The sequence below is a fragment of the Neoarius graeffei genome, chromosome 12 (genome assembly GCF_027579695.1).
Source record: "Neoarius graeffei isolate fNeoGra1 chromosome 12, fNeoGra1.pri, whole genome shotgun sequence".
Taxonomy (NCBI): domain Eukaryota; kingdom Metazoa; phylum Chordata; class Actinopteri; order Siluriformes; family Ariidae; genus Neoarius; species Neoarius graeffei.
In genome coordinates this window covers 30,167,892-30,312,070 of record NC_083580.1, presented here as the reverse complement: position 1 = coordinate 30,312,070, position 144,179 = coordinate 30,167,892, and the positions used below count along the sequence as shown (strand labels likewise).

Below are 144,179 nucleotides of genomic sequence, written 5' to 3'. Positions count from 1 at the left end.
TCCTATGTTTGACAAACTCTTTGTTTTCATGGTCACATGAAAGAAATTGTCAGCAGTGTGGGAGTATAACACTGAGACATGCAGTGTGTAAGACAAGTTTCAGTCACTACTAGCAGCTATTTCAGTAAATAAAATCTCATAGCTGATGTGAAAAACAGATGCCAAATAGGACATGAAATAAATATAGAATAAGCTATCAAATATTTTAAACATCAGGCCTGATTTTTACAATTGTTGCATCTCTACTGAAAATGTGTAACTGTATCATGAGTTGTTGTTAAGGTTGTATGGTTTCTGTTTTATGTTTTTTGTACATGTTTAAAGTCAGAGCCATTCTATTTAATAAATTGTATTTTCAACAGATGCCTGATATGCAATTCTTAAATCAAGCAACTTGAGTTTGTTACTGAATCTTGAAACAAGTTTTATTTTGGTGAGACTTTGATGAGAGAACTAATTTAGCTTATTTTAAGTTATTCACTCAGTTTTAAGATTCCTGGACTAATAGAGAAAAAAAGTCATGTTCATGCTCAATTTAAGATTATACTGTAATGTCAATGATTAAAAATAAGTAAATAACTTTTAAAACAAGGTAAATTATCCTGTCTAAAAATGAGATTTTAAATCTTGACAAGTTCCAAATAATTTGTAGTGTAATAGATAAGCTACAGGGCAATAACCTGTATAATTAATTTTCCAGCATAAAATTAAATGTTACAGGAAAAAAAAGTTTGTATCTGAGCAGCATATTACATAAGAAACCACTTTTTAGATTAAAAAAGAAAACATAATGAAGGCTACTGGGCTTTGCTGCAAAATTAAGAAGCAAGTGTCAAGTATCCAGAAGAAATGTGGCTGGTTCTGCAAGATGCTCAGTAAAACCTACAGCTCATTTCCTTATAAAGCTGCACCAATTATACCTGAGACTACTGGGTTTTTTTTTTGTCTTGCTTTATGTTTTTAAAGCAAAAGGTTGTCCAACACCAAATATTGGCTTTATTTCATTCATTATGGCTTACTGCTGTTTATAGTATTTTTTTAATGTTGAAACATTTCATTATTTTAAGCCATTTTTGGTCTACAGCATTTCTTTACATGTGCTTAAGACTTTTGCACAGTACTGTAAATCTGAGTGTAGAAACGTTCCGGATGTGGGCGGAGCACAGAAGTACGGCAGGCTGTTATTTGCTTCCGAGTTATTTTTGCTTTTCAGCACAACTCTGTCCGTGGGGGATACACACAGACTACTATCGTGTTCTCTCCTGATCTCTCCTCCTCTCACTCCTTTTATAGGCCTCATGCAGTCACGTGACCGAATCCCAGCTGGAATGTAAGCAGCCACCATCTTGTCGGTCAACAACACAGCTGAATATTGTTGCACTCGTATACAAAATGGATCAATTTCAACCGACGGACTACACGGCTCATTTTTCTAATGAACAGATAACTAGATATATGTCTAAAATAAACGACCTACAGATTAGTGACCCTTATCAATTACCCCTACAGTTTTTAAATGAGAAGCCTTAAAGTAAGGAGAGGACAGGCGCGCTTTCCCATAGACTCCCATTATAAACGTGGCAGTGCTTGTACTGCAAAATCAGAAAAGTCACTCGTTTTTAACTCGCTCTAGCGTCCTCAGTTTTTTACACTACAGACAAAAAATTACATCAACGTGTTCAGGAGAGCCTTGTGGTACTCAATGTGAAAGAATTTTGTGAATATCTCCTTCCGATTTCGTGTAAATCCCCGTTGTTTGGAGGGTGCACTCTGAGCAAATACTGCCCTTTCTGTGTGCCTTTCTGTGTCTCTAAGCGCAGCGCGCGGGTGGGGGAGGAGCTGCTCACTCTCTCACACACACACACACACACACACAGGAGGGAGAGGCTGCTCGCTCTCAGACACAGGCTTGTAGCATCAGGGCAAGTCACACATTCACACAGTTTAGTGGAGCTCCTGCACTTGCGGCTGCTACACACACTGCATCACTCTCACAATTTCCCACAGGGGTAATTATATGCCATACAACTCTCCGGCATTGTGGCATGGTAATATTTGCAGATTTGGGCGAAAAACAACAAAAGTCAGTGTCGTTAAATTGCGATGGCGGAAATATGGCGTTTGACCGACAAGATGGCGTCTGTTTACAATCTGGATCAGCTGTGACATCACATGCAAGTGGACTATAAGGCGCCGTCACTGTAAGAGACACACAAACACATGTTAATTGACAACAGGCATAGCGATATGACCACTCACCTTCCCTGACTCCGCCCTCCATTCGCAGACTGACGCTTGGCCACGCCCCCGCTGCCACACTGAGAAAATGCAACATGGCAGTCTTATTCAAGGGAGAAGTCACCTCGTGTATCATCAAGAGTCAATCAGATGACAGACGCTCACCTTGAGAAATGTCAAAGCCTTGGTATCATACCAAGGGCTGACAGAACTGCAACTTGGACCATGAGGTTTTAAATCCATACTGAGCCAGGTGCACGAGAAGAGCCTTGTTCACACTTGTCTTCAGCTGAGAGTAGAATGTTGTCCACGTATTTGAGCAATGTGCAGCCATCAATGAGGGTCAGTGAGTTTCAAACAACAAAAGGCGAAAACTACAGGGGAGTCAATGAAGCCTTGGGATAGGTGGGTCCATGTATATTGTTGCCACTTAAAAGTAAAGGCAAATACAGTGGTGCTTGAAAGTTTGTGAACCCTTCAGAATTTTCTATATTTCTGCATAAATATGACTTAAAACATCATCAGATTTTCACACAAGTCCTAAAAGTAGATAAAGAGAACCCAGTTAAACAAATGAGACAAAAATATTATACTTGGTCATATATGTATGGAGGAAAATGATCCAATATTACATATCTGTGAATGGCAAAAGTATGTGAACCTCTAGGATTAGCAGTTAATTTGAAGGTGAAATTAGGGTGCCCACTCACACCTGCTTGTCATCCCATTGATTGAAAACACCTGACTCTAATTTCACCTTCAATTTTATTTAAAGAACAGGGATCTATCAAAGTCTGATCTTCACATGCTTGTGGAAGTGTATCATGGCATGAACAAAGGAGATTTCTGAGGACCTCAGAGAAAGCGTTGTTGATGCTCATCAGGCTGGAAAAGGTTACAAAACCATCTCTAAAGAGTTTGGACTCCACCAATCCACAGTCATACAGAATGTGTACAAATGAAGGAAATTCAAGACCATTGTTACCCTCCCCAAGAGTGGTCGACCAACAAAGATCACTCCAAGAGCAAGGCGTGTAATAGTCGGCGAGGTCACAAAGGACCCCAGGGTAACTTCTAAGCAACTGAAGGCCTCTCTCACATTGGCTAATGTTAATGTTCATGAATCCACCATCAGAAGAACACTGAACAACAATGGTGTGCATGGCAGGGTTGTAAGGAGAAAGCCACTGCTCTCCAAAAAGAACATTGCTGCTCATCTGCAGTTTGCTAAAGATCACGTTGACAAACCAGAAGGCTATTGGAAAAATGTTTTGTGGATGGATGAGACCAAAATAGAACTTTTTGGTTTAAGTGAGAAGCATTATGTTTGGAGAAAGGAAAACACTGCATTCCAGCACAAGAACCTTATCCCATCTGTGAAACATGTTGGTGGTAATATCATGGTTTGGGCCTGTTTTGCTGCATCTGGGCCAAGACGGCTTGCCATCATTGATGGAACAATGAATTCTGAATTATACCAGCGAATTCTAAAGGAAAATGTCAGGACATCTGTCCATGAACTGAATCTCAAGAAGGTGGGTCATGCAGCAAGACAATGACCCTAAGCACACAAACTGTTCTACCAAAGAATGGATAAAGAAGAATAAAGTTAATGTTCTGGAATGGCCAAGTCAAAGTCCTGACCTTAATCCAATGGAAATGTTGTGGAAGGACCTGAAGTGAACAGTTCATGTGAGGAAACCCACCAACATCCCAGAGTTGAAGCTATTCTGTATGGAGGAATGGGCTAAAATTCCTCCAAGCCGGTGTGCAGGACTGATCAACAGTTACCGGAAACATTTAGTTGCAGTTATTGCTGCACAAGGGGTCACACCAGATACTGAAAGTAAAGGTTCACATATTTTTGCCACTCACAGATATGTAATATTGCATATTCCCATTATGCCTTTGGGGTAAGTTATGATTTTGGGAAAATCTAGCACTCACATGGCTTTAAGGCCACTGACAGTAAACTTGTATCACATGCCTCTCTTACTGTGGCTCTTTTAGAAGCATGTTCCCTTACCAAAACAATTTTCCATCATCAAAACCAAAGGTCAGGACTTTAATGACTTGTCTCAGGTCTGTGGGAACCACTTAGCAGATCAAGTCGCTAAGTGGGCAGCCAAAGAGGGTAAACTTTGCATACAGTGCCTTGCAAAAGTATTCATACCCCTTGAACTTTTTCACATTTTTCCACCTTCCAACCACGGACTTAAAAGATTTTTATTGAGATTTTATGTCATAGACCAACACAGAGTAGCACATAATTGTGAAGTGAAATGAAAATGATAAATGATCTTCAAAATTTTAAACAAATAAAAATCTGAAAAATGTGATGTGCATTAGTATTCAGCCCCCCTGCGTCAATACTTTGTAAAGCCACCTTTTGCTGCAATTACAGTTGCAAGTCTTTTGTGGTATGTCTCTACCAGCTTTGCACATCTAGACACTGAAATGTTTGCCCATTCTTCTTTGCAAAATAGCTCAAGCTCAGCCAGATTGGATGGAGAGCGTCTGTGAACAGCAATTTTCAAGTCTTGCCACAAATGCTCAATGGGATTTAGGTCTGGACTTTGACTGGGCCATTCTAACACATGAATATTCTTTGATCTAAACCATTCCATTGTAGCTCTGGTTGTATGTTTAGGGTCATTGTCTTGCTGAAAGGTGAATCTCCTTCCCAGCCTCAAGTCTTTTGCAGCCTCCAACAGGTTTTCTTCCAGGATTGCCCTGTATTTAGCTCCATCCATCTTCCCATCAACTCTGACCAGCTTCCCTGTCCCTGCTGAAGAAAAGCATCCCCATAGCATGATGCTGCCACCACCATGTTTCACAGTGAGGATGGTGTGTGCAGGGTGATGAGCAGTGTTAGTTTTCCGCCACACATAGCGCTTTGCATTTAGGCCAAAAAGTTCAACTTTGGTCTCATCTGACCAAAGCACCTTCTTCCACATGTTTACTGTGTCCCCTACATGGCTTCTGGCAAACTGCAAACGGGACTTCAAATGCCTGTCTTTCAACAATTGCTTTCTTCTTGCCACTCTTCCAAAAAGGCCAGATTTGTGGAGTGTACGACTTATAGTTGTCCTGTGCACAGATTCTCCCACCTGAGCTGTGGATTTCTGCAGCTCCTCCAGAGTGATCATGGGCCTCTTGGCTGCTTCTCTGACCAGTGCTCTTCTTGCTCGCTCTGTCAGTTTAGGTGGATGGCCATGTCTTGGTAGGTTTGCAGTTGTGCCATACTTTTTCCATTTTTGAATGATGGATTGAACAGTGCTTCTTGAGATGTTCAGAGCTTGGGATATTTTTTTATAACCTAACCCTGCTTTAAACTTCTCCAGAACTTTATCCCTGACCTGTCTGGTGAGTTCTTTGGTCATCATGATGCTGTTTGTTCTTCAGTGTTCTCTAACAAACCACTGAGGCCTTCACAGAACAAGTGTATTTATGCTGAGAGTATTACACACAGTAGGACTCTATTAACTAATTAGATGACTTCTGAAGGCAATTGATTGCACTGGATTGTATTTAGAGGTATCAGAGTACAGGGGGCTGAATACTAATGCACACCACATTTTTTCAGATTTTTATTTGTTTAAAATTTTGAAGACCATTTATCATTTTCGTTGCAATTCACAATTATGTGCTACTCTGTGTTGGTCTATGACATAAAATCTCAATAAAAAACTTTTAAGTTCGTGGTTGTAAGGTGGAAAAATGTGAAAAAGTTCAAGGGGTATGAATACTTTTGCAAGGCACTGTACATGTTTCTGAATCACCTATTTATTTGATACAACCCCGATTCAAAAAAAGTTGGGACAAAGTACAAATTGTAAATAAAAACATAATGCAATGATATGGAAGTTTGAAAATTCCATATTTTATTCAGAATAGAACATAGATGACATATCAAATGTTTAAACTGAGAAAATGTATCATTTAAAGAGAAAAATTAGGTGATTTTAAATTTCATGACAACACATCTCAAAAAAGTTGGGACAAGGCCATGTTTACCACTGTGAGACATCCCCTTTTCTCTTTACAACAGTCTGTAAATGTCTGGGGACTGAGGAGACAAGTTGCTCAAGTTTAGGGATAGGAATGTTAACCCATTCTTGTCTAATGTAGGATTCTAGTTGCTCAACTGTCTTAGGTCTTTTTTGTCGTATCTTCCGTTTTATGATGCGCCAAATGGGTGAAAGATCTGGGCTGCAGGCTGGCCAGTTCAGTACTCGGACCCTTCTTCGTCGTGGCTCAGGTGGATAAGACGCCATACCATAAATCCGGGGACCCGGGTTCGATTCCGACCCGAGGTCATTTCCTGATCCCTCCCTGTCTCTCTCTCCTGCTCATTTCCTGTCTCTACACTGTCCTATCTAATAAAGGTGAAAAAAAGCCCCAAAAAAATCTTTAAAAAAAAAACCCAGCCATCCTCACTGACTCCCAACCACAGTGGCTACATACAAGTTATCAGAAAACATGTCCTCCATCATCCTTATTTCTTCTCATCTCACCCAAAAAGACAGTGGCAATACAACAATCAGGCCTGCAGACATGTTTATAAGGGACCTCTTCTCACATACACACTATAGTAATTTTTGCATTAGCTTTCTTAGAACAATCACTTCTGACCTATATACTGACATGAGTTGTGAATGCCATTTATATAGCTGTACCATTGCAAGACCTCAAACTTAAAAACAAGGAAAGTCCAGTGTGAGCATGCATGCATCAGATCCTTTCAGAATCTAAGACAGCATTGATAGAGATATGTGTCTGACATGCCTGAAACTGGTACAGGCTGGTCTGATTGTTAATTTTTTTGGCAAATTAAATCCTTGAGATTTATCTTCACTCGCACATTTACTCTGTTTCCATAAGGTTATTCTGACCAGTGATGTAATGCTTCTTTACCCATTGACGTTACCTTGTCATGCGCAGATAACTTCATCAATGACATACAGTGGTGCTTGAAAATATGTGAACCCTTTAGAATTTTCTATATTTCTGCATAAATATGACCTAAAACATCAGATTTTCACACAAGTCCTAAAAGTAGATAAAGAGAACCCAGTTAAACAAATGAGACAAAAATATTATACTTGGTCATTTATTTACTGAGGAAAATGATCCAATATTACATATCTGTGAGTGGCAAAAGTATGTGAACCTCTAGGATTAGCAGTTAATTTGAAGGTGAAATTAGAGTCAGGTGTTTTCAATCAATGGGATGACAATCAGGTGTGAGTGGGCACCCTGTTTTATTTAAAGAACAGGGATCTATCAAAGTCTGATCTTCGCAACACATGTTTGTGGGAGTATATCATGGCACGAACAAAGGAGATTTCTGAGGACCTCAGAAGAAGCATTGTTGATGCTCATTACGCTGGAAAAGGTTACAAAACCGTCTCTAAAGTGTTTGGACTCCACCAATCCACAGTCATACAGATTGTGTACAAATGGAGGAAATTCAAGACTGCTGTTACCCTCCTCAGGAGTGGTCGACCAACAAAGATCACTCCTAGAGCAAGGCATGTAATAGTCTGCGAGGGCACAAAAGACCCCGGGGTAACTTCTAAGCAACTGAAGGCCTTTCTCACATTGGCTAATGTTAATGTTCATGAGTCCACCATCAGGAGAACACTGAGCAACAATGGTGTGCATGGCAGGGTTGCAAGGAGAAAGCCACTGCTCTCCAAAAAGAACATTACTGCTCGTCTGCAGTTTGCTAAAGATCACATGGACAAGCCAGAAGGCTATTGGAAAAATGTTTTGTGGACAGATGAGACCAAAATAGAACATTTTGGTTTAAATGAGAAGCGTTATGTTTGGAGAAAGGAAAACACTGCATTCCAGCATAAGAACCTGATCCCATCTGTGAAACATGTTGGTGGTAGTATCATGGTTTGGGCCTGTTTTGCTGCATCTGGGCCAGGATGGCTTGCCATCATTGATGGAACAATGAATTCTGAATTATACCAGCAAATTCTAAAGGAAAATGTCAGGACATCTGTCCATGAACTGAATCTCAAGAGAAGGTGGGTTATGCAGCAAGACAACAACCCTAAGCACACAAGTCATTCTACCACAGAATGGTTAAAGAAGAATAAAGTTAATATTTTGGAATGGCCAAGTCAAAGTCCTGACCTTAATCCAATCGAAATGTCGTGGAAGGGCCTGAAGTTAGCAGTTCATGTGAGGAAACCCACCAACATCCCAGAGTTGAAGTTGTTCTGTATGGAGGAATGGGCTAAAATTCCTCCAAGCTGGTGTGCAGGACTGATAAATGGTTACCGGAAACATTAAATTGCAGTTATTGCTGCACAAAGGGGTCACACCAGATTCAGGATAAAGCGGTTAGAGATAATGAGATGAGATGAGGGTGCACCAGTCACTGGTGGCTAAACCAGCGGCGCCGCCCCCCCCCCGAGAGTGATCATTGCACGCTTTTTGGATTACAAAGTTGAGGAATATGTGATACGGCAAGCCTGGAAACAGAAGACAACATACGAGGGACAAACCATCTATTTTAATCAAGACTACACGACGGAGGTTCAAAAGAAGAGGAAACAGGTGAGGGATGTCATCAAAAAGTTGAAGGAGAAAAACATGAAGGCACAGTCCCCCTATCCAGCCCAGCTTAAAGTGTTTTTGGACTCAGGGACAAAGACATTTGCCACACTAACGGAAGCGGCACCTATGTTAAAAGACATGGGGATTATTGTGGATGAAGACAGGATGGAGAGGCTGCAGAGAGTGATGATGCAGAGCAGCTGGAACACGGCGACAGGACAGAGAGGGAGGCAGAGACAGCCCCACATCACAGAAGCAGATGGACAGGCCCTCATGGAGTAAACTCAACACTCAACACCTCTACTGATATAGTAAGGACAAAAAAAAAGTGAAGTGTAATAAGGAATAGTTAAGAATAGGAAATTATTTTTATATCTGCCTTCAATACAAGGACTGGTGAAAGACGAGAGAAGCTAGTTTAGGCACTACTTGTTAAACTGACAGAAATATTGGTTTTATTCAGAGTGAATTTAAAACTTTGAGTTCTTAACAACCTTAGAGAATAGGTTGTGGATGCACATAGTGCTTTTTCCTCAAAGAGAAAACGCCACGACTCTCTGATGATGGGATTTTTGGAAGACATACATTCATGTTCCTGTTATACATTGGTTCTGGTTCTGATGAAGATGTACATTTTTTGTTTTCTTAATTATGCAAGGTTTTATGCAATTTCTTACTTTTGTGTGAGGTGTAGAGCTTGTGGGTCACATTTGAAAATAATATGAATAAGCTTAATCTTGTGTCATACAATGTACATGGTCTAAATCATCCCATTAAGAGGAAGAAGATACTGAGCCATCTGAAAAAATTACAATGTTCAATAGCTTTACTACAAGAGACACATTTGACAGACACTGAACATAGAAAATTAAAAAGGGAATGGGTGAATCAGGTATTTTATGCCTCATGTGGCAAAAGGAGAGGGGTAGCTATTTTAATTGGTGAAGGTACACCAATTAAGGTTGAAAAGGAGATTAAGGATAACACTGGACGATATGTAATGATTGTGGGATCTATAGGAGACATGATTGTTTCAGTACTAAATGTATATGCCCCAAATGAGGAGAAAGAGACATTCTTTAAACATATCTGTGAAGATACTCAGTCATCCAGGTACATAGTAATCTGTGGTTGGTAGAAGAAAGCAACTGGACTTGCTTGAAAAGTCTTGAAGACATTTCGCTTCTCGTCCAAAAGGCATCCTCAGTTCTGTCTGTCTAATAGGGAATATCAAGTATTTATCCTCTCATGGTTCATCATAGAATCCGAATCAGAATGCTGATGGCATTGTAGGTGGCTGATAGATGTCATAGACACCCACCTCTGTTCAGTGATGGTCATTCCAAGTTGACAAAAATGAACGATCCTCTCTGGCTAAGATGTCTGCCAGTTTTCTGGAAGTCCTCTCATACTCCCGCACCAGTCGAAGGGAACTCATCCCAAAGTGCATAGAAACATATCTGTGAAGATACTCAGTCATCCAGGTACATAGTAATCTGTGGTTGGTAGAAGAAAGCAACTGGACTTGCTTGAAAAGTCTTGAAGACGTTTCGCCTCTCATCCGAAAGGCATCCTCAGTTCTGTCTGTCTAATCGGGAGTATCAAGTATTTATCCTCTCATGGATCATAGAATCCGAATCAGAATGCTGATGGCATTGTAGGTGGCTGATAGATGTCATAGACACCCACCTCTGTTCAGTGATGGTCGTTCCAAGTTGACAAAAATGAACGATCCTCTCTGGCTAAGATGTCTGCCAGTTTTCTGGAAGTCCTCTCATACTCCCCCACCAGTCGAAGGGAACTCATCCCAAAGTGCATAGAAACATATCTGTGAAGATACTCAGTCATCCAGGTACATAGTAATCTGTGGTTGGTAGAAGAAAGCAACTGGACTTGCTTGAAAAGTCTTGAAGACGTTTCGCCTCTCGTCCGAAAGGCATCCTCAGTTCAGTCTATATAATAGGAAGTATCAAGTATTTATCCTCTCATGGATCATCATAGAATCCGAATCAGAATGCTGATGGCATTGTAGGTGGCTGATAGATGTCATAGACACCCACCTCTGTTCAGTGATGGTCGTTCCAAGTTGACAAAAATGAATGATCCTCTCTGGCTAAGATGTCTGCCAGTTTTCTGGAAGTCCTCTCATACTCCCGCACCAGTCGAATTCGATTCTATGATGATCCATGAGAGGATAAATACTTGATACTCCCTATTAGACAGACAGAACTGAGGATGCCTTTCGGACGAGAGGCGAAACGTCTTCAAGACTTTTCAAGCAAGTCCAGTTGCTTTCTTCTACCAACCACACATTCTTTAAACAGATAGCTAAAGTAATATCCAGTGAAGCAAAGGGGATGGTACTGATGGGGGGAGATTTTAACGTAATACAAAATGGCAGATTAGACAGGTTTCCTCCAGACCAGGAACTAAGCACAAAAAAAATCTACAGTATTGAATAACATGACTAAAGAGCTCAGTCTTACTGATCCATGGAGGGATAACAATCCAAAGAGGAGAGATTATACATTTTGTTCAAACCTGCATGGTAACTATTCGAGAATAGATTTTTTTTCTATGTGTCACAACAACATATACACAAAGTATTGAACTGTGGAATAGAAAATATAACTATAAGTGACCATGCACCCATTACCTTAACCGTAGACCTTGGTAGTGAGCCCCTTTTCAGATATTGGAGGATGAATGTATCTATTCTGTCGAGTGAAAGTCTAGTAAAAGAAATAAAGCAGAATTTAAAGGAATACTTCCAAAAAAATGATAATGGTGAGGTAACACCATCAATATTATAGGAAGGAGGGAAAGCAGTGATACGAGGGAAAATAATAGAAATATAATTTCAACTGAAGAAAGCTCGACTAAAAAAACAAAGAATTGGAGAACAAAATTAAAGAATTAGAGATGGAACATAAAAGAACAGATAAATCCATTTTTGCATGATTTAAAAACAATCAGAGGCAAATTAGATGATCTCTTAACATTTAAAGCAGAAGGGTCCCTATGTTTTACAAGCCAGAGATACTACGAAATGGATAATAGAGCCAGTCGCTTATTAGCATTTCAACTTAGAAAGGCCCAAACAAATAGAATAATATCAAAAATAAATCACCCCACATCTAAACAAACTATATTAAAACCTAAAGAAATTGCAGAGGCTTTTGCGGAGTATTATAAAAGCTTATATGATGACTCTGAATCTGACCGCAATGATAGTGACATACAAGCCTTTAAAAAAAAAAAATTACCAACCCTGTCAAGGAAAGAAGCATCCGAATTGATTTGGCCAGTTTCTACACAGGAAATATTGGATACTATAAAAACTCTCAAAAATAATAAATCACCTGGGACTGATGGGTTTCCAGGAGAGTTTTACAAAAGTTTTAGAGAGGAGATAACACCTGTGCTATATAAAGTATTTAATTATGCTCTATCATCTGGGGACCCACCCAAGTCATGGTCAGAAGCAGGGGTTAAATTGGGCCGAGGCTGTCCGGGGCTGAGCCCCGGCACATAAGCTCGGAGCGGATGGCATATGATCACACACACATCAAAAGCAACAAACCCTTTTCACGATTTTCAGTTCTGAATAATTAAATATCGTTTTATTAATCAATAAACCCATGACTTTTATGAGATAGATCATAGTTTTCCTGATAACAAGACGACCTGTCAAAGCTATTTAGAACAGAACTTGCGATCAGAGATTCTGGTTTCTGGAACACTGCGTGGGTTGCCAATTCCGCTTTTTATAAGCGACTTTGGGGTTTCTTTTTTTGTGAGCTCGCTTTAAAAAAAAATCAGAAGTCGTGGTTTGCGGGTTTTTGGGCTTGTGTTTCAGCGTTGTGACTTGTTTATAATTTTCTCCGTACACCGTCTCCCCTTTTACCTGCATACGATCCTAATCCATCGGGATTTAATGAAGTAGCTAGCCTATCTTGTTTACTATGCATAAATTCTGCTTTCGTTGCTTATCAGAATTTTTTCTGGAAGTGATAGTGCGCTACAAAATAGTCACATACTTCTACTGCTGTTACAACTACTGCTAATAATATTAACAATACAGTGAACATAATCATTATCATATTTTTTATTATTAAAAACAAAATATCAAATAATACTGAAGGGGGAAAATACTGATCTAAATATGTTGTGTTTTTATTTTTAGACAGTATGTGTTTAGCAAAACACATACTGTCTAAAAATAAAAACACAACATATTTAGATCAGTATTTTTTCCCCTCTTCAGTATTTGATATTTTGTTTTTAATAATAAAAAATATGATAATGATTATGTTCACTGTATTGTTAATATTATTAGTGTTTTATTATTTATTGTTAATATTTAATTTAATGTTAATTTATTATTATTTATTGTTAATATTATTAGTGTATTATTAGTGTAATTATTATTGTTATTATTATGTATTCAATTATTTATTTGGCATGTGGTGCTTTTTGTATTGTCTAGAACATACATAAGATGAGCATATTATAGCAGCAAAATAGAAGCACAATCATTTGAATGCAGCAAAACTTTTGCTGCATTCAAATGATTGTGCTTCTATTTTGCTGCTATAATATGCTCATCTTATGTATGTTCTAGACAATACAAAAAGCACCACATGCCAAATAAATAATTGAATACATAATAATAACAATAATAATAAATGCTTCCAATGTTATAGTGTTGTTTGTATTTGGTTGCATTCACTGCATGAATATATTTGATTGACAATTTGACTGACAGTGTTTTGGCATATTTAACATTTATCCTCCAAAATAAATCAACTGTTTTGGTTTAAGATTGTGCAAGCCTTCAAATTTTCTCACTGAACATTTCTCCTTCACATTTTTCACCTGTAGGCATGTGACAAGATTTAACATGATATTGCTCAACCGACCTCTGTAAAGTCAGCTAACAACTTATTAAAATGCACCAGAATTCAGCAAATAACATGTATGATAATAAAAAACTTCTGGGGGAGGACCCCCAGACCCCCCACTAATCATTTCCTTCAAACCAATGTACAACAACCTGTACAATCTGTTACATTGGCCACCCAATCTACATTCAAACTGCCATAATGTGTAGGGGGGCACTACAAGACACACATAGGCCTACAACACACAGATAAGGTGTATATCTCTGTGCAATATGATATGGTTATCAAGTTAGAGGGTTATTTTCCAAAAAGTATATTGGGGCAGGGCGGCGGGGGCAGGGGCGGGTACGAGGCAGAGCCCCCCCACATAACCAATCCCAATTTAACCCCTGGTCAGAAGCCATATCAGTCCTACATAAAGAAGGAAAAGATCCAACTCTATGTGAAGGATACAGACCTGTGAGTTTACTCTGCAATGATTTAAAGATTCTTACAAGCATAATGGCAAAACGAATGCAAAAATATATAACTAAATTAATTAACATAGATCAAACTGGATTCATTCCTGGTAGGCAGGGAGCAAACAACATTAGGAGAATACTAAATATTATTTCAAGTTCAAAATACAAATCTCGGGCTTCAATGATGCTTAGTCTTGATGCCCAGAAGGCTTTCGATAGGGTGAAATGGAGCTTCTTGTACCAGACATTATCAGCTTTTGGATTCCCCCAGAATTATATAGAATGGGTAAAAATAATCTACAAAGACCCCAAATCACGGATCAGAACTAACGGATGTTGCTCAGATTTCTTCTGCCTCAAAAGAGGAGTCAGACAAGGTGATTGTTTGAGTCCACTGTTGTTCGCTATAAGTATTGAACCATTGGCCGAATCAATAAGACAAAACAATCAAATATTGGGAATAAGGGATGAAAGGGGGGTGGAACATAAAATATCACTGTTTGCAGATGATTTGCTAATACTTTTAAATGACCCATCCCTATCGATACCAGTCCTGTTGGAGAATCTTAGAGAATACGGGAAAATTTCAGGGTATCTGACCAATGAAAGCAAAATCAATTGCTATGATGATCTCAGGTAAATGTCCAGCAGAGTTAAAAGAAAAGGTTGGGTTTAAATGGACCGACAAAGGGTTTAGATATCTGGGTGTTATTATTACTCCTAATGTTTCACAGTTATATGATGCGAATTATGGAAAATTGATAAAGGAAATTAAAAAAGACTTGGATAGATGGGCGATTTTACCCCTGACTCTCATTGGGAGGGTAGAAACTATTAGAATGAATATCTTGCCAAGACTATTGTTCCTCTTTCAATCACTTCCAGTTATGGTTTCTGGTTCCACCATTAAAATGCTGGACAAAAGTATGTCAAGATTTTTATGGCAAAACAAAAAAGCAAGAATTAAATAAGGGAGGGCTAAATTTACCAAATCTAAGGAACTATTACTGGGCCGCTCAACTTAGAGCTCTTATATTATGGATAACAAAAGACAAAGATGCAATATGGGTGGAGATGGAGCAAAGGGCCTGCCCTACTGTGTCTTTGGAGTCACTCCCATTTGTAACCAGGCCGGTGCAAAGGAAGCTTAAAATTAAAAATGATCTGATTATAGAAACAATGAAAATATGGTTGACAACACAAAAGAAATTAAATATACCAAGCTCTGTAAGTAAAGCTACAAAAATAGCCAAAAACCCAGACTTTGTACCGTGTACTATGGATGCAGGATTTGAGAAATGGACTAATAGAGGGTTAATATATGTAGCACAGATTTTTACAGGGCAAATTTTGAAATCATTTGAACAAATCAAACAGGAATTTAATTTACCAAATAATGATTTTTATAAATATTTGCATTTGAGACACTACCTCCAGAAACACAATGAATGGGAAAGAATAAGCAAAGAACCAACCAAGGTCGAAGAGCTGCTCATGTCATTTACAGAAGAAGAGTCAAAAAAAGGGCTGATTTCAACAATGTATAAAGCACTACAATATGAATCCAATGATAATAATATGGATGTTAAAGAAAGATGGGAATTGGAAGCAAATGTAATAATAACAAATGATGATTGGGAAGAAACATTCAGATCTGGACATAAATTAACTAACAGTCCAACATGGAAGGAGTTTGAATGGAAAGTAAAGATGCATTACTTTAACACCCCATCTGTCACCGCAAAATATAGTAAAACATCAGATTTATGTTGGAGGAACTGTGGCATGTTGGGTGACTTCACTCATATATTTAGGGATTGTCCAAAGATCATAGATTTTTGGAAATGTGTGAAAACAAAAATATTGGTCAGGAATTTAAACATTTCTTAATAAATTTACAAGATAAACCACACATAATCTGCATAAAAGAAACATGGCTGAAACCAAAATGGGATTTTATTCTGCATGGATACACTGCTATTAGAAATGACAGGAAATATGGTAAAGGTGGAGGGGTAGTAACATTTGTGCAGAATGGGATGAGGTACAATGTAATCATTATTAAAGGGAAAGAAGATGAATTAATAACGGTTAAGATCTGGACAGGACAAGAGAAGATATCAATCATTTAATTATAACCCTTGTAAAAGGTTGACTAAAGACATGTTAAATGTTATTGGTGGACAGCTGCAGGGTAAAGTCAGACCCGCCAGGATTTCGCGATGTTGCGATTTGCAACTTCAACGCAAATTCAACCAATCCCCGCGAATTCAGGGCGGTGTTGCAATTATATCCAGTCACCGCAACTTTCCCGCAAATTTGACCAATCTTTGGCGTCGTCTTGAGGTGACGTCGACAAACTACCTTCTGCCTTACTTTCGTGTATACGTTCAAGAGAAGCAGCATGTATGTGAGTCAGTGTTTATGTAGGCTTAAATTCTGTTACTGAAAGTGTGTTATGTTTACAGTGAAGCACTGTGTGCACTTTACATTATTATTTTTTTTACTTAATACAAGAAATTAATGGATGCCAACGTTTTTGCCAAAATTGTATTTTATTTTCCATTGTTTAGGCAGCTTCAGCATCATACTGTGAGATTCTGTTCAAATTGTTTTTTTTTCTTCTGGGTCATTCCATGCCAAATCAACAAGAGGTTATGCTCGACCATCTCAGATTTCAATGAAATTTGGAGGGCTCAGAGATACTATTGAAAGAAGTTAATCCCCAAAACTTGAGCTTCCTATCACCAATAGTTTCAGAGATACAGGCATTTGAATTTGTCGATTTTTTTGTTTTTTGCTCAAAACATACATATTTCAAAGTGCAATATAATCTTTATTATGCAAGATAGAAACCTAAAATTTTGCATAGAGAGACTCAATGTCTTGTACTACAAGCTTCAACTTAGAATTTCAATGGTCATTGTATATTAGATGGTGATTTTAACAAGGAAATTAAAAAGACAAATTTGCATTTTTTGCATTTTTAACTCATTCTGGAAGCTTGCCTGTGGCAGTAATGCTTAAACTAAGAATGTTATTCAAATCTACACAGAAATATCTACCAATTTCAGTTTTACCAAGTCTCCACTATTCCTAGTTTGTCTGTAATAGGGTTTTGAAATTCGCCGATTTCTAAAACATGCCATTTTCAGTAGCAAGAAATCCAATGTGGGATAGCAGTTAGGAACTTGTAAATTTTTTTCAGTAATCCCCAAGACCCATATTTTATATTTCCAAATTTTTGTTCTGTGTCTCTCAAGTATTTTTAAACTACAGGGGTTTAAAAAATCCATTTTCACCAAATTCGAATTTTTGATATATTTTCATATAACTGATATTTGAGGGTTAATAAATGCTTCAATAAGGCTCAAGTAGGTTAGGAGACATGTTTCTTCCTCAATTTTAAATAAAATTTCAATTAATGCTCAGTATTAATTATTTGTAAATTGATTTTAATCTAAGACTGTGTAACATTAGCAATCAATGACCAGCTATTGTGTACCAGTCAACAGCCAGCCTTATCAATATCAACACAGCACAATAGGTGACCTTTGATACCAGAACAGGTGGCGCATATCTTATAGCTTTAGAGTCTGTAAACTGCATACTTGTTCAGATAATATTATATTGCTTGGATTATATTAAATACATTGTAATACAGAGCACTGAGAAAATTTACTAATGTTATTAACTGAATGTGTTTCTTTGCAATGATTGGATATTTTGAATAGTTGACTAGGGAATTTAATTGTAGTTGCTTTCAATTTGAAATCAGTATAAATGAGTTTGTTCTTAGACATCTAGAAATGGCTGAACTTCCTCCCTGTTCTATAGGAATTGGACTAAAGCAGGGCTTTTCAAAGTGTGGGGCGCGCCCCCCCTGGGGGGCACCAGAGTTCTTCAGGGGGGGGCGCAACGTGAGAGAGAAAATGGATCGGTTTTTAGCTGTCTATGGTTTTTAGTACCTAAAGCTACAGTGAGTGAGGAGACAAAGTCTGGGCCAAGCAAAAAAACAGAGCCTCCAGGATGTTGCGATTTGCAACTTCAGCGCAAATTCAACCAATCCCCGCGAAATCAGGGCGGTGTTGCAATTATATCCAATCATCGCAACTTTCCCGCAAATTTGACCAATCGTTGGCGTCGTCTTGAGGTGATGTCGACAAACTACCTTCCACCTTACGTCCGTGTGTTCAAGAGAAGCAGCATGCACGTCGTGTTGCCAGATTGGACGATTTCAAGTGCATTTTGGCGGGTTTTGAACATATTTTGGACTGGAAAACGTCAGCAGTATCTGGCAACACTGAAAGTGTGTTATGTTTACAGTGAAGGACTGTGTGCACTTTATTTTTTTTTTTACTTAATACAAGAAATTAATGGATGCCAACATTTTTGCCAAACTGGTATTTTATTTTCCATTGTTTAGGCAGCTTCAACATCATACTGTGAGATTCTGTTCAAATTGTTTTTTTCTTCTATGAAGCCTGAGCCATTTATTTTATTAGTTTATAATTATTGTTTAATTTAGTCTTCAGGAGAGACTGCCTGCACACAGTACTAGTATTAATAGTTTTTTTTCTTACATAAAAGCTGAGGCATTTATATTATATTTTAAGGTAACTTCATGTTGTGCTGTGAGGTTCTATGCACTTTAACTTTTGAACCAACAGGTGCATTTGGATAAGTAAAGCCTATTTTTCTGCATTTTTGTAGTCCTGGTAATCTTTTATATTGGTAAAGTTGTTTATAGGACCATTTCTCTTTGTTTTTTTAATCAATAGTTTTTCAGTAATCACTTAATATTTAACATATCACTCAATTTTAATCACAAAAAGAGAAAATCGCAACAATTTCTCGCAACTTTCACTTCCTCCCGCAATGTAATCGCAACAAAAACCTAAAAAACACCGCAACTTTCATCGCAATTTTTTGGAAAACCCCCGCAACATCAGACATTTTAGCCCGCAACAATCACAAAAAAGGCCCGCGGAATCCTGGGGGGACTGAAAAAACAAGGAAGTATGACCACGATTATTTAAAGTTTGGATTTTCATGGACTGGATCTGAAGATGCTCCACTGCCACAGTGTGTTGTCTGCCAAGAGGTGCTAGCTAACGATGCTATGAGATGTTTAAAATGTGTAAAACAAGATGTTTTAAAAAGCACAGATGTTTAAAATGTGAAAAAGAAAAAAATGTGTACAACAACCATTTTTTTAAAAATACGAATGGAACATTAAGTATAGCAACAACAAAAATTGTAAGGGGGGGCGCTGTTGTTTATTTGCTCTCCGAGGGGGGGCTGACTCTCCCACACTTTGAAAACCCCTGGACTAAAGAAAGATTCTGACTGCGATAAACTAACATACAACAGAAATTGTAAGTTAAATACACTCTCTCAGTATAGTTTGGAGCAAATTTCATTAATTAAACAGAGAACTGAACTTGAGAACATTTCAAGCACAGACACAGTATGTCTGCATCATGAGAAACTGTTTCTGATGAAATATGAAGAGCTACAGAAAAGTTGTTGTGATCCATATGAAAGGCACAAGAAAAAAGTTAAAACAGAATTACGTTCAATTCTTCCTGAAACAGCAGATTCATTTTCAAAACTGATAAATAAAAATATTAAACCTGGACAAAAATTGTGTTCTAAATGTTCACAGAGAGTGAAAGAACATTTAAGCCAAGCAGATTCAGCAGGTTCTACAGAATCAGAACAAGAGAGCATGTGTGTAGATGTGGATCCAACATACACTGGTGAGGTAGCTGAATCACTTGACAAAAGCCTTGTGTCAATTGGTTGCTCTCCACTGAAAATTGCCAAGTATAGCCACAAACAGAAAGCTGCATATTGCAAAGCAAAGCTGCAATGAGTAGAAGAAACTTTACGTTCTAAAATGAAATTTTATTAATTAATGAAATTTGCTCCAAACTATACTGAGAGAGTGTATTTAACTTACAATTTCTGTTGTATGTTAGTTTATGGCAGTCAGAATCTTTCTTTAGTCCAATTCCTATAGAACAGGGAGGAAGTTCAGCCATTTCTAGATGTCTAAGAACAAACTCATTTATACTGATCTCAAATTGAAAGCAACTACAATTAAATTCCCTAGTCAACTATTCAAAATATCCAATCATTGCAAAGAAACACATTCAGTTAATAACATTGGTAAATTTTCTCAGTGCTCTGTATTACAATGTATTTAATATAATCCAAGCAATATAATGTTATCTGAACAAGTATGCAGTTTACAGACTCTAAAACTATAAGATATGAGCCACCTGTTCTGGTATCAAAGGTCACCTATTGTGCTGTGTTAATATTGATAAGGCTGGCTGTTGACTGGTACACAATAGCTGGTTATTGATTGCTAATGTTACACAGTCTTAGATTAAAATCAATTTACAAATAATTAATACTGAGCATTAATTGAAATTTTATTTAAAATTGAGGAAGAAACATGTCTCCTAACCTACTTGAGCCTTATTGAAGCATTTATTAACCCTCAAATATCAGTGTGGCAGCGGGGGCGTGGTCAAGCGCCGGTCTGTGACAGGAGGGTGGAGCCGGGGAAGGTGAGTGGCAGAATCGCGACACCTGAGGATAATTAACCTGTGTTTGTGTGTGTGTTTTCCCAGTAACCGCTCCCTATTTAAGGAGGCAGAGAGAGAGGAGAGGAGCGCAACCCGGGACCAGACGAGTGTGTGTGTGTGAGAGAGAGAGAGTGAATAAACGTATAACTAAGATTTTGAGACTGAAAAGTTATAAGAATAAATCACCTCGTCTGCCTCCAAACGCTGTCCTGCCGTCCTCTGTGCTCCACCCACACTCAATACGCGCTACAGTGGTGCCGAAACCCGGGAAAAGGTGGAGCACCAACACAGCAGCCCCATGGAATCCTCCCCGTTCACGGACTTGGTCCACGCCCTCGCCACGGCTCAGCAGAGCCAGCACCAGGCACTTGTCACGCTCCGAAAGGAGCAGGAGCGCCGCTTCGAAGCCCTGGTGCTGGCCCAGCAGGAAGATCGAGAGGCGTTCCGGCGTCTCCTCGCGTCGGCGGGGTCCACCAGCGCCCCGGCCGCGGGCCCGTCTCCCCTCACCGTGACCAAGATGGGCCCGCAGGACGACCCCGAGGCTTTCATCACATTGTTCGAACAGGTCGCCGAAGCCTCGGGGTGGCCGATGGAGCAGCGCGCGGCGCGCCTCCTCCCCCTCCTGACGGGAGAGGCGCAGCTGGCCGCGCTACAGCTCCCCGCCGATCGCAGGCTGGCCTACGCCGACCTTCGCCGGGCTGTCCTCCAGCGCGTGGGGCGCACGCCGGAGCAGCAGCGCCAGCGCTTCCGCGCGCTGCGGATGGAGGAAGTCGGCAGCCCGTTCGCGTTCGGCCAGCAGCTCCGGGACGCCTGCTGGCGGTGGCTGAGGGCCGAAGATCGCGACGCCGAGGGAATCATCGACCAGGTGGCGCTGGAACAGTTCATCGCCCGCTTACCAGCTGGAACCGCGGAGTGGGTCCAGTGCCACCGCCCGGCGTCGCTGGATCAGGCCGTGGGACTGGCGGAGGATCATCTGGCGGCTGTTCCTGCAGCAGGACAGCGGACGACAGCATCTTCTTTCTCCTCTTCTCTCTCTCTTTCTCCCCCCCCTCCTCCCGTGTCCCGTCCTCGCCCCATTCCCCCACCGCGGAGGCGGGGGCCGGCTCCACCCCAGCCGGCCCGCCGCACCCGTGGTGCCCTCCCGTTTCTCCCTTCTGTGTCTGTCTCTCCCCCCCCTCAGGTGAGTGAGCCCCAGAACACAGCTGCAGAGGGAAGGCCCGGGCTGGTTTGCTGGCGCTGCGGGGATCCGGGCCACCTGCAGCAACAGTGTGCAGCGATGGAAGTGGGGGCGGTGGTGCGGATCCCCGACGCGCCAGAGGCTGCCCTCGATCGGGCCGGAGCGTATCGCATACCGGTAAGTGTACAAGGGGCTACATATCAGGCGTTGGTGGATTCAGGTTGCAATCAGACCTCAATCCGCCAAAGCCTGGTGCAAGGCGAGGCATTGGGGGGAGCACAAGGGGTGAAGGTGTTGTGTGTGCACGGGGATATTCACAGCTACCCGTTGGTGTCGGTCCACATACATTTCAGAGGGGAGAAATCGATAGTGAAGGCGGCGGTTAATCCTCGCCTTACCCACTCTTTGATCTTGGGGACTGATTGGCCAGGATTTCGGGGTTTAATGGCACGCCTAATAAAGAGTGGGTCCTGCCGGTTAACAGGGGAGGGTCCCGGTGTCGCTTTGGCTGGAGCTGCGGTCGCAGAGCCGTCTACGTCATCTCCGCGACAGAGTGAGGAGCCACCGGCCCCTCCTCTTTCTATTGGGGAATCCCTCGCGGATTTCCCACTGGAACAATCGCGAGACGAGACTCTGCGACACGCGTTTGACCAAGTGAGAGTAATCGATGGTCAGACGCTCCCGCCGGGCGCCACCCCGTCCTTCCCCTATTTTGCCATTTTGAAGGATAGGTTATACCGAGTGACGCAGGACACTCAGACGAAAGAGCGAGTCACCCAATTGCTAATTCCAAAGAGCCGCCGGGAATTGGTATTTCAGGCGGCTCACTTTAATCCCATGGCTGGACACCTCGGGCAAGATAAGACACTCGCCCGGATAATGGCCCGGTTCTATTGGCCGGGGATTCGCGGCGACGTCCGTAAGTGGTGTACGGCGTGCCGCGAATGCCAGTTAGTAAATCCAGCGGCCATTCCAAAAGCGCCCTTGCGCCCCCTACCATTAATCGAGACCCCGTTCGAAAGGATTGGGATGGATCTCGTCGGGCCATTAGATCGGTCAACACGAGGGTACCGCTTTATATTGGTTCTGGTGGACTATGCAACGCGATACCCGGAAGCGGTGCCTCTTCGCAATATCTCAGCACGTAGTATTGCGGAGGCCCTCTTCCACGTTATCTCCCGGGTTGGAATCCCGAAAGAGATTCTGACTGACCAGGGCACCTCGTTTATGTCACGAACACTGAGCGAACTGTATGGGCTACTGGGTATTAAGCCGATCCGCACCAGCGTTTATCACCCACAGACGGACGGTTTAGTTGAACGGTTCAACCGCACCCTCAAGAATATTATCAAAAAATTCGTAAGTGAGGACGCACGTAACTGGGATAAGTGGCTCGAACCCTTGTTGTTTGCAGTGCGAGAGGTCCCCCAAGCCTCCACGGGGTTCTCCCCGTTTGAATTATTATATGGGCGTAAGCCGCGCGGCATCTTAGATGTACTGCGGGAAAATTGGGAGGAGGGACCTTCACCGAGCAAAAACGAAATTCAGTACGTTATGGATCTGCGCGCAAAACTCCACACGCTCACCCACCTAACTCAGGAGAATTTGCGGCAGGCCCAGGAACGGCAAGCCCGCCTGTACAACAAGGGCACGCGCCTTAGAGAGTTCACTCCGGGAGATAAGGTACTCGTCCTGTTGCCCATGTCGAGCTCCAAATTAATCGCCAAGTGGCAAGGACCCTTTGAGGTCACACGGCGAGTCGGGGACGTCGACTATGAGGTTAGGCGAACGGACAGGGAGGGGGCGCTACAGATCTACCACCTCAATCTGCTGAAACTTTGGAACGAGGAGGTCCCCGTGGCGTTGGTGTCGGTAGTTCCGGAGAAGGCGGAGCTGGGGCCGGAGGTCCAAAAAGGGTCATTGGCATCGCGTACCTCTCCGGTCCCCTGTGGAGACCACCTCTCCCCGACCCAACTCACGGAGGTCGCCCAGTTGCAGGCCGAGTTTTCGGATGTGTTCTCGCCCCTGCCCGGTCGCACTAACCTCATAGAACACCACATAGAGACGCCCCCGGGGGTGGTAGTGCGGAGCCGTCCTTATAGATTACCCGAACACAAAAAAAAGGTGGTTCGGGAAGAACTTCAGGCCATGCTCGAAATGGGCATCGTCGAGGAGTCCCACAGTGACTGGAGCAGCCCGGTGGTCTTGGTTCCCAAGGCCGACGGCTCGGTCCGGTTCTGTGTGGACTATAGAAAAGTCAACGCGGTGTCTAAATTTGATGCGTACCCAATGCCTCGTATTGATGAGCTGCTCGATCGACTAGGCACGGCTCGCTTTTACTCGACACTGGATTTGACGAAGGGATATTGGCAGATCCCCTTGACTCCATTATCCCGGGAAAAAACGGCCTTTTCCACACCGTTCGGCTTACACCAGTTCGTCACACTTCCTTTTGGGCTGTTTGGGGCGCCCGCTACGTTTCAGCGGCTGATGGACAGGGTCCTCCGGCCCCACGCCACCTATGCCGCCGCTTACCTAGATGATATCATCATTTATAGTAATGATTGGCAGCGGCACCTACAACACCTAAGGGCCGTCCTTAGGTCGCTGAGGCGGGCGGGACTCACTGCCAACCCGAAGAAGTGTGCGATTGGGCGGGTGGAAGTATGGTATCTGGGCTTCCACTTGGGCAACGGGCAGGTGCGTCCCCAAATTAATAAGACGGCAGCGATTGCGGCCTGCCCGAGGCCCAAGACCAAAAAGGGGGTGAGGCAGTTCCTGGGGCTGGCTGGCTACTATCGTAGGTTTATACCTAATTATTCGGACGTCACCAGCCCGCTGACTGACCTCACTAAAAAGGGGGCGCCAGATCCGGTCCAGTGGACGGAGCAGTGCCAGCGGGCTTTCTCTGAGGTAAAGGCTGCACTGTGTGGGGGGCCACTTTTACACTCCCCTGACTTCTCTCTCCCTTTTGTGTTGCAGACCGATGCGTCGGACAGAGGGCTGGGGGCCGTTTTGTCCCAGCAGGTGGAGGGGGAGGACCGCCCGGTCCTGTATATCAGCCGGAAGCTGTCGGTGCGTGAGGGGCGCTACAGCACCATTGAAAAAGAGTGCCTGGCGATTAAGTGGGCGGTCCTCGCCCTCCGTTACTACCTGCTGGGGCGCTCTTTCACTCTCTGTTCGGACCACGCGCCCCTCCAGTGGCTCCACCGCATGAAGGATGCCAACGCGCGGATCACCCGTTGGTATCTGGCACTCCCACCCTTCAACTTCAAGGTGGTCCACAGGCCGGGGGCGCAGATGGTCGTGGCGGACTTCCTCTCCCGTCGAGGGGGGGGGGAGTCGGCTGCCGGCCGGACGAGCGCCCGGCCTGAGTCGGGCGGTGGGGGTATGTGGCAGCGGGGGCGTGGTCAAGCGCCGGTCTGTGACAGGAGGGTGGAGCCGGGGAAGGTGAGTGGCAGAATCGCGACACCTGAGGATAATTAACCTGTGTTTGTGTGTGTGTTTTCCCAGTAACCGCTCCCTATTTAAGGAGGCAGAGAGAGAGGAGAGGAGCGCAACCCGGGACCAGACGAGTGTGTGTGTGTGAGAGAGAGAGAGTGAATAAACGTATAACTAAGATTTTGAGACTGAAAAGTTATAAGAATAAATCACCTCGTCTGCCTCCAAACGCTGTCCTGCCGTCCTCTGTGCTCCACCCACACTCAATACGCGCTACAATCAGTTATATGAAAATATATATCAAAAATTCGAATTTGGTGAAAATTGATTTTTTAAACCCCTGTAGTTTAAAAATACTTGAGAGACACAGAACAAAAATTTGGAAATATAAAATATGGGTCTTGGGGATTATATATTTATATATATATATATATATATTTATTTATGGGCGGCACGGTGGTGTAGTGGTTAGCGCTGTCGCCTCACAGCAAGAAGGTCCTGGGTTCGAGCCCCGGGGCCGGCGAGGGCCTTTCTGTGCGGAGTTTGCATGTTCTCCCCGTGTCCGCGTGGGTTTCCTCCGGGTGCTCCGGTTTCCCCCACAGTCCAAAGACATGCAGGTTAGGTTAACTGGTGACTCTAAATTGACCGTAGGTGTGAGTGTGAATGGTTGTCTGTGTCTATGTTTCAGCCCTGTGATGACCTGGCGACTTGTCCAGGGTGTACCCCGCCTTTCGCCCATAGTCAGCTGGGATAGGCTCCAGCTTGCCTGCGACCCTGTCGAAGGATAAAGCGGCTAGAGATAATGAGATGAGATATTTATTTATATACACAGTATATTTATTTGAGGCTAGTGTGTGTTTGCAGTGCTAGACCTGTGCATGAGTATCAGTAGGCCAATATTTGTTTGTTTATTGTTATTGTATGTGTTGTGGCTACTGTATGTCAACAAATATCTGTTACAGTTTGCATCAGTTCCAATTGTTCCTTCATGTGAACAGCCTGCACTAAGGCAATTAGTAGGTGAAATTGTTTCATGCTTAGTAGCACCTCCTACTGGTTACATTAGGAAGTTAAGAGAGTTGGCTGGCTGGAAAAGTTTTCCTTCCACTGGGCCTCACACGTGTTTTAGATAGCAAAGCAGAGCCAGCTCCTTTGTTCTCCAAGGAGCAGATGTGGGCCCTGCCTCCACACCCTAAGTTTTGAACACGTGGTCCTGTATCTCAGTATTAGATAAACATCATAAGTCCTGAGTTTAATTCAACCTTGATAGTAATTCTCCTGTTTACATTTAAAGCCATATAAACTACAGATGACTGTTTGAATGTTTAATTTTTAATTAAAGCCTTCAGCTTTTACACACTAGGCCTGAAAGCACATGGCTAGTTAGAAATTCTTTTGTTCAGTTAGCTCACAAGCTAAAACTGCTTATACACACACGTGCTCACTAAACTTTGAGGATTCCCCTCCTCCAAGATTGCAGATAAGACACCCTGGCCCGTCCTGGTACGGACACATTCCAACTTCGAGAGAGAGCCAAGGTCTCGCTCTCTCTCTCTTTTCTCTCTCTCACACACACACACACACACACACACACACACACACACACACTCTGTTTACAGAAGATTTCAATTCCGCTGCTATTAGATTGTTCAAATTTTTCCTTTTCTTTTATTAGAATTTTTATTATCTTTTTAATAATAAACTCCATTATTATTGAAATTGTGTCATTGTCTGTTGTTCTAAATACTTGAAGTCGCCCACATCGTCAAAGAATTCCTAAGGTGTATGAATAATTAATTAGATGCAGTTTGGTAAGTGAAAAATTTGAATTATCAAATTTTAAACAATTCTTCAATTGATTCTTTAAATGATTCACTTGATTCACTAAATGATTCATTGAACGATTCACCAAATCATTCACTGATTCGATTCACGGACTCGATTCATTGAATGATTCATTTCAAACGATTCAAATGAGACTGATTCTATGGTATGATTCAATTCAAATGAGTCAAATTAAACGATTCAATAGGATTGATTCATTTTAACTATTAACCTTCAAATTTAATGAGACTGATTTCATGTAATTATTAAAGAGTGATCACTTATCCAATCTTGAATACACAAAATCATTAATTACACCTACATAAATGGTGCCCCGTGTGAGGCCAATTGGTTTGTCGACTTCTTAAGTATTGTGCAACAGATAACCTACCAGTTTGATTAACCCCAGGTGTGTTAAAACAGGAGTGTGATAACCATATCACAAATTCTCACAACCTATTGATAACTTAGGATAAGAGAACATCTCCAAACAAATAAATCGTTAATTAATTAATTACATAGTTAATATTAATTAATAATAATTGATTAATAATGAACTCATTGATTGATTAATTACCCAATACCTCATCTAGCTAAAATGGCATCCCCTCGTGCCTCAGAAACTGAAGACAACGGCCAAGACGTGTCTCTTTTTGAGGTCATCGCAGACCTCATTCATTGCTCTGACTCCGATAGGGCACTTATTAGGGGCTTGAGTAGGCAGGAGTGCCAAGCTAGCATAATCAACTCAATAACACAAATGAAAGACCCAAAGAGAACAACAATCAGTGTTCCAGATGCACTAGGTAGACTATTCCTTTTACAGTTTCAAGAAACTGATTGAGAGATCAGATCCATACGCCAGGATACTGATCGAGAGATCAGATCCCTTTGCAGAGAGGTTGACAGGCTGACCGCTTGTAACGCCAAGCTGGTAGTCGAGGTCAACGATTTACATAGGGAACGTAACCTCTTAAAGGACTCCCTTGATGAGTGCGCCGAGAAGCTAGAGAAGGCTGAGAAAGGTGCCGTAAGGGCTGCTGAAGAGCAGACCCCTGACGAAGGTCGTGGGGGGCGCGAGAAACCCCCACCCATGCGTCAAAGCTTAGAGCGGGAAGCAGCGTCCGAACCGGACACCGTGAATTACCTGGCTGAGAACCAGACATCCTGCCAAACTCCATCAACTCGCTACACGACTCCGTTGTCGTCTAGCCAGGATGGAGCTGTCCTGCACTCATCCCGAGCCCAGGCCTGTAGCACACCTAGGTCAGTGCGCTACAGTTTCCCTGATCCATCTTCAGATGAATCAGACCACGCATCTCGTGCGAAGCGGGAGCGATTCCAGAGTAGCTCAGACAGTGAGTACTCAGGAGAGCAAAAGAAGTCGCGTAAGGATGTGCACCAAGCCCTCTGCCTACGGCAAACTGACCTACTTGCCCAAGATATCGAGCGATTCGATCCCGATAATAAACGAACCAACGTAAATGATTATTTACGAGAAATTGACCGATGCCTATTGGACCTACCGAAAGCCACAACGCGAGAAAAACTCAAACTAATCTGGAAAACCTCCAGTAGTAGCGTCCGTGCCTTTTTAGAGACACTACCACCAAACGTTCGCGATAGTTATTCAAAACTTCACAATTACATGCGGGAAGAATATGCGCCGTACACAGATGAAACCTCTGCGACGTTGTGTGTAATACAAATTAGGCAGAAACAGTCTGAGGCACCTCATGAATATTATAGACGGCTACGTACTGCCTACTTCCAGGGTAGTAGCGCACCAGGCTTGGAAGAAGATAGAGGTTTCAAATCCCTCTTCTTATATAACCTCCACCCAAGCGTGCGGAATCATGTCACACTGACGTGTCAACAAGGTTTCTACTCGATGAAGGAAACTAGGCAGCTAGCCCAAATGACCTGGGAGACCATCGTCAAACCCGCAGACGGAAACGATGATGAACCCAGAGTCCTTAGCCTCCAAGGTGAGGACAAGCCCCCGTTAACCTTAGAAGGAGGTGAAGCACCGAAAGGGGGACCCACCTGGAAAAATCCCAGTCCAGCCCGATCCTTGCCGAGCCATCACCAAGGTGAGTGGGAGAATCGGCAAGGTAAGGCCAGGAGAGACCGATGGAAAGGCCACAGTGACCATGGCAACCGCTCATCAGATGAGAATGGTCATAAGGGACAAAACGGTAAACAGCAAAACCGTCATTCCCGCTCTGACCAGAGATGGCAGGAGCGTTCCGACCGTAGCTACCCACGTAGGGGTAGAGGTGACCGAGACAGTGACTCGGACCAACCTGATGAGTCCCACTCAGAACTGGACTCTTTGAACGCCTGCTTGGCTGAATTTAGGAAGCTGTTACAACAACAGTCAAATTCCTCAACCGATAAAACCAAAGAGCCCGAGAAAAATGACAAAAGCTATCCACTAGCATGACTAGGCCAGGAACCACGAGTAGATCTCGTGAAAGGGGGAGGAAATCCCTCTGAAACAGCAGGCGAGGGTCAGGATGTAGGGCCCCCCCTGGTGGCAAAGGCAAACACACAAAATGCACCTCTCACATGCGCTAAAGTCTCCACCACCATCTCTGACACACGGCTCTCACAAGGCGACCCAATCCCAACCAAGCCCTGCAATATAAACTTAGTCAGCTTTACACAAATCAAAATCCCACAGTCGTTGGATCCCACAAAACATGCACAAACTCGTTGCAATGAGATTAGTGTGAACACTAATCAACCAAGTGCCACACGAGATCAAATTTCTGATGAACTTCAGTTCATGTCTTTGCACACCGAGTCCGGTGTCGAAACATCCGACATCGCGACTCCCCCTAGTGGCCACAACTCTTTGAAAACCTCCCTCAAACCATCGACTCAGACACAGGCACCCATTTCACTGTTGGTGTAATGGCTGCGCTGTGGAACATATTAGGCGTCGAGGCGAAATCCCATATCGCGTACCAACCTCAATCCTCTGGTCAGGTTGAACAAACCATTCAAACCATTGTGAGCATGCTGCGAAAGTATATCACAAACCATGGTAAAGATTGGGATGTGAAACTTCCCTTGGTGCTAAGGGCCATTCGGTCCACCCCTCAGTGCACCACTGGAGTCACACCTTTTGGGATGATGACTGGGCGAGAGACGGTTCTTCCCCCGCATCTCCTATATGAACCAGAGGCCATGAGCATCGCAACTGCATACACCGCATATCAACATGTCGCCGACCTACAACGCCACCTACAGTCAACCTTTACAGGTGCCCAAAAGAATCTCGATTCGAGTGTAGGACACAAAGCCTACTACGCCCGAATCTCAGAGAAGTTCCTACCATCCTGGTTGAGACCTTTCGATCGTGGGAAAACCATTCCCCATCGTGTATCACATTAGGACACCCCGACCTAATCAAACGCTCTCATATCAATGGGTCCATAATAATCGAAGCAAACTTTTTGAACAGTCCTCACTCCAAAAGGGGGTGGACGATAGCTAGGCCCATCCTGTCTACTTAGCTTGTATGCATCACTTATCTTTAAGCGTATGCTAACACTCCTGATCATATTTATCAACCCAATAAAATAAAAGAAGATCCTTCTGTATGTTACAGAATGGACTCCCTCGGAATCCTGTGCATCCTCCTCACCCTACAACTGAGTCAGTCAAGTGAGGTGGTGGAGCCTGGCCCCCCAGCTGGCATCATCCTGCAAGAGGCTCCTGGGCTTCTTCTTACAAACTGTCTCATCCACACTCAATGGGTATACGCCCGACTAGACCCATGGGCCGTATACCGCAAACACTTCGGGTCAAGGTCACTGATACCTTCGAGCGACGATAACGGACCAAATGGCGAGATATCTAATGTAGTTGTACACGCTAAACGCACCACTACCCACATGCTAGAACAGTTACAGAAATTCATAGTCACCGAGGAAGAACTGAGTGGTAAAACACGTCAGAAAAGGTTCCTCGGGGGTTTAATTATCAGTGCCTCTGCCATTGGATCCTTGTTTTCTATTGGTCTCTCTGCAGCCAACACCGTCAGTTTGAATATGCTGAAAAAGGAAGTTAGCATTCTGCAAAAGGAAATGCCAGAGATCCGAGAGAAACTGCTTATCCAACAATTCGAGCTGCAGGGCTTAGGCAGATCCCTGCAGGGAACTATACTAACCGTTAACCTGCATACTGATCTAATCCATAACACTATGCAGACTGTAGACAAATTGGCTGGAAGAATCAAGAACGAGATCAAATACGTCAGAGTAGTAAGGGATTTAATGCAAGACCTGCTTAGAGAAGTAGGTGACTCAATCAGTTCCCTGAGTAGTGGCAAGGTCCCATCGTATCTCACACCCTTGACATGGTAGAGAATGTACTAAAATCCACTACTACTAGAGACGTGCATTCCTCGCAAATACACCTGGCATATAGTCTCGGTAGTGCTATTCCCATTTTTGTGAGTCCACAAGATTTTGAGATAGGTTTCATACTAAATCTACCCATCATTGAGAGAAACAACATATATAGACTCAAGTCTGTCCTCAACGTAGGTTTCTGAAAGGATAATGTCCATATATGCATACAAACACCACCCATGGTAGCATACCATGACGACAACCCCTCTGTCTATTTTATTCCCAACCTAGAGATGTGCACCTCCACTAAAGACGTCCACTGGGTATGCCCAAGCAACCCATTTATTAGAGACACTACGGATCGCCTGTGCGGTCTGAGGGCGAAAGCGCCTGAACAAAAGTGTGTAGGTCAAATGTCCGCAAAGGACGAGGATATGGAAACTAGAGTAGAAAGAGCTGGTAGTCGGTGGGTTGTTAACACTCCAAAAACTGAAATCTTGATGTCATACAACCAGCACCACACAGCCACAAGAATGAAAATCCCAAACCAAACGGTGTTCCTTAGTGTACCACAGGGAGCCACCATTCACATAGATGACATCACCCTACACCATCTTAGTACTGACAGGTACGATTCGGAAATCGAGATGATAGATGCATTCGAAGGTTATGATCTGGAGATCAGTAACACCCTCCAACAGCAACTGCTGGTTGAAGGGACCAAAACGGTGAAATTTAGTGGAGATCAGAATGGAATTTCGACCATAGTCTCCCAAAACCGGGTCAGAGGGTCACTTGACCTCGAATCTGCCCTAAGTCTGATTGTTTTGGGACTTCTTCTCTGTGGCTGGGTCTTTTCTGCTGGTATTGCATGCATGCTACACAAACGAATAGCGACGCTATACGCCAAACTGGATAAAGGAGTCTACGTTCCTGACAGCTTCGGCCATAGTAGCGCACGCTTTCTGGCCAGACCATCTGTTGCCGTTACCATGCCAGAAGATTCGGTTAACCCCTAACCACTAACACTTCTTTTCTCTACTCCACTTCCTCTCTTTTCTTGTTTTATTATTTTCTTTGAGTAGGAAAGGAAGTATATATATATGTAGTGTTCACTGAAATGAAGTATATATGTAGCCTGCACTGAAATGAAGTATATATGTAGTCTTCACTGGAAAAATATGTAATGTCACTGTTTGAACTTTGAGGTAACCCTAATCTAGTTAGATAGTGATTATATGCCCAAAGTGCCTATGGTGATTATATGCTCAAATGCCTCTCCCTCCAACTGTCTCACTGGAACTCACAAGTTTACACAGTCTTCACAGGACACCACGAACTGTGCAGAACGAGTCTACCTCAAGGACTATGGACACGGCGATGATACGGTACGGTGCTCTCAGTGCTACGACTCCGTCATACCCCTGAGACCAAAAGGGGGAATGTAGGTATCATGCCGCCATCTTGTGTCAGAACTACAACTCCCAGGCAACTTCCACGTTGACTACGTCACGCCTGGGCGGGATCACGTACACATTCCTCAGGTTTCAACAAAAGGACTTGGAACACAGCCATCTTGGCTCTTTCGCGTCGGACTCTAACCGAGACTGACCTAAAAAGAGAACTCACCATCAGATGTCTGAACCGCGCGTTTCCTCCTTTATCTAACTCTGATCAAGTTAGATTTCAGAAACACGCGATCATCAACTCAAGCGAGTTATTAACCAGTTTTTGCAAGTATTACTTGTCTTTTAACGCGTACGCGGCTGCGAGCAAAGGCAGTTTTCTAAAGAGCTCTTCTCTTTTCTTTCTTTTAAATCCGTGCATGGTGTTGAACAAAGACTTTTCATCTTATCAACTACGAAGATCACCAAAGAAAGCTTCAGAACTTCTCTCTCCCTCACCGAAGACTTCTGACCTCAGGAAGCACGCGCAACTTCCTCGAGCCTCCAACTTCAGACAGAAGACAAACTTCCTCTGCAGTAAGAAAGGCATTGGGCAAACAGAAGTTTAAGTCTTAAGAATTAGTTATTCTACAGTATGTGAAGTTGTATGAAGTTAAATGAACTGTATACACTGAATCTTGGTTCTCTATCATTTGTTTGTTGATTTAAAAATTGGTTAATCCATAAGTTGCATGCTCTCTCTCTCTCTCTCTCTCTCTCTCTCCTTTTAACATCCTAAATTCATTACTCACTCATATCCTGATCTCATTAAGATTTCAGTAACTCGGGTAATACTAGGAAGTTAAGAGAGTTGGCTGGCTGGAAAAGTTTTCCTTCCACTGGGCCTCACACGTGTTTTAGATAGCAAAGCAGAGCCAGCTCCTTTGTTCTCCAAGGAGCAGATGTGGGCCCTGCCTCCACACCCTAAGTTTTGAACACGTGGTCCTGTATCTCAGTATTAGATAAACATCATAAGTCCTGAGTTTAATTCAACCTTGATAGTAATTCTCCTGTTTACATTTAAAGCCATATAAACTACAGATGACTGTTTGAATGTTTAATTTTTAATTAAAGCCTTCAGCTTTTACACACTAGGCCTGAAAGCACATGGCTAGTTAGAAATTCTTTTGTTCAGTTAGCTCACAAGCTAAAACTGCTTATACACACACGTGCTCACTAAACTTTGAGGATTCCCCTCCTCCAAGATTGCAGATAAGACACCCTGGCCCGTCCTGGTACGGACACATTCCAACTTCGAGAGAGAGCCAAGGTTTCGCTCTCTCTCTCTTTTCACACACACACACACACACACACACACACACACACACACACACACACACACTCTGTTTACAGAAGATTTCAATTCCGCTGCTATTAGATTGTTCAAATTTTTCCTTTTCTTTTTATTAGAATTTTTATTATCTTTTTAATAATAAACTCCATTATTATTGAAATTGTGTCATTGTCTGTTGTTCTAAATACTTGAAGTCGCCCACATCGTCAAAGAATTCCTAAGGTGTATGAATAATTAATTAGATGCAGTTTGGTAAGTGAAAAATTTGAATTATCAAATTTTAAACGATTCTTCAATTGATTCTTTAAATGATTCACTTGATTCACTAAATGATTCATTGAACGATTAACCAATGATTCACTGATTCGATTCACTGACTCGATTCATTGAATGATTCACTTCAAACGATTCAAATGAGACTGATTCTATGGTATGATTCAATTCAAATGAGTCAAATTAAACGATTCAATAGGATTGATTCATTTTAACTATTAACCTTCAAATTTAATGAGACTGATTTCATGTAATTATTAAAGAGTGATCACTTATCCAATCTTGAATACACAAAATCATTAATTACACCTACATGGTTGTGTAGCCTATATGTCAGCAACAAAAAGCAACCTTAAAAAATTAGATGTAGAGCAAGCACAGGCCCTAAGAATATGCTGCGGAGCATTCAGAACCTCTCCAGTGGCTGCCATGCAGATTGAAATGGGAGAAATGCCATTACATATTGGGAGAGTTAAGCTTATGTTGGCATACTGGGTTAACTTACAGGTGCACAATGAATTGCACCCAACAAAAGCCATCCTGCAGGAGTGCTGGGAACACAACAAATCAAACTGTTATAATTCTGGATGGATTGGTAATGTCAAGGCAGGTGAAGCAGGTCTACACAGTCACTAGTACAGCAAAACCGTTCCAATTTCAGCTGTCCCTCCCTGGATGTTTGTGATGCCATCTGTTGATCTGAATTTACAAAAAGAAATGAAATGAAAGGAAAGTCCAAGCTAATGCCTGCTTGTCACATTTTCCAAAGCTACATACACTGAGTGCAGAATTATTAGGCAAGTGAGTATTTTGACCACAACATCCTTTTAATGCATGTTGTCCCACTCCAAGCTGTTTAGGCTTGAAAGCCTACTACCAATTAAGTATATCAGGTGCTGTGCATCTGTGTAATGAGAGGGGGTGTGGTCTAATGACATCAACACCCTATATCAGGTGTGCATAATTATTAGGCAACCTCTTTTCCTCTGGCAAAATGGGTCAGAAGAGAGATCTGACAGACTTTGAAAAGTATAAAATTGTGAGATGTCTTGCAGACGGATGCAGCACTCTTGAAATTGCGAAGATGTTGAAACGTGATCACCGAACAATCAAGCATTTCATTGCAAATAGTCAACAGGGTCGAAAGAAGCATGTGGGGAAAAAAAAGGCGCAAAATAACTGCACATGATCTGCGGAAAATCAAGCGTGAAGCTAACAAGCAGCCATTAGCATCCAGTTCTGCCATATTCCAGAGTTGCAACATTCCTGGAGTGTCAAAGAGTACAAGGTGTGCAATACTGAGGGACATGGCCAAGGTAAGGAAGGCTGAAAAACGACCACCACTGAGTAAGGCACACAAGATAAAACGTCAAGACTGGGCCAAGAAATATCTTAAGACTGATTTTTCTAAGGTGCTGTGGTCTGATGAGATGAGAGTGACTCTTGATGGGCCAGATGAATGGGCCTGTGGCTGGATCAGTAATGGGCACAGAGCTCCACTCCGACTCGGACACCAGCAAGGTGGAGGTGGAGTACTGCTATGGGCTGGTATCATCAAAGACGAGCTTGTTGGACCTTTTCGAGTTGAGGATGGACTCAAACTCAACTCCCAGACCTACTGCCAGTTCCTGGAAGAAACCTTCAAGCAGTGGTATAGGAAAAAGTCAGCATCTTTCAAGAAGAACATGATTTTCATGCAGGATAACGCTCCATCTCATGCGTCCAAATACTCCACTGCGTGGCTAGCCAGTAAAGGTCTGAAAGGTGAAAAAAATAATGACATGGCCCCCTTGTTCACCTGACCTAAACCCCATAGAGAACCTGTGGTCCATTATAAAACGTGAGGTCTACAAAGAGGGAAAACAGTACACCTCTCTGAACAGCGTCTGGGAGGCCGTGGTTGCTGCTGCACACAATGTTGGTCGTGAACAGATAAAGAAATTGACAGAATCTATGGATGGAAGGCTTTTGAGTGTCCTCATGAAGAAGGGTGGCTATATTGGTCACTGATTTGTTTTTGTTTTGTGTTTGAATGTCAGATATGTTTATTTGCAAATCTGGAGTTGTCATATCAGTGTACCTGGTGAAAATAAATAAGTGAAATGGCTACACATTTGGTTTTTATTAAGTTGCCTAATAATTCTGCACAGTGAAAGTTACCTGAACACATACATATTCTCCTAAAATGGCCAAAACTAAAAACACCCCACTCTAACTTCCATACATATTCAGCTTTGATATTTATGAGTCTTTTTGTTTGATTGAGAACATAGTTGTTGTTCAATAATAAAACTAATCCTCAAAAATACAACTTGCCTAATAATTCTGCACTCCGTGTACAACAACACTTTGCAGATAAGACGGTGTTATTTACAGATGGTTCAAAGAACCCTGAATCTGGATGCACTGGTGCTGCAGTATATATCCCACAAGGCCCTGACAGTTCCTCTCTGATTGGAGTTACATCACTTCCTCTGGCGGGAAATTTCAGAAAGGCAGTGAGGTGAGGAAAGGACTCTCCAAACATTTTACCGAATTAGATGGCTTTATTGGTGAATTATGCCACCAAAAAAGAACTTTACAGCCGAGGAAGGTGAGGACATTAAAAAGTCACTCGACTTTCTGGCAGAAGAAGTTTCTGTTATTAAACAACAACAGAAAACCATCATGGACTTAGTGACGGAAGTGAAGTCGCTCAGGCTGCAGAACGCTGAGAAGGACCGGCGTCTCGCCCACCTGGAAAGCAGAGTTGCTGAATTAGAACAGTACACCAGGATGAACGATGTCATCGTCACTGGGATTCAGATTAAACCCCGGTCATATGCAAAAGCAGTGACAAGGGAGGGAGAATCTGACGAACTGGGCAGCAACTCCGTGGAGCAACAAGTGTTGGCATTCCTGCACTCAAAGGGAATCAATATTGATTGCAACAACGTCGAGGCCTGCCACATTCTACCCAGGAGAGACCAGGAGAACACTGCCATCATCATGAGATTCATCAGCCAGAAACATAAAGCTGCATTGCTGAAACAAGGAAGGAAACTGAAAGGTACAAACATCTACATCAACGAGCACCTGACAAAACGCAATGCTGACATTGCCAGAAAAGCATGACATCTGAAGAAAGAAAATAAAATTCAATCTACATGGATCACCAACTGCAAAGTATGCTGAATGGTACACTGGAGGAGGCTAGAGTTCTGGTCATACGGAGCATCGAGGACTTGGACAAATACCAGTGATGGCTATCAGGACTGTATGGTAATCAATACCGATGTGACACTACACCAAACTCAACCATGACACACACCGAAATAACTCTTTCATCCATTACTCACAACATTACTTGGCTAACGCAAATGCTTGTTGATTATGAAAATCTGGAACTGAAACCACATGAATTCACTGACCATAAACTATTGGATACAGAAAATGACAGACCCAGACAATAACTTTTTCTCGACCATTAATGACAATTGCCACTATTACACAGAGGAACAGTACAGTCCACTAAGGCTGTGGGAAAATTATCAATCATACACTTCAACAGCAGAAGCATGTACGCTAACTTCAAACACATCAAGAAATACTTAAGTCAGTTTACTCATCCATTCAACATAATTGCCATATCGGAGACCTGGATTGACCTGGAGAAAGGAGTAGATTTCGAACTGGCTGGATATGAATTTAATTATATAAACAGGAAAAATAAAGGTGGAGGAGGAGTGGCGGTGTATGTGGACTGTAATTTGAATTATAAGTTAATAGATGGCATGACAACGGTGATTGACAACTTATTAGAATGTTTAACAATTGAAATTAATATTGAAAAAAGTAGAAATGTATTAATTAGCTGTATATATAGAGCGCCAGAAACTAGTATAGAGGCGTTTAAGGACTGGGTAGAAAAGACATTTACAGTAGATAATAAAAAAGTTATCTTCATTTGTGGGGATACTAATATTGATCTGTTGAACCCTAATAAGCACAGTATGACTGAGGAATTTATTAATACAATGTACAGTATGAGTCTTCACCCAAAAATTACCAGACCCACCAGAATTACTGGCCATAGTGCTACCTTAATAGATAATATTTACCAATTATATAGATAATAACATTATAAGTGGACTATTAGTCAATGATATTAGTGATCATCTACCAGTTTTTACAATTTATAACTGTAATCATAAGAGAAATGTGACAAACCATAAACTTAAGTATAGAAGAGTTAGGACTGAGGAAGCCATGTTTGCATTAAATAATGATTTATTAATGCAAAACTGGGAATCAGTTTATATAGAGAATAGCATTGATAGAGCATATGATAACTTTTTAAGTATATTCAAATTATTATATGATAAAAATTGCCCACTGAAGCAATATAGTACAAAACAAAACTATAATGACCAACCTTGGATTACTAAGGGATTACAAAATGCCTGTAAGAAGAAAAACACTCCATATAGAGAATTTATTAAATTAAGAACCAAAGAGGCAGAAAATAAATATAAAAAATATAAAAACAAGTTAACGAGTATCATAAGGAGATGTAGGAAGGATTATTATGGTAAATTAATATATATAATAGCAAAAATAGTATTAAAGGAATATGGAATATATTAAATAGTATTATTAAAGATGGCTCTGGACAAATACATTACCCTAAATACTTTAATGACAAAGGTATCGAAAATTATAACATGGATGTAGTTGCTAATAGTTTTAATAATATTTTGTTAATGTTGGACCAAGATTAGCTCAAAATATCTCTGATCCGGTAACAAATGATGATTGCATAGGTAATATTATAAAGAGGAATTCTTGTTCTATGTTTCTTACACCAGTAGATGAGAAGGAAATTATTGATTTATAGCCCTTTTCCACTACCCTTTTTCAGCTCGCTTCAGCCCGACACGGCTCGCGTTTCGACTACCTTATGGCCCTTTTTCACTACCCTTTTTCAGCTCACTTCAGCTCGCTTCAGCTCACTTCAGCCCAACACGGCTCGCATTTCGACTACCTTAGAGCAGCACGACTCAGCTTGCTTCAGCCCTGCTCAGCCCCCAAAACTCGCACGGTTTTGGAGTAGGGCTGAAGCGAGCCAAACCGAGCCGAGTGGGGCTAGGGGCGTGAGGAGACACTCCCCTGTGCACTGATTGGTGAGGAGGCGTGTCCTCACATGCCCACACACGCCCCGTGAGCACACTGGGATCTGTTAACACCGTAAACCCGGAAGAAGAAGAATTACGAATTACGAGAATTTCTGAAGCCTTATGCATCTCGCCTCATCTATACGCTCTTGCCAGTATCTGTTGGCGTTGTCGGTGACAACTAGCCACAGCACCAAGACCAGCAACACTAACGACTCCATGTTTATTGTTTACTATCCGGGTCGTGAGACTACCGCTTAAAAGATCACGTGACGTCCACCCACTTTCGCTAACTCCACCCAATGTGTCCACCCACTTCCAGCCAGCACGGTTCAGCGCGGTTGTAGTCGAAATGCAACTCCAACAGCCCCACTCAGCTCGACTCAGCACGGCACGGCTCAGCCCAACTCAGCCGCGTTGGTAGTGGAAAAGCGGCATTAGAGCAGCACGACTCAGCTCGCTTCAGCCCTGCTCAGCCCCCAAAACTCGCATGGTTTTGGAGTAGGGCTGAAGCGAGCCAAACCGAGCCAAGTGGGGCTAGGGGTGTGAGGAGACACTCCCCTGTGCACTGATTGGTGAGGAGGCGTGTCCTCACATGCCCACACACGCCCCGCGAGCACGCTGGGATCTGTTAACATCGTAAACCCGGAAGAAGAAGAATTACGAATTACGAGAATTTCTGAAGCCTTATGCGCCTCGCCTCATCTATACGCTCTTGCCAGTATCTGTTGGCGTTGTCGGTGACAACAAGCCACAGCACCAAGACCAGCAACACTAACGACTCCATGTTTATTGTTTACTATCCGGGTCGTGAGACTACCGCTTAAAAGATCACGTGACGTCCACCCACTTTCGCTAACTCCACCCAATGTGTCCACCCACTTCCAGCCAGCATGGTTCAGCGGGGTTGTAGTCGAAATGCAACTCCAACAGCCCCACTCAGCTCGACTCAGCACGGCACGGCTCAGCCCAACTCAGCCGCGTTGGTAGTGGAAAAGCGGCATTAGAGCAGCACGACTCAGCTCGCTTCAGCCCTGCTCAGCCCCCAAAACTCGCACGGTTTTGGAGTAGGGCTGAAGCGAGCCAAACCGAGCCGAGTGGGGCTAGGGGCATGAGGAGACACTCCCCTGTGCACTGATTGGTGAGGAGGCGTGTCCTCACATGCCTACACACGCCCCGCGAGCACGCTGGGATCTGTTAACACCGTAAACCCGGAAGAAGAAGAATTACGAATTACGAGAATTTCTGAAGCCTTATGTGCCTCGCCTCATCTATACGCTCTTGCCAGTATCTGTTGGCGTTGTCGGTGACAACAAGCCACAGCACCAAGACCAGCAACACTAACGACTCCATGTTTATTGTTTACTATCCGGGTCGTGAGACTACCGCTTAAAAGATCACGTGACGTCCACCCACTTTCGCTAACTCCACCCAATGTGTCCACCCACTTCCAGCCAGCATGGTTCAGCGCGGTTGTAGTCGAAATGCAACTCCAACAGCCCCACTCAGCACGGCACAGCTCAGCCCAACTCAGCCGCGTTGGTAGTGGAAAAGCGGCATTAGAGCAGCACGACTCAGCTCGCTTCAGCCCTGCTCAGCCCCCAAAACTCGCATGGTTTTGGAGTAGGGCTGAAGCGAGCCAAACTGAGCCAAGTGGGGCTAGGGGCGTGAGGAGACACTCCCCTGTGCACTGATTGGTGAGGAGGCGTGTCCTCACATGCCCACACACGCCCCGCGAGCACGCTGGGATCTGTTAACATCGTAAACCCGGAAGAAGAAGAATTACGAATTACGAGAATTTCTGAAGCCTTATGCGCCTCGCCTCATCTATACGCTCTTGCCAGTATCTGTTGGCGTTGTCGGTGACAACAAGCCACAGCACCAAGACCAGCAACACTAACGACTCCATGTTTATTGTTTACTATCCGGGTCGTGAGACTACCGCTTAAAAGATCATGTGACGTCCACCCACTTTCGCTAACTCCACCCAATGTGTCCACCCACTTCCAGCCAGCATGGTTCAGCGCGGTTGTAGTCGAAATGCAACTCCAACAGCCCCACTCAGCTCGACTCAGCACGGCACGGCTCAGCCCAACTCAGCCGCGTTGGTAGTGGAAAAGCGGCATTAGAGCAGCACGACTCAGCTCGCTTCAGCCCTGCTCAGCCCCCAAAACTCGCACGGTTTTGGAGTAGGGCTGAAGCGAGCCAAACCGAGCCGAGTGGGGCTAGGGGCATGAGGAGACACTCCCCTGTGCACTGATTGGTGAGGAGGCGTGTCCTCACATGCCTACACACGCCCCGCGAGCACGCTGGGATCTGTTAACACCGTAAACCCGGAAGAAGAAGAATTACGAATTACGAGAATTTCTGAAGCCTTATGTGCCTCGCCTCATCTATACGCTCTTGCCAGTATCTGTTGGCGTTGTCGGTGACAACAAGCCACAGCACCAAGACCAGCAACACTAACGACTCCATGTTTATTGTTTACTATCCGGGTCGTGAGACTACCGCTTAAAAGATCACTGATGTCACTGTTTGCGCCGCCTAACAACATCACGTGACGTCCACCCACTTTCGCTAACTCCACCCAATGTGTCCACCCACTTCCAGCCAGCACAGTTCAGCGCGGTTGTAGTCGAAATGCAACTCCAACAGCCCCTCTCAGCTCGACTCAGCATGGCACGGCTCAGCCCAACTCAGCCGCGTTGGTAGTGGAAAAGCGGCATTAGTTAATAAATGTAGTAATAAAATATCCACAGATTGTAATTATATTGATATGAAACTAGTGAAAACTATTATTGGGGGGATTTCTAAACCATTAACATACATCTGTAACTTGTCATTTCAAACCGGTACATTTCCAAGCAATATGAAAATAGCAAAAGTAATTCCATTGTATAAATCTGGGGACAAACACAACTTCACAAATTACAGACCTGGGTGGCATGGTGGTGTAGTGGTTAGCATGGTCACCTCACAGCAAGAAGGTTCCGGGTTCGAACCCAGTGACCGGTGAGGGCCTTTCTGTGTGGAGTTTGCATGTTCTCCCTGTGTCTGCATGGGTTTCCTCTGGGTGCTCCGGTTTCCCCCACAATCCAAAGACATGCAGTTAGGTTGACGTGGGGTGGCCTTGGGCTGAGGTGCCCTTGAGCAAGGTACCTATCCCTGACTGCTCCCCGGGCGCTCTGGTGTGGCTGCCCACTGCTCTGAGTGTGTGAGTGTGTTCACTGCTTCAGATGGGTTAAATGCAGAGGTTGAATTTCACTGTGCTTGAAGTGTGCATGTGACGAATAAAGGTTTCTTCTTTCTTTACTTCCTCAATTCTCCAAAATTCTTGAAAAACTATTCAATAACAGATTAGATATATTCATTGAGAAATACAAACTACTCAGTGATAGTCAATATGGATTTAGAGCAAATAGATCAACAGAGATGGCACTAATGGAATCAATTGAAGAAATCAGTAACTATAGATGATAAGAAATATGTTGCTGGGATATTTATTGATCTTCAAAAAGCTTTTGATACTATTAATCATGATATATTAATTAATAAGATGGAACAATATGGGATAAGGGGAGTTGTATTAAATTGGATAAGAAGTTATTTGAGCAACAGGACACAATTTGTGAAGTTGGTAGCCTAGTAAACTAGACACACCCGCCTCGTGGCCAAAAATATTTTTGCCTACGAGTGGGTCTAGCCTCGGACCATATCAACAACACACCCCGGGCATCAAATCGTGCCCGCCAATCACAACACAAGGTTTTTGTTTGGATTCTTTGGGCGGGCTTTTGCAGGAGTGACGACAAGGCTGTGCGACGCTGGAGAAAGCACAACAGGAAAGATGGCTACAGCTATTGAACAGTGCTCATTTGACTCCGCTTTGGAATCAGTTTTAGAAGAATTAGACTTGGAGTTTTCGTTGAAACATGAGCAGGAAGAGGCTCTCCGCTCATTCCTTTTCAAGAAGGATGTTTTCGCTGTTTTGCCGACCGGCTATGGCAAAAGTCTGATCTACCAGCTGGCTCCGCTGGTAGCCAAAAGGATGGGGCTAAGTGAAAACCCTATGGTGGTAATTGTCTCGCCCTGTTTGTTTACCCTCCCCTACTGCTTTCTGTCACTCTGACTATGTCACAGTCACCCTGATTGGTCAGAGCGTTGGCCTATACGCACAGAGACAGTTTGAAAGACAACGGGTTGTTCCTACCCACACCCTTCGGAAATGTCTACGACAGAGACCAGACTAAATATTCACATTTAGTCTGGCTTGCCAGGCTATGAAGTTGGGTGACTCTGTCTCAACTTGTTTGAATATTGATTGCAGTGTCCCCCAGGGGTCAGTATTGGGTCCTAAACTGTTTATTCTTTATATAAATGTTAGGGTTTTGCTGGGATTCGAACCTGGTTCGTTGGTGTGATAATAGTGGGTCTCTAGTGGGGGCTAGGCCACCAGGGGGATGACTCAAATGCAGAGGCGTGAGGCGGAAGTAGAAAAAGAATCAAAAGGTTTATTTAAACTATATACACTATATACAGGGCAAAACAAAAGACAAAAAAAAAACCAAAGAGTATAATCCAAAAGAAAAGCAAAGTGCAAAAATTCAAAAGCTAAGAAGATCAAAAAACACAGTACAAAGGAAACTGGAGATAAACATAACAGCACAAAGACTCCGTGACAAGAGGACTGAACTCAGGGGTATAAATACACAAACTAATTAAGGACACAGGTGAAGATAATTAGGCAATTAACACAAACACAAAACACAGGAACAGTGGCGGCCTCTAGAGGCCAAAATAAACACGACATGAAAAGGAAATAACAGCGGCCTCTAGAGGCCAAAACAGTCCTAGTCCTAACAATAAATTATATGCGCAATGTATCAAAGATATTTAAGATGGTATTATTTGCAGATGACACAAATATGTTTTGTTCTGGAACAAATTTACATGAGTTAGAAAACATAATCTCTTCAGAATTGTGCAGGTTAAAAAGTTGGTTTGATCAAAATAAATTATCATTAAATCTGTCTAAAACAAAAATCATGTTATTTAATAATTATAAAATAAATAGGGCAATAAATGTACAGGTAGATGGTGTTGATATTGAAAGAGTTTCTAATAATAAATTTCTTGGAGTAATAATAGATGATAGAATTAATTGGAAATCGCATATAAAATACATACAAATTAAACTATCAAGAAGCATATCTGTGTTGAGTATAGCTAAGCATGTCCTGGACTATAATTTACTCCACATTCTTTACTGTTCCCTGGTTTTACCGTACTTAAATTACTGCTCAGCGTTGTGGGGAAATATGTATAAATGTTCACTTCATGCAATAACTATACTTCAAAAAAGAGCTATAATAATTCATAGTGCTGGTTACCGAGATCATACTAATTCACTATTCTTAAATTCTAAATGTTTAAAAATTCAGGGATATTATAGAATATAAAACTGCCTTAATAATGTACAAAGTAAGAATTATAAAGTACCAAGGAATATCCAAACAATGTTCTCGGATAGCAGAGGTGTAGACTCGAGTTACATGACTTGGACTCGAGTCATGAATTTGATGACTTTAGACTCAACTTGACGAAATGTAAAGAGACTTGCAACTCAACTTGGACTTTAACATCAGTGACTTGTGACTTCACTTGGACTTGAGCCTTTTGACTTGACAAGACTTGCTGCTTTCCCCAAAACCCAAAGATTAAAAAGTATGTTATTAAGGAACGTATCTTTCATTGTGTGTATGTGTGCGTCTGTGCATGTATTTGTTGTCGGCACAACATCCAATCAAATTAGATCCACGTTGTTTTGATCCGACAGCATCCATCCAATCAAATTGCAGGACAACCAATGAAGAGGAACCGTCAAACAACGCGCCAGTTAGAAAAATGATCCCAAAGATAGTTTCATTTGGGTATAAAAACTACGAGGTGGTCAACAAAAAATGAATTACAGTATGCAAAACATACGGGTCGAAGATTACAGATGGAGACGCAACAACTTCCAACTTCATTCGACATTTGAAGTTGCACAAAGAAAGGTAAGTTCTGAATGAAAGCTAACATTTATTGGCTAACTTTTCTTTGCTGTGTAGTTAAATCAATGAGGCTGTAAACTCACGGTTACATGTGAGTGTTACATTGCAAACACGGTAATCTGTTGCGTCCACTGTGAGTTCATTCCCTTATACATTTGTTCAGTGATTTTTTTTTGAAGCGGGGTTGTATGAGGTACTTATATATAATGTTAGTCAATGTACAGTATCACACACAGTAGACTGCAGTCAGTAGCAACGCGTATTTTAGCCACCTACAAAGACATACAGTACAATGCATACACATACAATTCATAACACAATGTTAAGATTGATATTAATAATATGAGTAATAAAGAGTAGTTTCAATACAATTCATCTGTGGCTATAAGGGATTTTCTGACATCTGTTTAATATGCTTACCTCTTACAGATTTGAAGAATACCAGATGAACAAAAGCATCACAAATGAACCACAACAGCCTTCAATCTCACAATTCCTGGACAATCGTGTCGGGCATTACAGCATGAGTCATCCACAGCAGAAAGCTATCACTAATGCAATTCTGTCCGACCTGATTATTGATTGCAACTTGCCCCTGTCTATTGTGGAAAACAAGAGTTTTAGGCACTTTCTGACAGTACTTGACAGCAAGTATGGTACACCCCAGTGTGTCACAGAACTGACATCAAAAACAGAGAATCTCACTGAAGAGAGACGTTCAAAATTAAAAACTCAATTGAGCAACACTGACCATGTTTCAGTCACTGTGGACATTTGGAAAGATGAGGGGATTCCTGGGTGTCACTGTGCACTGGATAGAGAAAGAGGCAGAGAGGATACAGCTGAAGTCCAATCTCTTGGCCTGTGAGCGCTTCAAAGGCTCACACACAGCTGAAAGAATCTGTGACCAATTTGAGTCAATATATGATGAATACAACATTAAAGATAAACTGGACTACATTATTAGTGATAATGCTGCTAACATGCGAAAAGCATTCATTGTATGCTTACCCAGTGAACAAGAGGATGACTATGATGGAGATAATCTTGATGACCCTGAGCTCTGGTGTGACTTAGCCCTGGAAGATCAGCAAACAGTAGATGTTGCTATGGCAAAGAAACAGTGCTTGCAGTGTTTTGCACACACTCTTCAGCTGGTGGTGGGAGATGGTTTGAAAGAAACAAAAATGGTATCTCCTCTCTCAAAGTTATCAAAACTCAGCTCACTGCTGCACACAAGCACAACATTCAAAGATGTGTTTGATGCTGAATTTGGGGAACAGAAAGGCATCCCTGCTGCAGTTAACACAAGATGGAACTCAACACTGAGGCAAGTGAAGGCAGTTCTCCAGTACAATCATCTAAAGCTCTGCACTGTTCTAGAAAAGGCTGGGCACAGGGAGTTGTCATTCACAGCATGGGAGTGGAATCTGTTGAAGGAGTTGGTGGACATCTTGAAGCCATTTGGAGAAGCAATTGATTTGACACAGGGGGAGAAGGTCATCACAATCAGTGCCTTTGTTCCATCCGTCTTGTCCCTCAACCACCACCTTGAGAAGCTGAAGCCTCAAGTCTGTTTCCTGAGCAGCCTGGTCAGAAGTCTCCAGGCATCCCTGAACAGATTTCTTGGAATCTTCATCAACGTGAAAATGGCCAGGACACAAGATGGGGTCACTGCTCCCTTTTCAGATCCAGTCTACCTCAAAGCAGCTGCCTTGGATCCAGCCTTTTCTCTGTTGTGGGTGGAGCACCATGTGCTGGTCAATCATGACGTCAAGGCAGAGATGGCACAACGAGTTAAAGTTAAAATGAGTTACTGAGTCTAATGTAACTTTTTCCCTCATAATCTGATCTAATTGACTGCAACAATAATTAAGTGTTCTGTAGTATTTCAGTCTAACACACTGCATCACCAACACAAATGGTAATAAGGACTCTCTGCTATTGTTTTTACTTTTTTTTTGCCAGAATTGATCCTGCAAGATGCTGCAGAGACTGAGCAACCTGTGCCTTTTGTTGATTAAGAAGAACAAGAGGACCTCAGAGAAGGAGAAGGGCTGTTTGCTGCATACCATAAGAGGCAGAAGAAGGATGTTGGAACTACTCCATCACTACAGCTAAGTCACTACCTTGACATAGCCAAAGGACAGAACGCCCTTTTGTTCTGGGCGGCCATCAGAGTCTTGGCAGTGCCTGCCTCCAGTGCTCCCGTAGAGCGAGTTTTCAGCCATGGTGGCATCATACTATGTTCCCATCATGCACAAATGACTGACAGACTTTTGGCCAATTTGGTCTTTTGCAAATGCAATGCAGCATAGGGCTCTGACATATAAAAAGCACAACCCTGTTCATTGTTATGTTCATGTATTTGTTTCTCACATGTGTACACACACACAAATAAACACACAGACAATATGAAATGAGATAAATGAAATAAGTACAGGACAGGACAAACTGCTGTGGAACTAGTTGAAATGCAATATGCCATGGAAATACAATGTTAGCACTTTTGTACAAATAATTACAGTTGCACTTGTTTTTTCAAATGTGTTTATTCTGTAAAGGAGTGGTTTTAAAATGAAGAATATTCTTACAAAATATGAGTTAAATGTTAATGACTGGTTAATAGTGCAATGTCAGCACTATTTTTTTTTCCTGCAATTTCAGTTGCACTTGTTTTAATAAATAAATACAGATTTTAAAAGCATACATGATCTGTGTAAATATATTATTACTCTGTGGTTAAAAGGACTCGAAACTCAAACTGCAGGACTTAGGACTTGACTTGAGACTTGTCAGTCTTGACTTTGGACTTGGCTCGGGACTTGCCTGTCTTGACTCCGGACTTGAGGGCAAAGACTTGAGACTTACTTGTGACTTGCAAAGCAATGACTTGGTCCCACCTCTGTCGGATGGGGGGTTTCTATAATTTTAGGGGGAAATTGAGATTTAAAATTCGCAGTGCTAGGACAACATTAAAAATGTTCAGTATTTCTATTTGTGGAGTAAAGCTATGGAACAGTTTGAATGTGGAGCTCATGAAATGTACAACTATAAACCAGTTCAAAAAAAGGTATAAGGAACAGATCTTTATGAGGTATAGGGAGGAGGAATTACAATAACATTCTACTGTATTGATAATATAAGTGTATCTATGTGGGTATGGGTATATATATATATATATATATATATATATATATATATATATATATTAGTGCTGTCAAGCGATTAAAATATTTAATCGCGATTAATGTCACGACAGTCATAGTTAACTCGTGATTAATCGCAATTTAATCGCACATTTTTGTCACATAAAAAACCATTGTAATTCTCTTATCAGCATAAAAAAGTGAATGGGCTTGCTTTGTACCAATGTTTTTTTTTTTTTTATTGCAAAGCATAGCACGTCTTGACACAGCCACTGCAAAGTGAAACCTAAGCCGAGCACCGTGCCGGGGCTAGCAAGAGAACCATGAGTGAAATGATCTACTGTTTGAGTTAGTCTACAACTCTAATCAGAGAGATAGGTTACACAGTGATGGTAGGCTTGACATGCTTGATTATAATATAAAGTACACTATTATATTAAGTTTAAGTTGTTCATTGAAAAATATTGCATTGAATCTGATCTTTACTGTTTCAGCTCACTTAACACATTTTGTACTTTTACACTTTCTGCCTGTTGATGCGTCGCGCTGTCCAATCAGAGTCGGCCAAATTTGCATATTACAGGAAGGATTTCTGGGATAGCATTGAGTTTACAGTTCAGAGGGATCTGGCTTCTTTAGACGCTGTCTTCTTAAAACTGAATAAATATTTAAAAAGAGCCAAATTAGCCAGTCTTTTGAACGGCTCTTTTCAAAGAATGGATCACAAAGATGCGGATCCCATCAAAGAGCAATAAATCCCATCTCTACTAGCGCGCCCTGCCCATGCTGGTTCTGGGGGGGGCAGAGGACTCTGGCTGTGCGGGGCGTGGCATTACAGTCTAGCTGCTATTGGTTTTCTAAGCAAAGTCTCTGTTCCAAGTTCCTGGCAGTTTCAAAAGCTTATGAAAAACCTACATTATGTCACAGAGCGTTAATCTCGCGATAAAAAAATTATCGCTGTTAAAATTGAGTCAAGTTAACGCGTTAATAACGCAACATTTTTGACAGCACTAATATATATATATATATATATATATATATATATATATATATATATACACACGTGTGTGTGTGTATATATATATATATATATATATATATATATATATATATATATATATATATATATATATATATCCGTGTGTGTGTATATATATGTATATTCTCACTCACCTTCTCACCCTGACACCTTTAGGCCAACGGCCTGTAAGTTGTCAGCCTCTTTATGAATGCTCTCCATACTGTTCTATCCTCAGCCATTTTCTTGCCTGCTTGGAAGTCTGGTTCTTCTCTTCTGGTTATCTCAGTGATCTGATCCAGCCATCTTTTTCTTGGTCTACCTGCTGGCCTTTTCTTTTTGGGTGTCCAGTTAAAGATTCTCTTTACATCTCTGTCCTCTGGCATACTGTACAGGTGTCCAAACCACCTCAGTTGATTTCTTTCAACTAATGCCAGTATGGACTCAACAGACAGCGTTTGGCAGATGACTTCGTTTCTGATTCTGTCTTTTCTGGTAACCCCAAAGATGAGTCGCAGCACTCTCATCTCGGTGGCTTGTAGCCTACTTTTCAGTTTTTTAGTTAGAGTCCAGACTTCGCTCCCGTACAGAAGGACTGATCTTAAAATGGTTGTGTATATACAAATTTTTACATCTTTGGGTATACTCTTCTCCTTCAGGAGAGGATACAGGGCACACAAATATTTAGTGAATTTTGTGATCCTGTTGTTAATTTCTTCCTCGGTCAAGTTATCCGAAGTCATTTTGCTACCTAGGTAGTTAAAACTAGTCGTTTTTTTGAGGATGTGGTTATTTATGGAAATGCTGCCTCCACCTTGCTTTCGACCCACTCTCATATACTCATATACTTCATATACTTCTCATAGCTGAGTTTTAATCCTGCTGTAATCAGCTCTTGGTCCCACTGGGTCATAACTCTTTGTAGCTTTCGTGTACTGTTTCCGGTTTGTGCAATGTCATCTGCATACCCAAAGCGTTCGATTTCGAAGTCTTTCCTTTCTATATTTTATATAGTACGGTTAAAGTAGACAATGAACAGAAGTGGAGAGAGAACACTTCCTTGGCGTACACCGGTGTTGGTTTCAAAGTAAGTAGTGCCTCCCAGTACAGTACTGCGCTGGTTCTCATATGTGCTTTAAGGAGCCTATTACTAATGCCGGTTTCTCCTATCACTTTCCACATTTTTCCTCTCGGTATGCGATCGAACGCTTTTTCCAAGTCAAGGAAACATGTGTGCTGTTCAGTGGACTATTCCCAGCTCTTCTCTAGGAAAAGTCTCAGTGCTATAATTGTATATAATAAGCATAATTATGATATGAATGTGTATAGTTATAGGTATGTGCATATGTATGTATTGTGTGTGTAGATATGCTTAACATAAGTATCTGTATATATGATTTGGTTTGGTTGATATTATACCATGTTGGTATGTTTTCTTTTTTTGTTGCTTTTGTTTCCTTTTGTGTGTGTATATATAGTTTATTATGGCAGAAAGTGACGTTTGATTAGTGGTGGTATAGAGGGTTAGGATTTGATAAGTTATTTACTTCTTCCTAATCCTTTCCGAACATTATTATGTTACTGCCTTGTGGCTATGCTATTCTGTTTGTTTATGATGATGTTTTGATTATTGCATTTTTAATTTTTTTGTTTTTTTGTTTTTATATCTTCTTTACTGTTCAGAATAAATAAATAAATAAATCAATATGGCACAGCTATAAAAAGGAGAACAACAGACCATCTTTCAGTATACACAGTAGAACTTGTGGCCATAATACTAGGATTACTAGGGGTAGAGGAAAACAACCAAAAGAATACACTAATAGCAACAGATAGTTTATCAGCACTCATGAGCATCAGGTCAGGGAAATCATGCAGGCAAGATATCATAAATGAAATATATCATATACAGAATACACAGAATAAGTGTATGTTTCATTTGGGTTCCTGCTTATGTAGGGGTAGAAGGAAATGAGGGAGTAGACATATTGGTAAAACAATCAGTGAAATCACAAACAATTCATCTGCAAGCTCCATTATGAAAAGCTGAGGCTAAAACCATCATTAAGAGTCAAACAGAAAAAATATGGCAGGAGTACTGGGACACCAGTGATACAGGAAGACATATCTACAAAATACAAAAGCATGTGGGTGTTGGAAGAAAGGTGGGGAGAAACAGAAGAGAAGAAACCGTCCTCACATGTCTAAGAATAGGCCATACAGCACTTAACAAGACACTTCGTGTAATAGGAAAACATCCAACTGGGTTATGCAGACACTGTAATCAGCCAGAATCAGTGCAGCATGTGGTAGTGAAATGTAACTTCTATAAGGAGGAGAGAAAGAAACTAAGTGAAGCACTTAAAGAAATAAAGCTTAACATCACACTAGAGAATATCTTGGGTAAGGCATTAGTGTGTGTGTATATATGAGAGATGATATATATATATATATATTTTTTTAAATAAAAGGAACAGGTGTAATAGTGTAAATTAAGTTTTTGGGATTCCTTCCCCCCCAGCCAAGCTTCTGTTCCACACTCCAGGCCAGTAGGTGGCGATAATGCACCTTTAAGCTGGCTTGCCAACCGCCATCAAACCCAAAAGAAGAACAACAACTGCAGAAGGAGCACTGCTTTCGCTGCAGTGTTGGGATTTCAAGGGAGAATCTGAAAGTTGTTGATTTTTCTATGGGATACGGGGTTATATTCTCGAGTTTGAATGAAACGTATGATAGGAGTATAGGGTTGTGTGTGTGTTCCAGTAAGGGGCGTAACCCGCCAACCAAAACCCGAAGAAGAAGAAGAAGCCTGTCGTAAGCGTTACACATAAGACGGAAATGCTGACGGCATGGTTGTTACATGCTCTGGAGGTGGTAAATTATATGTAACTTGTTACTATTTTAATTAGTGTAATAGATATTTTTACTAGCAAGGGCGTTCATTTAAATATCTATTGCTTTACTTGGGAATCTGTTATCGGTCATCGTATATTCACAAACAAATCTTGACAGATGATCAATGTTAGTGTTAACAATGCATCTTACATTTTGGTTTAGCTAAGTTAAATTGTATGTTGATTTTCCATTTTGCTCCACTGTTTAGAAATGTCTCAAGTAAAGCGAAAGCAACCCACTTCGGCTGTTAGTGCAAGATCAAACAAGCAAACTAAATGCGATAAAGGAAAAGCCAGAGCTGGCGAGAAAAGGAAATACTTCTACAAACACATGGAACCTAAACCGAAAGAAACGAAGAAAAACTTATTTCTCCCGCCCAGAGATGCTGCTGAGTTTTCGGCGAACTGGAAAAGCCTTCTTGTGGTGAGTAGTTGTGACTTTGTATATAGCTGTGTCGTGGATTATGGCTTGTGAATTCACGCCGGGAAAGTTAATTTGCGGAATGGACCGTTTCACGGATACCGCCATTTTGGATTTGGCGCGGTGCACTCTGGGACCGTTTGGGGACACACAAACGCCTGAACCAGGCAGCATGGCTGATTTAATCATCCTACTTTCCGAATGTATTAGCCGAATATATGGATGCTGCAATGGAAGAAACCACCCCACCCGTGCCTGATTTTCTTTCCTGGACGGTCGAGGCCTTGAAGGAATATTTGTCAGCCCGAGGTGTTCTTACCTCAAATGCAAGACGAAATGGTTGCTGCAAACTCTTGTGTGGTCTGATAGCATCTTTAGGTCACTCCGGTTGATCAACCGCAGCCACAAAGGACGCCACTTGACAGGACACGAATGCCACTTAAGTTCTTTTACATGATCTTTTGATAACTAATCTTAAAAGAAAAATAAACATAAATTTCAATATCTTGGCTTAGATCAACATAGCTCAGATATGTGCCACATGTGAAAAAAGATAGGATTATGGGCACACCTGTGTTTACCTGTACTTCCAGGTAAGTGTGTTATCTATGTCTTGATTTAGATCAGATATATAGGTCTACAGTCCAATAGGATTAATAAATTTAAGATTGATAACTTTTATACATTCACTTAGTTAACCTGTTTTTCAACAAACGAAACAAGCCTTGGTCCATATATTTAAATCACCATTTTGAACCGAAGTCCTGCGGCCTGATGTAGATTCTAAACTAAGCAACCTTTTATCCGAAAATTTCAACTAAAGGGTAAACCATGGTAATGTCATGTTTATAAAGTCCCCTCTGACCGATGATACTAAAACATTAATAATAATAATACCATTATGGCTATAGTCTACATGTAGTATAGTACTATTATATTCATAATATCGCTCACCTGTCCTTATACCGTCGATCATTGTTGCATTTATAAACTGCACATCGATCAGCACCACCCATTTCACTCTAGGAGTAAAACACACTGGCAGGACAAATGAGTACGAGGCTTTTATGGCTTAATTACTAACACAACGTCTACAACAAGTTCGCGTAGGCTGACATCTCGCATGGGATGTTTTGTTTGTTCCCAAACGGTCCCAGAGTGCACCGCGCCAAATCCAAAATGGCGGTATCTGTGAAACGGCTGATTCCACAAGCTATAAAAGTCTTGTACACGCACGCACACAAAAAGAAGAGATAAACATGATTAATGGCTTATTTTGATAGTGCTGATTTGTGAATTCAGAAAATAGGAAGAAATTGCCTCAATTGGGTAAGGCATTAGTGTGTGTAATATTAAAATTTATTATTGTTTTAAATTAAAAGGAACAGCTGTAACAGATGGTCCATTTATTTTCTTATGCTTCTAATGTCACCAACATTCCCACGACTTGAAACCCATCTCTAATTTAACCAATGTGGTTTGTGAAACATTTCAGCGTTTCCCACAGACCAGGTAGCAATTTGTGGTGCTCCACTGTGCCGATGAGGGAATCGTGCGCGGTGGTGTCGTGGCGGTCAGTGGAGTCGGTCATTGGAGTGTATGCAAAGTGTTTACAGCGGGCGGTGTTCTCAAACACAGTATTTTTCTTCAGAGTCATCTGCTGGGACTATTTTAAAGCTACAAGAAGCATTTGAGATTATTCAGTTCAATCTAAATTCCTTTAAGTTCTTTAAGAGAAGACAGCTAAAACAATTTTTACCAGAACCCTGCCTGGTTTCATTCCTCGACCCAACTTTACATTACAGGGCAGGCCATTAGTTTGCTGGGCTTGATGTTGGTGGAAAACCTGTCCTTTTAAATTTATGAAAATTACTCACCAAAATTGAAGTTAAAGTTTAGTTTTTACTAGAGATGCAGCGATTGCAATTTTTTGGTCCGATTCCAATTTTCCATGGAGTGTGACCTGCCGATACCGATTTTGGCCGATTCCGATTTCATTTTTTCAAACCACTTCACAGCACACACACAGACTATTTTCTTTTTATCTTTTCTTTAATACAACATTCTGCCAGATTTTCAGTAATAAATTTTCAACACCTTAAAGGTTGAAAACAAACAAAAAGACGTTGTTCTTTGTAAAATCTTTCTTCATTTTTGGTATTAACATATTAATTCCTGAAATAGGAAATTCACACAAACATTTTTTCTTTTCCCATCCAATATCTGGCACAAAAACAACTTCCCCCTCATATATTATTTGCCTACTGCTATGGAACACACTTTCATAAGTCTATTTAGATCTGAAAACTTATGCCTTATAGAACAACCCATTTCTTCATTCAGTATCAAAATACAAAAATAATTTCCAGTCATACTTATACCATAGCCATTCTATCATCTTTGTCAAATGTGTATTTGTAGAGTAATTTCCAATGGAATCAAGTGCAACCAAGGTTGTAAAAAACAGACATTTTTCTCTCTCTCTCTCTTTGTACAAATCTAACTAGATGTTTGGTAATAGGCTAACGTATTAATTCCTGTAATGGGAAATTCACACAACCACAAACATTTTCTTCTTTTCACATCCAATATCTGGCACACAAAAAAAATTGACTATATTCGGATATCCAAATATAGTGATTTTGTTGTTAACGGCGCGCGCGCCGGAGCTCGTTAGGCGTGCAGGACTGACGCTGTTCTGTGCAAGCGCAACACAATCGCACTAGAAAGCATGTTCAAGCTGCCAGTGTAGCTGCAGCCTTTTTAGTTGCGAATTACGAGTATTTCCACTTTCATCCCTATGTGATACACAAGTTTTGATCGGCAGAAAATCGGCATATTTTAATTTTGCCCGGCCGGTCGCTGGTCATGGCCGATCACGTGAAAATCGGCCGATTCCAATCGGCCGATTCCAATCGGCAGCCGGTCAATCGGTGCATCTCTAATTTTACCTCAGTTTTTTGCCTTTTTGGTGGCAATCTTTCAATCATTCTTTAGTTGACATTCAAGGAATAAATTGCAAAAAACAAGCTGGAGGTTTTTATTTTTAAATATTGAACTCAACACTTACCTCAACCAATACTAAAATGAAATAAATAGTATAATGTAACAAAATAATACTAAAATAAAATATCATAATTAGATGTAAGAAACCACTTAAGGTAACACCAAGGCAACTAACAATAATGAAAAAGCATTACCCTAATTGGTGCAAAGCCTGCATGCCCTATCAGAACATTTAATTCTGCGTGGCTTGCTGAAAAAAAAAACTCCAGTGCCCTATCGTAAGGGAAGTCATTGCTGAAGCAGGATAAACGGGATAATGCAATAAGGCCGGTTCCTCGCGTCAAGCTGCTGCTATATGCGTCAAAATTGGTTTATAGCCTGACTCAGGGATGTCCATTTCCTGTAAGCTAAGAAGGCTATGATAAAGCTCATCACGAGCACAACTTAGGCTACCTTTTAAAATAAGGGGTCGGAAGGCGAATCGGGAAGGCTGCGTTATTTTTAATTAGCCTAACAGGCCTATTTGCAGTCCGGATATATGCGCACTGGCAGGCCTGTGGACACGCCTCTCTCTCTCTCTCTCTCTCTCTCTCTCTCTCTCTCTCTCTCTCTGTGGGTGTGCGCGCGCGTGAACGAGAAGAAAGAGCACCATGAATGAACGGAACGATACGCAACGGAATTTTTTTTTTTTCAAAATCGCGAGTCTGATTGTGTGGCGATAGGAATCCATTGTGTGGCGCTGCGCCACACAATGGTCTATGTATGGGAAACCCTGTATTTCACAAATGACAGACATGCAGTCATTTACTGACAAGTGAAAAATACGTGTTTTAAGCAGGCCAACGAAATTATGGGAGCGCGGGATTGGTTGGTACACAGTTAATTTCCAGGCCACTAGATGAGGCTGCCACAAAAATCTAACATGAAGAAAATTTTCTTGACCTGAACACATCCATTCTGTCAAAACATCTGAAAGCCACTAAGGCTTAATGTACACGAGAGGATTTTTAGCTCTTAACCAAATTTAGAAATGTGGGAGACCATAAACATAATGACAGCTTTAAGGTTTTTAATAGCGGAGCACCATACCTAAGAAAAAATGGTAAACCCATCGAGTCGATTTTTTTTGTGGTGTGTACGTGTACCACCACTCATACACACCGCCTCGTGGCCAGCGTTGGTAATTGCCAGTCATACACACCGCCTCGTGGCCAGCGTTGGTAATTGCCAGTCATACATGGCATGCCATGGCAGAGAGAGCGCGCGCGCCCCAAAAAACCAAAATACAAAACCCACTTCAGCTCAGATTACACAAAAGAATCTCCCTGCCTGATAATCTCCCTGCCTGATAATCTCCCTGCCTGATAAGGGTCAACAATAATGACAGTTTCGCACGATGTACTGTTTGCAGCAGTGGTTTCAGCATTGCCCATGGTGGCTTAAATGATTGTAAAGATCATGTTGAGGTGAGGAGTGTCATTTCATGTGCATTATATTTAGGTCTACAACAGGCTGTCATGAAAAGACCAAACTTACTGAAGATTTCCATAAAGTAACAATGTATGAATATACATCATATATATCACATATACGTCATATACAAGTGTGTATCTTTTATAAATGAGGTTAGCTTATCTAATGTAGTATGTTGGGGAGAATCATAGTATCGTATCTATATTTCTGATAAAATTTTAGGTATGATACCGTGTATAATTCTCCTACTTGTTGCTCATTTCATAGGGGGACGGGGGGAATTGCTGGCATGTGCCGCGCGGGAGCGTCTGCCCAAATTTTTTAGTCCGAGATGAACTTATAGTTTTTTATTTAAAAAAAAAAAATCCAATATGTAATGCCCATTGTACACGCCTGTTCTTTAATTCAAAATCACCATCTCGATCTTCAAATTGACCGTATGGTATATGTGGTATGGTATACAACATCCTGTCCAGATAAAACCTAGTTAGTACACACAACAGTTGAAAGGGAAGTGATGAGTGATGTTGAATGTTGCCTGCTTAATACTGGTTGCAATTTTTTTTGTAACGTAGACTACGAAATGTACTTTTGCGCACGTGCCGTGTGTCCGTGCGCCCTTCTCACCTTTTTCACCCCTGACCAGTTTGCATGCCTGTACATGGCATTTTGAACTTCGATTTCAGTCGAGCAACGGCAGAAATTCGATTCTCTCTATGTGCATGTAAACGTAGTGAGTGAGGCATCATGTTAGTGTGGGTCACTGGAGGCTGGGTATGAACGGCGAGTCATTAGAGTGATCAAAGGATCGCCCGTTAGGGTGATCAATGGCAGTCTGACTCTCTCTGCAAATTTAGGCATCTTAAAATGTTTTTTTTTATTAATGCCAAATAAAATATCCAGCACAAATTATATATGATAGACATAAATTAATAATTTATAAATTTTATTTTAAACACGTTTTTAGTTAGCGGGACTGCAGCTTATCACCGCGCCCGCATTGTGCACTCCCGCGCCCGCAATGAGCTTTCAAAATTTGTCCTGTGCCGCACTGCTTTGCGGCGGGTCCCGCAGGAGTGCAGGGCTCTAACCCCCAACTGTCCACATGGGGCCGCCCTGCACAGGAATGATGCGATGAGACTCCAACCAGACACGGCACCAGGATAGACTAGGCAGGTCCGAGGAGCAGAAGAGGTCAGCATCTCGATCCCAGGACCGACATGTAACTCAGAGGGACAGATTTGGGGGGGAGAGAGAAAACACAGGTTGTTAGGTATGCCCAATGTCACCTGAATAAGTAGGAACAGTATACTTATTGCACCGAGTACAAGCAGGGACTCTGGCAACTAATGCCGCTTTTCCACTACAAACGCGGCTGAGCCGTGCCGTGCCGAGTCGAGCTGAGTCGGGCTGAGCGGGGCTGTTGGAGTTGCATTTCGACTACAACCGCGCTGAACCGTGCTGGCTGGAAGTGGGTGGACACATTGGGTGGAGTTAGCGAAAGTGGGTGGACGTCATGTGATGTCGTTAAGCAACGCAAACGGTGACATCAGTGACAGTGGCGGAACAAGTCAGAGCCGGGCCGGGGGCGGGGCAAGTGACCGGGCCCTTTATTAAAGCTTATCATAACATAATTTTAGGCTACAAAATGTCCGCAACTGCGGTGTTTACCAATTTCAACACTACCGGGTGCAACTATGTTATTTAGTACATCAAGTCCTTCAAACGAACATGTAACTCAGAAACAAAAAACATTAGGATACTGTACATGGCTCATAATAAAACATCAATAGCCTATACTGCGCACATTATTTGAAGGGCATACGAATGAGCGCTCAGAGGTTGCAACGGTGACAGGAAGAGTCAGAAATAAAAGGAGGGCGGTGCAAACCTCACTGAATGCACTGTGTTTACCAATTTCAACACTACGGGGTGCAACTATGTTATTTTGTACATTAAGTCCTTCAAACGAACATGTAACTCAGAAACAAAAAAAACATTAGGCGACATACTGTACATGGCTCATAATAAAACATCAGTAGCCTACTGCGCGCATTATTTGAAGGGCATACGACGAGCCTTGCGCTCCGCGAACTCGTCCACGATGCTCTGTATGTCACTGATTCAGTGATCTTTTCAGCGGTAGTCTCACGACCCGAATAGTAAACAATAAACATGGAGGACATGGAGTCGTTAGTGTTGCTGGTCTTGGTGCTGTGGCTTGTTGTCACCGACAACGCGGACAGATACTGGCAAGAGCGTATAGATGAGGCAAGGCGCATAAGGCTTCAGAAATTCTCGTAATTCGTAATTCTTCTTCTTCCGGGTTTGCGGTGTTTACAGATCCCAGCGCGCTCGCGGGGCGTGTGAGGACACTCCTCCTCACCAATCAGTGCACAGGGGAGTGTCTGCTCACGCCCCCAGCCTCACTCGGCACGGCTTGGCTTGCTTCAGCCCCACTCCAAAACGGTGCGAGTTTTAGGGGCTAAGCAGGGCTGAAGCGAGCGGAGTCGTGCTGGTTTTTGGTAGTCGAAACGCGAGCCGTGTCGGGCTGAAGTGAGCTGAAGCGAGCTGAAGTGAGCTGAAAAAGGGTAGTGGAAAAGGGCCATAACTATGACATCATAACTAAAAGGGGAGAGCCAGAAGGTAACACAGGCATGAGGGAGCCCTGGGACATAAAGCAGCCAGCCACTACACAGTCAACAAACTCGAGTGAGCAAGCGAGTGGGGACTGACAGCATCCATACATCCCAGTTTACCAAAGCACTCTGAGGACCCTCCAGATCTACTCCTTTACCTCATAAACACCATTAACAAAAGGCTTGACTAAACAGATAGGTTTTCAGCCTAGACTTAAACACTGAGACTGTGTCTGATTCCCGAACACTACTTGGAAGGCTGTTCCGTAACTGTGGGGCTTTGTAAGAAAAGGCTCTGCCCCCTGATATAGCCTTCACTGTACGAGGTACCAGCAGATAGCCTGCACCTTTTGATCTAAGTAGGCGTGGCAGGTCATAGAGGACCAGAAGTTCACTCAGGTAATGTGGCACGAGACCATTCAGTGATTTAAAGGTCAATAGTAGTATTTTTATAATCAATACGAAATTTGATTGGGAGCCAATGCAGTGTGGATAAGACAGGGGTGATGTGGTCATATTTTCTAGTTCTAGTAAGGACTTTTGCTGCTGCATTTTGAACTAACTGGAGCTTATTTATGCACTTATTGGAACATCCAGACAGTATGGCATTACAATAATCCAACCTGGAGATAACGAAAGCATGAACTAGTTTTTCCACGTCATGTAGTGACATTAAATTTCTTATCTTAGCAATATTTCTGAGATGAAAGAAAGCTATCTGGGTAACGTTATCAATGTGAGTTCTGAATAAAAGACTGGGGTCAATAATCATTCCAAGGTCTTTTACTGCTGCACGCAAGGAAACAAAAAGGCCATCCAGAGTTACTATGTAATCAGAAAACTTGCTTCTAGCTGCATGTGTTCCTAATACAAGTACTTCAGTCTTGTCAGAGTTAAGCAGAAGGAAGTTAATAAGCATCCAGTGTCTAATGTCCTTTACACATTCCTCAATTCTATTAAGCTGGTGTCTCTCTCATCATCAGGTTTTGCAGAAACATACAACTGTGTGTCATCAGCATAACAGTGGAAACTAATAGTGTTTATGAATCCTATCACCCAGAGGTAACATGTATAAGGAAAAAGCAGTGGACCCAAGACAGAACCTTGTGGAGCACCAAACTTTACCTCAGTACGTCTAGAAATATCACCATTTATATCAACATACTGATACCAATCAGTTAAATAAGAGCTGAGCCAGGAGAGGGCTGTTCCCTTAACTCCCACAACATGTTCTAGTCTATCCAGAAGAATGGAATGATCAGTGGTATCAAATGCTGCACTAAGGTCAAGCAACACAAGTAGCGAGACACAGCACTGATCAGACGCCAACAGTAGGTCGTTTATTACTTTAACCAAAGCTGTCTCTGTGCTATGATGAGGTCTGAATCCTGACTGATGCATTTCATGGATGTTATTCCTATGTAAATAGGAGCATAACTGCTGTGCCACAGCTTTTTCAAGGATCTTGGAGATAAAGGGGAGGCTTGATATTGGCTGATAATTGGACAGCTGACAGGGATCAAGGTCAGGTTTTTTTAATCAGGGGTTTGATAACTGCTAGGTTAAAGGATTTGGGTACATAGCCAATCGTAAGAGAAGAATTTATTATTTTTAGAAGCGGTTCAGTTACTTCAGGTATTATCTGTTTTGAATAGATGTGTAGATAAGGGATCTAGTACACAAGTTGAGGCTTTTGATGCCGAGATTAATGAAAGTAATTCAGTTTCTTTTAGGGGAGTAAAACATTCTAATTGATGATCTGATAGGTATATTGTCTGACCTTAAATTAGTAGTTTGAGTTTTTTGTCGGATATTCTCAATTTTGTCATTAAAAAAAATTCATGAAATCGTTGCTACTACATACTACAGGTGTGCATGTGTCTATAGTGGACTTATTCCTGGTTAATTTTGCTACAGTATTAAATAGGAATCTAGGATTATTTTTATCTTTTATTAGGGAGGAGAGATATGTTGATCTCGCTGCACTAAGAGCTTTTCTATACTTCAGGAAGCTCTCCTTCCACGCTAATTTGAACACTACCAACTTTGACGCCATTTACATTCCAATTTTCGAGTGTTCTGTTTTAATGTGTGAGTGTCGTCATACCAGGGTGCTAATTTTTTGTCTCTGACTATTTTCCTTTTAAGAGGAGCTACATTATCTAAAGTAAAACGGTTCTGCAGGGGCTGACAGTGACCCAGTCAAAGTTGATAACTCTGGGAGATCATTTATAAAGCTCTTTGCAGTAGTTGACGTGAATGTACGTTTAATACAGTAGGGTGGTGAGGTGCATATATTATTACTCATAGTTTGAATGAGATGAGATAGTGATCTGAGAACTTCAGACTGAAGAAGTATGACTATATTTTCTATGTTTAACCCGAATGTTAGTATTAGATCGAGGGTGTGACCACCATTGTGGGTCGGTCCTATGACATTCTGATTAATCCCTACTGAATCTAAAATGGACACAAACGCTGTTTTCAAAGGGTCTTCTGGGTTATCGAAGTGAATATTAAAATCTCCGACAACTAAAGCTTTGTCTAAGGAAATAACCAGGTCTGAGAGAAAATCTGCAAATTCAGAAAGAAACTCGGAATATGGCCCCGGGGGCCTGTAAATAATAAGTAACGGAATTAACCGGGTAGACTTATTTTTCGAGGCTACATACATTTAGTATGAAGAACTTCAGATGTATTAAATTTATAACCAAGTTTTTGTGTTACACCTAGATAATCATTATAAATAACCGCAACGCCGCCTCCTCTGCCAGTTAGATGAGGCTGATGTATATAACTGTATCCAGGAGGACTCGCTTCATTTAATGCTATATATTCATTTGGCTTAATCCATGTTTCAGTTAAAGTACGTTAAACTCCTGATTCGTAGTGAGTTCATTAACCATTAGCACTTTAGATGTAAGAGATCTAATATTTAATAGCCCCACCTTTAGATCAAAGGTGCTGGCAGCAGCTGTACAGTCAGTATGATCTAATTTTTTATTGATTATGTTACTGGAACAAACTCTCTGAATATTTCTACCTTTTTGTTTAGCTCGAGGAACAGACACAGTCTCGATGTAATGGACCCTGAGTGACGACACTGTGCAGCTAGCAGACAGTCGGTTTAGCCTGTTTGTCTGCTCCCTGGCCTTGGCTCTGGAATGTCAGAAATTAACTAGGCCTGATATGGAGTCCCTCCCAGATGAGGCAGTCATATGTTTACATTACAAGAAAGTCTACTTAGACTTGTACTCAAGTCTACAAAAGAAGTGTTGCAACCCATATAAAGTACACAGGGATGCCAGGAGAAAAGGTTTGAGAATAGTGACACTAAACCAAGCTAATGAAATAAATATAATGATAGGACATCAGATTGTTAAGGCTGGTGTGAAGCTGTGTACTGTTGGCTTCTTCAAACCAGGACCTTCAGCATGCACTGGGGCGGTTTGCAGTCGAGTGTGAAGCGGCTGGGATGAGAATCAGCACCTCCAAGTCCGAGGCCATGGTTCTCGACCGGAAAAGGGTGGCTTGCCCTCTCCAGGTTGGTGGAGAAGTTCTGCCTCAAGTGGAGGAGTTTAAGTATCTCGGGATCTTGTTCACGAGTGAGGGAAGGATGGAGCGTGAGATCGACAGGCGGATCGGTGCAGCCTCCGCAGTGATGCGGTCGCTTTACCGGTCCGTTGTGGTGAAGAAGGAGCTGAGCCAAAAGGCGAAGCTCTCAATTTACCGGTCGATCTACGTTCCGACTCTCACCTATGGTCATGAGCTTTGGGTAATGACCGAAAGGACAAGATCGCGGATACAAGCGGCCGAAATGAGTTTCCTTCGCAGGGTGGCTGGGCGCTCCCTTAGAGATAGGGTGAGAAGCACAGTCACTCGGGAGGGGCTCAGAGTAGAGCCGCTGCTGCTCCACATCGAGAGGAATCAGCTGAGGTGGCTCGGGCATCTTTTTCGGATGCCTCCTGGACGCCTCCCTGGTGAGGTGTTCCAGGCATGTCCCCCCGGGAGGAGGCCCCGGGGAAGACCCAGGACACGCTGGAGGGACTATGTCTCTCGGCTGGCCTGGGAACGCCTCGGTGTTCTTCCCGAGGAGCTGGCCGAGGTGTCTGGGGAAAGGGAAGTTTGGGCTTCCCTGCTTAGACTGCTGCCTCCGCGACTCGGTCCCGGATAAAGCGGAAGAAGACGAGACGAGACTTTTTTTGTATTAAAAACACTTTTTTTTTTTTTTTTTTTTAATAATTGGTCAGATGAAATATGCTAATTTTTTGAGATAGGGATTTTTGGTTTTCCTTTACTTTTTTGCCAAAATCATCAATATTAAAACAATAAAAGGCTTGAACTACTTCAGTTGTGTAATGAATCTAAAATATATTAAAGTCTAATGTTTGAGTACATTACAGAAAATAATGAACTTTATCACAATATGCTAATTTTTTGAGAAGGACCTGTAGTCATGAAATTAAAGATTTTTTTTTTTTTAAAGAACACTAACCTGAATCGGATCGGATCGGATAGAATTTTAAAGAATCGAAAAGAATCGATTCTTAATCCAAAAAAAATCGAAAAGAATCGATTCTTAATCTTCAGAATCGGATCGATTCTTGAAATTTGAATCGATTCCCAGCTCTAATCTGTACTTGTGTATTAATTTTTTGGCAATTTATGACTAACTTCACTACATTTGAAAGACAAATTCACTCCACTACATTTTCTATCAAAGTCCTTGTTGCTTTGAAAGTGGATTTTTTTTCCCCCTTTTTCTAAAACGTGATGGGCTGTCTCAGTGTCACGTGCGAAAAAACCAATCACTAGGGTCATGTCCATAGACTATATAAAACCAAGATCAATGATTTCTCAGCAGCTTTATTGAACACAATCAGTTGATGGCAGAATGGAAGAGGTGGTTCTTCTACAGAATGCATGCACTCATGGCTATAGCGAGAATCCATGTTTCAGTTTTCTGAAAGGAATAGTTTTGTTTCATTTTAAATGTGTAGGTGGAATTGGGATTAATTAAATTATAAATTATGTAATTGATAATTGAATTAATCAATTTATAATTAAAGATCAGTCTCATAAAATCTTAAATTATTAATCTTAATATTCACTGTGAATGGTTACATTCAAGATTAATGGTAACTCTGCATTAGATGGGAAACCCAGTTGTATACAAAAGCTAAATTTGAAGGAAAAAGGAGTTCTAAATAGTTGACCTTGTGAATAAACAACAGGAACAAGTAAAATGTAATTCAATTTGATTAGCTTTTATTTGTCTACTACTCACTAATAATAATCTCACAAAATACATTCAATGTCGGGCAAAGGTAATAACAAGGCACAACAATGGAACAATTACACCTGGGCCATAGGTTTGGGGCAGGAGAGAGAGAGAAAGAGGAAAAGAGAATCCCTTGTGTGTGTGTGAGACTAGGGAAAGCCGATGTGTGTGTGTGTATCTGTGGGCAAAAGGTGGGCAAAAGACTGACTGACTATGGGCAAAAGGTGGGGTACACCCTGGACAAGTCACCAGGTCATCACAGGGCTGACACAGACACATGGATTAAAGTTTTTCATCGCTACGACGGATTTCCGTCAACTGGGAGCGCTAAAGATCAATAATGAGAGTGATGCAGATCCGAGGAAAAAGGGGGGGGTAGGCCCATAGGTCTGACACCGATGTGATTTAGAACTTCTCTAAGCTGCTGTGATTGCCTGTTGTTGACCCCTTTCTTGTGCTATGTTTGAGTATATGTAAAGGAAGAAGTTGTTGCGCTAGATAGGCCTAAATAAATAAATACAGCCTACGCTACTGTCTAGTCCCGGGGAGGCTCGGCGTAGGCAGCAAGTCGCTGTGCTCGGCTTGAGTTTCGTTTCTATCGGTGGCTCCAGCCCGACTTTGCACACTCGTAACTCGGCCAGGGGAGGTCCCAGCCTCTCCAAACTTGCAGGGATAAGAATTTTCCGCCGATCGGCGGATTTCTGACTTTTTCAGACCAAAATGATCGTTTTTGAGATCGATGTAAATCCGTTGAGAAATTTTCGGGGGGGTATGATTAACGATCTGTGGTCACCTTATAACGCAGACATCCCAAGTCTCCCAGAGCTTCCGGGAGTCTCCTGCATATTGATGGAAGCGAGCAAGAGCGTGCGCGCGCAACATTAAGGTCTGCATCACGCATCTTAGAATGTGCGCGCGCGAGGGAGACTGTGTGCAGTGTTGCCAGATATTGCTGATGTTTTCCATCCCAAAATATGTTCAAAACCCGCCAAAATGCACTTAAAACCACCTAATGTGGCAACACTGCCTGTGTGCCTGTTCATGTAGCGCATGCCAGACAAAGAGCATCCTGATTGGGTTACTCGGCAAAATAAGCCAATCAGCTTTCAGTGTGGGCGGGCTTTTATCCCTTTTCTTGAGGACCGACCGGCATAGCAGAGAGAGAGCGCGCGCCCCAAAAAACGAAAGTACAAAACCCACTTCAGCTCAGATTACACAAAAGAATCTCCCTGTCTAATAAGGGTAGAAAATAATGACAGTTTCGCGCGATGTACTGTTTGCAGCAGTGATTTCAGCATTGCCCATGGTGGCTTAAATGATTGTAAAGGACATGTTGAGGTGAGGAATGTCATTTCATGTGCATTATAGGTCTACAACAGGCTGTCATGAAAAGACCAAACTTATTGAAGATTTCCGTAAAGTAACAATGTATGAATATACATCATGTATATCAAATACACATCATATATAAGTGTGTATCTTTTTATAAATGAGGTTAGCTTGTCTAATGTAGCATGTTGCGGAGAATCATAGTATCACATCTATATTTCTGATAAAATTTTAGGTATGATACCGTGTATAACTCTCCTACTTATTGCTCATTTCATGGGGGGGGAATTGTTGGGATGTGCCGCGCGGGAGCGTCTGCCCACATTTTTTTTAGGCCGAGATGAACTTATAGTTTTTGATTTAAAAAAAAATTTCCAATTTGTAATGCCCATTGTACATGCCTGTTCTTTAACTCAAAATCACCACCTCGATCTTCAAATTGACCGTATGGCATATGCATTACATTACACAACATCCTGTCCAGATAAAACCTAGTTAGTACACACAACAGTTGAAAGGGAAGTGATGAGTGATGTTGAATGTTGCCTGCTTAATATGCAAGAGCTCCTGCTACCATGATAACATCAGAAGAAAGCTTCAGAGAATTATGACAGAACTTTTTTTTCTGGTTTGCACTTCATTGTAAAGGATTAGAGTATTCAAAGACATGAATAGCAAGAATGCAGAAATATAATACTGTAGAGCTCGTTTATATTAAAAGGTGCATTGATTTTTTGAAATCATCAAATGTGAATTGATTAAAAACAAGTCTCTTGTACCATATTAATCATTTTCACCTGGTAGTCCACCAAGAAGGGGAATTTATTTCCAAATACATTGCAACTTTTTGCTGATAAAATTAATGATTTGGGGGTAAAAAAAAAAAAAAATAGCCAAAAATCATTATGGGCCCCGCCCCCCGGGCTATGGGCCCCTGGGCCATGGGCCCTGCCCTGGTTTTTTCAGACTTTTTAAATATTTTTCATTCTCATCCCTGAAACTTGGCAGCCAGCGACCTCTGCCCTCTCCCCAACGAACCAGCGCTGCCAGGGTGGGCCAGCCCCACGCCTCGGGACGCGATTCACCCCGAGGCGAGCCGCGGCGCTCCGCATCAGTTTCCTTTTAACGGCGGCTCCACTGATGAAACAATTTGGCTGTCCTACTGCTAGGCAACTACTTGCCTACTACTAATACTAGGTCTATTATTGTTGTAGTAGTAGTAGTAGTAGTAATAATAATAATAATAATGATATTTGCATATTGAAAGGTGATCAGGTGAAAAATCTAAACAGCCCTGTTGAAGCCGCAGCAAGATCTATGCTATTAAGCCTTTTGTAGGTTAAACAGGCTTCGGCAGACAACGTTCTGGAAAGGCTGTGTTTTTCTTTGGTTTGATTAGCCTATGATTTAATCTTTAAACATTATGGTTTCAGCAGTTCGCTTAAACATTGGAGACTGCAGAGTCGGGCTGCAAGATTTCCCGACACTTGTTTAAGATGCCAAACTTCATAGTAAGGAGAAAATAATTCCACAGTATTTAGTGCTTCGTCAGTCTCAAAAATTAATAGTGAAGGAGCAACGCGAATTAAGTCTCAAAAAACCATCTCGTAGGCCTATATTTTACATTTTCAAAAAAGTCCGGAATTGGAAGTCAGTCAGTGGAGTGTAATGAAGTGTCTCATTCACTCAGCACAAAAGGTCAGAAAGCAGTGGAGAAAACAGCTATTGCTTAAATAGGCTACTTATGGTTTACATTAGTAATTTAATGTATGTCGCAAATTCATTGATTTAAATAGATAAAGAAGCGAATACTCCGAAGCTCAAAATTCAGGAAAGTGGCTCTGGTGTCGCAAGTGCACAAGAACAGTTATTTGAAAGTTAACCTAATGAATTTGTGCGCGCGATTTCATGAAGAACCGGGACAATTGGCATTCAGTGAAAGATTCACACCTATGACTCACAATTCGCGCGCGCGCCCTCTCGCCCACTGTTGCTTCGTTTTCCCGATTTACACGAGTGTCTGAAGATGGAGTTTTCAGAAATCTCCACTCTGCCCAGAGTTTGCGAAAGTAGCTGTTTTCAGTGACTGAAACCTCCGTATAGGTGTGAATGAGAGGTGCAACCGAATAAATAAATATGCGTCTTTTTTTATCCGGCTACATGTAGGCTATCACTGCGCAAAGCCTCTAATGTTGAAATGGTAGTAATATTTGTTAAAATAATAGTAGGCTAATTTCCACATTAATTGGTAAAATGGCCCAAGGGATGTGATGGGGGGGATGGCCATTTTATAAGGGGGATGATTTGAGATTTTTATTTCAGAAGGGGGATGCCATCCCCCCACATCCCCTCTCAACTCGAGTACTGCGTATAAGGCCATATTTCACCGGACATAGGCCCTTCGATTTCCATCACTAGAGCGCGTCAAATTACTTTCGGTTTTGCCAGCATGGACGCGCTTCTTTTAAATGAAGGCACAGATGTGTCAGACATCGACAAAACGGTAAAAAATAAGTGGAGATGGGCTTGGCGAAATGAAATGGGCGATAATGGCAAGCTCCTGCTGCTGTGCCAAGGAAAAAGAAACAAAAGCAGGCATCAGGTGTTGCCAAATTAGATGCCTTTGGCTTCACTGCAAAGAAGCAGAAAAAGTGAACTTTTCACTTTTCTTGTGTCCTGTCTTTATTTCAACAGATTTTCCTATTTTTCTTTCTGTTCCACTCTTCTGAAAGCATGGTTCAAGTTCGACTGCACTTGCACTTTTCTCTGAACCACTGTTGTGCATTATTAAAGTATTGTTGAAATAAATTTGCACTTTGCGCTGAAAACTTGATGTTTCATCATGAATAGCCAGTAATGACGGTGGTAAAGTCTTGCCTTAGCTTTAGTCATTTGTTAAAATTATGTAAATGTACTTTAAGTAGGGGCCTAGGGGATAATGGACAACACGGTGTTTAAAATTTGACGCATCGCTGACATGGTAGGGGCCAACGACATGGAGGTTTTTTTTTCAGTCAGATGATTTTTTTTTTTTTTGCGCTTTAATCCATGCAGACAACCATTCACACTCACACCTACGGTCAATTTAGAGTCACCAGTTAACCTAACCTGCATGTCTTTTGGACTGTGGGGAAACCAGAGCACCCGGAGGAAACCCACGGGGAGAACATGCAAATTCCGCACAGAAAGGCCCTCGCCGGCCACGGGGCTCAAACCCGGACCTTCTTGCTGTGAGGCGACAGCGCTAACCACGACACCACCGTGCTGCCCTGGCAAAATTATATTTCATAGCTGCAGTTTCATGAAAACTTTGCATTGGTGCTTTCTCGATTTTCAGCCTGTTACCTCTAAATAAATGTTATGTATTATTCACTAAATGTAATTTACATATGCTCTGTTTATTCATACTGTCAAATCACATGTTTCTCTGATATTTTCAGGTCAAGGTCAAAAGTCTGAAAAACTATCAAAATAGACAAATGTAATTTTCACCATGAAATAATGTTTTTGGCTCATAACATGCTATAAACTACCCCAAATACTGTGTATATACCCTTTCGACCTGAATCAATGGTCAGATTTGACCTGCTTTCTGAGGTCAGGCAGGTCATTTTCAGTTTTTATGCACTAATAATGTCTGCTGTTTACATGTCCAGATAATTTAGGGGGTAAACACAATCTTCAGTGCATATTGTAATGGAAATAAATGGCAAACAGTTGGAGTTTCTATAAAATTATACAGAACAAAGTTTTATTTGGAAAGAGAACTATATCAGATTTGGTTGTCTATGTCAGAAGAGTTGTTGTCAGGCTTTTAAAAAGTGTAACTGGTAAATAGTGCAGTGAAAGTGGAGATTTGGATGTAGTGTTTGCAAGAAGAGTAACATTTACAGAACTGTCTGTAACTGGGTAACTGTCTGGCATGATTTTCTGTGAATATTTGCCTTTTTTTTGTAAAGATTTCAGGAAAGTTGTGAGCAATGTTGTATTTGTAGGAAATATATCTGACAAATGTACAGGGTGTTTCAAAAAAATTTTGATATTATTTGAGATGTAAATATCCCAGAAACTACATAGTCTAGGCAAATTATACTGAACAGGCTTAATGTTGAGCAATGTAAGATTTATTCCTTAAAATTTGATTGAGAAATTCAGAGGCATGTGGAGTCCGTGAACGATTTCACAAATTTTCAATATGCGCACCGCCTGAGACAGACACACACAGACAGCCTTCCTCTTTTGAACTTTTTGTGCTATGTCCAAATCTGCATTGCAGTTGGTGCATTTTTAGAAAATTGTACTTTTACAATACAATTTTTAAAATACAATTGTAATTGTATTTTTAGAAAATAGTAAATGCACGCAGCACAAGCTTGTTAGACTGTGTTTGAGCATACTGTGACACATAAAATGCCTTTTCTTTCCCAGTGAATGGCATTTCTGCACCTAAAAAGATAAAAACAAAAAGCATCTGACCTGTTTCCATGCATGCTGTTAAAATTTGAGGTCAATTGAACGAGGATTGACAGTTATTGGATTGTGAAATGAGATCACATTTTTTGAAACACCTTGTAACCTTTTATTTAAAAAAAAAAAAGGTTTATTTTCATTTGCAGTTGGAAATGTACAATATAGTCTACAGCATATTTGGTCGCTAGTCTGGCCATGTAAATTTTTTTTAAAGCTATTTCAGGGTTTCCCATACATAGACCATTGTGTGGCACAGCGCCACACAATGGATTCCTATCGCCACACAATCAGACTCGCGATTTTGAAAAAAAAAAATCCATTGTGTATCGTTCCGTTCATTCATAGTGCTCTTTCTTCTCGTTCACATGCGCGCGCACACCCACACACAGAGGCGTGTCCACAGGCCTTCCGTTGCGCATACGCAGACTGCGAGTAGGCCTGTTAGGCTAATTAAAAATAACGCAGCCTTCCCGATTCGCCTTCCGACCCCTTATTTTAAAAGGTAGCCTACGTCGTGCTCATGATGAGCTTTATCATAGCCTTCTTGGCTTACAGGAAACGGACATCCCTGAGTCAGGCTATAAACCAGTTTTGATGCATACAGTAGCAGCTTGATGCGAGGAACTGGCCTTATTGCCTTATCCTGTTTATCCCGCTTCAGCAATGACTTCCCTAACGATAGGGCACTGGAGTTTGTTTGTTTGTTTGTTTGTTTGTTTGTTTGTTTGTTTGTTTGTTTGTTTGTTTTTCAGGAAGCCACGCAGAATTAAATGTTCTGATAGGGCATGCAGGCTTTGCACCAATTAGGGTAATGCTTTTTCATTATTGTTAGTTGCCTTGGTGTTACCTTAAGTGGTTTCTTACATCTAATTATGATTTTATTATTTTGTTACATTATACTATTTATTTCATTTTAGTATTGGTTGAGGTAAGTGTTGAGTTCAATATTTAAAATGAATCCTCCAGCTTGTTTTTTGCAATTTATTCCTTGAATGTCAACTAAAGAATGATTGAAAGATTGCCACCAAAAAGGCAAAAAACTAAGGTAAAAACCAGAGATGCACCGATTGACCAGCTGCTGATCGGAATCGGCCGATTTTCACGCGATCGGCCATGACCGGCGACCGGCCGGTCAAAATTAAAATATGCCGATTTTCTACCAATCAAAACTTGTGTATCACATCTAGAGATGAAAGTGGAAATACTCGTAATTCGCAACTAAAGACTGCAGCTACACTGGCAGCTTGAACATGCTTTCTAGTGCGATTGTGTTGCGCTTGCGCAGAGTCAGTCCTGTGCGCCTAACGAGCTTCGGCGCACGTGCCGTTAACAAAAAAAAAAAAATTCACTATATTTGGATATCCAAATATAGTGATTTTTTTTTTTGTGCCAGATATTGGATGTGAAAAGAAAACATTTGTGGTTGTGTGAATTTCCCATTACAGGAATTAATACGTTAGCCTATTACCAAACATCTAGTTAGATTTGTACAAAGAGAAAGAAAAAAATGTCTTTTTGTTTGTTTTACAACCTTGGTTGCACTTGATTCCATTGGAAATTACTCTACAAATACACATTTGACAAAGATGGTAGAATGGCTATGGTATAAGTATGACTGGAAATTATTTTGATATTGAATGAAGAAATGGGTTGTTCTATAAGGCATAAGTTTTCAGATCTAAATAGGCTTATGAAAGTGTGTTCCATAGCAGTAGGCAAATAATATATGAGGGGGAAGTTGTTTTTGTGCCAGATATTGGATGGGATAAGAAAATATGTTTGTGTGAATTTCCTATTTCAAGAATTAATATGTTAATACCAAACGTGAAGAAAGATTTTACAAAGAACAATGTCTTTTTGTTTGTTTTCAACCTTTGAGGTGTTGAAAATTTATTACTGAAAATCTGGCAGAATGTTGTATTAAAGAAAAGATAAAAAGAAAATAGTCTTTGTGTGTGCTGTGAAGTGGTTTGAAAAAATGAAATCGGAATCGGCCAAAATCAGTATCGGCAGGTCACACTCCATGGAAATCGGAATCGGCCCAAAAAATTGCAATTGGTGCATCTCTAGTAAAAAATAAACTTCAATTTTGGTGAGTAATTTTCATAAATTTAAAAGGACAGGTTTTCCACCAACATCAAGCCCAGCAAACTAATGGCCTGCCCTGTAATGTAAAGTTGGGTCGAGGAATGAAACCAGAAAGGGTTCTGGTAAAAATTGTTTTAGCTGCCTTCTCTTAAAGGAATTTAGATTGAACTGAATAATCTCAAATGCTTCTTGTAGCTTTAAAATAGTCCCAGCAGGTGACTCTGAAGAAAAATACTGTGTGTTTGAACACCGCCCGCTGTAAACACTTTGCATACACCCCAATGACCAACTCCACCGACCGCCACGACACCACCGTGCATGATTCCCTCATGGGCACAGTGGGGCACCACAAATTGCTACCTGGTCTGTGGGAAACACTGTATTTTTATTTGGTTTTATATACATGTTACTATTTTCATTTCAGTAAGATTTTAATGTAAACAGGTAAATGACAAACACAAACATTCTATAAATGTTAAATATATTTAACATTTTAATAATAAATAAAAATGTGGCCCTTCATACAGTAACCAGACATTTTAATTCTTGACATGATGCAAATGGTTAACACCCTAAATTAATTTTAATACTCATTAATTTTTAACTGAAACCGTTCTACAGATACTTTGAGGATACATTTTTCTAAATGTGTGATAAATCCGTCTGTAAAGACGGTCACTTACAGGGCTGTACTTGCCGTCAATAGCGGCGACCGTCCTCAACTGAGGCTAGAATGACTTGCGAGCCATTGATGCGAGGCGCTTCAGTGTGAGATCAGTGTCCATGAGGCAAATGGTGCTTGGCACGAGGCAAACAGCACAAGGCTGTTAATGTTCATGGATGTGATTTTTCCGCGAATTCACGGAATTCCGCTTTTTTCACCTCAAAATTAAAAAAAAAATTTTTTCCGATTTTTCACTCAAAAATCCGCATTCATATCCTATTCGTTCCGACTTTCGGTAATTCCGTCATTGAGATGAAACGAGGTACGTGATTGGCCCATCGCTCTGTACCAACCAATGAACGCGCTTGTTAGATAGCTGTACGTAAGCTCGCTTCAAACAAAGAGTTGAAAGATGTCAGCCTCCGTGATCGAGCGTAAAGATGCACCTGATCATTAGTTTGGTGTGTGTGTTTTTAAAGTAAATAAACATGGGGAAGAAGAAAAAAACAACCCAGCTCATTTCTTTCCCCATAATAAACCTGTGAGTGGTGATGGTGTCACTGCACGTGCGACAGTTGGGTATGTTTTCGCGGGGTGACGAAGGTTGCCGTGGCAACGAGGCCTCGCGCCATCTGTTGCTTCCTGGATGCGCATGCGCACGCTATGAAAGCTGTGGTGAAAAGGTTAGCATCGGAGGCTAAACCTTCTGAGGAGAAAAGAAGGGGCGGTTTTTATTTGTTTGTTTTAGTTACGTCCTAAGAAACAGCAGTTTAAATCACGGCTCTAGTTTACAAATCAAAATGGTTACTCAGTGAAAACAAAAAAGCTAGAGAGAGGGGGAGTGGTGGGAGTTTAACCCGGGAAAGTGAGTCTGTGAGGCGGCAGTGATGCTTGACCCCTCCCGCCTCCTCTCACTTTACCTCGGAGTCTCTGCCAACTTCATCACAGATTATTTCACCTTTTTCACTCGAAGTTAGTTTTAATTTTCGCTCAAAACTTTTCCCACAGCGTGGATGTAAGGTAATTATACACAATTTTGATTTGTTTATTCAATATTAAAATGTTAGTGCAAATAATACATACTTGCCAACTTTTCAAAATTCTCATGAGGGAGAAAAGTGCATGAAAGACATTTTCAATTGGCTGAGGGTCTGATGCGCGGTTGAAATGATAACAGTGGATCCCAATTAATTGCAAACACATTTTTTGTGAATGTTGTTTAGTGAAAAAGTGATTTTTATTCTTGCATATGAAAATCCTCAAGTGAGTGAACACTGTACAGTTCTGTATATGAGTCAATTTCACAGAAAATGTTTTTTTTTTTTTTTTTTTGTCCGGACGTGTTCTTGTTTACATTTTGAGATTTCTAAAACCTTTTTATGGTCTCATATGATAAAACATCTCTTCTACCTTGCATTTCAAAATTTGTCTACTTTGGTTCATAAATGTGTATTTTGTAGCAAATTTTAGGGTCGAAAATGAGCAAAAACGGCTGTCCCACTGAAAAGAGACTTTTTTTCAGACATGATTCTTCATGTTAGACAAAGGTGGAATTGAAACTTTTTCATGTTCAACGACAAGACTGTGGAAACCACAATGGACACATGTCACAAATTGAAAATGCCATTAAGAAAAGATATTTTTGCAATGTTTTTTGTTAATTTTTGTACCTGTCCCAGAGGTTTGTGTCAGTTCTGTTACCGTGATTAATCACATAACAAAAATAAATGCTCCCAAAAGCCATTATTGAAATTATTTGTTGCCAAGGATCTACATATTCTCACCTTTTATATGGATGGCAGAATGAACTGAATCTGAGAATATTTACTTAAAAATTTCAGTTTTGGTAAGTAGTCTATGCATGACTAATTTTTTTTGTGTCAATCCCTGTCTAAACGGGGTGTGCAGTAACTTAATCAAATATTAGAAGTTGCCATACATAAGAAGCAAACCGGGAGACTACCAAGAGCAATAGAGTTTAATAAATAATGGTGGATGAATTCTTATGTTGCATCATGTTTATTTGAAAAGGCACATTTAGGTATGTTCAACTTCTACAGTAATTGAAAGTATAAATTTTGTTTTTCCTTATACAATTTTCTATTTATTCTAATGCAGATGATTTAATTTAGAATGACATTTTTAGGTTTCATGTTTTGGCTTTTTGTCAGTTAAGAATCATTGAATTTACTATAGGGGCTCAGAGTTGCATGTTGACCATTAAATTGGCTTGAATTTGTTAATCATGACAAGTTTTTTCTTGTGTGTTTGCTTGCCATTTTAGTACAATTTTTAAGTCAGAAAACCCCAGGAGCTTCGGGGGGCTTCGCCCCCCTTGTCCCCCCACCAGGGCGCTGCCCTGGACCAGCTGGGGGCCTGCGGCCCCCAGACCTCCGGCTAAAATTTTCAGATAATTTCACCAGCCCCAAATCACATCCCTGAATGTTGTCTTTGTTTTGAAATAGATGAAGACTCAAAATTGTCATGGACAATTTCAGACTTCTAGTTGTTAAATAATATAGTAGTTCAATATGCAATGTCTAGCAAAAGTATTCATCCCCTTGGTGTTTGTCCCGTTTTGTCGCATTACAAGCTGGAATTAAAATAGATTTTTAATGGGGATGAGCACCATTTGATTTACACAACATGCCTACCACTTTGAAGGTGCAAATTTTTATTTTTATTTTTGGTGACAAACAATAATTAAAATGGGGAGGGGGAAAAAAGAAATCTGGAGTATGCATTGGTATTCACCCCCTTTCATATGAAATCCCTAAATAAGAGCTGGTCCAACCAATGAACTTCATCTCATCTCATTATCTCTAGCCGCTTTATCCTTCTACAAGGTCACAGGCAAGCTGGAGCCTATCCCAGCTGACTACGGGCGAAAGGCGGGGTACACCCTGGACAAGTCGCCAGGTCATCGCAGGGCTGACACATAGACAACCATTCACACTCACATTCACACCTACGGTCAATTTAGAGTCACCAGTTAACCTAACCTGCATGTCTTTGGACTGTGGGGGATACCGGAGCACCCGGAGGAAACCCACGCAGACACGGGGAGAACATGCAAACTCCACACAGAAAGGCCCTCGCCGGCCCCGGGGCTCGAACCCAGGACCTTCTTGCTGTGAGGCGACAGCGCTAACCACTACACCACCGTGCCGCCCCCCAATGAACTTCATAAGTCACATAAATTAGTTAAGATCCACCTGTGTCGGTGTCATATGATGTCTGTATTAACCAACCTGTTCTGGAAGGACCCTGACTCTGCAACAGTATTAAGCAAACGTGAAAACCAAGGAACACTCCAAACAGGCCGGAGACAAAATTATGGAGAAGTATAGATCGGAGAAGGGTTATAAAAATAAAATAAAAAATCCGAACTTTGAATATCCCACAGAGCACCGTTAAATCCATTATAGCAAAATGGAAAGCATATGGCACCACTACAAACCTGATGAGGTTGCCCACCAAAACTCGCAGACCAGGCAAGGATGGCATTAATCAGAGGTGCAACAAAGACACCAAAGATGACTCTGAAGCACACGTGGAAGATGCTTCTCTGGTCAGATGAGACTAAAATTTAACATTTTGGCCATGGGAAATGCCATGTGTGGCACAAACCCAACACTTCCCATCTCCCTGAGAACACCATTCCAACAGTGAAGCATGGTGGCGGCATCATGATGGATTGCAGTAAATACAGGGCAGTTTTTGAAGAAAACTTGTTTGAGTCAGCCAGAGGTTTGAGACTGGGACAAAGGTTCCCATTTTAGCAGGACAATGACCCTAAGCATATTGCTAAAGCTACGCTGGAGTGGTTTAAAGTGAAACATTTAAATGTCTTGGAATGGCCTAGTCCAGTGGTTCTCAAACTTTTTTCACCAAGTACCACCTCAGAAAATACTTGGCTCTCCAAGTACCACCATAATGACCAACATGAAAATATAGTAGCGTAGTAAGTCTAAGTATTCATTAAAAAGAAGGCGGAGGTTTTATTTATTTAATATTGTTGGCCACTGTAACATTACACACAGTACTTTGAACAGTAACACTGTGTTTAAATATAGGAAAATAAAACACTGTACTTAAATAATGAATCAAATAAAATTAATTGCACATAAAAGTTTAACTCTCTGGCAGCTTTCTCTCCACACATGATATGTGTCATCTCTTTGGCTAATGGTAAACACAGCAGTTCCCCGATTGTGTGCGGCTTACCGGCTCTGGCGATCAGGAGGCTGGCACGATAAGAAGCTTCCTGTGCTTTGGCTACAGGTGTACCATAGGACAGAATGGTGGACTTGGACTGCTTCAGTTCATCACGTTTTCGTAAAAAAAAATCCATTGGTTTGTGTTTGGTTGTAAGATGCCGTTTGAGATGCAATGGTTTCATGGACTCATTGCTCAGAACGTCCCCGCATACAACACACTGCAGCCTGGGCAGCTCCTCTGTCCCGCTCCAAATGAATCCCAGTTTTATGTATTTTTCGTCATACTTCCTCCTCACTGGTTTCTGCTGTTTGCTAGCAGTTCTGGGGCTGTTTTTGCCACTGTCGTTAGCATCTGCGCTCAGCTCACACACGTCCTCTTCAGTTCTCCCTCTCTCCTGATCCACGCTCCCATTCGCGGATTTAAGCCACGACAGTAATTTTGTCCTACTCGTCATAATTAGCAAAGCCACCTCCACCTTTTCCCATCACAGCCTAGTCTACCAATGGCGGATAACTGTCTGTCAGCGGAACCGGCGGGAATGCGTACGTGTGCTACGTATGGCTACCCAGAAGCACTTGCAAACTTTTTTAAATTATTAACTTAATTTGTATTTCCTTTCATTTTCTTGTCATCGGTTGATATTTTCATCCATTCGGATATTATGGATAGTATTTCACTTTTTTTAAATTTATATTTAATTAAGTGATTCTTTGGCGTACCACTAGAATGGAGCCCGCGTACCACTAGTGGTACGCGTACCACAGTTTGAGAATCTCTGGCCTAGTCAAAGCCCAGACCTCAATCCAGTTGAGAACTTGTGGCATAACTTGAAGATTGCTGTCCACCAACACATCCCCTCTAACTTGAAGGAGTTGGAGCAGTTTTGCCTTGAGGAATGGGCAAAAATCCCAGTGGCTAGATGTGCTCAGTTAATAGAGACATAACCCAAGAGACTTGCAGCTGTAATTGCAGCAAAGGGTGGCTCTATAAAGTATTGACTTTGGGGGGAGGAAGATCTATGCACACTCTCCAGGTTTGTTTTTTCATTTTACTTTTTTTTGTGACAATTAACTTACACCTTTTAAAGTAGTAGGCATATTTTGTAAATCAAATCCATTTTACTTCTAGCTTGTAATGTGACAAAAGAGGACAAACACCAAGGGGAGTGAATACTTTTTGCAAAACACTGTAGGAGCTAACAGTAACTTGAACATAAATGTTAACAGACTAGTTAAAAATGGAGATTAATTTCTAGTATCTTTAGTGTGATAGCATGTATTGTGTAATTTGATGTTTCTCTGTGTTGCAGGTGCTCCACTCAGCAGATAATTCAAATGCAAAGAAGCTTCAGTTATTACCAATTAAAGAATCTCACAAAGCTGCACAGAGCACCAATGACGGCACAAATAAACCAGGACATAAAGACTTAAATAAATCATTAAACAGGTTAAGAACGAAGGTATCCGAAGTGGCTGGAATGGAACAAAGTGGGAATCATCCTAAACAGCACAAAACTGAGAAGAGAAAAATGAATGATGCTGAGGGAGGACACAAGAAACAGACAGACAAAAGGAAGAAAGTTGAAGAGGTGGAAAAGAAGCCAAGAGAGTATGTATACCTGCTTTCAAGTGTATATAATGCCTTCTGATAATGCTTTAAAATGAATATCATTAGTAACGGCCAAAATGAATTAATAAAGCAGGGGAGAATTTTTTTTTTCCCTCATCAAGCACAAAACTATCGATAAATCATGGCTTCTGGATCTCGGAAAAAGGCAGCCTTGCCCCACGGCTAATCTTGCCGTTTCACGTGGAACCCCGGTTATCTGGGTCATTTCGTTTCATGGGACTCCATGGTTGTTTACTCGCTGAAATTGGATATTGTTGGAATCTTACAAAAATAAGGATGGCAAAGCGCTGCATTGTTTGGATGTTCAAATCCATATACAAGACATTTCAGTTCATGAATTTCTGAGAAATGACACGAAAGTGACAGTGGGTGAGGTTTGTGCAAAAGAAGCGGGCAGATTTTGTCTCACCTGCTGATGATAAATTTGATTCATCAAGTGATTCACCACCACCAGAACGACCACATGGGAATTATTGGAGCAAAAAAGAAACCCATTTATTTCATAAATGACATTTGATCTGACATTTGGACAGTTCAATTCCCCTATTATCGCCCACTTCATATTTTCTTTCAATAATTACACTAAGTCTCTTGTCTCGTCTTCATCCGCTTTATCTGGGGCCGGGTCGCGGAGGCAGCAGTCTGAGCATGGAAGCCCAAAATTCCCTTTCCCCAGACACCTCGGCCAGCTCCTCGGGAAGAACACTGAGGTGTTCCCAGGCCAGCCGAGAGACATAGTCCCTCCAGCGTGTCCTGGGTCTTCCCCGGGGCCTCCTCCCGGGGGGACATGCCTGGAACACCTCCCCAGGGAGGCGTCCAGGAGGCATCTGAAAGAGATGCCCGAGCCACCTCAGCTGATTCCTCTCGATGTGGAGGAGCAGTGGCTCTACTCCGAGCTCCTCCCGAGTGACTGTGCTTCTCACCCTATCTCTAAGGGAGCGCCCAGCCACCCTGCGAAGGAAACTCATTTCGGCCGCTTGTATCCGCGATTTTGTTCTTTCGGTCATTACCCAAAGCTCATGACCATAGGTGAGAGTTGGAACGTAGATCGACCGGTAAATCGAGAGCTTCGCCTTTTGGCTCAGCTCCTTCACCATGACTGACCAGTAAAGTGACCGCATCACTGTGGAGGCTGCACCGATCCGCCTGTCGATCTCGCGCTCTATCCTTCCCTCACTCATGAACAAGATCCCGAGATACTTAAACTCCTCCACTTGAGGCAGGACTTCTCCACCAACCTGGAGAGGGCAAGCCACCCTTTTCCGGTCGAGAGCCATGGCCTCAGACTTGGAGGTGCTGATTCTCATCCCAGCTGCTTCACACTTGACTGCAAACCGCCCCAGTGCATGCTGAAGGTCCTGGTTTGAAGAAGCCAACAGGACAACATCATCTGCAAAAAGCAGAGATGAAATCCTGTGGTTCCCAAACAGGATTCCTTCCAGCCCCTGGCTGTGCCTAGGAATTCTGTCCATAAAAATTATGAACAGAACCGGTGACAAAGGGCAGCCCTGCCGGAGTCCAACATGCACTGGGAACAGGTCTGACTTACTGCTGGCAATGCGAACCAGACTCCTGCTCCGTTCGTACAGAGACCGGACAGCCCTTAGCAAAGAGCGCCAAACCCCATACTCCCGAAGCACCCCCCATAGAATACCACGAGGGACACGGTCGAATGCCTTCTCCAGATCAACAAAGCACATGTTGCCTGGTTGGGCAAACTCCCATGAACCCTCGAGCACCCTATGAAGGGTATAGAGCTGGTCCAGTGTTCCACAACCAGGACGAAAACTGCATTGTTCCTCCTGGATCCGAGGTTTGACGATTGGCCGAATTCTCCTCTCCAGTACCCTGGAGTAAACCTTCCTGGGGAGGCTGAAGAAGTGTGATTCCCGTATAATTGGAGCACACTCTCTGGTCCCCTTTCTTAAAAAGAGGGACCACTACCCCAGTCTGCCACTCCAAAGTTACTGTCCCCGACTGCCACGTGGTGATGCAGAGGCATGTCAGCCAAGACAGCCCCACAACATCCAGAGACTTGAGATACTCACGGCGGATCTCATCCACCCCCTGTGCCATGCTGCCGAGGAGCTTGAAAACCACCTCAGTGACTTTGGCTTGGGTAATGGACGAGTCCACCTCTGAGTCATCAGCCTCCGCTTCCTCAATGGAAGACGTGACCGTGGGATTGAGGAGATCCTCGAAGTATTCTTTCCACTGCCCGACAATGTCCCCAGTCGAGGTCAACAGCTCCCCACCCGCACTGTAAACAGTGTTGGCAGAGTACTGCTTCCCCCTCCTGAGGTGCCGGACAGTTTGCCAGAATTTCTTCGAGGCCGACCGATAGTCCTCCTCCATGGCCTCACCGAACTCCTCCCAGTTCCGAGTTTTTGCCTCCGCAACTGCCCGAGCTGCGGCATGCCTGTCCTGCCGATACCCGTCAGCTGCCTCAGGAGTCCCGGAGGCCAGCATGGCCCGGTAGGACTCCGTCAGCTTGACTGCGTCCCTTACTTCCGGTGTCCACCACCGGGTTCGGGGATTGCCGCCACGACAGGCACCGGAGACCTTGCGGCCACAGCTCCGAACAGCTGCATCTACAATGGAGGTAGAGAACATGGTCCACTCAGACAAAATGTCCCCCCCACCTCCCTCAGAAGCTGGGAGAAACTCTCCCGGAGGTGGGAGTTAAAGACCTCCCTGACAGAGTGCTCGGCCAGACGTTCCCAGCAGACCCTCACCATACGTTTGGGCCTGCCAGGTCTGTCCGGCTTCCTCCTCTGCCAGTGGCTCCAACTTACCACAAGGTGGTGATCAGTTGCCAGCTCAGCCCCTCTCTTCACCCGAGTGTCCAAGACATAGGGCCGGAGATCCGATGAAATGACAAAGTCGATCATCGACCTCCGACCTAAGGTGTCCTGGTGCCACATGCACTTATGGACACCCCTATGTTCGAACATGGTGTTCATTATGGACAAACCGTGACTAGCACAGAAGTCCAATAACAAAACACCACTCGGGTTCAGATCGGGGAGGCCGTTCCTCCCAATCACGCCCCTCCAGGTGTCACTGTCATCGCCCACGTGAGCATTGAAGTCCCCCAGTAGCACAGTGGAGTCCCCAGTCTGAGCACCTCTCAGTACCTCTCCTAGGGACTCCAAGAAGGCCGGATACTCTCTACTGCTATTTGGCCCGTAGGCACAAACAGCAGCAAGAGCTCTCTCCCCGACCCGAAGGCGCAGAGAGGCGACCCTCTCATTCACTGTGGTAAACTCCAACACATGGCGGCTGAGCTGGGGAGCAGGCCCACACCAGCCCGCCGCTGCTCACCATGGTCGACTCCAGAGAAGTGGAGAGTCCAGCCCCTCTCGAGGAGCTGGGTTCCGGAGCCCAAGCTGTGCGTGGAGGCAAGCCTGACTATCTGTAGCCGGTACCTCTCAACCTCCCGCACAAGCTCAGGCTCTTTCCCCCCCAGCGAAGTGACATTCCATGTCCCAACAGCTAGCCGCTGTGTTTGGGGATCAGGCCGTCGAAGCCCCTGCCTTCGACTGCCGCCTAATCCACACTGCACCAGCCCCCTACGGCTACCTCTGTGGGTGGTGAACCCACAGGTGGTCGGGCCCACGTCACTGCTTCAGGCTGAGCCTGGCCGGGCCCCATGGGCCAAGGCCCGGCCACCAGGCGCTCGCATACAAGCCCCAACCACGGGCCTGGCTCCAGGGTGGGGCCCCGGCTGCGCCATACTGGTACCCCTTTTCCACCAAATCAGTTCCAGGCCTGGTTCGGAGCTGGTGCTGGTTCACAACTCGTGCAACTTGCGAGCCAGCTGAGAACCAGTTTGCTTTTCCATAGCTCGCGGGGCTAAGCGGAGCCACGTCATTACGTCGCTGCATACGTCATTACGTCGCTGTATATGTCAGTTACGTCGCTGTATACGGAAGTTATGGCGCTACGTTTGCATAAACCTTGGCGCGAATATCAAAGCAAAAACAACACGGAAGAAGCAGCAGCGGCAACAACAATAATTAATAATAAATTACTTCGCGTTTGTACAGCTGCTGCTTCTCGTCGCTTAAAAATGCCGATCTTTCGCGGTCTTGTTATTGTTGTTGGTCTTAACAACAACCCCCCCCCCCCCCCGCTGACGTAAGCAGTTCTTTTCTCTGGCCCAGCAGAGAGTTGGTGCTAGCCTGGAACCGGTTTTTCTGGCCCCAGAGCCAGTTCTTTGTCAGTGGAAACAGAAAACCCGGTTCCAAACTAAGCACTGGCCCCGAACCAGCCCTGGAACTGCTTTGGTGGAAAAGGGGCATGGGTGACATCATGGTCCTTGATTTTTATTTTATCCATAAGGGTTTTGGTGAACTGCTCTTGGTCTGGCCTGTCACCTAGGACCTGTCTGCCTTGGGAGACCCTAATAGGGGCATAATGCCCCCAACAACATAGCTCCTAGGATCATTCAAGCACACAAACTGTGCTGCTGTAAGAGGAGCATGAGGCGGAGCTTTAGGACTGACATTAGCTCCACCTACTTGCAGCAGCTGTATGACACGCTGGGGTAATGCAGTGTGGTCACTCTACATGCTGCGGCTCAGACACTGCTTTAAGGACAGTGAAAGGAGCTCAGTGTGACCCTCAAGCCCCAGGGGGCCTCACTGAGCTTTGGACTAAAATGCCCTTCTGAGGGCAAATTAAGGACTGATCAGTCAGGAGCCTGTTGAGCTCTGACGTTCCTCAGCCTGTCAGGATGCTATCAGCTCACAGACTTCAGCCTGAGGTGTCTCTCTCAGGGAGGAGGGCTTCCTCTGCTGGAGCACCTGAACCTCTCAGGCTGTCTGTTAATCACTGAAGTGGGGCTGCGTGAGCTGGTGTCTGTGTGTTCCTAGCTTAAGGACGAACACTGAATAAGTGTACGTTTTAAAGATTAAATTTCTGCATTTATTGAGGTACATGTAAATATTTTCTCTGTATTTTGCAGTGGCCAGCTTAGAATAAAAATTCGCAAACCAATCTGTGTTTCCAATTCTCCCTGGCTGGCGGTATGCTATTGGCAGTGAATGGGACGGTCATGAACTGACAGTATCTCATCTCGGGGGCTCAAAAAGATAACCATTTACTCCAGAATGTCCTTGATAATCATCTGCCCCTTCATCCAACATATAAGAATCCCAATCACTATCAGAATTCTCTCCAAAACGTGATCCCATATTGAGACTGATCTAACCACTGCTGCGTACGGGAATGAAATTAATACCCGGATTGCTACGTGTGATGTCACACACCCCTTCATGATCTTCCAGTTCAGTCTCGGTAGATTCCATGAAAATCAGTTGATCTTATTGATTTTCCATTAATTTATGGCCTTTTGGATCAGCTATGGTTCGAAAACACATGGTCGGTCAATCAACTTAATGATTGTTGTATTGTACAAGGAAAAAGTGTTTTTAAGGAATATTTTTAAATTCCCTTTAAATAGAAATAATAGAAGGTTTTTAGAGAAGTGGTTCTCAACTTTTTTTTGCTTTGGGACCCACATTTGATGTTAGAATTCAGTCACATCAAGTTGTGACCCAACACCACATAAGCTGTTTATCAGATGGAAGTAAATGAATAAATACATGTTAATTTTGCAGAATATTGTTGTTAATACTAATTATAAATTGCATAAGACTAATAAAGTTGGATAATACTCATTTACTATCTTGGATATCAAGAAATAAGTCAACTTTCATATTGGCTTGTTAAGGTTGTACCTTTTAAGTCTTAACAGTGGACAGTATCGGTCTATTAAATGCATATGCTTAACCCTTTCAGACACAAGGAAAAAAGCTATGGAACTTCATGTGTACAATTGTACACATTGTCTGAAGGGGTTATGTGCAAAATAATTCACATGACATTTAATATGAAAATGGGCCACTGTATAAATGCAAACACGTAATCCAGAGGAAGTGCAATTTACATAGCCTAACAAAGAAAACAAACACTGACCCAAATACCAAATTACAAATTGTGTACTCAATATTATGTACTTACTGACTGAGTGGGAGGGCCAGATGGGAAAATATTTGTCTCAAGGTCATGTTCTATGGACTGAGCACAGCAAGCCAAATAAACCACTTTTTTTTGTGTTTTTTGGTGAGTCAATACGGATGGCTGCACGCCACCACCCCTGAGGGAGTGAGAGGCAGCAAAACAGGCCCAAACCATGATACTACCACCACAGTGTTTCACAGATGGGATAAGGTTCTTATGCTGGAATGTAGTGTCTTCCTTTCTCCAAACATAACGCTTCTCATTTAAACCAAAAAGTTCTATTTTGGTCTCATCTGTCCACAAAACATTTTTACAATAGCCTTCTGGCTTGTCCACGTGATCTTTAGCAAACTGCAGATGAGCAACACTGTTCTTTTTGGAGAGCACTGGCTTTCTCCTTGCAACCCTGCCATGCACACCATTTGTTCAGTGTTCTCCTGATGGTGGACTCATGAACATTAACATTAGCCAGTGTGAGAGAGGCCTTCAGTTGCTTAGAAGTTACCCTGGGGTCCTTTGTGACCTCGCCGACTATTACACGCCTTGCTCTTGGAGTGATCTTTGTTGGTTGACCACTCCTGGGGAGGGTAACAATGGTCTTGAATTTCCTCCATTTGTACACAATATGTCTGTGGATTGGTGGAGTCCAAAATCTTTAGAGATGGTTTTGTAACCTTTTCCAGCCTGAACGCTTTTTGAGGTCCTCAAAAATCGTCAAGGGAACAACTCCTAATCTAGGAGCATGAGCAGGATTTTGTCAGGCTTTACTACTTTAGCTCCGTTGTGTTTAGCTGCAGGTCCAACTTATGTTACCAGTGTCACCTCGAGGAGGATGTGGCTCTTCACCATGCACAACGGGCATTGACTATAGGGAGGCTGAGTGGCTAGCTCTTTAGTGGCTAGTACGCATCACATAGCCTTGGGGTGCTTGAGGACCAGTCTGAAAAAACTCAGGAAAGGTACTACCTGTATACACCACTGTGGCAGCGGGGGCGTGGTCAAGCACCGGTCTGTGACAGGAGGGCGGAGTCAGGGAAGGTAAGTGGCAGAATCACTACACCTGAGAGCAATTAACCTGTGTTGGTGTGTCTTCCCAGTGACCGCGCCCTATATGAGGAGGGAGAGCGAGAGCGGAAGGAGCTCATCCCTGAACCAGACGCCGGTTGTGTGTGTCTGTGCTCGAGTGATTATTGTTAGACTGAAAAGTGTGGCAATAAAGCCAAGTGATAAACCTGATCTCTGTCCTGCCATCCTCTGTGCTCCACCCACACATAGGGAGTCCTACAGTGGTGCCAAAACCCGGGAAAGTGGAGCACCAACCCAGCAGCCCCATGGAATCCTCCCCGTTCGCCGACCTGGTCCACACCCTCGCCACGGCTCAGCAAAGCCAGCACCAGGAGCTCGTCACACTCCGAAAGGAACAAGAGCGGCGCTTCGAAGCCCTGGTGCTGGCCCAGCAGGAAGATCGCAAGGCGTTCCGGCATCTCCTCGCGTCGGCGGGGCCCACCAGCGCTCCGGCCGCGGGCCCGTCTCCCCTCACCGTCACCAAGATGGGCCCGCAGGACGACCCCGAGGCGTTCCTCACGTTGTTTGAACAGGTCGCCGAAGCCTCGGGGTGGCCGATGGAGCAGTGCGCGGCGCGCCTCCTCCCCCTGCTCACAGGAGAGGCACAGCTGGCTGCGCTACAGCTCCCCGCCAACCGCCGGCTGGCCTACGCAGACCTCCGCCGGGCCGTCCTCCAGCGCATGGGGCGCACACCGGAACAACAGCGCCAGCGCTTCCATGCGCTGCAATTGGAGGAAGTCGGCCGGCCGTTCGCGTTCGGCCAGCAGCTCCGGGACGCCTGCTGGCGGTGGCTGAGGGCCGACGATTGCGACGCCGAGGGAATTGTCGACCAGGTGGTACTGGAACAGTTCATCGCCCGCTTACCAGCAGGAACCGCGGAGTGGGTCCAGTCCCACCGCCCGGCGTCGCTGGATCAGGCAGTCGAGCTGGCGGAGGATCATCTGGCGGCTGTCCCGGCGGCAGGACAGCAGATGACATCATCTCTCCTCTTCTCTCTCTCTCTCCCCCTCCTCCTGTGTCCTGTCCTCGCCCCATTCCCCCACCGTGGAGGCGGGGGCCGGCACCACCCCAGCCGGCCCGCCGCACCCGCGGTGCCCTCACGTTTCTCCCTTCTGTGTCTGTCTCTCCCCCACCTCAGGTGAGTGAGCCCCAGATCACCGGTGCAGAGGGAAAGCCCGGGCCACCTTCAACAGCAGTGCACAGCAATGGAAGTGGGCGCGGTGGTTCGGATCCCCGACGCGCCAGAGGCCGCCCTCGATCGGGCCGGAGCGTATCGCATACCGGTGAGGATCCAAGGGGCTACATATCAGGCGTTGGTGGATTCTGGTTGTAATCAGACCTCAATTCGCCAAAGCCTGGTTCAAAACGAGGCATTGGGGGGAGCACAAGGGGTGAAGGTGTTGTGTGCGCACGGGGATGTTCACCGCTACCCTTTGGTGTCGGTCCACATTATTTTCAGAGGGGAAAAATTTATAGTGAAGGCGGCGGTTAATCCTCGCCTTACCCACTCTTTAATTTTGGCGACTGATTGGCCGGGATTTCGGGGTTTAATGATGCGCCTAGTAGAGAGTGGGTCCTGCCAGTTGACAGGGGGAGGTCCCGGTGTCGCTTTGGCAGGAGCAGCTGTCACAGAGCCGTCTACGTCATCTCCGCGTCAGAGTGAGGAGCCGCCGGCTCCTCCTCTCTCTATTGGGGAATCCCTCGCGGATTTCCCATTAGAGCAGTCGCGAGACGGGACTCTGCGGCATGCGTTTGACCAAGTGAGAGTAATCGATGGTCAAACGCTCCAGCCGAATGCCACCCCGTCCTTCCCCTACTTCGCGATTATGAAGGATAGATTATACCGAGCGACGCAGGACACTCAAACTAAAGAGCGCGTCACGCAGCTTTTGATTCCAAAGAGCCGCCGGGAATTGGTATTCCAGGCCGCTCACTTTAATCCCATGGCTGGACACTTAGGGCAGGATAAAACACTAGCCCGAATAATGGCCTGATTCTATTGGCCGGGGATTCGCGGCGATGTCCGTAGGTGGTGTACGGCATGCCGCGAATGCCAGTTAGTAAATCCAGCGGCCATTCCAAAAGCGCCTTTGCGCCCTCTACCGTTAATTGAGACCCCGTTTGAGAGAATTGGGATGGATCTCGTCGGGCCATTAGATCGGTCAGCACGAGGGTACCGCTTTATACTAGTTCTGGTGGACTATGCAATGCGATACCCAGAAGCAGTGCCTCTGCGCAATATCTCAGCACGCAGTATTGCAGAGGCACTCTTCCGCGTCATCTCCCGAGTTGGAATCCCGAAGGAGATTCTGACTGATCAAGGCACTACGTTTGTCACGAACACTGCGCGAACTGTATGGGTTATTGGGGATTAAGCCGATCCGCACCAGCGTACATCACCCACAAACGGACGGTTTAGTGGAACGGTTCAACCGCACCCTCAAAAATATTAAGAAATTCGTAAGCGAGGACGCACGTAATTGGGATAAATGGCTCGAACCCTTGCTGTTCTCAGTGCGAGAGGTCCCCCAAGCCTCCACGGGGTTCTCCCCGTTCGAATTATTATATGGGCGTAAGCCGCGCGGCATCCTGGACGTGCTGCGGGAAAATTGGGAGGAGGGACCTTCACAAAGTAAGAACGAAATTCAGTAAGTTATGGACCTGCGCGCAAAACTCCACACGCTCACCCACCTAACTCAGGAGAATTTGCGGCAGGCCCAGGAACGGCAAGCCCGCCTGTACAACAAGGGTACGCGCCTTAGAGAGTTCACACCGGGAGATAAAGTACTCGTACTGTTGCCCACGTCGAGCTCCAAATTGATCGCCAAGTGGCAAGGACCCTTTGAGGTCACACGGCGAGTCGGGGACGTCGACTATGAGGTGAGGCGAACAGACAGGGGTGGGGCGCTACAGATTTACCACCTCAATCTGCTTAAACTCTGGAACGAGGAGGTCCCCGTGGCGTTGGTGTCAGTGGTTCCGGAGAAGGCGGAGCTGGGGCCGGAGGTTCAAAAAGGGACATTGGCATCACGTACCTCTCCGGTCCCCTGTGGAGACCACCTCTCCCCGACCCAACTCACGGAGGTCGCCCAGTTGCAGACCGAGTTTTCGGATGTGTTCTAACCCCTGCCCGGTCGCACTAACCTCATAGAGCACCACATAGAGACGCCCCCGGGGGGGGTAGTGCGTAGCTGCCCTTACAGGCTACCCGAACACAAAAAAAAGGTGGTTCGGGAAGAACTTCAGACCATGCTCGAAATGGGCATCGTCGAGGAGTCCCACAGTGACTGGAGCAGCCCGGTGGTCTTGGTACCCAAGGCCGACGGGTCGGTCCGGTTCTGTGTGGACTATAGAAAAGTCAGTGCGGTGTCTAAATTCGACGCATACCCAATGCCTCGTATTGATGAGTTGCTCGACCGACTCAGCACTGCTCGCTTTTATTCGACACTGGATTTGACGAAGGGATATTGGCAGATCCCCTTGACTCCACTATCCCGAGAAAAAACGGCCTTTTCCACACCGTTTGGTTTACACCAATTCGTCACCCTTCCGTTTGGGCTGTTTGGGGTGCCCGCTACGTTTCAGCGGCTGATGGACAGAGTCCTCCGCCCTCACGCCACTTATGTGGCCGCATATTTAGATGACATCATCTATAGTAATGATTGGCAGCGGCACCTCGAACATCTGAGGGCCGTCCTTAGGTCGCTGAGGCGAGCGGGGCTCACAGCCAACCCGAAGAAGTGTGCGATTGGGCGGGTGGAAGTACGGTATCTGGGCTTCCACTTGGGCAACGGGCAGGTGCATCCCCAAATTAATAAGACTGCAGCAATTGCGGCCTGCCCGAGGCCCAAGACCAAAAAGGGGGTGAGACAGTTCCTGGGGCTGGCTGGCTATTATCGTAGGCTTATACCTAATTATTCGGACGTCACCAGCCCGCTGACTGATCTCACTAAAAAGGGGGCACCAGATCCGGTCCAGTGGACGGAGCAATGCCAGCGGGCTTTCTCAGAGGTAAAGGCTGCACTGTGTGGGGGGCCACTTCTACACTCCCCTGACTTTTCTCTCCCTTTTATGTTGCAGACCGATGCATCGGACAGAGGGCTGGGGGTGGTTTTGTCCCAGGAGGTGGAGGGGGAGGACTGCCCGGTCCTGTACATCAGCAGGAAGCTGTCAGTGCGTGAGGGGTGCTACAGCACAATAGAGAAAGTGTGTTTGGCCATCAAGTGGGCGGTTCTCGCCCTCCGGTACTACCTGCTGGGGTGCCCTTTCACCCTCTGTTCAGACCACGTGCCCCTCCAGTGGCTCCACCGCACGAAAGATGCCAACGCGCGGATCACCCGTTGGTATCTGGCGCTCCAACCCTTTAATTTCAAGGTGGTCCACAGGCCGGGGGCGCAGATGGTCGTGGTGGACTTCCTCTCCCATCGGGGGGGGAGTCGGCTGCAGGCCGGACAGGCGCCCGGCCTGAGTCGGGCGGTGGGGGTATGTGGCAGCGGGGGCGTGATCAAGCGCCAGTCTGTGACAGGAGGGCGGAGTCAGGGAAGGTAAGTGGCAGAATCACTACACCTGAGAGCAATTAACCTGTGTTGGTGTGTCTTCCCAGTGACCGCGCCCTATATGAGGAGGGAGAGCGAGAGCGGACGGAGCTCATCCCTGAACCAGACACCGGTTGTGTGTGTCTGTGCTCGAGTGATTATTGTTAGACTGAAAAGTGTGGCAATAAAGCCAAGTGATAAACCTGATCTCTGTCCTGCCGTCCTCTGTGCTCCACCCACACATAGGGAGTCCTACAACCACCTTTGCAGACCCTCCAGGATTTCGCGATGTTGCGATTTGCAACTTCAACGCAAATTCAACCAATCCCCACGAATTCAGGGCGGTGTTGCAATTATATCCAATCACCGCAACTTTCCCGCAAATTTGACCAGTCTTTGGTGACATCGACAAACTACCTTCCGCCTTACTTCCGTGTATACGTTCAAGAGAAGCAGCATGTGCGCAGTGTTGCCAGATTGGGCGGTTTATAGTGCATTTTGGCGGGTTATGAACATATTTTGGGCTGGAAAGCATCAGCAGTATCTGGCAACACTGCATATGTGAGTCAGTGTTTATGTAGGCTTAAATTCTGTTACTGAAAGTGTGTTATGTTTACAGTGAAGCACTGTGTGCACTTTACATTATTATTTTTTTACTTAATACAAGAAATTAATGGATGCCAACGTTTTTGCCAAAATCGTATTTTATTTTCTATTGTTAAGGCAGCTTCAGCATCATACTGAGATTCTGTTCAAATTGTTTTTTTTTTTTCTTCTATGAAGCCTGAGCCATTTATTTTATTAGTTTATAATTATTGTTTAATTTAGTCTTCAGGAGAGTCTGCCTGCACACAGTACTAGTATTAATAGTTTTTTTTTTTCTTACATGAAAGCTGAGGCATTTATATTATATTTTAAGGTAACTTCATGTTGTGCTGTGAGGTTCTATGCGCTTTAACTTTTGAACCAACAGGTGCATTTGGATAAGTAAAGTCTATTTTTCTACATTTTTGTAGTCCTAGTAATCTTTTATATTGGTAAAGATGTTTATAGAACCATTTCTCAGTGTCTTTGGTTTTTTTAATCAATAGTTTTTCAGTAATGACTTAATATTTAACATATCACTCAATTTTAATCACAAAAAGAGAAAACCGCAACAATTTCTCGCAACTTTCACTTCTTCCCGCAATGTAATCACAACAAAAGCCTAAAAAACACCGCAACTTTCATCGCAATTTTTTGGAAAACCCCCCGCAACATCAGACATTTTAGCCCGCAACAATCTCAAAGGCCCACAAAATCCTGGGGGGACTGCCTTTGACACTGCTGTACATCTGTATATCGCTTTCATCGATCTGGCCAAGGTGTTTGACCTAGTCAAGTTTATTTGTATAGCGCTTTTAACAATAAACATTGTCGCAAAGCAGCTTTATAGAATTTGAAAGACTTAAAACATTAGCTGATTTTATCCCTAATCTATCCCCTGTGAGCAAGCCTGTGGCAACGGTGACTAGGAAAAACTCCCTCAGACGACATGAGGAAGAAACCTTGAGAGGAACCAGACTCAAAAGGGAACCCATGCTCATTTGGGCAACAACAGACAGCATGACTATAATATTAACAGTTTTAACATTAAGTCAGTTTCGTTGATGTTATAACTCTTCATTGATGGAAACTTGAGTACAAAACTGTTCATGACAACTGCAGTCCTAAAGTTAGCAAGTCAACTGTAGTCCTCAGTCATAAAAGCATTACTTTAAGAGTCCAGAGCGTCCTCCAGGTGTGACTTTCAACTGTCCTCATGGGGCCGTCCTCCACAGGAGCGATGCGATGAGACTCCAACCAGACACAGGGCACCAGGACACTACGACAGCATAACAAAAAGGGGAGAGCCAGAAGGTAACACAGGCATGAGGGAGCCCCAGGACATAAAGCAGCCAGCCACTACACCGTCAACAATAGATCAAGCAGGTCCGAGGAGCAGAAGCGGTCAGCATCTCGATCCCAGGACCAACATGTAACTCAGAGGGACAGATTTGGGGAGAGAGAGAGAGAGAGGGAGAGAAAACACAGGTTAAGTATGCCCAATGTCACCTGAATAAGTAGGAATAGTATACATATTGCACTGAGTACAAGCAGGGACTCCGGCAAAACTAACTATGACAGCATAACTAAAAGGGGAGAGCCAGAAGGTAACACGGGCATGAGGGAGCCCCAGGACATAAAGCAGCCAGCCACTACACCGTCGTCAAACTCGAGTGAGCAAGCAAGTGGGGACTGACAGCAGTCATACATCCCAGTTTACCAAAACACACTATGTCTGAGGATCCTCCAGATCTACACCTTTTACCTTATAAACACCATTAACAAAAGGCTTGACTAAACAGATCTGTTTTCAGCCTAGACTTAAATGCTGAGACTGTGTCTGATTCCCGAACATTACTTGGAAGGCTGTTCCATAACTGTGGGGCTTTGTAAGAAAAGGCTGTGCCCCCTGATGTAGCCTTCACTATACGAGGTACCAGCAGATAGCCTGCACCTTTTGATCTAAGTAGGCGTGGCGGGTCATAGAAGAGCAGAAGTTCACTCAGGTACTGTGGCGCGAGACCATTCAGTGCTTTAAAGGTCAATAGTAGTACTTTAAAATTAATACGAAATTTGATTGGGAGCTAATGCAGTGTGGATAAGACAGGGGTGATGTGATCATATTTTCTAGTTCTCGTAATGACTCCTGCTGCTGCATTTTGAACTAACTAACTGGAGCTTGTTTATGCACTTATTGGAACATCCAGACAGTCAAGCATTACAGTAATCCAACCTGGAGGTAATGAAAGCATGAACTAGTTTTTCTGCGTCATGTAGTGACATTAAATTTCTTATCTTAGCAATATTTCTAAGATGAAAGAAAGCTATCCGGGTGATATCATCAATGTGAGTTTCGAATGAAAGACTGGGTTCAGTAATCACTCCGAGGTCTTTTACTGCTGCACGTGAAGAAACAGAAAGGCCATCCAGAGTTACTGTGTAATCAGAAAACTTGCTTCTAGCTGCATGTGGTCCTAGTACCAGTACTTCAGTCGTGTCAGAGTTAATCAGAAGGAAATTAATAAGCATCCAGTGTCTAATGTCCTTTACACATTCCTCAATTCTATTAAGCTGGTGTCTCTCATCAGGTTTTGCAGAAACATACAACTGTGTGTCATCAGCATAACAGTGGAAACTAATAGTGTTTACGAATCCCATCACCCAGAGGTAACATGTATAAGGAAAAAAGCAGTGGATCCAAGACAGAACCTTGTGGAGCACCAAACTTTACCTCAGTACGTCTAGAAATATCACCATTTATATCAACATACTGATACCAATCAGTTAAATAAGAGCTGAGCCAGGAGAGCGCTGTTCCCTTAACTCCCACAACATTTTCTAGTCTATCTAGAAGAATGGAATGATCAATGGTATCAAATGCTGCACTAAGGTCAAGCAACGAGACACAGCACTGATCAGACGCCAACAGTAGGTCGTTTACTACTTTAACCAAAGCTGTCTCTGTGCTATGATGAGGTCCGAATCCTGACTGATACATTTCATGGATGTTATTCCTATGTAAATAGGAGCATAACTGCTGTGCCACAGCTTTTTCAAGGATCTTGGAGATAAAGGGGAGGCTTGATATTGGCCGATAATTGGACAGCTGACAGGGATCACGGTCAGGTTTTTTAATCAGGGCTTTGATAACTGCTAGTTTAAAGGATTTGGGTACATAGCCAATCATAAGAGAAGAATTGATTATTTTTTAGAAGCGGTTCAATTACTTCAGGTATTATCTGTTTGAATAGACGTAGGTAAGGGATCTAGTACACAAGTTGAGGCTTTTGATGCCGAGATTAATGAAAGTAATTCAGTTTCTTTTAGGGGAGTAAAACATTCTAATTGATGATCTGATAGTTATATTGTTAACTACAGGTACCCCTTTTCCACCAAATCAGTTCCAGGGCTGGTTCGGGGCCGATGCTGGTTCACAACTCATTCAACTTGCGAGCCAGCTGAGAACCAGTTTGCTTTTCCATAGCTCGGGGTGCTAAGGGGAGCCACGTCAGTTACGTCGCTGCGTTTGCATACACCTTGGCGCAAACATCAAAGCAACAATAATAATAATGGATGACTTTGCGTTTGTGTTTGTACAGCTGCTGCTTCTCATCGCTTAAAAATGGCGACCTTTCGCAGTCTTGCTATTGTTGTTGTTCATAACACTCCCCCCCCCCCCCCCCCCCCCCCCCCCCCCCCGCTGACGTAAGCGGTTCTTTCCTCTGGCCCAGCAAAGAGTTGGAGCTAGCCTGGAACCGGTTTTTCTGGCCCCAGAGCCAGTTCTTTGTCAGTGGAAACAGAAAACCCGGTTACAAACTAAGCACTGGCCCTGAACCCTCCCTGGAACTGCTTTGGTGGAAAAGGGGCAAGGGTAACTTGCATTGTCTGGCCTTAAATTAGTAGTTTGAAGTTTTTGTCAGATATTCTCAATTTTGTCATTAAAAAAAATTCATGAAATCATTGCTACTACATACTACAAGTATGCATGTGTCTGGTTAATTTTGCTATAGTATTAAACAGGAATCTAGGATTATTTTTTATCTTCTATTAGGGAGGAGAGATGTGTTGGTCTCGCAGCACTAAGAGCTTTTCTGTACTTCAGGAAGCTCTCCTTCCATGCTAATTTGAACACTACCAATTTTGTTTGACACCATTAACGTTCCAATTTTTGAGTGGTCTGTTTTAATGTGAGTGTCATTATACCAGGGTACTGATTTTTGTCTCTGACCATTTTCCTTTGAAGAGGAGCTACATCAGACCTGGGCATTTTACGGCCCGCGGGCCGCATCCGGCCCTTTGGTTCATTCTGACCGGCCCACGTAAGTTTAATGAGAAATTACAGAATAAATGTATTTTCTAATTTTACCTCATGCATGGACTGAATGTGCATTGCTTTTATTTTGAAGTTGTGTTCAACAAAAACGCAATGCGCACAACATGAACATGACATGAAATCCCACGAAACTTAATCCTGTGATAACTACTTCTGTAATTTGTCCAGACCAACCACAAACTTGTACGTCATCCTTCAAACGGTCCAGCCAATCACATAGTGTGACGTCACCAGCAGGCACCGGAGCCCGAGCCGATCTGTAGATCTGATACCTACACCGAATCGACGTTGTTGCGAGCAGGTCACAAGAAGACTTTAGCCCCCAAAAAGAAGAAAGGTAGATGCAGCAACCAAGACCAGCTTTGTGTTTTCCCACAAAATCGCTAAAAACAGTAAGCCATTCTCGGAGGGGGAATTTGTGAAAGAGTGCTTGGTGGACTCTGCAGCACTAATATGTCCTGAAAAAAAAACAAGCATTTGAGCAAGTCCCACTGTCCAGGTGAACCGTGACCAGATTGCGGGAAATCTGGAGCTTCAGCTGCAACATGAAGTGGCATGTGTTTGAATTTTTTTTCCTTGGCTTTGGACAAGAGCTGTGATGTCTGTGACACAGCCCAGTTACTCGTATTCGCCCGTGGGATAACGGACTTTAAGATTACGGAGGAGCTGGCAGCAATGCGCTCACTGAAAGGGATGATGACGGAGCGATTTATTCACGGAGGTAAATGCGTGCATGGACAAACTGGGACTGAAATGGGACAGACTGGCAGGAGTCACAACGGACGGTTGTCCAAATATGACGGGTAAAAATGTTGGACTTTTGAAATGTCTGCAAGATAAAGTGAATGAAATCAACGCCGATCAGAAAGTGGTATTTTTGCACTGTATTTTACATCAGCATGTGTTGTGCAAGTCAGTGCTAAAAGTTAACCATGTAATTGGTGTTACAAAAACAGTAAACTTCATCTGGGCACGAGCACTAAATCACAGGCAGTTTGTTGCACTGTTAGGAGTACGAGACTGAACACAGTGACATCAGCTACCACACAGCTGTCAGATGGCTCAGCCTTGGCAAACTGCTACAAAGATTTTGGGACCTGAAAACAGAGATCCGAGAGTTTTGTGAAAAGAAAGGCAAAGGCATCCCAGAGCTCTCAGATGAGGACTGGATGGCAGATTTTGCATTTGCTGTTGATGTGACTGCATTGATGACTGCACTGAACACCAAACTGCAAGGCAAGGGCCTTTTTGTCCATGAAATGCACAGCCTGGTGAAGGCATTCATGACAAAGTTGCAGTTTCTTTCAAGGCAACTGGAGAGCAACGATATCACTCGCATGCAAACCCTGAAGGAAGTCACACCATCAGCTGACCACCTCCACAGGTACTCAACTATGTTAGGAGCGCTGCATGGTGAGTTTTCAAGGCGATTTGAAGATTTCAGAACAATGGAGGGTGAGAGATGCAGATGATTTCCTGTCCCTTAACCTGTGATGTGGATAATGCACCCAGTGATGTTCAGCTGGAACTCCTTGACCTGCAGTCTCATGCATACTGGCAGAGCACTTTAAGTCAGGAACACTGCTGGATTTTTACTCTTCTCTCAAGGAGGAGAAGTTTCCAAACATGAGGAGACATGCTCAGATGTTTGTTCTCTTTGGCTCTACCTATATATGTGAACAAACATTTTCAGTGATGAAGTTTAACAAATCCAGGTATAGATCCTCTCTCACCAATGATCATTTGTCAGCTGTGCTTCGCATCTCCACCTCATTCAACCTGACTTTGATGCACTTGTCAAAGACCAACAGAGACTAGATTTCTCTCACTGAACAAATAAACTGAAAAACATCAAATGATTAGACTGCAAATGTGGGTATCATTATTATAATATGATGTATCTTGTTTGATATTTGGAGTAGAAAGACAATATTGTGATGTCTTTATTGTGTTTTGGGGTGAATGTGACTGAAAAAAATGGTACAAACGTTCACATTTTGTTAACCATTGTTTTGGGAAATTTGATTGAATAAATGACATTTTTTGTAAGGCAACCTTGTTTTTTCCATACTCTTACCAGCCTTAGCAGCTTGTAAAAACAATGTTATTTACTGCTTTATGTAAAGAAATACAATTAATATTATGCAGAATTTAGTTCAGCCTTTTGGTCCGGCCCTCCACAAAATTTTCTGTTTCTCATGTGGCCCCATGGAAAAAATAATTGCCCACCCCTGCGCTACATTATCTAAGATATGGCGGAATGTTGACTCTAAGCATTCAGTTGCCTGATCAAGTTCTGCAGGGGCTGACAGTGACCCAATCAAAGTTGATAACTCTGGGAGATCATCTATAAAGCTCTGTGCAGTAGTTGACGTGAATGTACGTTTAATACAGTAGCGTGGTGAGGTGCATATATTATTACTCAGACATAGTTTGAATGAGATGAGATAATGATCTGAGAACTTTGGACTATGGAAGTATGACTATATTTTCTATGTTTAACCCGAATGTTAGTATTAGATCAAGGGTGTGACCACCGTTATGGGTCGGTCCTATGACATTCTGATTAATCCCTACTGAATCTACAATGGACACAAAGGCTGTTTTCAAAGGGTCTTCTGGGTTATCGACATGAATATTAAAATCTCCGACAACTAAAGCTTTGTCTAAGGAAATAACCAGGTCTGAGATAAAATCTGCAAATTCAGAAAGAAACTCAGAATATGGCCCTGGGGGCCTGTAAATAATAAGTAACGGAATTAACCAGGTAGACTTATTTTTCGAGGCTACATACATTGTATAAGTATGAAGAACTTCAGATGTATTAAATTTATAACCAGGTTTTTGTGTTACACCTAGACAATCATTATAAATAAACACAACGCCGCCTCCTCTGCCAGTTAGACAAGGCTGATGTATAGAACTGTATCCAGGAGGACTCGCTTCATTTAATGCGCTATATTCATTTGGCTTAATCCATGTTTCAGTTAAAATACATTAAACTCCTGATCAGTAATGGGTTCATTAACCATTAGCGCTTTAGATGTAAGAGATCTAATATTTAATAGCCCCACCTTTAGATCAAAGGTGCTGGCAGCAGCTGTACAGTCAGTATGATCTAATTTTATATTGATTAGGTTACTGGAACAAACTCTGAGTGGTGCTCTCTATCGCATTACAGACTATGTCTTAGCAATCTAGAATACAGAGCCCTACATGATTATTGGCACCCCTTGTAAAGATTAGTAAATAGGATTAGAAAAAAAAAATCACCTTTTGGTAAAGCAGCTTCATCTCACACTGGGAAAAAAAAATTGAAAAATCTAACCTATTTTTGAAACAAATTTATTCAGAAAAAAAACAAATCCCTCAAGAAATAATTATTTTTAAAAAACACGTGACACTATTATTGGCACCCCTGGAAATTATAGGGAACACAATGTAACTGAACTTTGTTTCCCATTTAAATTGTACATTTTTGAGTTGATTGGAGTGTGAGGGAGCTTTTAAACTGTAATCCCTGACTTCCTGATTAACTCTGATACAACTATGAGATGACACAAAGGCCAAATTCCCTTAGTCATCCATCAATCATAACCTGCTGTAAGCTATATCGCCATGCCACATTGGGATGGGGCCAGAGCATACTACAGCATTGGACATTGCCTTCGCTAATTTAAACACCGCTACAAAGTTACTCTTGGTAACCTCAGACTGACGAAGGCGTATATCATTAGCTCCTGCATGGATAACTATCTTTGAGAACCTGTGCTTGCCTAGGACCCTAAGATTACCTGCTATGTCTGGCACCCTGGCTCCCGGTATACACTTAACTAAAGCTGCTGGTGCTCCTAAAGGCTGAGCTAATTTCACATGCCATATGATAGAATCCCCTATAACCAGAGCTCTTTCAGGTTTCTCAGCGGGTGCATCACTAAGGAGAGCAAACCTGTTCGGAGAGCAAACCTAGTCAGCAGAAAAGGTCTCTTCACCCTGCTCCAGAAGATTGGATGTCCCCCAAAGCTCCTGAGGTTGATCATTTCATTTCATGATGAGATGAAGGGGACTGCTTATCCTCTGCTGCTGTATGACGGCTCATCCTCGGACCCCTTCCCAATCAAGAATGGGGTAAAGCAAGGATGCGTGCTTGTACTGACGCTCTTTGGCATCATCTCACTGCTGCTCGGCCACGCCTTCAAGCATTCGGATGATGGAGTCTTCCTCCACACCAGAAGTGATGGCAATCTCTTCAACCTGGCCCGCCTCCGAGCAAAGACCAAGGTGTAGCAGGTTCTCATCCGTGAGCTGCTGTTTGTTTACGATACTGCCCTGACCACCTACATGGAGGAAGCCCTACAACGCCTCATCTCCAGCTTTGACGTTGCTTGCACAGGGTTTGGTCTAACCATCAGCTTAAAGAAATCCAATATCTTGGGCCAAGACGTCACCAGCACTCCCTGTATCTCCATCGGTGACCATACGAGTGGTGGAGAATTTCACTTACCTTGGCTCCATCATCTCTAGCCACCTCTCCTTGGATGTTGAGCTGAATACCAGGATCGGCAAGGCATCCTCAGGAATGGCTCGCTTGTAGAAGAGTGTGGGACAACTCCATGTTGACAACCAACACAAAGATGAAAGTGTATCAGGCCTGTGTACTGAGCACTCCCCCCATGGAAGCAAAATTTGGACCCTACAGTCTGGCCAGGAATGCAGACTGGAACACTTTCCACCTGCGCTGCCTCAGATGACTACTGGGAATCACATGGCAGGATAGTGTTCCAAACTCTGAAGTTCTAGCCAAAGCTAAAACAGAGCTTGTTTGCTCTCCTCACCCAACGATGACTGCACTGGCTCGGGCACGTAAGCCGAATGAACGACTGCCATATTTCAAAAGACGTGCTGTACGGCGAGCTGGCTGCTGGCTCCAGACCTGCAGGAAGGCCTGTCCTTCGATTCAAAGATGTTTGCAAATGTGACCTCTGAGCAGGCGACATCAACCCAGTGGACCTGGAGACTGTGACAGCCGACCGTGATAGCTGGCGTCTCACCATCAATACTGGAGTCCAGACAGCAGAGAAGAGGAGAGTCGAGCAGTGGGAGGAGAGAAGACTGCACAGACTCAAGGCTGACTCGGCACCCGCAGAGACAAACAATGATGACTACACCTGCAGCAACTGCAACAGAGTCTGCCGCTCCAGGATTGGACTGTACTGTCACAGTCGACACTGCAACTCAACAAAAGACTGATCCGGGCACTTCTCCGTTGTCTTCTGAGACAGAAGGATGAGAAAGAGAGAGAGATTTTTTTTTTTTTTTAAACATGCATGCATACAGTGCCTTGCAAAATTATTCATCCCCCTTGGTGTTTATCTTGTTTTGTTGCATTACAAGCTGGAATTAAAATGGATTTTTGGGGGATTAGCACCATTTGATTTCCACAATATGCCTACCATTTTAAAGGTGCAATTTTTTGGCGGGTGACGCAAACAATAAGATGAAAAAACAGAAATCTGGAGTGTGCATAGGTATTCACCCCCTTTCATATGAAACCCCTAAATAAGAGCTAGTCCAACCAATTCACTTCATAAGTCACATTAGTTGATTGCACACAAATGGATCTTAGTGTCATGTGATCTGTCACATGATGTCTGTATAAATCAAATCAACCTGTTCTGGAAGGATTCTGACTCTGCTACACTACGAGGCAAGCAACATGAGAACGAAGGAGCACTCCAAACGGGTCAGAGACAAAGTTGTGGAGAAGTATAGATCAGGGTTGGGTTATAAAAAAAATAATCCCAAACTTTGAATATCCCAGGGAGCACCATTAAATCCATTATAGCAAAATGGAAAGAACATGGCACCACTGCAAACCTGACAAGAGAAGGCCGCCCATCAAAACACAGACCAGGCAAGGAGGGCATTAATCAGAGATGCAACAAAGACACCAAAGATAACACTGAAGGAGCTGCAAAGACCCACAGCGGAGATGGGAGTATCTGTTCATAGGACCACTTTCAGCTCTACACCCTACAGAGTGGCGCTTTATGGAAGAGTGGCCAGAAAAAAGCCATTGCTGAAGAAAACACCTTTTGGGCAAACTCCAAATCATGTGGCAGACTCCCCAAACACATGAGTCTCTGGTCAAGTGAGATGAAAAATTGAACTTTTTGGCCGTCATGGGAAATGCAATGTGTGGTACAAACCCAACACCCTGAGAACACCATTCCTACAATGAAGCATGGTGGTGGCAGCATCATGCTGTGGGGGTATTTTTCATTTGCAGGGACAGGAAAGCTGGTCAGGACTGAAGGAAAGATTACTAAATCCAGGGCAGTTCCGGAGGAAAACCTGTTTGAGTCAGCCAGAGGTTTCAGACTGGGATGAAGGTTTTTTCGTCTCCATTGCTCCGTGTTCCGCATCCTTCTCTACCACACCTGCCACTTTCATGTCCTCTCTCACTACATCCATGTATCTCCTCTTTGGCCTTCCTCATTTTCGTGTGCCTGGCAGCTCTATCCTCAACATTCTCCTTCCAACATACTCTGCATCTCTTCTCAGGATGTGCCCATACCATCTCGGTCTCATCTCTCTTAGCTTAATTCCCAAGCTCTCCACATGTGCTCTCCCTCTGATGTGCTCATTCCTTATCCTGTCCAACCTGGTCATTCCTATCGCAAACCTTAACCTCCTCAACTCCGCCACCTCCAACTTTGCCTCCTGTCTCTTCATTAAGGGTATGGTCTCCAATCCATACATCACAGCTGGTCTCTCACTACTGTCTTATACATCTTACCTTTCACTTTTGCTGGGACTTTCCTATCACAAATGACTCCTGAAATCCTTCTCCAACTGCTCCACCCTGCCTGCACTGTCTTTCTCACCTCACTCTCACAGCCCCCATTTTCCTGCACAGTTGACCTCAGGTACTTGAATTCACCAACTTTCTTTACGTCTACTCCTTGCATCTTCACTATACTCTCATCCCTATTCTCATTGATGCACATGTATTCTGTTTTGCTACTGCTGACCTTCATTCCTCTTCGTTCCAATGCATACCTCAATCTCTCCAAACTCAGCTCAACCTCCTTTCTACTTTCACCACCTATTGCAATATCATCCGCAGACATCATGTTCCATGGTGACTCTTGCCTCACTTCATCTGTCAAGCTATTCTTCAGTATGGCAAATAAGAGAGGACTCAAAGCAGATCCTTGATGAAGTCCTACCTTCACCTTGAACCATTCAGTTGTTCCAACTGCACACCTCACTGCTGTTTCATTGTTCTCATACATGTCTTGCACCACTCTGATAGACTTCTCATTCACTCCACTCTCATACAATACCATAACTCATCTCTCGGCACTCTATTGTATGCTTTCTCCAGGTCTACAAACACACAATGTAGCTCTGTCCTTCCCTGTATTTCTCCATTAACATTCTTAAAGCAAAAATTGCATCCGACGTGCTCTTCCTTGTCATAAACCTGTACTGCTGTTCACAGATTGCTACCGCTCTTCTCAATCTCTCCTCCAATACCCTTTCCCATAACTTCATGGTGTGGCTCATCAGTTTTATCCCTCTAATTACTGCAGCTCTGTACATCTCCCTTGTTCCTGTATATTGGGACTAGCGCGCACTCTATTCATTTGGCATTTTCTCATTCTCTTGGATCTTATTAAACAATCTCGTTAGGAACTCCACAGCCGTCTCACCCAAACATCTCCAAGCCTCAATCGGGATACCATCTGGTCCGACTGCTTTCCCAGTCTTCATTCTTTTTATGGCTGCCCTCACCTCATCCTTACTAACCAACTCTACTTCCTGATTTGCTGTCTCCAACGACTCTGACCTTTTCACTCTTGGATTCTCCTCATTTAATAAATCCTCAGAGTACTCTTTTTCCACTTTCTTAATACACTCTCTGTCAGCACATTTCCATTTACATCTTTCATCACTCTTACCTGCTGTACATCCCTCGCTTCCCTGTTCCTCTGCCTAGCTAGTCTGTACAGGTCTTTCTCTCCTTCTTTGGTCTCCAGTCTTTTGTACAGCTCCTGGTATGCACCTGCCTTCATTACTGCTCTTTTTGCCTTCTGTCTCATCTCTCTGTATAACCACCTGTTTTCAGGTTCCATCCATCCGTTTCTTGTCTTCCTTCCTGATGACCACCCTAGTACCTTCATTGCTGCCTCTCTTACTAGTATAGCGGTAGTATCCCAATCTTCTGGCAGACTTCCATTACCACTCGGTGCTTGTCTCATTTCTTCCCTAAACTCCTTCTGATGTTCAACCTCTTCTAGTTTCCACCACTTTAATCTTTGGCGCCACGATTTCATGCTTCCTCTTTTTCACTTTCAAGCTCATCCTGAATACTACCACTCGATGTTGTCTAGCTACACTCTCCCCTGCCATCACTTTACAGTCTCCAATCTCCTTCAGGTTACCCATTCTGCAGAGCATGTAGTCTACCTGTGTAGATCTTCCTCCACTCTTAAACGTCACCCTGTGCTGCTCTTTCTTCTCTATGTATTGACTTTTGCCAAATTCATCCTCTTTGAAAAATCAACCACCATTTGCCCTTCCACATTTCTCTCTCTGACACCATATCTGCCCATCATGCCCTTATCTCCTCTGTTTCCCTCGCCAACATGTCCGTGTGTGTGTGTATCATAAAAAAAAATTATTATAAAAAACGTAATCATTTGCATTGACAAACCTGATTTATCAATTAAATAAGACCTGAGCCAGGAGAGGGCTGTTCTTTTAACTCTTACATTTTCTGGCCTATCAAGGAGAATAGTATGATCAGTGGTGTCAAAAGCTGCCTAAGCTAAAGACCCGTGATCTCTGATCCCTCAGATGGCACTGCATCAATAAGTATTCATTTATAGCTGATATAACCACAAGCTCAGGATTACTTTGGCAAAATTTTGTCAAGCAGTACAATATGGAGTTATCCACAAATGCCAATTAAACCTCGTCTCGTCTTCTTCCACTTATCCGGGACCGGGTCGTGGAGGCAGCAGTCTGAGCATGGAAGCCCAAACTTCCCTTTCCCCAGACACCTCGGCCAGCTCCTTGGGAAGAACACTGAGGTGTTCCCAGGCCAGCCAAGAGACATAGTCCCTCCAGCGTGTCCTGGGTCTTCCCCGGGGCCTCCTCCCGGGGGGACATGCCTGGAACACCTCCCCAGGGAGGCGTCCAGGAGGCATCCGAAAGAGATGCCCGAGCCACCTCAGCTGATTCCTCTCGATGTGGAGGAGCAGCGGCTCTACTCCAAGCTCCTCCCAAGTGACTGTGCACCCTATCTCTAAGGGAGTGCCCAGCCACCCTGCGAAGGAAACTCATTTCGGCCTCTTGTATCCGCGATCTTGTTCTTTCGGTCATTACCCAAAGCTCATGACCATAAGTGAGAGTCGGAACATAAATCGAGAGTTTCGCCTTTTGGCTCAGCTCCTTCACCACAACGGACCGGTAAAGCAACCGCATCACTACGGAGGCTGCACCGATCCGCCTGTCGATCTCATGCTCTATCCTTCCCTCACTTGTGAACAAGATCCTGAGATACTTAAACTCCTCCACTTGAGGCAGGACTTCTCCACCAACCTGGAGAGGGCAAGCCACCCTTTTCCGGTCGAGAACCATGGCCTCGGACTTGGAGGTGCTGATTCTCATCCCAGCCGCTTCACACTCGACTGCAAACCGCCCTAGTGCATGCTGAAGGTCCTGGTTTGAAGAAGCCAACAGCACAACGTCATCTGCAAAAAGCAGAGATGAAATCCTGTGGTTCCCAAACAGGATTCCTTCCAGCCCCTGGCTGCACCTAGAAATTCTGTCCATAAAGATTATGGACAGAACTGGTGACAAAGGGCAGCCCTGCCGGAGTCCAACATGCACTGGGAACAGGTCTGACTTACTGCCGGCAATGCCAATTAAACCTTTGCTGTACGGAAATGAAGCCTTATGTTAACTGTGTCCAGAAGCGCCATCGACATCTGGGATGGGCTATCACACAGTGGAAATGTGAATTGTGGTCAGACAAATCGGTATTCCACATCTTTTTTGGAAGAAATGTGTACCGTCGGTGGGGGGTTTATAGCATCAACGAAGCTGACTTTATGTTAGGACTGTTAATGTTATAGTCATGATGTCTGTTGTTGCCCGGATGGGGATGGGTTCCCTTTTGAGTCTGGTTCCTCTCAAGGTTTCTTCCTCCTGTCATCTGAGGGAGTTTGTCCTTGCCACCGTTGCCACAGGCGTGCTCACTGGGAATAGATTAGGGATAAAACGAGCTCGTATTTTAAGTTGCTTAAATTCTGTAAAGCTGGTTTGTGACTGTTTATTTTTAAAAGCTCTATACAAATAAACTTGACTTGACTACCGGACCAAAGACGGAAACCAGCAACAAGTCCAAAACCCAGGATCTGTCATGGTATGGGGTTGACTTGGCAACATTAATGCAGAAATGTACACTGAGATTTTGGAGCAATATATTTTGCCTTCAGGACAACATCTTTTCCAAGGATATTTCAACAAGACAATGCAAAACCACTTTCTGCACACATTACAAAGGCATGGTTGTGGAAGAAGAGGGTGCCTGTCCTGCCATTCCCAAAAGAGAATGTTTGGCAAATTTTGAAATGAGAAGTATGACAACAACCCTGTACTCTTGCGCACCTTAAGATCAGTTTGCAAGAAGAATGGGACATCATAACACCTGAAACACTGAGTGTTTTCAGTCCCTAAACATCTTTTAAGTGTTGTGAGAAGGAATGGCAATATTATAAGGTGATAAATGTTTTACTGTCCTGGCTTTTTATTTATTTATTTTTTTTAAATATGTTGCAAGAATCAGAATTGAAAAAAAGTCAAATCAGTGAGGTAAAACATCAAATGATACAGGTCAAAAATTATTTCCAAATTGTTTTCAGTTTTTAATTTTAACATACCATCCCAACAACTTCTGATTTGGGGTTGTCTATGGATCACAGGAAAGAAGCATAATATCAAGCTACATCGGTAATGATGAGCTTGTTACTGTAGTTAAATAAAATCTGATCAGAAACATTACAGCTGCTTTTTTTTAAAATACTGGCCTTTGTATATTGCTGCTAAGCCTGTCAGAAAAAGGACCTTCTGTAAAGAGTGAGAAATTTTTGTACATGTTGCATTTTGCTAACTACTGAAGGTTTTTGTGCTGGTGGAGAAAAAAATTCCAGCCAGAGATATTAATCAGGACATCTGTAAGATTGTAATGGAGCAGTTCATTTTCTGCACTCTTTTAATAAAGCCCAACCTGTATGTTCCAACTTGACTCATATAGTGCCTGGAAATTCAGGGTACTTTTAGTACTGCACTGGCTGTTTGGAGGATACTGGGTATATTGCTAAGCCAAGCTGTGCTGAACATCTGATGAAAAAACGCTAATAAGCTCTCTCTTCCTGTTAAGGCCAGATATCTGGTTTGACGACATCGACCCTGAGGACATTGAGGCCGCTCTGGGCTCAGAGGCTGCTAATATTGTGAGGAAGAGGAATGGAGTAACTAAAGCAGATGCCAACATTACACAAAGGAGCACGGAACAGTTGCTGGTCAAGGGGAGCACTTGTGATGGGTACAGAAGAAAATTATGCAAAATTATACCTGGCTTGAACTCTGGAGTTCTATTAGTTTGTCTTCTGCTATGTGTTACTGGCAGAAGACAAGCTAATGTACTGCAGCTACTATGGTACATATCCTTAAATATCCTGTGGTACATATCCTAAAGCAGCTATAACACTTTTTTTGTTTGTGGTTAGAGTGCTAGGAGTCATGTAAACTGCAGAATACTGGGATGCCCTGTGGTGGCAAAAGACATGGTAGTTATCGCAATTTGGATGTAGCCTGTGACTTTTTGATCTTATTTCTCCTCTTTAAAACATTTATACACAAAAACAGTCACTGATGAAGGGACAACTTGCATTTTCTATTTCAGAAGAAATTTTATTGGAATTTCCAGAGCACTAGAGCATTATTGGAAAATGCTGTGTGTTCTGGTATTTGTAGCCATTTTTAATATTTTCTGGGTTTTTTTGTTTGTGTCCGTACCACCACCCCCCGATTGACTGACAGATTGACACGGACCATTGCTATGGATTGTGAGATGGTAGGAGTGGGGCCTGGAGGAGAGGAGAGCATGTTGGCACGCGTCTCCATTGTCAACTACTTTGGCAAGTGTGTTTATGACAAATATGTTAAACCAACAGAGAAAGTCACTGACTACAGGACAGCTGTGAGTGGGATTCGGCCTGGTGACATTGAACACGGTAAGCAAAATAAATTATATTTTTAGCATTATAAAGTAGTCAACAGTCACCTTCATATTATCACCACATGGCTGGCCAGATATCGTGACCATTTTTAATTGTATCTATATGTTAAAATAAATTGAACTCCTGTATATAGTAATGTAAATCCAGTTGTAATCCACTGCCAAGTTCATAAGTTATTTAAAAACTGAGTAGTTAAGACAGAATACATTATTTTAGAGGTTAGTGTGACTATCCTATCTGCTGATCATGTGCATTTTTTTTTAAGTGACAATTTATATTTTGTTCAAACTGCAGAACATATATTGCTTACATTTTTACTACAATTTATTTTATTGAAAAATGATGTAATAAAGTTGTCACACTTTTTTACTCATAAAATAAAGCAAGTCTTGATATTGACTTGGAACTTTCAACCTTACTGTTTATATTTTGTTTTATAATTGGTATTCGTATTCATGTTTCACAGGGGAAAACTTCAAAATAGTCCAACAGGAAGTAGCTAAGATTCTGGAGGGACGAATATTAGTGGGACATGCCATCCATAATGACCTGAAGGTGCTGTACACCACTGAATTCAAGCTGAATGTGAATTTTATATATAAATGTAAGTCATTAAGATTTGCTTATTCTTTTCTCTCATACAGATTTTGTTACTGGATCACCCAAAAAGAAATACAAGAGACACTCAGAAGTACAAACCATTTAAGAAGATTGTAAAGGTAATGACAGTTTTCTGAATATATTTCAAATAGAGTCTTTACTGAGCTACTTATAGACATGAACATAAATATTGAAAATGTCTCTCTCACCATCTTGCACGTAGAGTGGACGTCCAGCGCTGAGGGTTTTGTGTCAAGAGATTCTGAATGTGAAAGTACAGCAGGGAGAGCACTCGTCTGTATGTACCTCTTTAGTTCTATTAAAGTACAGTACATGTACAGTCTTACAGGGGTGTACACATTTCTGTTGCACTATTCAGGCACTCCACTTGCCCAGTGTTTTTGTAAATTACTTTGGATTTTGACTTGCAGTCCCCTCCAAAAAATATTGGAACGGCAGTGCCCATTCTCTTGGTTTTGGAAGGCGTTGGGGTTTGGCTTCAGAAGAAATGGACATTTCAGCTTTCATTACCTGATTACATCTAGATGTGTTAAACAACTTAAAACGTGGGTCCTGAAGCTGTTATTTTGGACATCATGTTGTGGTCCAACACTACACAAGTTGTTTATCATATGGAAGTGTATAAAATGCATATTAATTTTGCATAATACTGTTATTAATATTAATAATAATCAATTGCCTGTGGCTAATGTTGGATACTCCTCATTTACTCTCTCAGATATCAGGAAATAAATCAAATTGCATATTGGGTTGTTAAGGTTGTACCTTATAGGTCTTATAAGGTCTTAGGTGGAAAATATTGGTTTATTAAATGCAATGTATGTGCTTAATCAAGTGCAAAATTATTCACATGACAAAATGGGCCACTAGATAAATGTGTCCACATAATCCAAAGTGCAATTTACCTAGCTTAATAAAACCAACACTGCCCCAAATATTGACTTATAAACTGTGCACTCAATATGAAAAAAAAATGCACAACTCGGCAGCAGATAAAATAAGCTGCTCTGTAATAGTGTGAGGTGTTTTTGTTGTGGGTGGTTGTCGTGTTGTGTGGGGTTTTTTTTTGTTTGTTTTGGTATTTTGAAATGTGGTGATTTGAGTTTGTATGATATGCAGAGTACTTGCTCCTGAACATTGCACATGTTTTTGATCATTTTTCTGAGACGTTGCTTTGTCTTAAAATAATTCAGCTGGCCTGTTTTTATGGCTTGAGTATTTTGTTTCTAAATAGCTTATGAATGTCATGCTTTCCACAGTGTATAACGTACCAAACGAAATATAGTGGTCTGGAAAAACTATGCTTGTCATATTTTCATTGACCTTGCATAGGTTTCGTTTTTTTTTTTTTTATTAATACAGCCTTTTTTCAGAAGAGGGAATTTCACTCCATTTTTTTAATGTTGGCACCAATTGTTTACAGATGAATTGGTGCCAAAGTTGACAGTGTTTGTTTGGATGTACAACAAAAAATTTTAATTGGCTACTCGGGGCTTACCGTTGTTTTTCCTTTTTTTGAAACTGTAATTTGCTTTGTCACATTTTTTTTCCATGGTTTTCCTTGTCGTGATATTTTATCATTTTGCAACATTTTTTCCACAGCAATCCATAACCCAATCTTAAAGGGCCTTTGACCCACCAGTTGAGAAACGATGACTTAGAACAGCGTTTCTCAACCTTTTTTCAGTCACGGCACCCTTCAGAAGTATGCAAATTCTCAAGGCACCCCCATATAAAATATACGCAGTCACACTGACCATACGCTGACCCTGGCAGTGACGTTGTGACATGGGAAAGGGGGCCGTGAGACAAATTTTGATGATGCATTAGGTGGCGATGATCTGCATTAGTGTAACTATCATTTTTTGGAATTTTAATTCATTTTATTTATTTCTGTTAGAATATATAATTTCTTGACGGCACCTCTAACTAAGCTAGACGGCACCCATAAAGGCTGGGTTAGAACATGGCACCTTTCATTTGAACACCCTTTTTTTTTTCTCCAACCCCCCCACCCCACCCCCCCATGTCATCAAAAATATTGGACTATGTGATTAGATGCATGTTTCTTATTGTCAAGGTGTGTTCTGTTATATTGATTAAATAGTTAATAGCTCTGAATTTCTCATCATGGTTTGAGCCCTGGGTTTCACCTGTGAAAACTACTGTTTTGTTTTGTTGAGGGTTTTTTTGGGAGGGGGTTAGTTTTAAAAAAAAGAAACTAGTATGAAGACCAGAGAGCTTTTGAAGCTGAGAGAAAGGGAAATTGCCACCATTGTACAAGCATTGGGCATGGCCAATTCCACAATTTGGAATATCCTGAAAAACAAAGAAACCACTGTTGTACAAACAACCACATATCATATACATGGCCAAAGTCAGCAACATCAACTGATGACAGAAATATTGAGAGCTATGAAGAAAAACCCAAAAACGTCAACAACCTCCACAGGGCAGGGATGACTGTTACACAAGCCACCATTCAAAGAAGACTTTGAGAGTAATACAGAAATGGCTATGCCACATGGTGGAGTGAATGTCATGACTTGAACTTGTATGGCTGCTTCTGGAATGGGCTCACTAATCTTTTATTGATGGACATCTTGATGGTTTTGAGGAGAATGTTATTACCTCTTAATCACTGCTGTGCTGGGTCACCCTTGGGCAAGGTGTAATACCCTTAAGCCTCCCTCTGCTGGGGTTACAGCAGTCTGTCTATGGGTAAATAGTGAAGCCATGGCAGCAGGTGGTGGATCTCTGGCCTGTGCACCTGAGAAATCTTCACAGTAGTGGTCAGCTGGAATTTCATCAGTCACAACTGACACTGCGGGGCAGTCACTCCATTGACCATGCTGTCGGGATTCTTTTCCGACTGCTGGATCCATCAGTTGAGTGTGCCAGAGAGTGGGAAAAATACCAGCACAATGCTTTTCCCACTTTTAAACTCCTGTGCAGGTCCAACTGGCAACCTAAAGTCACAAAGCAACCGGCTCTCTTATGGTGCCAGCAGGTCTGGAATAGAGCTGGTAATAGAGCTGGTATGTAAAGTATAGAGGCAGTGCTGACCAAGCATCAACTTCACTGGACTGGACATGTAGTCAGGATGAACGATGATGGACTACCCAAAGCTGTATTCTATGGAGAACTCCATCAAGGGAAGAGGAGTGTTGGTAGGCCCAAGCACCACTACAAAGATTGCATCAAGTGACATCTGAAGGCAAGCAACATCAATGTGAAAACGTGGGAGGCAGCTGCTATGGACTGCTTTACCTGGCACCAGCATGTCAATCAATCAAAAAGATTGAATCCAGACTGCAAGAAGACTCCAAACTGCACAAAGAGCTCGTATTATAGATCGTGTACCAAACTCTAGTGAGCTCTGCTGCCAACACTGTGGGAGAGCATGTCTCTCATCACATGAACATACTTGTCAGTTGCATCATGCTCTTGTGGATTGACAGCTAGCCACGTCTTGATGGCAGCAGCAGTATGAATTTAAAAAAACTACAGAAATTCTGTCTGCCAATTTATAGAGAAATGCATCCAATCTAATGGGGAGGGACTTCCGTCATGTAACAAGACAACAACCCAAAATACACTGCCAACATAAAGGACTTCATCAGTGGGGGGAAAGCAGAAGGCTTTAGACTGGCCAAGTCAATCACTAGACCTTAATCCAGTTAAGCATGCATCTCACCTCCTGACAAGGAGAATGGAGGAAGGAAACCCCTCAAAACAAACAACTGAAAGATACAGCAGTACAAGCCTGGAAAAGCACCGCAAAAGAATAATGCAGCATTTGTTTGATGTCAGTGGGTCTCTGCCTTGATGCAGTTATTGCAAGTACGGAATATGCCACCAAATATTAAGCATTATTTACTTGGAGGCTTTTTTACCTGTTCTGACACCTTTTGCTTACTTATAAATTGGGTGATCTGCCACCAAAGGTGGCATATATGTTGTTCTAGATGTGAATACTGTATCAGGAAGTAAAAGATTAAATTCTGATCTATCATCTCATATTAATCTTTTGATCTCAAACCAAAATGTATTCAGGCTATCACAAAAACCAATAGAATTGGCCTTGCTGCTCCAATAATTTTAGAGGAGAGTGTACTTGTAACTTTAACTGTGCTTTGTGTATGTGTATCCCTGCATGTATGTATTATAGGTCCAGGATGCTCAGGCTGCCATGCGTTTGTACACACTGGTGAAGAGGAAGTGGGAGGTGGAGCTTAAAGCCAGCAGAGGTCAGACCACTACCCAGAAAAGCCCTCGCAAACCTAGAGCAAAAGCTGACTTGAGAACAGCTCAAATCCACAACACCGGGATAATGAAATGGAGTTGAAACTGAAACACGTATGCATACACCACAGAAAATAAGAGGAGAGTTCCAAGTGTTTCCAAAGCATGACATGAAGCAGAATTAGCAGTAAACCATTACTAGCACTTTTGTCTGTCTTATTATTAAAGTCTATCATGGCGTCTCCAGTTTTGGGGTCAGTTTAAACATCAAGGATTATACACACAAGCCTTTGGGTGAGTGCAAGTAAATAATGTGGAAACCGTACTAGGTGTATTTTTCTACTGCAGCCTTTTGGAAATGTTCCTCGTGTGTATGCACACCAGATCTATTTGTATTTCAGACACAGTGGCAATTTTGTCCAACAGTTTTGTTTTATTCTTCATTTTGAATACAGCCTTCTCTTAAGACATGAAATCTGAATAATAATGTAGTAGTATAGTTGGAGGGGTCATGGAAAACATTTTTTCCAGGTTTAGCACATGCGTATTGAATTTTCGTTGTAAACGGGGTTGTTCTAAGTAGCCTGATCTTATTTTATAAAGAACACCACTATTAGGTAAAAAAAAAATGGCTTACTGTGTGATATTGAGTGGTAGGGTTACTCATCGGTGTAAATTTGGATACAGCTCCACCACTAACTCAAACTCTATCTTCGACTGGTCACTGAGATTTTTGCTGCTGGAAAACATTCAGGCCCTAAAGTAATCTAAAGATTTGTATAGTCTTGTAATTCATTTCAATATGAAATAGTCATGAGCTGGCATCAGCCAATAACATAGTCCAGCTGGACAATGCTAACCTTTGGGGGATTGGTTTAACTATGCTAAACAATGGGATTTTGTCAATCAGATGAATTACATGTGCACTTGTTCATCTATCAGATACTTGTATTCAAAGTGACCTACTACTGAGGCAAAATCCAAGCAGATGGCTAAGCTTTATTAGTGCTGAGATTTGAACATAGCTTTCTGTCCACTAGCAGAGAACCTAAAGGAAAACTGATGTTTACAAAAAGAGAGGTCGTGCAGAAGTTGTGATGAAGTCCATTTCCAAACACTGCCCACATATTTAGCTGATTCTAATGAGTGATTGTCTGACAACATGGAAAGGATCCCTTTTATAAACATCAGAAAACAGGCAACATGTGGCAAGCAGTCATTTTCTACAGTTTTTTACAGTTATTGAGGTAAACAGACACAGGTGTATCTCTGTAGGGATGCTTTCCATGTTATCAGACATTACTTTGACACAGATGGTTGCCCTGCCAAATTTCACTGTATAGCCTTTATAGTGGCCGGTTATAGCGTTCTACTGGAATACTGGACTGATTTCAATTGTTTTTGTCCCTAGTAAATACATGGACCCAAAGAAATTGGGGGGGGGGGGGGGGGGGTTGTTGGGCTCAGGTTAAACAATCCTGGCATTTTGCTTTGGGCAGTACCTAAAGTTAATTAAAGTAGTCCCTTCAGTGTCGTGTGGAGATCTATGGCTATGATGCCTATTTTAATAAAGAATTGGGGCCATTGGTCAATTTACATGGAGGGAAAGTGTCAGTTTACATTGATTTTTATATTCTCGCTAAAAGAAGCTCCACACACTTTAATGCACATACACAACCTTCGAGAGTGCGCAAAAAAAAAAAACTGAAGGAAAGTTGATTTGGTTCTTTTCATTCATGCTTATTCAAAAATGTTAGTGTTTTTTCCTTTTATCATGTGAATCGGTTTTAAACTTAACACAGCTAACATGGTTAACAGTATCCAACTGGCTCTAACATGCTTTCATCCACCATTAGCCATGTTAGCATTTTCTGGGGGCACTAGGAAAAGAATACTTAGACAAGGTCGGGTAATAATGAATGGAAGCTAGCAGAACCTGAAAGCTGTTCACACATTGTACCAAAGTCGCGACATGCCCCAATACACAATCCTCCTCGGTCTTCTTTTCCTACAAGTTATGACATGGAAAAATCCCCAAAGCTGTAATTCATGAACGGTCCACTCTGCATACAATCTGTCGGTCTCCGTTTGATCACAAAAACAACAAAGGTTTCCAGAATCAACATTTCAGCAACTTCAAATCAATATCACTATCCCCTGCTGCCGATTTCCAAATCAAGCCAAAAAGTTAATCTATTCTGCTGGCAACAAAGGTTTGAAAATTGAAAATCACATGGTTGCATTCCTGCGTGCTGATTGGCCAAAGATCGAACAATGTTCGTGACCCTTACGCGCCGTGCTGTTTTACCTATCAGTATCCACCAATCAGCGCGCCCAACTAAACTTGAGAATAATGATTTGAAGCCACATAGTGTATCATAAATTTGGACTTTTTGTACTACTTGTTTAATTTCCAACCCTTCCAGACCATGACACGGTGTGTTGAGCGCCTTTAGTCTCGTTTTTGTTACTCTTTTTGACAGTACACATTCAAAACGTTGGGGTTTTTGTTTGTTTTTTTTATACAACAGAATAAGCAAAGAATATACAAACAACCAGATATCCCAGTTCATCAATAAAATATTAAAAGAAGGAAGTATAAAAAAGAAAAAATGATTCCAAAAGAGAGCAAGAAAAAATGGTCTAAGTGACCGACATTTTCAATTAACAAGGTCAGGTAATAATGAATGGAAGCTAGCAGAACCTGAAAGCTGTTCACACATTGTACCACAGTCTCGACATGCCCCAATACACAATCCTCCTCAGTCTTCTTTTCCTACAAGTTATGACATGGAAAAATCTGAATAGAATTTGATAAACTTATTTTTAAAAATGTATTTTAGAGACTCAGAATATTTTGTTTCAATTAAAAATAAAATGGAGTTGTTTTTGATATTTTGGCATTGTGCATATGAAATTTTCCTAACAAAATAAAAAGGTTTGCAATGTTACAAATATTTTGAAACACAAAACTGGAAATAATGTTGTTCCTTCATTACAAATCCTGTTTGAAGTATTGTTTAAAATATAACACAAAATGACCAATTACAAAATAAATGAATGACACCTTTTTTCAGTTTTACAGAGAGAACATTTGTCATCTGTTTCTAAAAATCTAGAAAGGTAAACATTTGTTGATGGATGTTGTGTAAAATTTTCAGATGTTTTCTAATTTTGTTTCATATTAAAAATTTAAAAGGAACAAGCGATGCTCTGTCAATTTATCTTTTAAAGTGAGAATTCCAGAAAGACTTTCCATGTGGTTTTACTTTCTTTGTGTTGTAAAACCATTTTTTTATGTTTGTTGGTACATTTATTACTCGTAAACTTGATGCCATTTATGTAAAGCATACAATGAGAGCTAGGAGTCTTGTGTTGCTTTTTATATCCTTTCATTAGTTCTAATAATCCATTAGGAATAGATTTAACTACTAAACCATATTCTTTGGGCTTGGCAGGAAACACTTTCTCCTTAAGGGAAGGCCTCATATGTATAGATGAAAGTCTTCCGGATTTACCCGGAAATCCGGATATTTGACAAAACTTGAAAATTTCCGGTTTTCCGAATGGAAAAATGTATTTTTCAGATTTTTCGCATTTTGTTTCATAGAAATTCGGTTTCGCAATAGCACGGCTTGTTTACGTTCGGCGACAGGGTGCCGCCATTTTTGTAGTCTCGCAATGCTTGCTGGTGTGTACGAGACCTTATATGCTTATACATACCTCATGTCATGTGAATGAGATTTTATCGCGATATCATGCTTTAGAAAACGCGGTCTTTCTTTTGTGTAACTATTTAATATCAGTTGAATTATTATTTTCTAAACATATATATGCAGTATTGCACATAAGATGTGACAGCATCACTTTAAGTTTTGACATCCAATAGTGAAAATTCTGAATTTAGAACAATGCACTCCTGAAAATTACTCATTAACTAGGGGAATTAAATTTGATATTTTTGACATGTTAATCATTAATGTACATGAAAGAAAAAGGCTTAAGTTATAACTTGTTTTAGTGAAAATAAGTACTATAATGCAGGGTTTTGCGTGTTATTAATTTTTTCTGGGGACGTTGCCCCGAACACACACACACCTTAGTTTGACTTTCAAAAGTTCAAGATTTTTTTCTGTGCTCCACTTTCATCTCGACATATGTCAGTATTTGACTGTCATCAAAAAGTTCTTTTATAAAGATTGTTTTTGTCAAACCAAGTTTGATAGATTTGTTCCTTTTAGTAGTATTTTCATTATTCCACATAATTTCTCTCCACACAAATCAATAATGTGAATAGCACAGGTAACATGCCAACCAATTGTTGGATAAAGTTTTATAGGAAGCTTTGTAACATTGTAATTACACATCAGTAAAAATATTAGACCACCCACTTCTTTAAATATATTGTGAGGGATGAAGTACCATAAAGAGTTAGGTACTTTTAAACATTCTTTAAGTCATTTCACCTTAAAGGTATAATTCAAGTCCAGCAGTTCAAAGCCACCCTCAACTTTGGATCCAGACAGTATCGCCTTCTTTAGATGATTATTTTTCCATACAAAGTTCGTGAATGTGTTGTTAATGTCTTTGACATGTTGAGTCCAAAACATTGAGAGAGCAGGGTAGACAAATCTTGAAACTCAGCTTTAGTCAGCAGAATCCTTCCTATAATGGACAGATCACTTTAGAGCCACATTTTTAAAATAGTTTGTCTTTTCCAATTTGGACGATAAATTGAGTTGTGGGTAGAAAAATATATTTGTGGGTAAATTACGACGAACAAGCCTTTATTTTGTCACTTTGCGCACGTGTGTGTGTATACACACAGAGATGAATATGTTTGGGTAAATTCTATGGATCTGTGATGCCTGCTGGAAGAGAACAGCAGGGAGGATTGGGAATTGAGCAGCTGCCGTTTGTTTACACCCAATACCAAAACTCGTAGCGTCCTACCAATCATCGCAAAGATGTGGACCAAAAGCCCAGAAATTCCTATTTACCCAGGCAAAAATGATACAGGATTTATCTTGTAGTATCCTGATCCCCATATCTTTAACCCAGCCACATATAAAAAGTTGTACTCCTCCATGCTCTTCCAGGTTTTCATTTGTTTGTCCGTGTAGAATGATGTCTGCAGCACCAGGTAGTCTGAGATGGCCAGGAACTCAACCACTGGATAATTTTCCAACTCAGAATGAATGAATGACTTTATTTAAACGTAAGTTGATCAGCAGAGCTGGTGGGGTTGTGCATGTACAGAGAGAAATAATTACAAATACAAAAGACTAAAATATACACAATTTAAAAAAAAAAGTAAATTCTGTTTATCTAATTATCTTCACATTAAGTTAATAGTATGCATACTGTTGTCTTTGTATTTAGTTACAGCTATAATAGGATCAAAAATTTATTCTGCTAATGTCAAATTTAGGTAGTAAATTTTTTTAATATAAAATCCTTCTTCGTTAGCATGTAGGGATCTATCCCACTGAGTGGTTTCCATATCCACTTCTTTTGAGTGTACTAGTTGGATTTAATAATTTGCTTGTTTGCTGTACACAAACATGGCAATAAGTTCTTGTGTTAATGGACCAGACTCCACTTTTGGATTATTAATCCCTTTTGAGTGAGAGTGCCTTGCATGCATGGTTTTATGTTGGCTCCTGGCACATCCATACAGTTTTAAGCACAATACCTACAATATAAAAAATTGCTTTATTGTATTTATTTAATTCCCATCTGTAATAGTGATGTTGCATCCCATTAATACACTTTACAATAGATTATTAGATTCTAATAGAATAGATGAGCCAAAATAGTTGGGGATCTTTTTAATGGGCCCCGACTCATTACAAGTATGAATAGGTGGGCCTCAAAGCAGAAAAGGTTGAGAACCCCTGCTTTACAGTGGTGCTTGAAAGTTTGTGAACCCTTTACAGTTTTCTAGATTTCTGCATAAATATGACCTAAAACCTCAGATTTTCACACAAGTCCTAAAAGTAGATAAAGAGAACCCAGTTAAACAAATGAGACAATATTATACTTGGTAATTTATTTATTGAGGAAAATGATCCAGTATTACATATGTTAGTGGCAAAAGTATGTGAACCTCTAAGATTAGCAGCTAATTTGAAGGTGAAATTAGAGTCAGGTGTTTTCAGTCAATGAGATGACAATCAGGTGTGAGTGGGCACCCTGTTTTATTTAAAGAACAGGGATCTGTCAAAGTCTGATCTTCACAACACGTTTGTGGAAGTGTATCATGGCATGAGCAAAGGAGATTTCTGAGGACCTCAGAAAAAGTGTTGATGCTCATCAGGCTGGAAAAGGTTTAAAAAAAAAAACATCTCTAAAGATTTTGGATTCCACCAATCCACAGTCAGACAGATTGTATACAAATGGAGGAAATTCAAGACCATTGTTACCCTCCCCAGGAGTGGTTGACCAACAAAGATCACTCCAAGAGCAAGGTGTGTAATAGTCAACGAGGTCACAAAGGAGCCCAGGGTAACTTTTAAGCAACTGAAGGCCTCTCTCACATTGGCTAATGTTCATGAGTCCACCATCAGCGGAACACTGAACAACAATGGTGTGCATGGCAGGGTTGCAAGGAGAAAGCCACTGCTCTCCAAAAAGAACATTGCTGGTCGTCTGCAGTTTGCTAAAGATCATGTAGACAAGCCAGAAGGATATTGGAAAAATGTTTTGTGGACGGATGAGACCAAAATAGAACTTTTTGGTTTAAATGAGAAGTGTTATGTTTGGAGAAAGGAAAACACTGCCTTCCAGCATAAGAACCTTATCCCATCTGTGAAACATGGTGGGGGTAGTATCATGGTTTGGGCCTGTTTTGCTGCATCTGGGCCAGGACAGCTTGCCCTCACTGATGGAACAATGAATTCTGAATTATACCAGCGAATTCTAAAAGAAAATGCCAGGACATCTGTCCATGAACTGCATCTCAAGAGAAGGTGGGTCATGCAGCAAGACAATGACCCTAAGCACACAAATTGTTCTAGCAAAGCATGGATAAAGAAGAATGAAGTTAAATGTTCTGGAATGGCCAAGTCAAATTCCTGACCTTAATCCAATCAAAATGTTGTGGAAGGACCTGAAGCAAGCAGTTCATGTGAGGAAACCCACCAACATCCCAGAGTTGAAGCTGGTCTGTACAGAGGAATGGGCTAAAATTCCTCCAAGCCAGTGTGCAGGACTGATCAGTAGTTACTAGAAATGTTTAGTTGCAGTTATTGCTGCACAAGGGGGTCACACCAGATACTGAAAGCAAAGGTTCACATACTTTTGCCACTCACAGATATGTAATATTGGATCATTTTCCTCAATAAATAAATGACCAAGTATACAATTTTTTTCTCATGTGTTTAACTGGGTTCTCTTTTATCTACTTTTAGGACTTGTGTGAAAATCTGATGATGTTTTAGGTCATATTTGGGCATTTCTTAGACGACGGGCATTTTCATGTCCTTTGATCGTATTTTATTGAAAAAAAAAAAGGAAATTTCACACTTTCATAGTTATCTTTACAATGAAAGTGCTTTAGGAAATTTTTACCGGTAGTCTATGATGACTTCACCTTTTTCAACATCGTTATAGATGCAAATATTGCTGTGTTGTGCCTGTCCCACACCCAGACTTCTGATCTTCAGTAATAAAAATGAAGCGTAAAAAAATGATTTATCTAAATGTTTAAAATGTGACTGAATAAAGTATCAGTAAAATAATCAAAACATAATTGGGGTATTTAAGGTCAAACAACTATGTGATTTTTATATACCAAATGTAGTTGTCCCACAGTATTGCCATAATTTCCACCACAACACTGTAATACCCCTTTAAAAAGTTTGTATGAAAGATTGTTTGGGTAGTTTCTATGGAGATGAACACTGACATCACAGCACATGTCTGATATGGAGGAGATTTTGAATTTCTTCACACACTTTTGAAGAAAGCTCAAGGTAAATATTGCTTGAAATGAAAATATTTTTATTGTATGTAATTTCCAAACATGCCATCACATCAATTGAGTTTGTAAATAAGTCGATTTTTTTTAATGTACATAGATGTATTTTGCATGCATGCTAGATACCAATTCATAGCTAATATGCGATGCTAGCTTAGATTTTTTTTTTTCACAAAATACTGTAGGATTGTAATTTCCACCTCCGTAATTTCCAACACATTACCTTCTTGGGTGGAAATTACATTTATGCTTACAGGTGCAATTTATAGATTGTGAGGCTACATATGTATGATTTATTTATAAAAATGTACAATGTTGATGTATTTATTCAAATGTATATTTGTTGAAATGTATTTTCATCTGTTTTTAAGATGCCACAGAAGTCGATGGCAGAAAGGTCCCAGGCCTACAGTTACAGAATAAAAAAAAAGACCCTGTCAAATATGAAGAGCAATTGAAAAGAGACAGGGAGAGAGATCTGAGGAAAAAAAAGAGAGAGGGGTTGTAAAGCCAATTGCAGAATTATCAAAGAGAGAACAACGCAAAAGAAGGAGACAGGGGAGAATCAATATAAAAAAATATCGGGAGAAAATGAAGAAAGCTCTTAAGGTACAGGCCTACCTTGCTACCACTACACCACCAAACTCTCCAGATTCGATACAACCAGAACATGATGTCTCTCCACCTCCCACACCACCCTCAGTATCACCCTCTGCCCAACCTTCAACTCAAAAACAAAGGGGAAGGAAAAGGGTTTTAAGAAACCGTTCAAAAGTGTATGCAGCATTGTATGAAAGCAATGTTAAGCTTGAGAAGGCTCTGTAGAAGGCCGAGAAGTACTGCAAATGGTACGATCGATTAATGAAAAAAGTGAGGCAGGCTGACTCCAGGCATGTGAAATTTCCGCGAAAATCCGCGCTTTTGAAAGTTAATTTTCGCGTAAAAATGTCATATCCGCGTATTTCAATCTCGTTTTAAAAAAAAAAAAAAATTATCGCGAAATTTTGTTTGGTATTCTCCGGATTTTAACTGGGCCCGGAAGCGACGAGATTTCCTGCCATTCTAAGCTCCGTACAGCGACGCTGTAGTGACTAAGACGAGCATTATCGAAGCACGCGGTGCGAGGAGTTTGCCATCATCAACATGAAAACATGGTGAAAGTCGAGGGGAAGTCCGATGTCACGAAAATTGATAAGGGGGTGAAAAATCCATGGCGATGGGCCTGGTGAGAGAAAATAATCGATAAAACACAACTTAGTACTGTGATTGAGAAAGTAAACAAGCCAGGATTTGCCCTTTGCAAGATTTGTCGGAAGGAAATTAACTATGGGAAGCGTGGGTCAGTCGCTCTCGATGATCATGTGTCCGGAGCCAAACACAAACAACTTGTCCACATCCAGAAAACCAACTATGCTTTACCAGGTACGTATTTAATATTATCGTGATTATTTAGAAAATTAAATATATTTTGTTGCAATTCCTACTCGTATTTTTCGTATTATGTGTCATGAAATCCGAAAGCAATTTTTTTTCTCTTAGGTTATAAAATTAATATCAGTAATTAAAAATTTAAACGTACTTAAGTGTTCAATGTTTTTAGTGATGTATTTTTCATGTCTCACTAGCTGTATGTTAACTATGCTGATATGATTGAAACATTTAATCCTGATGGACATAAATGTTAAGTTGTGTATGTAACTGGCAATTCCTTTTGTCACATTATATTGAGAAATTCTGCAACATACAGTGTGTTCTTAATTTGAGTTATTGAAATGATTGACAGTGCTTTATCAATTTTTCATTGATGGTTGTTTATGGTTGTTTAAGAAATCTGAATTGAATTCAAGCTAAATGATTCAATCATTTTACAGTCAATAAAAGTTTTAATGGTTATTGAGACTTGTTGTATTTTCACTGAAATTGGCGTATTTTATATTTTATTCTGTCATTTAGATTGCTCTTTAAATTGTCTTGATAAGGCCTCAAGTATGCTTTAAATGGCACCATTTAAGCTTCATTTTGCAAAAATTTTCCCAGGGGAGGCCCCCCGGACCCTCCCATACCCTCCCCACGACAACTTGCGTTGTCGGGATGACCCCTTTGGGGTCATCATCTGACACTAAAAAATTTTCCTCTTTTTTTTTTTTGGAACCTTGCTCACATGCCTGTGACTCGCTGAATGCCAAGTCTAAAAAGCAGCTGGCAACAGCACCACACACACTAAAGCCTTGGTTACAACCAGCCGTACGTGCTCCTACGGCCGGTCTACGTGCAAGAAACGCACGGAGGGCGCGCGTGACGTGCTGATTTTCGAGCCGCAAACCGGCCGCGGAGGTTCTTTGTCATGTCAAACAAACTCTACAGGCTCTTACGTTTTTTTCAGGTTGCAATACAAACTTACGGCCAACGTGCGTCTTTCTCCATGAACAAAAAAAACGCAGCGATTTGGGAAACGCCAAAAATCGCACGGCCAAAAAATCGTACATCCGGTTGTGACCTAGGCTTAAGGAGAACTTTGGTCTTCCACAATGCTCTTCTTGCTGAGCTGAGACAGATATCAAAATCTGTCCTCCGAGAGAGAAAAACAAGTTATTTCGAAGATAATGGCTGGAAAGATACTAAAGTATCGCCTTCTGAAACTTGCTAGAGCAGAATTTGGCTTCTCAGCCAAGAGAAGGAGAAATAATGAAAAGAGGTCAGCAGCACTAACATACACAAGGAAGGAGCCAAAAAACAGCATCAGCACAGAAACACCCGACAATTGCAACCGTTTCACACTGGAAACGGTCAGGTTTCAACCATGGGATGAAGCTACCCCTTCAACCAGTACACTTCCCGAGTACACATCCCAAGATGGAGGTCTGCAACCAATTTTGGTCTTACCGGTCAGTGGTGTGCAGTGGTCTATGATGGAGATGTGTACCCAGGTATTATTCAGGATGTTGACTTATACAGTGGTGCTGAAGTGAAAACCATGACTGGTATCAGGGAAAAATCGCTTTTATTGGCCACTGAGAGGAGCTGCTCCTCCTACTCAAGCGAGTAGGATGCTTCTTTGCTTTGCTCCTGCTTTCTTGATCTTTATTTCTATACTTTACTTTCTCATTGAATTTCCACTTTTTTTCTCATTTTATTTTTCATCTTTATAAGCTTTTAATTTAATTTTAATTTAATTTCCACTTTTTTTCTTTTTTTTTTCTTCATCTTTATAAGATAAGTTAGTTTTTAATACAAAATGCCAGGGAGCAAAAAATCCCGCAGAAAATGCATGGAACTAGAACAGAGGATTTCTATTCTGGAATCAAAGATTAATGCTCTGCCAAAGACGGACAAATTAAAAGCGATATCTCAGGAAAGGAGTACAGAAACAGTGGCTGAGAATGCAGAGATTGCACTCCGACAGACCGAGGACATTGCAGATCAAGTGGAAGAATTCATCAATCAAGCTGGGCAAAATGTGAGTACAGAAAACTGGCAAATGATGCGTGGTAAGCCCAAAAATAAAAACAGAAGAGTAATTACTTCAACACCAGCTCGTTCTACAAATTACAATAGGATCTACAATCCTATGGAAAATCCACAGCCCATAAAGCTTCAGAACAAATTTGAATGCCTCAGGGATGTGGAAGAGGATTTGTCAAGCGGACAAACACATAGTAAAAAGAGATCGCACCAAGATCGAAGAGCTGTGAGAAGAGGCAAAAAGCAGCTCGTAACACCACCTGATCCCACAACCCTTGTTCTTGGTGATTCCACTGTAAGACAATTAAAAGGTTATGGGTTGATTATTTGTTGCCTTCCAAATGCATCCATCTCTGACACCAAAGACAGCATTTTGAAACTCATGTCCGAGCATAAAACTATTAAACGTATTGTTGTGCATGTGGGAGCAAATGATGTTTTCAGAGAACAGCTGTTTGTCCAAGATGATTTCAGAAAACTTTTTTCTGAGCTCTATAAGACTGGAATTCAATCTTTTATCAGTGGCCCACTCCCAGCAAGAGGAAGTTTTGCTTTTTCTCGACTCTTCAGTCTTAACACCTGGCTTGGAAAAACTTGTTTTTCATTTGGTATGAACTTCATAGACAATTTTAACCTTTTCTGGAATCGCAGAGAATTTTACAAGCCAAATAGCACTGAACTCAGCTGGATTGGAGCCAAAGTCTTAGTAGACCATTACAGACTTGCAATCTTTTCTCAGCCAGCACTGAGGAAAACAGTTGATAAGATGTCGCAGACTGACATAGTTACAAAGCCTAAACAATCATCTTTGCAAGTCGTCATCAAGGACACACAGACATCTGACCTGCAAGACTCCCAACATTCAAAGACAGATGACTCCACTTCTCCTCGGATGGATTTCCCAAATAGCATGAAAAAATTGCTCCCAATGGCTACACTCTCTTTTTCCAGCCCAAATCTGTCGCGACAAGCAGTGTACCCAGTTCATCAAAATTGTGTTCACCCAGGACTTTCAGCTGGCTACAAATCTTTTTCACCATCCAAAAGATACATGTCATCTCCAATCCTTTCACCCTCAAACCAAATGGAACATTTAGAAAGTCTTGTTTGATGTACTCTGGGTCCCTGCAAATGGGTGTAGTGTTGAAAACCAGCTGGGACCCAATGTGCCTATGCCACTCTCTATTCCTGTGTTGATAAGAAACCGAAAACATAGAGCACATTTAACCCTGGGGGTGAACCAATCTAATCTCCTTCCTGTTTTAAAACAGCATCAGAGTGCACAAGCAGATATTACTTCTAGACTTTCTGTAAAGTTAGCTCTTCTGAACATTAGATCACTTTTAAACAAGTCATTTTTAATTAATGATCTTATTTGCAAACACAATCTTGATTTTTTGCTTCTAACTGAAACCTGGCTGGATCAAGCAAATAGTGCTACCACCCTTATCGAAGCAGCTCCCCCAAATTTTAATTTTTTGAATGTTATCCGACAAGGGAAAGGTGGAGGGATCGCAAATATATTCAAAGTCTCTCTTCAATGTAAACAATCCTCACTTGGTGATTTTATGTCCTTTGAACACTTATGTGCACTTGTTACATGCTCTCCTAACATATTATTATTAACTATTTATAGGCCTCCGAGACATTCAGCCAAAGTCTTTCTTGAAGAGTTTGGTGAACTGTTATCAGTCATTTGCTTAGAGTTTGATTGTCTTATTATATCTGGGGATTTTAACTTGCATGTAGATAATACTGATAACATTTATGCCAAAGAACTACTTGCAATTATTGACAACTTCAACCTAGTACAACATGTACAGGGGCCGACCCACTCTCGTGGTCATACTCTTGACCTCGTCATCACAAAGGGTCTTACTGTTTCTAATACTGTTGTTGACCTGGCCTTATCCGGTCATTTCTGTGTTTTCTTTGATGTTTCTATGTCTCCTCACATTCAGAACAGCTCAACGACTATACGTAGGAGAGTCATAAAAGACAACACATGTGCTCTCTTTGAGCAAGCTCTCTCTCAGAACTCAACCAAAATGTCAGACTCTGTAGATGATTTACTGGAATTTTTTAATTTATATATGACCCAAATTATGGATGATATTGCTCCATTCAAAATCAAAAGAGTCAATGATAAGCAGAAAGCACCATGGAAGCAGTACCCGGCTGTTAAACTGCGAAAGAGAGAATGTAGAAAGACTGAAAGAAAATGGCGCAAATCTAAACTTCACATCCATTATCAAATCCATAAAGAGATGCTTTGTAATTATAATTATGAAATTCGTTAAGCAAAACAGTCTTTCTTCTCCAACATCATCAGCAGGAATATGAACAATGCCTGTGTGCTATTTTCAACAGTAGAGAAGCTAACTAATCCCCCACCACAATTAGCAGCTGAACTTCTCAGTTAATAAATGCAATGAGTTTGCATCCTTTTTCAAAGGTAAAATTGATAAAATACAGCAGAATATTCCTCATAATATATCTCAGTTGCAAAAAATTGAAAAACTGCAATCACCAATGACACAGATAGAACACAATGTCAGAATTTTGTTTAATTGATTGAGACTCTTGAAAAAACTGCACAAAATCTCAGTTCCTCAACATCTGAATTGGACATTCTGCCCACCAACTTTTTTAAGTCTGTTCTTCATCTTATAATTACAGATGTGCTTCAAATTATAAATACATCCTTGGAGACTGGCGTTGTTCCTGTGTCCCTAAAAAAAAGCCGTTGTAAAACCCCTTCTTAAAAAAATAATCTGGATCCTTCAGTATTAAATAACTACAGGCCAATATCAAATTTACCATTCATTGGGAAAATCCTTGAAAAAATTGTCATCAATTAACTGCCTTCTTGATATCAAACAGCCGTTTTGATAATTTTCTGTCAGGATTTCGGGCCAATCATAGCACTGAAACAGCGGTGATTAAAGTTATAAATGACATGCGTCTTAATACTGATGCAGGCAAAACATCGGTCCTGGTATTACTGGACCTCAGTGCAGCTTTTGATACTGTTGATCACAACATACTGCTATATCGACTTGAACACTGGGTTGGATTGACTGGTAAAGTTATCAATTGGTTAAATTCATACTTAAAAGATAGAAGCTTCTTTGTTACCCTGGGAAATTGTTCCTCAACGTCAATGTCCTTGATCTGTGGTGTCCCCCAGGGGTCGATTCTTGGACCATTACTTTTCAACCTTTATATGCTCCCACTTGGGCAAATTATCAATAAAAATTCAATTTTGTATCACTGCTATGCAGATGACACCTAAATTTATTTTGCTCTATCACCTAATGATTATACCCCCCCTTGAATGTCTCTACCAGTGTATCGATCAAATCAATAGCTGGATGTCACAAAATTTTCTTCAGCTGAACACAGATAAAACAGAAGTAATTCTATTTGGAAAAAAAGATGAAAGACTCAGGATTACCACTATTCTTGACACAAAAGGGATTAAAACTAAAGAAATGGTTAAAAATCTTGGTGTTTTCATTGACAGCGAGCTAAACTTTGACAGTCACTAAAAAAGCAATCACTAAAACGGCATTTTATCACCTAAAAAACATTTCCAAACTAAGAGGACTTATGTCAAAAAATGATCTGGAAAAACTAATACATGCCTTCATCTCTAGTAGGGTTGATTACTGCAATGGCCTTTTCACAGGCCTGCCAAAAAAGACCATCAAACGACTTCAGCTGGTTCAAAATGCAGCGGCTAGGGTTCTCACACGAACAAAAAGAACAGAGCACATTACTCCAATTCTAAGGTCCCTTCACTGGCTTCCAGTAAGCTACAGAATTGACTTTAAAGCATTGCTGCTGGTGTACAAATCTCTAAATGGTACAGGGCCCAATTACCTCTCTGATATGTTGCAGCGGCCTAACCCAATCAGATCTACCAGATCAAAACAGAAAAATTTACTATTAAAACCAGTTGTTAAAACAAAGTATGGTGAAGCAGTTTTTAGCTACTATGCAGTACAGCTATGGAACCAACTGCCAGAGGACATCAAAAATGCTCCTGCTGTTGGCAGCTTCAAATCTAGGTTAAAGACCAAGCTGTTTTCAGATGCTTTCTGTTAAATAATTAATATTGTCTTCTTTACATTTTTTATAATCTTTACTTTCTCTGCATGTTTTAAATTTACTTCAACTTTAACTTTATTCTATTTTATTCTTTATTCTATTCTGCTGGTTTCTTTTTTCTCCTCCTATTTGAACTACTACTTCATTTTATTATTTTATTTCTACTATTGTTTAATTCTTATTTTCTTTTAATTCTTTTAATTAATTGTATTAGAATAAAAATAAAATTATTTTATGTAATTTTATTTCTCTATTTACTGTTTTTGTTTTTACTTCTGTAAAGCACATTGAACTGCCATTGTGTATGAAATGTGCTATATAAATAAACTTGCCTTGCCTTGATGTGATCTGGTACCAACCCATGGATATAATAGGCCTCATCCCTAAGCCCATACCAGTGACAAAGCGCCACAAAGAGATTAAGACGGCAGTATGGAAAGAAATCTGCAAAATTTGGCCTTGAATTAGATTGTCACGGTTTTTCTCACTCTCTCACACATACTGTCTGGTCACTCTAAATGCTCGCTGGACAAACCACTCTCTTTCCCTCCCTCCCTCTCTCTCTCTCACTCACTCACTCTTTCTCTCCCCTGTGTTCAGAATACTTTACAGTTCATGTTATATGATATGATATGGTTTAAGGTGTCTTTTAAAAGTTATCTTCAGAATAGTATTCATCTAAGAGACTGATTACAATTTTACAATACCGCACACGCGTGTGCATGCATGCTCAAGATGCTTTACAGACGCTCAAGATGCTTTACAGTTCATGTTACAATGCATTGACATGACAAAGGTTTAAGTTTTTTTTTTTAAAGTATTTGGAAATTCATAAGTGTTCATCTAACCAATAACAATGTTACAATTTTACATTCACAACTTTGGCTATTTTTGGTTATAGTTGTTTACAGTAAGACTGTACTGTTCATCTTTTTATGGTAAGAGACCAAACAGACTAAATTGATTTGTTTAATGAAATTGTGTGCTTAAGAAGGTTTTAAAATAAATGTCTTGTTTTTCTATATGGTCCATTCACTGTAATTTCCATAACACCCAGTAATTTCCACCACCCCATACCTTTTTTAAAAAATAGTTACAAAATTCTAATCACTCATTAAAAACTTCTGCATAGTTTGAGATAATGTTCCACTTAATGTAAAAACACAGTTATTTCCTGAAATGTATCTAACCATTTCAATATTATATTTCAGGTTGTGGTGGATGTAAGCTTTGTGTTTGGTCCTCATCACAATTAATTTACCTCATCCACAAATGTATGGTAATTGTAATATAGGTATAAACTGGTAAAACTGTGTGAAAGTGGTCTTACGCTGTTGAGAAATGATGTACATCATACTATTTTAAAATAAATATCAAATGTACATGTGATGGAAATTACATTTGTTCAATGCGGGTCGGAAAATATGTAAAAAAAAAAAAAAAAACCCACCAATTTGTCTTGTAATGTTAGTGCGTTCTCTTATGGATCATCAAACTAGACTAGTTATACTAACCTCTTAGACTGTGACTATTTTGATCCGAACACTTTTTTTTTTTTTTTTCCTCAAGTTCACAAGGCCAAAAGTGCCCGTAGTTGAAGAATCGCCCATTTATGCAGAAATATAGAAAATTCTAAAGGGTTCACAAACTCTCAAGCACCACTGTAAATAATTCCATTAAAGGGTTTTCAATGATGTTCCAAAAATGAATATAGAATTCGACAGGAATCCCATCAATGCCAGGTGACTTCCCTTTTATTATTGAGCGAATTGCCTCTGAGATTTAGAGTTTTGTAATGGGTTGATCACAATTTTGCTTTAATTGTTCTGATATAGAGGGAATGAATTTAACTAAATTGATAATTTTCACAATCATATTTTGAAAATTGGACTTTACTGTAACCCCTTCAGACATAATGTGGACACATTATGTGAAGTTCCATAGCATTTTTCCTTGTGTCCGAAGGGGGTAAAATGAGCCGACACATTTTGAGATGTCCAAAGGGTTGGAGGGTTATCATTAATCTTAAGGATAGCAATATTATTTCTTTTACAGTTCCGTTTTTCTAATGCACAGAAACAACTAGTGTTTTTCTCCCTAGTTCCAGCCTTTTTGCTCTAGACCATATAAATGCCCCGCCATTTCAGTGTTGTCTGTCTTTTAGTCTTTTCATTTTTATTTGTTGTTGTTTTGAACAAGCATTTTTCATCATTAAAGTGTTCGATTCATCATGATACTAATTTCTTTTGCCATGTTATTTTTAATTTCTTTGCTGCATCTCATTGCTAATTCTCCAATTTTTAATTTAAAATATTCCCATTTTTTCATTATTAAATATTTTTTGCTGTTGTATTCACTAAGTCATAAAATACACTGAGTGCAGAATTATTAGGCAAGTGAGTATTTTGACCACAACATCCTTTTAATGCATGTTGTCCCACTCCAACCTGTTTAGGCTTGAAAGCCTACTACCAATTAAGTATATCAGGTGCTGTGCATCTGTGTAATGAGAGGGGGTGTGGTCTAATGACGTCAACACCCTATATCAGGTGTGCATAATTATTAGGCAACCTCTTTTCCTCTGGCAAAATGGGTCAGAAGAGAGATCTGACAGACTTTGAAAAGTATAAAATTGTGAGATGTCTTGCAGACGGATGCAGCACTCTTGAAATTGCGAAGATGTTGAAACGTGATCACCGAACAATCAAGCGTTTCATTGCAAATAGTCAACAGGGTCGAAAGAAGCGTGTGGAAAAAAAAAGGGCAAAATAACTGCACATGATCTGCGGAAAATCAAGCGTGAAGCTCACAAGCAGCCATTAACATCCAGTTCTGCCATATTCCAGAGTTGCAACATTCCTAGAGTGTCAAAGAGTACGAGGTGTGCAATACTGAGGGACATGGCCAAGGTAAGGAAGGCTGAAAAACGACCACCACTGAGTAAGGCACACAAGATAAAACGTCAAGGCTGGGCCAAGAAATATCTTAAGACTGATTTTTCTAAGGTGCTGTGGTCTGATGAGATGAGAGTGACTCTTGATGGGCCAGATGGATGGGCCTGTGGCTGGATCAGTAATGGGCACAGAGCTCCACTCTGACTCAGACGCCAGCAAGGTGGAGGTGGAGTACTGCTATGGGCTGGTATCATCAAAGACGAGCTTGTTGGACCTTTTCGAGTTGAGGATGGACTCAAACTCAACTCCCAGACCTACTGCCAGTTCCTGGAAGAAACCTTCTTCAAGCAGTGGTATAGGAAAAAGTCAGCATCTTTCAAGAAGAACATGATTTTCATGCAGGATAATGCTCCATCTCATGCGTCCAAATACTCCACTGCGTGGCTAGCCAGTAAAGGTCTGAAAGGTGAAAAAATAATGACATGGCCCCCTTGTTCACCTGACCTAAACCCCATAGAGAACCTGTGGTCCATTATAAAAAGTGAGGTCTACAAAGAGGGAAAACAGTACACCTCTCTGAACAGCGTCCGGGAGGCCGTGGTTGCTGCTGCACACAATGTTGGTCGTGAACAGATAAAGAAATTGACAGAATCTATGGATGGAAGGCTTTTGAGTGTCCTCATGAAGAAGGGTGGCTATATTGGTCACTGATTTGTTTTTGTTTTGTGTTTGAATGTCAGATATGTTTATTTGCAAATCTGGAGTTGTCATATCAGTGTACCTGGTGAAAATAAATAAGTGAAATGGCTACATATTTGGTTTTTATTAAGTTGCCTAATAATTCTGCACAGTGAAAGTTACCTGAACACATACATATTCTCCTAAAATGGCCAAAACTAAAAACGCCCCACTCTAACTTCCATACATATTCAGCTTTGATATTTGAGTCTTTTTGGTTGATTGAGAACATAGTTGTTGTTCAATAATAAAACTAATCCTCAAAAATACAACTTGCCTAATAATTCTGCACTCAGTGTATATCATTTTAGTAGATTAATATTTAGTTTCCAGTAGCCATGTAAATTATTTGTCTGCTGTTTGTTACCTACTAGATGAATGGAGATTAAATTATGATCCTACAAAGGAGCATGATTGTGTGAGGATTCTGAAGCAAATTGTATATAAACCATAAGTCAATTCTGGATTGTAAGGATCTATTAGCATTACTCCAAGTAAACTTTTTGTTTGTTTGTTTGTTTTTTAAATCAGAATTTAAGAAGCACCAAACCTCTATAACTGAGAGTTGCTCAGAAATAAATGCTGTACTAAAATTTTGAGTGTTGGATTGTTCTTGCCGGGATTCTATCTATAAGATCATTCAGTGCATCATTATAATCTCCTCCATTGATGGTGTGCTTCCTTGTACTTGTTTTTAAAGGCAGCTGGGGCGGCACGGTGGTGTAGTGGTTAGCATGGTCGCCTCACAGCAAGAAGGTTCCGAGTTCAAACCCAGCGGCTGGCGAGGGCCTTTCTGTGTGGAGTCTGCATGTTCTCCCCATGTCTGCATAGGTTTCCTCCAGGTGCTCCGGTTTCCCCCACAATCCAAAGACATGCAGTTAGGTTGACGTGGGGCGGCCTTGGGCTGAAGTGCCCTTGAGCAAGGTACCTAACCCCTGACTGCTCCCCAGGCACTCTGGTGTGGCTGCCCACTGCTGTGTGTGTGTGCGCGCGCGTGTTCACTGCTTCAGATGGTTTAAATGCACACTAGAGGCGGAATGAGCTGGAATGCTGTCGGAATGAAAATTCTTCGTATATTCCGGGATATTAGAAGTGCATTCTAAAAATTGTGACTGCATTCTGAGTGCATTCCAAACATTCAGGCCCATTCTTGTGGCCGGCCCGAATGTTTTGCTCATGCTCAAAACATTTGAGGTGCATTCAAAGAGGAGAAATATCAAACGGCATTCGAAGTGTATTCTGACTGCATTCTAAATATTCTTACAGCATTCGAAACATTCTGATCGCGTTCGAGGGAAAAATCGAAATGGCAAACCACTTCAAATCCTGCCAGAATGTCTCGAATGAGCCGGAATGCCGTCGGAATGAAAATTCTTCGTATAGTCCGGGATATTCGAAGTACATTCTAAATATTCAAGCTGCATTCTCTTTAAATTCTTTAGACGTTCGAAACATATTCGGCGGCTATTCCGGGAGCATTCTGACTGCATTTGATGTGAATTCGTACAGCATTCGAGGCACCTTCTGACCAGACTTCGGGTGGTATTCGGGCAGCAATCAAACTGCACTCGTACGGCATTCGAAGTGCATTCTTAATATTCTTACTGCATTCTAACAGCATTCTAGGTGTTCCTACTGTGTTCCAACTACATTTGAATTGCATTCGAAAGCTAATACACCCAGAATGTGCAAGAATCATTCGAGGCAGGTTCGAAGCGCATTAAGTATTCGAACGGCATTCTTACAAAGCTGTAAGAATGTTGGTCAGTTTGAAATTCCCGCCCGAATGTGGCACAGATTTTGAAAAATGTTTTGTTCCAGCTGGTTCTGCTTGATTCCTGCTAATTCCGAATAAGTGTGACGGGGGCCTAAGGAGGATGGCGACACCCATTGATTTGTTGAGAAGCATGACAAAAATAACATTGGTCACCCCATTGCACGGCAGCACGGTGGTGTAATGGTTAGCACTGTCGCCTCACAGCAAGAAGGTTCTGGGTTCAAACCCAGCGGCCGACGAGGGCCTTTCTGTGTGGAGTTTGCATGTTCTCCCTGTGTCTGTGTGGGTTTCCTCCCACAGGTTAGGATAATTGGTGGCTCTAAATTGACCGTGAGTGTGAATGGGTGTTTGTGTGTGTGTGTGCGTGTCAGCCCTGCGATGAGCTGGTGACTTGTCCAGGGTATACCCTGCCTCTTGCCCATGGTCAGTTGGGATAGGCTCCAGCTTGCCCCCCGTGACCCTGCACGGGATAAGAGGTTACAGATAAAACAAACACAAACTCCATTGTGCTTTCCAAAACTTAACATCACTATCAACCGCATGAGTCTCTTTTGTAAGAAAATTAGATCAGCATTTAACAGAAGGGTTGTTTTACAATCAGGGTATGCAAGCTAAAAATCACATTTAACACGTATTATCTTCAATATCAAAAGGCTTGACTAAATAAACTTGGTTGTTTATTGTAGCCCTGTGATATCTCTATTTACCATGCAAAAAAAAAATTGGTGATAATGTTATTTTTGGTGACTGTATGGCAATATAGTATGTCATATTTAGCAAAATTACTCGTGTCATTTAGAAAAAGTGCTTTTTTTGACCACAGGTAGCTCCAAAAGGGATGCACTTAAATCGTTCTTTATACCATAAAACAAATATTTGGTTCCATATCATTGGAAACATAGTTAAGTTTTAATGTTGAATGCCAGTAAGTTTTCAGACTATTTTGATCAAATTAGTATGTAATTGTCAAAAAAAGTCCTCTCCGAGACAGTTAATTTTTCAATATAAAATAACATATCTAAAATGATTATTTTCGTCCTAAAATGTGGTCAAGATATTGGGACATAAATATTAGAGACAACTAACACAAAGCTTACAGCCTTTTATTTAAAAGCACTATGGAAGTAGTGGATTCTGAATTGTCAAAAAAAATGTCCTCTCCGAGAATCACTTCATTTGTTTCTCCCAGCCCTGCTTAAAGCTACACTTAATCTTCTTTATCTCATAGCAGATTACACAAAACTACCATACACATTAGGGGTGGGCAAAATTATCGATACGGCGATATATCGCGATACTTTGTCTTCCGATTCAATATCGATACTCAAAATTTGAATATCGATATTTTTTCAAATAATAAATCATGTTTCAGACGGGTTGTAAATCCAGTACGACTTCCACACCTCCGCTCCGCAAGGTGTCGCTGTGCCGCTACCTCACTGCAAGGCACTCTTCGTCTTCTCTTTTTTTCCCGGTGGTTGCAGTGAGGAAAAAAAAAACAAGCAAGCATGGCTGTTAACGTAAACCTAGAGACGCCGCTGAACTTTAAGGCAGATGTTTGGAGGCACTTTGGATTCCAAAGGAAAGGAGAGAAAAAAACAGTGAGCTGGACAAAGAGTACTCACTTTGCAAAACCTGTTTTGCTCCAATTAGATATTCAGGTAACACAACAAACTTACGAACTTACTTAGCACGACACCACCCCGACATATTAGCTCAGCCGGAGCCACCGAAACCCGACCCGAAGCAAACTACACTGGACAGCGCCAAAGTCCTCCCGTCTACTTCAGTGATGTGTGACTTACTGTAACTGTGAACTTAATTTTGTCATTTAAGACCAAAGGCAAGAAGCTGCAGTTTATTTTGCATTTTCAATTTTAGTGTGTGTGAGACACTGCATTTTATTTTGAGTATTTACTCAAAGTTCAGAAGAAACATGATTCACTGAGGTTTCAATTCAGTTTCAGTGTGTGGACACTGACCCACACTGCACTTTGTTTCATAATTGTGCTCAGGGAGACTAAGATGCACACTGCACTTTTCAATGTGTTCCAGACAGTGTGTTGTTCCTGCAAATATGTTGTAACTTGCGCTTGTATAGTTACAATAAAATGGCATGGATAATTAGAATTACATTGTTTTTGACTCAGTTTGTCCCATGAATTATCACTATCATCTGATGTACATACAACTCGGATTTTAAGATGCATAATGCGTTTACATTTTTCAGTGAACTATGTAGAATATCGCAATATATCGCAGTATCGTATCGTGATGCGTATCGTATCGTGACTCAAGTATCGTGATGCGTATCATATCGTGAGGTCCTTGGCAATACCCACCCCTAATACACGTCAAAAAATTACCTGAAATCTGTTCTTTAACTTGTCCTTCACTTAAAAACTGGTACAAGAACCAATTTGAATCAATTTGAATTTTGGACCCGTGTGACACAAACTTTGTACCCTGATTGTAAAACAACCCAGAACATAAAAATCAATTTCCTTTTAGTACTGTCACAGATACCTCTAACATTGAGATTATTTTTAAATAACTAAAATAGTCTGCCATAAAAATAAATAGAATAATAATGATGATCTATAAATTGGATGTCTGTAAAAAAAAAAAAAAATACTATGAACTAACAAAGCTCTGAGCTGGAAACTGTCAGAGAATTTAGATACTCAAGTAGAAAACGAATATTGAGTACCTTAAAAAAACTTTTTTTTTTAAACAAATGAAGTGAAGATAATAGCTTAATCCACATTATAGGCATGAGATTAGAAAGCAAACCACCTAAAATGATGATGGGGCGTGTGCTTTTATCCTTTCATGGGCGCCCGACTCTGTGCATAGTGTCGACCATGAATCCAAGCTTGCTCTTCTCCTCTGGGACCATCTTGGCAATAATCTCCAACACTTCTTTTCTCGCGTCCTCATTGTTGTTCTCTAGGAGATTTAAAAGACAGAGATTCCACCTCCTGCTGTACCTTTCCACCTCATCCTGTTTCTCCCGCAGGGAAGTGAATTGATCATTCAACTTCAGAGTCATCTGTTCCTTTCCATTGGATTTCCAGTCCTTTAACATTTTTTTTTCACAGTAACAATCTCAGTTGTGTTTTTATTACTATTTCTTTAAACTTGGAGAAGCGGTCTTTCAGACAGTTAATGGCTTTTAGGATATCGGCATTGAAAACTGCTTCTTCCATTTCAGGGCAGATTTTTTTGGGGGGTTGGGACTTTGGAGAGGAGAGTAAGGTAAAGGTGTGCACAAACCTGAGTAAGCGTGCTCAGGAATTGCCTCCAATATCAGTCCTCCTTTTTTTCCCATTCCTTGCAACTCTCTTGGACATCTTAGCATGTGCATCTTGTTACTAGCAAAACTTTTTAGCCAGCTAATAGTACCTGCTCTGGTAGTCGTAATGAAATTTTCTTGGTCTTTTGTTAGGTGGTGTAGGCTTACCTTTGATATATAAAATACAAACAGAATATTTCACTTCTTGAATTATGGTTGAAAGCGTCTTAACCATTTAAATAGTCTGGTACTTGGAGATAATGAAGAGCTCAGAAGAAAGCGTCTGAACAGGTCACCATCTTGCGTGATCCCCATTCAAAATATTGGTGCGTGGTTTCTTGCAGATGAATTCAACGTCACTCACCTTTCAACCAATCAGTACACAGCAATGCATCATGTGATTTCCAAAATGGCAGCACCAGCAGAGTAGGCTGGAAGTTTTCTTCCTAGTTGAAAAAAATTGAACGTTTGGATCAATATTTTCACTTGAATTGAATAACATATTGGGCCAAGTAATCTTTATTGATTCATGATCAAAATAAGGTTGGTAGACTGGCCGTGGAGCTGGCAGTCTATGAAATACAGGACTTCTAACATGGGAACCCCAAGCTTTGGGATCTTTCCGTTCATAACTTGTACGAAAAGAAGACCGAGGAGTATTGGGGCATGTAGCAACTGTGATTGTACCAGTTTCTATCCTCAGTTAGCCACTGTATCTTTACCTATGCCAAGGTTATGTTTTCAGTACAGTGTGATTTTTCTGACTGTAAACAGGGTTGTGCAAAACCTATTGACCTGATTTCCATGAAACTTGGTGGAAGGGTGTAGCATGGGCGAAGGTTCACTAACTGGCAAGATACTGCATTTGCCATACAATCCAGTAGATGGCAGTAGAGTTCAATACGTGGTGTGATCAAAAAGTTTTGAAACTTTTCCTGTTTTTGCCCCTTTACCAAATCCCAGCATGCATTGCACGCTGGAAACTTCCGGTGGCTCCGCTCACGTTGCTGATAAAGGGTACAAAAATAAATATTGGGCTATAAAATAATTTATGTTCAAATGTCAGATGCAGGCTGAAATGTGATTGCCTTTATTTGTCTAGTTACTGGTTCCATGGTATTTTTAGTCAGCACAGAAGCTTTTAATCAGTCATTTTTATATTATCGCATTGTCTTTGGCTCCGACTGACTGCACTGTCACTGCATTCTGCAGACTCCACTGACTGACAGTATAGCTTTCACCCATGTCTGTTCAGTTAATTCCAGTGATGAAATTTCTTTGAACATTTCTATGTCATACCAGCAGACTGATGCACATCTGGTTTCAGTGGGGTGACAGGTGTAATAGTATCTGAGAATAAATGTCTGAGTTCCGGTCTGCTTTACACCCATACAAATGGATGAGATCTCTTCAATTCATGAAGTGAATCATCAGCAATTACTGTCCAAATATTTTATTCACCACTGTGGACCACTGGAATCAATGTTCTGGTTGCACCAGAAAGCAGAAGAGGTAAAAGGCATTAAGTTAGTTAAATGTACATGTAGTTAGCAGCTAAGATGATTGTTGTTCAGCTTGGCTAAGCATTACATGTTTTTAATATACAGTCTACATCATAGGATTTATTTCTCACTGGACATCTGCTAGTATAGTTAGACTATAATAGTGAGCACCACAGAATGCAGTGGCAGTGCAGTCAGTCAGAGCCAAAGACAATGCGATAATAATGACTGATTAGCTTCTGTGCTGACGAAAAATACCATGGAATCAGTAACTAGACACACAAAGGCAATCTCATAACATCTATCAGATACTATTACACCTGTCACCCCACTGACACCAGATGTGTATCAGTCTGCTGGTCTGACATAGAAATGTTCAAAGAAATTTCATCACTGACATTAACTGAACAGACATGGCTGAAAGCTATACTGTCAGTCAGTGGAGTCTGCAGAATGCAGTGACAGTGCAGTCAGTCAGAGCCAAAGACAATGCGATTATATACAAATGACTGATTTAAAAGCTTCTGTGCTGACTAAAAATACCATGGAACCAGTAACTAGACAAATAAAGGCAATCACATTTCAGCTTACATCTGATATTTATTTGAACATTTAAATTATTTTATAGCCCACTATTTGTTTATCAGCAATGTGAGCAGAGCCACCGGAAGTTCCCAGCATTCAATGCATGCTGGGATTTGGTAAAGGGGCGAATAGCCCTTTTCCAAGTGCAGGGTACTGGCTCAACTCTACTTATCCCATGGTCATGCAAAAGATGTTATCTTGTTTCAGAAGAGTGAAATTATTGGCCTACGTCAAGCAAAGGAAACAACTAAGGAGATTGCTGAAATTACTGGAATTGGGTTTTTAAAAAATCCAAACAAACGCCATGATGTGCCCTCAGCAGGTTTAAAAATAAAATTTGATAACTATCCATTTTAAAAGTTGATATTGTTAAAAATAGGCTTACCTGGACTTCCGGTCGGAACACCAGCAAAATGGCCGCATAGCGAGGGAGCTCCCGGTTGAACCAGAGCAATTAGAGAAATACCCCCATACAAACCAAACAAATCATTCCGTAAAAAACGTAGAGAGAGGGGATAAAAAGCGATATCACCACCTTGAGCAGTAAACATCGTCTGAAGACAGGTGGGAGAGAAAGACGGAATGCAGCAACAATTAGTAACTAACAGATTTGAGCTAGCAAACAACGCGGTGCAGTGCGGAGAAATGGCCGACTTGGATTTGATTCTGCAAGAACTAAGAGGGTTTCGCCAAGAAAACAAAGAACAATTAGAGACAATAAGAGACGAAATTGTAAAGGTGAATACCAGACTAGACGAGGCGGAAGGACAAATTGAGAAAGCAGAAGAGAGGATCCAAAACACAGAAGACATCATCACGGCTATGCTAAAGCTGCACACCAAGTTGGAGGACAAGTTGCTGAACCTGGAAAGCCGCTCCAGGTGTGAGAACATAAGGATCTATGGGGTGCCAGAGGGATCCGAGAAGGACTCAACCACAATGGTTTCATTTGTGGAAAATTTACTCTGCGAAGGTCTCGAGCTAACGCACGACATGCCCGACCTGCAGATTGAAAGGGCTCACTCGCTAGGACCGCAGCCGCTGGGGGACGCGCCGCCACGCTCCATTATAATCAAGTGTCTAAGCTTTAAAACAAGAGTCATTAATCCACAAGGCATGGCAGAAGAAGGGATTTACCTGGCAAGGAAACCATATAAATTTGGATCATGACTATCCACCTCTAATACTCAAGAAAAGAAGAGAATACACAGAGATCCACAAAATGCTGAAGGAAAATAAAGTTCAGTTCCAGACCCTCTTCCATGCCAGGCTACGCGTGAGACACGAGGACGGAACCAAAACCTACAAGACGGTAGAGGAGGCATCAGAGGACCTGCTGAGAAGAGGCTACTCCGTGACAACCACCACACCTCCGGAGACGCTCATGGAGCAGGTGCAGCGGCTGACCTGGAAGAGAGTGGACAGACGAGCAAAGAAGGGCACAGCCGAATGAGAACAAAGCTACAAGGAGAAGCTTCGAGCCTTCAGGAAACCATTACCGACCCCCTCCAGGACTTGAAGGAAGTAATCCACGCTCGAGGACAGTGGAATGAATTGTGAAATCTCGCATAATGTTCTGACTGTAATTAGTGGTGAAGATACACTATTAGTTTGCTCGGGGCAATTTTTTTTTTCACTTTGGACTTTTTTTTTAATTTTCTTTTTTTTCCGACATGTGACTGTGGCAGGTAAGGGCCTCTTCCTCCAGTCTGAGGAGGGAGACTGTTCCCTTCGAGCCTCCTCGGGAGGCTCAACAGGGTCGGATTATCAGACCCCTACATAGGGAGTCACACGGACAAATAATGTTCAGTTTGATGTTGTTTAGAGTGTTAGTTGTTTTTTCCCTGCTGGTTCTCGCAGGGAGGGGGAAGCGCACCAGGTTTTTGAGAGGGATGGAGGGGGAAATCACATAGATGCAAAACAGGGCTTTAAAAATGGTGTCATTTAATATAAATGGAGTACTCAACCCAGTTAAAAGGGGGAAGATCTTGTCAAAATTAAAGAAAGATAAAATCCAAATAGCCCTCTTACAGGAGACTCACCTCAACGACGCCGAACATACTAAATTGAATAAATCAGGATTTAAACATGTTTACTTTTCTTCACATGGATCGGGGAGATGGAGAGGAGTGGCGATTCTGATATCCAGTACGGTAAATTATGAACACACATCAGAATATAAGGATAAGGAAGGTAGATTTATTATGGCTACAGGGAAAATAGACGGTACTGTGACAAGTCTCCTTAACGTGTATGTGCCACCAGGCAGTGACTGGTCCTTTTATAAACATGTCTCTCGTCTTCTTCCGCTTATCCGGGGCCGGGTTGCGGAGGCAGCAGTCTGAGCATGAAAGCCCAAACTTCCCTTTCCCCAGACACCTCGGCCAGCTCCTTGGGAAGAACACCGAGGCGTTCCCAGGCCAGCCGAGAGACATAGTCCCTCCAGAGTGACTGTACTTCTCGCCCTATCTCTAACGGAGCACCCAGCCACCCTGCGAAGGAAACTCATTTCGGCCGCTTGTATCCGTGATCTTGTTCTTTCGGTCATTACCCAAAGCTCATGACCATAGGTGAGAGTCGGAACGTAGATCGACCGGTAAATCGAGAGCTTCGCCTTTTGGCTCAGCTCCTTCTTCACCATGATGGACCAGTAAAGCGACCGCATCACTGCGGAGGCTGCACCGATCCACCTGTCGATCTCACGTGCTATCCTTCCCTCACTTGTGAACAAGATCCCGAGATACTTAAACTCCTCCACTTGAGGCAGGACTTCTCCACCAACCTGGAGAGGGCAAGCCACCCTTTTCCAGTCGAGAACCATGGCCTCGGACTTGGAGGTGCTGATTCTCATCCCAGCCGCTTCACACTCAAATGCAAACCGCCCCAGTGCATGCTGAAGGTCCTGGTTTGCAGAAGCCAACAGGACATCATCATCTGCAAAAAGCAGAGATGAAATCCTGTGGTTCCCAAACAGGATTCCTTCCGGCCCCTGGCTGCCTAGAAATTCTGTCCATAAAAATTATGAACAGAACCGGTGACAAAGGGCAGCCCTGCCGGAGTCCAACATGCACTGGGAACAGGTCTGACTTACTGCCAGCAATGCAAACCAGACTCCTGCTCCATTCGTACAGGGACCGGACAGCCCTTAGCAAAAGGCCCTGAACCCCATACTCCTGAAGCACCCCCCACAGAATACCACGAGGGACACGGTCGAATGCCTTCTCCAGATCCACAAAGCACATGTGGACTGGTTGGGCAAACTCCCATGAACCCTCAAGCACCCTATGAAGGGTATAGAGCTGGTCCAGTGTTCCGCGACCAGGACGAAAACCGCATTGTTCCTCCTGGATCCGAGGTTCGACTATCGGCTGAATTCTCCTCTCCTGTACCCTGGAGTAAACCTTTCCTGGGAGGCTGAGAAGTGTGATTCCCCTATAATTGGAGAACACTCTCCAGTCCCCTTTCTTAAAAAGAGGGACCACCACCCCAGTCTGCCACTCCAGAGGCACTGTCCCCGACCGCCATGTGATGTTGCAGAGGCGTGTCAGCCAAGACAGCTCCACAACATCCAGAGACTTGAGATACTCGGGGCGGATCTCATCCACCCCCGGTGCCTTGCCACCGAGGAGCTTGCTAACCACCTCAGTGACTTCGGCTTGGGTAATGGACGAGTCCGCTCCTGAGTCATCAGCCTCTGCTTCCTCAATGGAAGACGTGACTGTGGGATTGAGGAGATCCTCGAAGTATTCCTTCCACTGCCTGACAATGTCCCCAGTCGAGGTCAACAGCTCCCCACCCGCACTGTAAACAGTGTTGGCAGAGTACTGCTTCCCCCTCCTGAGGTGCCGGACGGTTTGCCAGAATTTCTTCGAGGCCTACCGATAGTCGTCCTCCATGGCCTCACCGAACTCCTCCCAGTTCTAAGTTTTTGCCTCCGCAACTGCCCGAGCTGCAGCACGCTTGGTCTGCCGATATCCGTCAGCTGCCTCAGGAGTCCCGGAGGCCAACATGACCCGATAG

The 144,179-nt window shown here is 42.2% G+C and overlaps 1 protein-coding gene and 1 long non-coding RNA gene across 3 annotated transcripts; one reads left to right on the top strand and one right to left on the bottom strand.

Moving 5' to 3' along the window:
* Positions 1-50,096: 50,096 nt before the first annotated feature.
* On the bottom strand, positions 50,097-54,427 carry LOC132895326 (uncharacterized). The gene is made up of 3 exons (XR_009655725.1): positions 54,239-54,427; positions 53,604-53,757; positions 50,097-52,295 (listed from the first exon to the last, which is right to left on the bottom strand). It is a non-coding gene; the product is annotated as an uncharacterized LOC132895326 (long non-coding RNA).
* Positions 52,560-113,938, top strand: rexo4 (REX4 homolog, 3'-5' exonuclease). 2 transcript variants are annotated; one of them, XM_060935776.1, is made up of 10 exons: positions 52,560-52,840; positions 53,073-53,287; positions 79,765-80,063; positions 108,085-108,249; positions 108,747-108,940; positions 109,413-109,501; positions 109,591-109,665; positions 109,770-109,844; positions 109,978-110,112; positions 113,739-113,827. In XM_060935776.1, the coding sequence occupies exons 1-9, from the start codon at positions 52,819-52,821 to the stop codon at positions 110,089-110,091; spliced, it is 1,248 nt and encodes a 415-aa protein (XP_060791759.1). In that variant the 5' UTR covers positions 52,560-52,818; the 3' UTR covers positions 110,092-110,112; positions 113,739-113,827. The 2 variants fall into 2 exon arrangements, with proteins under 2 accessions (XP_060791759.1, XP_060791758.1); XM_060935775.1 differs by lacking the exon at positions 109,978-110,112 and having other exon boundaries at positions 113,739-113,938.
* The last annotated feature ends 30,241 nt before the right edge of the window (positions 113,939-144,179 follow it).

Excerpts from the sequence above, each read along its gene's own strand:
- rexo4 (XM_060935775.1), top strand. The coding sequence starts at position 52,819 with ATGGTTGTTACATGCTCTGGAG. Across the intron at positions 108,250-108,746 it reads AAGGGGAGCACTTGTGATGG|ATTGACACGGACCATTGCTA; the intron begins GTACAGAAGAAA and ends ATTGACTGACAG. Across the intron at positions 109,845-113,738 it reads AGCAGGGAGAGCACTCGTCT|GTCCAGGATGCTCAGGCTGC; the intron begins GTATGTACCTCT and ends TATGTATTATAG.